Below are 144,179 nucleotides of genomic sequence, written 5' to 3' on the forward strand. Positions count from 1 at the left end.
TTTGAAAAAGCATCCACCATCACCAGGAACATTTTACTGAGAAACGGGCCCGCATAATCGACATGGATCCTCGACCATGGTCTGGAGGGCCAGGACCACAAACTTAGTGGTGCCTCTCTGGGCACGTTGCTCAACTGAGCACACACATTGCATTGCCGTACACAGGACTCTAAGTCAGAGTCGATACCGGGCCACCACACGTGGGATCTGGCTATCGCTTTCATCATTACTATACCCAGGTGTGTGCTGTGGAGATCCGAGATGAACATCTCCCTGCCATTTTTGGGTAACACTGCGCGGTTACCCCACAACAGGCAGTCTGCCTGAATGGACAGATTGTCCTTTCGCCGCTGGAATGGCTTGATTGGCTCTTGCATTTCAACGGGGATGCTGGCCCAGCTCCCATGCAGTACACAGCTTTTTACTAGGGACAGCAGAGGATCTTGGATGGTCCAAGTCATAATCTGGCGGGCCGTGACAGGTGATTTATCATTTTCAAACGCTTCCATGACCATCAACAAGTCTGTGGGCTGTGCCAACATCAACAAGTTTGCAGGCTGCGCCATTTCCACCCCCGTGGTGGGCAATGGTAGCCGACTGAGAGCATCCGCACAGTTCTCGGTGCCTGGCCTGTGGTGGATGGTATAGTTATACGCTGATAGTGTGAGTGCCCACCTTTGTATGCGGGCTGAGGCATTTATATTTATCCCCTTGTTTTCAGCGAACAGGGATATGAGGGGCTTGTGATCGGTTTCCAGCTCAAATTTGAGGACAAACAGTTACTGATGCATTTTCTTTACCCCGAACACACACGCTAATGCCTCTTTCTCAATCATGCTGTAGGCCCTCTCGGCCTTAGACAAACTCCTGGAAGCATAGGCGACAGGTTGCAACTTCCCCACAACATTAGCTTGTTGTAATACAGACCCGACTCCGTACGACGATGCATCACATGCTAGCACAAGTCTTTTACATGTGTTATACAATACAAGCAGCTTGTTGGAGCATAAACTGTTTCTGGCTTTCTCAAAAGCAACTACTTGGTTTTTTCCCCATACCCACTTCTCACCTTTACGCAATAACACATGTAGGGGCTCTAAGAGGGTGCTTAATCCCGGTAGGAAGTTACCAAAATAGTTGAGGAGTCCCAGGAACGACCGTAGCCATGACGTTCTGTGGCCTGGGCACGTTCCTGATAGCCTCTATCTTGGCGTCTGTGGGCCGAATGCCATCCGCCACGATCTTTCTCCCCAAAAACTCCACTTCTGTTGCCATGAAGACACATTTTGACCGCTTCAGCCGCAGCCCTGCGCGAGGACCTCCTCCAGGTTCTGTAGGTGCTCGACGGTGTCCCGACCCGTGACCAATATATCGCCCTGAAAAACCACCGTGCGTGGTACCGACTTGAATCGGCTCTCCATGTCTTTCTGGAAGATCGCTGCAGCCGACCGAATTCCAAACGGGCATCTGTTGTAAATGAACAGTCCTTTGTGTGTGTTGATGCAGGTGAGGCCCTTATCCAGCTCCTGCGTCATGTAGGCCGAAGTCAGGTCGAGCTTGGTGAACGTCTTGCCTCCTGCCAGTGTCGCATATAGGTCGTCTGCCTTAGGTAGCGGGTATTGGTCCTATAGCGAGAAACAATTAAGAGTAACTTTATCATCGCAAATCCTGACCGTGCCATCACTTTTGAGCACTGGAACAATCGGGCTAGCCCACTCACTGAATTCCACTGGGGAGCTGATGCCCTCGCATTGCAGCCTGTCCAGCTCGATTTCCACTCTCTCCCTCGCGCCTTGTGGTGAATGGGTCGTGCCTCTGGGACCAAGTGGATCCGCACATTCGCCCTGGAAGAGTTTCCAATGCCTGGCTCAAAAAGGGAAGGAAATTTGTTAAGAATCAATGAGGAAAGGCATCATCACCTTCAACTACAAGCAGAAGGGGGAGAGGGAGGGAATCAAAGACTGGCGGCCCATCTTGCTGCTCAATATGGACTACATGATCCTGTTGAAGGTCATCGCCAACAGGGTCAAGTCTGCTCTGGAGCTGGTGATCCCCAGCAGGAAGATCTCTGATAGCCTCGCGCAACTCAGGGATACGATCGCCTACGTGCGGGACAGGGGGGTGGACACCTGTTTAATCAGCTTGGACCAGGAGAAGGCCTTTGACAGGATATCGCACACGTACCTGATGGACGTGCTCTCCAAGATGGGCTTTGGGGAGGGTATCCACAATTGGATCCAACTGCTCTACACAGACATCAGTAGCACAGTTCTAATCAACGGGTGGGAAACTGAAAGCTTTCCGATCAGGTCTGGAGTCAGGCAAGGCTGTCCCCTCTCCTCTGTCTTGTTTATGTGCTGTATCGAGCCCTTTACCGAGTCCATCAGGAAGGATGCGGGCATTAGAGGGGTGACGATCCCAGGCAGCGGAGGTGCTCAGGTCAAGATCTCCCTGCACATGGACGATGTCACCATCTTTTGCTCGGATCCGCAGTCGGTCCGCAGATTGCTCACAATCTGCGACCAGTTTGAACTGGCCTCGGGAGTGAAGGTCAATCACAGCAAAAGCGAGGCCATGTTCTTTGGCAACTGGGCCGACCGATCCTTTATTCCCTTCACCGTTAAGCCAGATTACCTGAAGGTGTTGGGAATATGGGTCGGAGCGGACGGGGTGTGCGCCAAAAACTGGGAAGAGCGTATCACCAAAGTGAAACAATAACTGGGATGGTGGAAGCTGCACTCCCTCTCCATCGCAGGAAAGAACCTGGTCATCAGGAGTGAGGTGCTCTCGGTGTTGTACGTGGTGCAGGTCTGGCCTATCTCACGCTCCTGTGCTGTGGCAGTCACCCGGGCCGTCTTCCACTTTGTCTGGAGATCCAAAATAGACCGTGTCCGCAGACACACGATGTACAAATCTCTGGACAGTGGAGGAAAGGATGTTCCGAACGTGGCCCTTATCCTGATGGCCACCTTTGTGTGCGGCTGCATTAAGCTGTGCACAGACTCCCGGTACACAAACACCAAGTGTCACTACGTGCTGAGGGTCTACCTGTCCCCGGTGTTGCGAAGGATGGGTCTGGCCACGCTGCCGCGAAACGCCCCCACCAGTTGCACCATGCCTGTCCACCTGTCCTTCGTGGGAAAGTTTTTCAGAAAAAACCCCTTTGACCACAAGGCCATAAAGCAGTGGTGGGCACGCAAGGTCCTGGACACCCTACAGAAGAAGGAGAGGGTGGACCCTGTCGGGTGGTTCCCCGAGCAGACTGTCGAACTCGTCTGGCAGAACATCTCATCGCCAGAGCTTTCACACAAGCACCAAGGTGTAGCTTGGTTGGTGGTGAGGAGGGCCCTACCCGTCAGATCCTTCATACACAGCCGGGGTTTCAGAGACACGGCCCTCTGCCCCAGAGTTGGCTGTGGTGCGGACGAGACAGTCATCCATCTCCTTTGGGATTGCCCCTTTGCAAGGCAGGTCTGGATGGAGATGCAGTGGTTGCTGTCGAGGTTCATCCCAAGCAGCTCCATAACACAGGACTCTGTGCTCTACGGGCTGTTCCCAGGGACACACACCGAGACAGACATCATCTGCTGCTGGAGGGCCATCAACTCAGTGAAAGACGCACTTTGGTCTTCCCGAAACTTGCTGGTCTTCCAGAGCAAGGAGATGTCCACGTCTGCGTGTTGCAGACTGGCACAATCCAAGATCCAGGAGTACGTGCTGAGGGTCACACTAACAATTGGTGCAGTCGCCGCAAAGGCACGGTGGGGAAGGGCCACAGTTTAAAGTCCTTCCACCACGGTAAACCCAGGGGCTGGAATCAGTATAAAACTCCCCTCGGGCTGTACTTGTAAACTTGTTGTATACATAGAGCACCATGATCTGAAAACACCTGTGTAGTGCCATGTATAATGCAATGTTTAGTAATGTATGCTGCAAGGAAATGTAACTGTACCCTCACCCATTCCGTGTACCGTATAGTGTCACTCGTAAAGTAATTTGATGACTGTATTACAATGTATCCTGGATTGTACTGAAATATACCTCGAAATGTAAAGCAAGCAAATGTATTGAACGGAACTGCCGTCAGCACCCAAATGTATTGTATGGAATTACTGACCACATCCAAATGTACTGAACTGCCTCCAATGTATTGTGCCACTTTTTATATCAATAAAGTATATTTTGAAATTTAAAAAAATTTGTTAAGAAGTTGGGTACATGACGCCTCATCGACATGCGATAGCGCTCGGATGTTTTCCGAGTTCCAGCGGATTTTGCCCAGCCAGCTCCTTCCAAGCAGTGCGGGGCCATCGCTCGGGACAATCCAGAATGGCAGTTCGTGCACCGTGCCCTCGTGGGTGACCTTGACCATGGCACTGCCCAGGGCAGTGATAAGCTCTTTGGTGTATGTTCTCAGTTTCGTGTGGATGGGGCCCATGGCTGGTCTGAGTCCCTTGTTACACCACAGTCTCTCAAACATCTCTTTACTCATGATGGATTGGCTAGCGCCAGTGTCCAGTTCCATGGCTACAGGTAAGCATTCAATTTTACATTTAGCATTATCGGTGGACATTTTGTCGAAAATGTGTGCACCCCGTGTACTTCAGCATCTGCCTCCTCTCTCTGAGGCTCGAAATTGCTTTGATCCACCATGGACTGATCTTCCTCTGCCACGTGGTGGTTCTCAGGTTTTGCAGAGCTTGTAGCTCGTCTGTTCCACAGCTCTTGCAAACATACACTTTGAAGCGGCATGAATAGGCTGAATGGAAGCCTCCACAATGCCAACAAGGTGTGAATCGCCGTGCATTCATCCTTTGTTGTGGACTCTGAGTCATCCGGATCACCTGAGGCCTGCTGGCAGTTGCAGACTCGTGGGTTCTACCCTGTACATTTCTGCTCGCAAACACAGTTCTAGTTAATTTATGAACATTGCTCGCACTTGTGTGCTGAGAGATTTGTTTGGTGTTATCACTGGTGGACATAAACGCCTGTGCTATCGCAATGGCCTTACTCAGGGTCAGTGTCTCTACAGTCAAACGTTTTCGTAGGATGGTCCCGTGGCCAATGCCCAGTACAAAAAAAGTCTCTGAGCATCTGCTCCATGTAGCCATCAAACTCACATTGTCCTGCAAGTCACCTTAGCTCGGCGACATAGCTCGCCACTTCCTGACCTTCAGATCGCTGGCACGTGTAGAACCGATACTTCGCCATCAGCACGCTCTCCCTCGGGTTAAGATGCTCCCGAACCAGTGTACACAGCTCCTCATACGACTTATCTGTGGGTTTCACTGGAGCCAGAAGATTCTTTATGAGGCTGTAGGTTGGTGCCCCGCAGACTGTGAGGAGGACCACTCTCCTTTTTGCAGCGCATCCTTCTCAGTCCAGCTCGTTGGCTACAACGTACTGGTCTAACCATTCGATGTAGGCTTCTCAGTCCTCACCCTCCGAGAACTTCTCCAGGATGCCCACAGTTTGCTGCATCTTTGCATTGAATTCGTATACTCGTCGCCAGTTGTTGTGTTCCTAACACAGGTGAGACTGCACACAAGAAGGTTAAAGTAACAGTGACCTCAGTCTTTATTAAGACACTCCAGAGTGAGGAACAGGCCTTAGGGGCCGGCTTATATACAGTGCTCCCAAGGGATGCTGGGATCCCTTGGGACTTCAGGGGATGCGCTCCCTGGTGGCAGGACATGGGAGTGCATGTTTTACAGATACACAACATTACCCTTTAGTTTATATTGTCTCTCCTCGTTCTTCCGACCAAAATATATCACTTCAGTGAAAAGACCTCCATGTGTCACTCACAGGACTTTGAGATAACCAGAAGGGAACATTCACTGAGTTACGGATCCTGCCTCTTTCTATATTGGTCTTACCATTTTTTACCACTGTTTCATTTTTACATGGACTATTTTAAAATAAAACCTACAAAAATCTGACTACATTGAAAATCATTCATTAGAATTCTATGCGTGTAATTCCCATCTTTAGGAAGGATTGGGACACAGGAAGAGGCGAAGTGAAGCCTTATCGATTAAAGATACTATTAAAACATTAGCAAAAGCAGAAATAGATAAAGGAAATCAATCAACGGTTATTCTGTGGTTAGAATTGATCAACCTGCAATGGGAGTTGTCTACAGGCCTCCTGATCATAGAATCATAGAAATTTATAGCACGGAAGGAGAGCATTTCGGCCCATCGTGTCCACGCCGGCCAAACAAGAGCTATCCAGCCTAATCCCACTTTCCAGTTCTCGGTCTATAGCCCTGTAGGTTACGGCACTTTAGAAACATAGAAACATAAAAAATAGGTGCAGGAATAGGCCATTCGGCCCTTCGAGCCTGCACTGCCATTCAATGAGTTCATGGCTGAACATGCAACTTCAATGCATTTCCAAGAATTTTCTAAATGTGGTGAGGGTTTCTGCCTCTACCATCCTTTTAGGCAGTGAGTTCCAGACCACCACCACCCTCAGGGTGAACAAATTTCCCCTCATATCCCCTCTAAACCTCCCTCCAATTACTTTAAACCTATGCCTCCTGGTTGTTGACCCCTCTTCAAAGGGAAACAGGTCCTTCCTATCCACTCTATCCAGGCTCCTCATAATTTTATACACCTCAATCAGTTCTCCCTTCAGCCTCCTCTGTTCCAAAGAAAACAGACCCAGCATCTCCAATCTTTCCTCATAGCCAAAATTCTCCAGTCCAGGCAACATTCTTGTAAATCTCCTCTGCAATTACATCTTTCCTGTCATGTGGTGACCAGAACTCCACACAGTACTCCAGCTGCGGCCTAACTAGTGTTTTATTCAAGCATAACCCCCCCTGCTCTTATATTCTATACCTCGACTAATAAAGGCAAGTAGTCCGTATGCCTTCTTAACCACCTTATCTACCTGGCCTGCTACCTTCAGGGATCTGTGGACCTGCACTCCCTTTGTTCCTCTACACTTTTCAGTGCCATTCCATTTAATGTGTATTACCTTGTCTTGTTAGACATCCCCAAATGTATTACCTCAAACTTAGCCAGATTAAATTCCATTTGCCACTGTTCTGCCCACCTGACCAGTACATTGATATCTTCCTGCAATCCGCAGCTTTCTTCTTCATTATCAACCACACAGTCTATATTAGTGTCATCTGTAAACTTCTTAATCATACCCCCAACATTCAAGTCCGACTCATTGATATATACTGATAGCAGCAATGAAGTGGCAGAAGGTATTAATTCAGAGATTGGAGAGGCTTGTAGCAAAAGCAGAGTTGCTTTAAGATGCCACATAAAAGGTTAATGCACAAGATAAAAGTTCCCGGGGTTGGGGATAATATATTAGCATGGTGAGAGGATTGGCTAACTAACAGAAAACAGATAGTCGGGATAAATGGTTCATTCTCAGGTTGGCAATCAGTAACTAGTGGGGTGCCGCAGGGATCAGTGCTGGGACCCCAACTATTTACAATCTATATTAACGACTTGGATGAAGGGACCGAGTGTAACGTAGCCAAGTTTGCTGATGATACAAAGATGGGAGGAAAAGCAATGTGTGAGGAGGAAACAAAAAATCTGCAAAAGGACATCGACAGGCTAAGTGAGTGGGCAAAAATTTGGCAGATGGAGTATAATGTTGGAAAGTGTGAGGTCATGCACTTTGGCAGAAAAAAAATCAAAGAACAAGTTATTATTTAAATGGAGAAAGATTGCAAAGTGCTGCAGTACAGCAGGACCTGGGGGCACTTGTGCATGAAACACAAAAGATTAATATGCAGGTACAGCAAGTGATCAGGAAGGTCAATGGAATTTTGGCCTTTATTGCAAAGGGGTTGGAGTATAAAAGCAGGGAAGTCTTGCTACAGTTATACAAGGTATTAGTGAGGCCGCACCCGGAATACTGCGTGCTGTTTTGGTTTCCATATTTACGAAAGGATATACTTGCTTTAGAGGCAGCTCAGAGAAGGTTCACTAGGTTGATTCCGGAGATGAGGGGTTTGACTTATGTGGAAAGGTTGAGGAGGTTGGGCCTCTACTCATTGGAATTCAGAAGAATGAGAGGTGATCTTATCGAAACGTATAAGATTATGAGGGGGCTTGACAAGGTGGATGCAGAGAGGATGTTTCCACTGATGGGGGAGACGAGAACTAGGGGGCATGGTCTTAGAATAAGGGGCCGCCCATTTAAAACTGAGATGAGGAGGAATTTCTTCTCGCAGAGGGTTGTAAATCTGTGGAATTCGCTGCCTCAGAGAGCTGTGGAAGCTGGGACATTGAATAAATTTAAAACAGTGATCGACAGTTTCTTAACTGATAAGGAAATATGGGGTTATGGGGAGTGGGAAGGGAAGTGGAGATGAGTCCATGATCGGATCAGCCATGATCGTATTGAATGGCGGAGCAGGCTCAAGGGGCTGTCTGGCCTACTCCTGATCCAATCCTTATGTTCTTATGTTCTTTACCGGGATAAGGCAGTGACTAAAAACAGCAAACTGGTCAAAATTGTCATTGGGTATGTTATGTTCAGAATAAAGTAATGTGATTGAGTACTGTGGACGTGAGTAAGTGTGAACTTTGTCTCTTTATTCTAACTCCAGAGTGTTGGCACAGCATGGGAGGCCTGCTTATATACAGTGCTCCCAAGGGATGCTGGGATCCCTTGGCACTCCAACAGATACACGCTCTGAGAGCGGTAGAATGTTGATTACATCGGGTTACATACATAATATTACTCCCTCCCAAAGTCAATAGTACACTTATTTACAGGGTGAGACGATCTGGGGCTTTCCGCTTCCTAGTTGATCGTCTCGGTACAAACACAGGTGAGTTGGTTGGGCCTTCGCTGGGCTGCTGCACAGCTGGCCTTGCTGGATGCTGGGGATGATGAGTTCAGCTTTGTGGTCAACTGTGATGTGGGTTGCCACTGTGTGTGTGTGTGTGTGTGTGTCGGAGGGTCGAAGTTGGTGGTGTCCTCTTCAGGTTGCTTGTGGCTGTCTGTGAATCGCAGTTTGGTTTGGTTCAAATGCTTTCTGCAACTTAGTCCATTCGCAAGTTTGATCTGAAACACCCTACTCCCTTCTTTGGCTATGACAGTGCCAGCAAGCCATTTGTGACCATGTCCATAGTTGAGTACAAATACAGGGTCATTGACTTCAATATCACGTGACAAATTTGCGCGATCATGGTACATGCTTTGTTGATGCCGCCTGCCCTCGACGTGATCCTGGAGATCAGGGTGGAAGAGAGAGAGCCTTGTTTTGAGCGCCCTTTTCATGAGCAGCTCGGCTGGGGGATCCCCAGCGAGTGGGGTCTGGTGCGGTAGCTGAGTAGGACTTGGGACAGGCGAGTCTGTAGGGAGCATTCCCACACGCGTTTCAAGCTTTGCTTGATAGTTTGGACTGCCCGTTCTGCCTGGCTGTTGGATGCAGGCTTGAATGGGGCAGATGTGACGTGCTTGATCCCATTGCGGGTCATGAATTCCTTGAATTCAGCGCTGGTGAAGCATGGACCGTTGTCGCTGACAAGGACATCAGGCAGGCCAAGCGTGGCAAACATGGCTCGTAGGTTTTCGATGGTGGCAGTGGACGTGCTTACAGACATTATTACACACTCAATCCACTTTGAATAAGCATCCACAACAACCAAGATCATTTTGCCTAGAAACGGGCCAGCGAAGTCAATGTGGATCCTCGACCACGGTTTGGAGGGCCATGACCACAAACTTAGCGCTGCCTCCCTGGGTGCATTGCTCAGTTCAGAGCAAGTGTTGCATTGGCGCACGCAAGACTCCAAATTTGAGTCGATACCAGGCCACCACACATGGGACCTGGCTATAGCTTTCATCATTACTATGCCTGGGTGGGTACTGTGTAGGTCACATATGAACGTTTCCCTGCCTTTCTTGAGCAAAACCACACGATTACCCCACAAAAGACAGTCCCCCTATATGGACATTTCATCTTTACGTTGCTGGAACGGCTTGATCTCTTCATGCAGCTTCGCTGGGACGCTGGACCAGCTCTCATGGAGGACACAGTTTTTTACAAGGGACAGTAAAGGATCCTGACTGGTCCAGGTCCTCATCTGGCGGGCCACAACGAGTGACTTTTCGTTTTCAAATGCATCCATCACCAAGAGCAAGTCTGCAGGCTGTGCCATTTCCACCCCGGTGGTGGGCAATGATAGCCGACTGAGAGCATCAGTGCAGTTCTCTGTGCCTGGCCTGTGGCGAATTACATAGTTATATACAGACAGCATGAGCGCCCATCTTTGGATTCGAGCAGAGGCATTGATATTGATACCTTTGCTCTCTGAGAATAGCGATATGAGCGGCTTATGGTGAGTTTCTAACTCGAACTTAAGCCTAAACAGATACTGATACATTTTTTTTACCCCATAAACGCATGCCAGAGCTTTTTCAATCATGCTGTAGGCAATTTCGGCCTTGGACAAGCTCCTGGACGCAAAATCGTCTGGTTGCAATGTTCCCGATTCATTTGCTTGTTGTAACACACACCCGACCCCGTACGATGACGCATCACAAGCTGACACTAAACATTTACAAGGATCATACAGGATAAACAGTTTGTTGGAACAGAACTGATTTTGGGCTCTCAAAAGCTGTCTCTTGTGATTTCCCCCATACCCAGTCATCTGCCTTGCGTAGCAACACATGTCGAGGATCTAGTCAGGTGCTTAACCCGGGTAGCAAATTACCCAAATAATTGAGTCCCAGAAACGACCGCAGCTCTGTCATGTTCCGTGGTCTCGGAGCGTTCTTGGTGGCCTATGTCTTGGTGTCGGTGGGTCTGATGCCGTCTGCCGCGATTCTTCTCCCTAAGAACTCGACCTCTGGCACCAGGAAAACACACTTCGAGTGTTTCAACCTGAGTCCCACACGATCTAGCCGACTTAGAACCTCTTCCAGGTTCTGCAACTGTTCGATGGTGTCCCGACCTGTGACCAGTTTGTCGTCCTGGAAAACCATGGTGCGCGGAAGCGACTTTAGCAGACTCTCCATGGTCCTTTGAAAAATAGCTGCATCCGATCGAATCCCAAACGGGCATCTATTGTAGATGAACAGACCTTTGTGCGTGTTGATGCAGGTGAGGTCTTTCGAAGATTCCGCCAGCTCCTGCGTCATGTCGGCTGAGGTCAGGCCCAACTTGGTGAATGTCTTCCCTCCTGCCAGTGTCGAAAATAGGTCATCTGCCTTGGGTAGTGGGTACTGGTCCTGCAGTGAAAAACGGTTAATCGTTACTTTACAGTCCCCGCAAATTCTGACCGTGCCATCGCCCTTGAGAACCGGAACAATCGGACTGGCCCACTCGTTGAACACCACCAGAGCGATGATGCCTTCTCGTTGCAGCCTGTCTACACTTTCACTCACATCATATATGGCACCGCCCGTGCCTTGTGGTGGATGGGTCGTGTACCGGGAATCAAGTGGATCTGCACCTTAGCCCCCGAGAAGCTTCCGATGCCTGGCTCAAACAACGACAGAAACATGCTCAGAACCTGGGCACATGAGGCATCGTCGATGGACGAGAGCGCTCGGATGTCGTCCCAGTTCCAGCAGATTTTTCCCAGCCAGCTTCTGCCGAACAGTGTGGGGTCATCACCTGGTACTATCCATAGTGGGAGTTCATGCACCCCTCCATCATAGGAGACTTTTACTGCTGCACTGCCAATAACAGGGATCAGCTCTTTAGTGTAAGTTCTCAGCTTGGAGTGAATGGAGCTCAGCTTGGGCCTGTGTGCCTTGTTGCACCACAGCCTGTCGAAGGCCATTTTGCTCATGATGGACTGACTCTCACACGTGTCCAATTCCATGGATACTGCAATTCCGTCCAGTTCAACTTTTAACATGATCGGTGGACCTATCGTGGTGAAGGTGTGTACCCCGTACACTTCTGCCTCCTCAGTTTGAGTCTCTAGTTCAGTTTGATCCACCATGGATCAGTCCTCCTCTGCAACGTGGTGGTCTGCAGGGTTTGCATCTCGTCTGCACATTCGCTGGAGATGTCCCATTGTTCCACAGGCTTTGCACACATAGTGTTTGAAGCGGCATTAATGGGCTCAATGATCACCTCCGCAGCGCCAACAAGGCGTTAACTGCCTCGCATTAACAATTGATGGCGGACTCAGTCATCTGAGGTCATGCAGCTGCAGGCGTGTACGTTCTGCCATATGCATTCCTGCCTGAAAACGATGTTACTTTGTGTACAGTACTTGCCGAAACATCTTTATGCTGTGAAATTTGTTTGGTGTTATCGCTGGTGGACATAAATGCCTGGACCATCGTTATGGCTTTACTCAGGTTCGGTGTTTCAGCAGTCAATACTTTGCGAACGATAACCTCATGGCCAAAGCCAAGCACAAAAAGGTTTCTTAGCATTTGCTCCAGGAATCCATCAAATTCACAATGTCCTGCAAGGTGATGTAGCTCGCCACTTCCTGGCCTTCAAACCGTTGACATGTGTAAAATAGATACCTTGCCATCAGAACGCTCTCCTTCGGATTTCGGTGCTCCCGGACCAGCGTACACAGTTCTTCATACGATTTGGTTGTTGCTTTCACCAGAGCTAGAAGATTCTTCATGAGGCCATAGGCTGTTGCCCCACAGACGGTGAGGAGAATCGCCCTTCGTTTGGCAGCATTCACATTCCCTTCCAGCTCGTTGGCCACGAGGTATTGGTCGAGTCACTCCATGAAGGCCTCCCAATCATGTCCTTCTGAGAATTTCTCCAGAATACCAACAGTTCTCTGCATTTTCGCGTGATGGTTCGTTATCTCGTCGCCAGTTGTTATGTCCAGAATAAAGTAACGTGATTGAGTACAGTGGACGTGAGTAAGTGTGACCTTAGTCTCTTTATTCTAACTCCAGAGTGTTGATACAGCATGGGAGACCTGCTTATATACAGTGCTCCAACAGATACACCCTCTGGTGGCGATAGAATGCTGTTACATCGGGTTGCATACATAACAGGGTAATAATACGGAGGATCAGTGGGAGATGTTCAAAAATCATTTAGCTAAATGCAGAAACGATATATAACCCTTAGGGGTAAGAGCACTACTTACCAAAACAGATAGTAAAAGCTTTTACAGATATATAAAACGGAAAAGAGTGACTAAAGTAAATGTTGCTCCCTGAGGAGATGAGAAGGGGGATTTAATAATGGGAAATGTGGAAATGGCTGAGACCTTAAACAATTATTTTGCTTCGGTCTTCACAGTAGAAGACACAAAAACCATGCCAAAAATTGCTGGTCACAGGAATGTGGGAAGGGAGGACCTTGAGACAATCACTATCACTAGTGGGGTAGTGCTGGACAGGCTAATGGGACTCAAGGTAGACAAGTCCCCTGGTCCTGATGAAATGCATCCCAGGGTATTAAAAGAGATGGCGGAAGTTATAGCAGATGCATTCGTTATAATCTACCAAAATTCTCTGGACTCTGGGGAGGTACCAGCGGATTGGAAAGCAGCTAATGTAACGCCTCTGTTTAAAACAGGATGCAGACAAAAGGCAGGTAACTATAGGCCGGTTAGTTTAACATCTGTAGTGGGGAAAATGTTTGAAACTATTATTCAGGAAGAAATAGCGGGACAGTTAGATAGAAATCGTGCAATCAAGCAGACGCAGCATGGATTCATGAAGGGGAAATCATGTTTAACTAATTTACTGGAATTCTTTGAGGATACAACGAGCATGGTGGATAGAGGTGTCCCGATGGATGTGGTGTATTTAGATTTCCAAAAGGCGTTCGATAAGGTGCCACACAAAAGTTTACTGCAGAAGATAAAGGTACGCAGAGTCAGAGGAAATGTATTAGCATGGATAGAGAATTGCCTGGCGAACAGAAAACAGAGAGTCGGGATAAATGGGTCCTTTTCGGGTTGGAAATCAGTGGTTAGTGGTGTGCCACAGGGATCGGTGCTGGGACCACAACTGTTTACAAAATACATAAATGACCTGGAAGAGGGGACAGAGTGTAGTGAAACAAAATTTGCAGATGACACAAAGATTAGTGGGAAAGCGGGTTGTGTAGAGGACACAGAGAGGCTGCAAAGAGATTTGGATAGGTTAAGCGAATGGGCTAAGGTTTGGCAGATGGAATACAATGTCGGAAAGTGTGAGGTCATCCACCTTGGGAAACAAAACAGTAAAAGGGAATATTATTTGAATGGGGAGAAATTACAACATGCTGCGGTGCAGAGGGACCTGGGGATCCTTGTGCATGAATCCCAAAAAGTTAGTTTGCAGGTGCAGCAGGTAATCAGGAAGGCGAATGGAATGTTGGCCTTCATTGCGAGAGGGATGGAGTACAAAAGCAGGGAGGTCCTGCTGCAACTGTATAGGGTATTGGTAAGGCCGCACCTGGAGTACTGCGTGCAGTTTTGGTCACCTTACTTAAGGAAGGATATACTGGCTTTGGAGGGGGTACAGAGACAATTCACTAGGCTGATTCCAGAGATGAGGGGGTTACCTTATGATGATAGATTGAGTAGACTAGGTCTTTACTCGTTGGAGTTCAGAAGGATGAGGGGTGATCTTATAGAAACATTTAAAATAATGAAAGGGATAGACAAGATAGAGGCAGAGAGGTTGTTTCCATTGGTCGAGGAGACTAGAACTAGGGGGCACAGCCTCAAAATACGGGGGAGCCAATTTAAAAACGAGTTGAGAAGGAATTTCTTCTCCCAGATGGTTGTGAATCTGTGGAATTCTCTGCCCAAGGAAGCAGTTGAGGCTAGCTCATTGAATGTATTCAAATCACAGATAGATAGATTTTTAACCAATAAGGGAATTAAGGGTTACGGGGAGCGGGCGGGTAAGTGGAGCTGAGTCCACGGCCAGATCAGCCATGATCTTATTGAATGGCGGAGCAGGCTCGAGGGGCTAGATGGCCTACTCCTGTTCCTAATTCTTATGTTCTTATGTTCTCACCAAATAAAACAGCCCTAACCGATAAAAGAGCTGAGACATAACATCAAAGCAAAGAAAAGAGCAGACAGAAGTATAGATCTAGGGGACTGGGAGAGATATAAACATAGAAATATAGAAACATCGAGCCTGCACCACCATTCAATAAGATCATGGCTGATCATTCCCTCAGTACCCCTTTCCTGCTTTCTCTCCATACCCCTTGATCCCTTTAGCCGTAAGGGCCACATCTAACTCCCTCTTGAATATATCCAATGAACTGGCATCAACAACTCTCTGCGGCAGGGAATTCAACAGGTTAACAACTCTCTGAATGAAGAGGTTTCTCCTCATCCCAATCCAAAATGGTCTGCCCCTTATCCTCAGACTGTGTCCCCTGGTTCTGGACTTCCCCAACATCGGGAACATTCTTCCTGCATCTAACCTGTCCAGTCCCGTCAGAATTGTATATGTTTCTATGAGATCCCCTCGCATCCTTCTAAACTCCAGTGAATACAGGCCCAGTCGATCCAGTCTCTCCTCATATGTCAGTCCTGCCATCCCGGGAATCAGTCTGGTGAACCTTCGCTGCACTCCCTCAATAGTAAGAACGTCCTTCCTCAGATTAGGAGACCAAAACTGAACACAATATTCCAGGTGAGGCCTCACCAAGGCCCTATACAACTGCAGTAAGACCTCCCTGCTCCTATACTCAAATCCTCTCGCTATGACGGCCAACATACCATTTGCCTTCTTCACTGCCTGCTGTACCTGCATGCCAACTTTCAATGACTGATGTACCATGACACCCAGGTCTCGTTGCACCTCCCCTTTTCCTAATCTGCCGCCATTCAGATAATATTCAGCCTTCGTGTTTTTGCCACCAAAGTGGATAACCTCACATTTATCCACATTATACTGCATCTGTCATGCATTTGCCCACTCACCTAACCTGTCCAAGTCACCCTGCAGCCTTTAAGCATCCTCCTCACAGCTCACACTGACACCCAGTTTAGTGTCATCTGCAAACTTAGAGATATTACACTCAATTCCCTCATCCAAATCATTATTGTATATTGTAAATAGCTGGAGTCCCAGCACTGAGCCCTGTGGCACCCCACTAGTCACTGCCTCCCATTCTGAAAAGGACCCGTTTATCCCGACTCTCTGCTTCCTGTCTGCCAACCAGTTCTCTATCCACGTCAGTACATTACCCCCAATACCATGTGCTTTAATTTTGCACACCAGTTTCTTGTGTGGGACCTTGTCAAAAGCCTTTTGAAAGTCCAAATACACCACATCCACTGGTTCTCCCTTGTCCACTCTACCAGTTACATCCTCAAAAAATTCTCGAAGATTTGTCAAACATGATTTCCCTTTCATATATCCATGATTCCAACATTTCCCCCACTACTGATGTCAGGCTAACCGGTCTATAATTACCCGTTTTCTCTCTCCCTCCTTTCTTGAAAAATGGTGTTACATTAGCTAGCTTCCAGTCCATATGAACCGATCCAGAGTCGATCGACTGTTGGAAAATGATCACCAATGCATACATGATTTCTCGGGCCACTTCCTTAAGTCCTCTGGGATGCAAACCATCAGGCCCCAGGGATTTATCGGCCTTCAATCCCATTAATTTCCCTAACACAATTTCCCACCTAATAAGGATTTCCTTCAGTTCCTCCTTCTCACTAGATCCTCGGTCCCCTAGTATTTCCAGAGGGTTATTTATGTCTTCCTTCGTGATGACAGAACCAAAGTATTTGTTTAACTGGTCCGCCATTTCTTTGTTCCCCATTATAAATTCACCTGAATCTGACTGCAAGGGACCGACATTTGTCTTCACTAATCTTATTCTCTTCACATATCTATAGAAGCTTTTGCAGTCAATTTTTAGGTTCCCAGCAAGCTTCCCCTCATACTCTATTTTCCCCCTCCTAATTAAACCCTTTGTCCTCCTCTGCTGAATTATAAAATTCTCGCAGTCCTCAGGTTTGCTGCTTTTTCTGGCCAATTTATATGCCTCTTCCTTGGATTTAACACTTCTTTAATTTCCCTTGTTAACCACGGTTGAGCCACCTTCCCCGTTTTATTTTTACTCCAGACAGGGATGTACAATTGTTGAAGTTCATCCATGTGATCTTTAAATGTTTGCCACTGCCTATCCACTGTCAACCTTTTAAGTATCACTCGCCAGTATATTCTCGCCAATTCACGCCTCATACCATCAAAGTTACCTTTCCTTAAGTTCAGGACCCTAGTCTCTGAATTAACTGTGTCACTCTCCATCTTAATAAAGAATTCTACCATATTATGGTCACTCTTCCCCAAGGGGCCTCGCACAACAAGATTGCTAATTAGTCCTTTCTCATTACACATCACCCAGTCTAGGATGGCCAGCTCTCTGGTTGGTTCCTCGACATATTGGTCTCGAAAACCATCCCTAATACACTCCAGGAAATCCTCCTCCACTGTATTGCTACCAGTTTGGTTAGCCCAATCAATATATAGATTAAAGTTCCCCATTATAACTGCTGTACCTTTATTGCACACATCCCTTATTTCTTGTTTGATGCTGTCCCCAACCTTACTACTACTGTTTGGTGGTCTGTACACAACTCCCACTAGCGTTTTCTGCCCTTTGGTATTCCGCAGCTCCACCCATACCGATTCCACATCATCCAGGCTAATGTCCTTCCTTACTATTGCATTAATTTCCTCTTTAACCAACAATGCCACCCCACCTCCTTTTCCTTTCTGTCTAACCTTCCTAAATGTTGAATAGCTTTGGATGTTGAGTTCCCAGCCTTGGTCACCCTGGAGCCATGTCTCCGTGATGCCAATTACATCATATCCGTTAACTGCTATCTGCACAGTTAATTCGTCCACCTTATTCCGAATACTCCTCGCATTGAGGCACAGAGCCTTCAGGCTTGTCTTTTTAACACACTTTGCCCCTTTAGAATTTTGCTGTAATGTGGCCCTTTTTGCTTTTTGCCTTCGGTTTCTCTGCCCTCCACTTTTACTTTTCTTCTTTCTATCTCTTGCTTCTGCCCCCATTCTACTTCCCTCTGTCTCCCTGCATAGGTTCCCATCCCCCTGCCATATTAGTTTAACCCCTCCCCAACAGCACGAGCAAACATTCCCCCTCGGACATTTCTTCTGGTCCTGCCCAGGTGCAGACCGTCTGGTTTGTACTGGTCCCACCTCCCCCAGAACCGGTTCCAATGTCCCAGGAATTTGAATCCCTCCCTGCTGCACCACTCCTCAAGCCACGTATTCATCTGAGCTATCCTGCGATTCCTACTCTGACTAGCATGTGGCACTGGTAGCAATCCTGAGATTACTACTTTTGAGGTCCTACTTTTTAATTTAGCTCATAGCTCCTTAAATTCGTCTTGTAGGACCTCATCCCGTTTTTTTACCTATATCTTTGCTACCGATATGCACCACGACAACTGGCTGTTCACCCTCCCTCTTCAAAATGTCCTGCACCCACTCCGAGACATCCTTGACCCTTGCACCAGGGAGGCAACATACCATCCTGGAATCTCGGTTGCGGCCACAGAAACGTCTATCTATCCCACTTACAATAGAATCCCCTACCACTATAGCTCCCCCACCCTTTTTCCTGCCCTCCTGTGCAGCAGAGCCACCCACAGTGCCATGAACTTGGCTGCTGTTGCCCTCCCCGTATCTGTTTTGCAGGAGGATGACCGCAGGAGACCCCTGCACTACCTTCCTTGCACTGCTCTTCCTGCTGGGCACCCATTTACTATCTGGCTGTGTACCCTTTACCTGTGGTGTGACCAACTCACTAAACATGCTATTCACGACATCCTCAGCATCGCGGATGCTCCAGAGTAAATCCACCCACAGCTCCGGTGCCGCAATGCGGTCTGTCAGGTGCTGCAGGTGGATGTAGTCGTCAGGGACACGGGAAGTGTCCCTGACTTCCCACATAGTGCAGGAGGAGCATTACACGTGCCCGAGCTCTCCTGCCGTGACTTAACCCTTAGATTAACTTAGTTTGGCAACAACAATGCTAAACGATTACTTACTGATAAAGAAAAGAAAAATAAAAACTACTCACCAATCACCAGCCAATCACGTACCCCCTTGGCTCTGAGGTCACCCTTCTATTTCATTCGACTTCTTTTTTGCCTTCTCTCCCTGCTGCAGCTGCACCAGTCGGCCTCTTGTAGGTCTCCCTGACACCCGCTCCCCCTCCTCTCCGACGGTGAGCTCCCACCGACTGATGGGCCTCTTGTAGGTCTCCCTGACACCCGCTCCCCCTCCTCTCCGACGGTGAGCTCCCACCGACTGATGGGCCTCTTGTAGGTCTCCCGGACACCCGCTCCCCCTCCTCTCCGACGGTGATCTCCCACCGACTGATGGGCCTCTTGTAGGTCTCCCCGACACCCGCTCACCCTCCTCTCCGACGGTGAACTCCCACCGACTGATGGGCCTTTTGTAGGTCTCCCTGACACCCGCTCCCCCTCCTCTCCGACGGTGATCTCCCACCGACTGATGGGCCTCTTGTAGGCCTCCCTGGACACCCGCTCCCCCTCCTCTCCGATGACGATCTCCCACCGACTGATGGGCCTCTTGTAGGCCTCCCTGGACACCCGCTCCCCCTCCTCTCCGACGGTGAACTCCCACCGACTGATGGGCCTCTTGTAGGTCTCCCTGACACCCGCTCCCCCTCCTCTCCGACGGTGAACTCCCACCGACTGATGGGCCTCTTGTAGGTCTCCCCAACACCCGCTCACCCTCCTCTCCGACGGTGAACTCCCACCGACTGATGGGCCTCTTGTAGGTCTCCCTGACACCCGCTCCCCCTCCTCTCCGACGGTGAGCTCCCACCGACTGATGGGCCTCTTGTAGGCCTCCCTGACACCCGCTCCCCCTCCTCTCCGACGACGATCTCCCACCGACTGATGGGCCTCTTGTAGGCCTCCCTGGACACCCGCTGTGGACAGCAGCACCGACTCACTCGATCTCCCAGCTGTCCTGGTCCACAGTTCCATTTCATCCTTCGCCTCATCCGGCACTTTAACAAATAACTTTTCTCCTTCCTTTCAGGTGTCAAGGATGGTAAACTTCAACAACTCTTGGACACCTACGCCCTTCCGGAACCTTCTTCCCTCTGATCCCACCCCTTCTTCCAATCTCAGCCCTTGCCGTGTTTTCACCATCCCCTCTCACTTTCCCCTCTCTGAGCCCGAACGATCAGGTGTAACCTGGTCAGTCTTTAATAGCTTCCAGAAGTGAAGATACAAAGGAGAAGTTCAGCTTATATACCGGGTCCAGCACGGGTGTACCTATGACACTCGGACCTCCGATGGTAGCGCCCTCTGGTGGTGGGCAGACCGTATGTACATACAGTACATCATTCACACCCCCAGTTCTTGGCACAAGTCCATATTACAAGTGGAGATGGTCCCGAGCCCTTCGCTCCCTGGTTGACCGTCTCAGTACAATCCCAGTGCTTTCCGAGTCTCTCAAGACTTGGGGCTGGGCGTTGACCACAGTGGGTTCTTCTGATGGCTGGACGTGAGTTGGTTGTCTAAGCTCGCAGTGTCTTCTTCCAACTGTTCCGGTTCGTCATTATGTCTTAGCTTGATTTGATCAATGTGTTTCCTGCACATCTGCCCATTCTTGAGCTTAACCATATACACCCGGTTACCCTCCTTATCCGTGACGTTGACCAGGAGCCACTTGGGCCCTTGACCATGGTTAAGTACATACTCTGGGTCATTTACAGATATGTCGCGTGACACTGCAGCGTGGTCGTGATACCACTGCTGGCGTTGACGTCGGGTTTCAACATGATCGTTAAGATTAGGATGGACGAGAGAGAGCCTGGTTTTGAGACCTCTCTTCATCAATAGTTCTGCAGGCGGGAACCTGATGAGTGTGTGTGGCCTTGTCCTGTAACTGAGCAGTATGCGTGACAGGCGTGTCTGCAAGGAACCGTGAGTTACGTGTTTCAGGCTCTGCTTGATGGTTTGAACTACCCGCTCCGCTTGACCATTGGACGCGGGTTTGAACGGGGCTGACCTCACGAGTTTTATGCCATTGCATTTCATGAACTCTTGAAACTCCAGGCTCGTGAAACACGGGCCGTTGTCGCTGACAATGATGTCTGGCAGACCATGTGTGGCAAACATGGCTCTCAGCTTCTCAATGGTGGCAGTGGAAGTGCTGGATGATATGATCACACATTCCATCCATTTGGAGTATGCATCCACCACCACAAAAAACATTTTACCGAGGAAGGGGCCCACAAAGTCGATGTGGATTCTAGACCACGGTTTGGATGGCCATGACCACAGACTGAGCAGAGCTTCCTTTGGGGCATTGCTTAACTGCATGCAGGTGCTGCACTGATGCACACGTGACTCTAAGTCCGAGTCAATGCCAAACATGGGACCTGGCGATGGTCTTCATCATGACAATACCGGGATGCGTACTATGTAACTCCCGTACAAATCTCGCCCTGTCTTTCTTGGGCATTACAACACGATTACCCCACAGTAAACAGTCGGGCTGGATGGAAAGCTCATCTTTGCGACGGCTGTACGGTTTGGTTTCATCACCCATTTCCTTGGGGATGGTCGACCAGTCCCCATTAAGAACACAACGTTTTACAACCGATAGGGTCAGATCCTGCTTGGTCCAGGTCTTAACTTGTTGAGCAGTGACAGGCGACCCTTCTCTCTCAAAGGCATCCATGACCATGAGTCGCTCTGCGGGCATTGGCATTTCCACCTCTGGTGTGGGGAATGGTAACCGGCTCAATGCATCAGTGCAGTTGTTGGTGCCTGGTCTATGGCGAATGGCATAATCATAGGCAGATAATGTCAGCACCCACCTCTGGATGGAGGACAATGCGTTGGTATTGATACCTTTGTGTTCAGAGAACAACGATATAAGCGGCTTGCGATCGGTTTCCAGCTCGAAGCGAAACCCAAACAGGTACTGGTGCATTATTTTTACCCCATAAACACATGCTAAACAAAACATAGAAAATAGGTGCAGGAGTAGGCCATTCAGCCCTTCGAGCCTGCACCACCATTCAATAAAATCATGGCTGATCATTCCCTCAGTGCCCCTTCCTGCTTTCTCTCCATACCCCTTGATCCCTTTAGCCATAAGGGCCATATCTAACTCCCTCTTGAATATATCCAATGAACTGGCATCAACAACTCTCTGCGGCAGGGAATTCCACAGGTTAACTACTCTCTGAGTGAAGAAGTTTCTCCTCATCTCGTTCCTAAATGGCTTACCCCTTATCCTTAGACTGTGACCCCTGGTTCTGGACTTCCCCAACATCGGGAACATTCTTCCTGCATCTAACCTATCCAGTCCCGTCAGAATTTTATATGTTTCTATGAGGTCCCCTCTCATTCTTCTAAACTCCAGTGAATACAGGCCCAGTCGATCCAGTCTCTCCTCATATGTCAGTCCCGCCATCCCGGGAATCAGTCTGGTGAACCTTCGCTGCACTCCCTCAAGAATGTCCTTCCTCAGATTAGGAGACCAAAACTGAACACAGTATTCCAGGTGAGGCCTCACCAAGGCCCTGTACAACTGCAGTAAGACCTCCCTGCTCCAATACTCAAATCCCCTATCTGTGAAGGCCAACATGCCATTTACTTTCTTCACTGCCTGCTGTACCTGCAAGCCAATTTTCAATGACTGATGTCCCATGACACCCAGGTCTCATTGCACCTCGTCTTTTACTAATTTGCCGCCATTCAGATAATATTTTGCCTTCGTGTTTTTGCAACCAAAGTGGATAACCTCACAATTATTCACATTATACTGCATCTGCCATGCATCCTGCAGCCTCTTAGCATCCTCCTCACAGCTCACACCACCACCCAGCTTAGTGTCATCTGCAAACTTGGAGATATTACATTCAATTCCTTCGTCTAAATCAGCAATATACATTGTAAATAGCTGGGGTCCCAGCACTGAACCTTGCGGTACCCCACGAGTCACTGCCTGCCATTCTGAAGGGGGAGAGGGAGGAAATCAAAAACTGGCGGCCCATTTCACTGCTCAATGTTAACGACAAGATCCTGTCAAAGGTCATCGCCAACAGGGTCAAGTCTGCTCTGGAGCTGGTGATCCACCCGGACCAGACCTGAGCTGTCCCCGGCAGGAAGATCTCTGATAGCCTCTCGCTACTCAGGGATACGATCACCTACGTGTGGGACAGGAGGGTGGACACCTGTTTAATCAGCTTGGACCAGGAGAAGGCCTTTGACAGGATATCGCACACGTACCTGATGGACGTGCTCTCCAAGATGGGCTTTGGGAGGGTATCTGCAATTGGATCCAACTGCTCTACACAGACATCAGAAGCACAGTTCTAATCAACGGGTGGGAAACTGAAAGCTTTCCGATCAGGTCTGGAGTCAGGCAAGGCTGTCCCCTCTCCTCTGTCTTGTTTGTGTGCTGTATCGAGCCCTTTGCCGAGTCCATCAGGAAGGATGCGGGCATTAGAGGGGTGACGATCCCAGGCAGCGGAGGTGCTCAGGTCAAGACCTCCCTGTACATGGACGACATCGCCATCTTTTGCTCTGATCCGCAGTCAGTCTGCGGATTGCTCACAATCTGCGACCAGTTTGAACTGGCCTCGGGGGCAAAGGTTAATCAGAACAAAAGCGAGGCCATGTTCTTTGGGAGCTGGGCCAACCGATCCTTTATTCCATTCACCGTTAAGCCAGATTTCCTGAAGGTGTTGGGAATATGGGTCGGAGCGGACGGGGCGTGCGCCAAAAACTGGGAAGAGCGTATCACCAAAGTGAAACAATAACTGGGATGGTGGAAGCTGTGCTCCCTCTCCATCGCAGGAAAGAACCTGGTCATCAGGAGTGAGGTGCTCTCGGTGTTGTACATGGTGCAGGTCTGGCCTATCTCACGCTCCTGTGCTGCGGCAGTCACCCGGGCCGTCTTCCACTTTGTCTGGAGATTGAAAATAGACCGTGTCCACAGAGACACGATGTACAAATCTCTGGACAGTGGAGGAAAGGATGTTCCGAACGTGGCCCTCATCCTGATGGCCACCTTTGTGTGCGGCTGCATCAAGCTGTGCACAGACTCCCGGTACACAAACACCAAGTGTCACTACGTGCTGAGGGTCTACCTGTCCCCGGTGTTGCGAAGGATGGGTCTGGCCACGCTGCCGCGAAACGCCCCCACAAGTTGCACCATGTCTGTCCACCTGTCCTTCGTGGGAAAGTTTTTCAGAAAAAACACCTTTGACCACAAGGCCATAAAGCAGTGGTCAGCACGCAAGGTCCTGGACACCCTACAGAAGAAGGAGATGGTGGACCCTGTCGGGTGGTTCCCCGAGCAGACTGTCGAACTCGTCTGGCAGAACATCTCATCGCCAGAGCTTTCACACAAGCACCAAGGTGTAGCTTGGTTGGCGGTGAGAAGGGCCCTACCCGTCAGATCCTTCATGCACAGCCGGGGTTTCAGAGACACGGCCCTCTGCCCCAGAGTTGGCTGTGGTGCGGACGAGACTGTCATCCATCTCCTTCGGGATTGCCCCTTTGCAAGGCAGGTCTGGATGGAGATGCAGTGGTTGCTGTCGAGGTTCATCCCAAGCAGCTCCGTAACACAGGACTCTGTGCTCTACGGGCTGTTCCCAGGGACACACACCGAGACAGACATCATCAGCTGCTGGAGGGCCATCAACTCGGTGAAAGACGCACTTTGGTCTTCCCACAACTTGCTGGTCTTCCAGAGCAAGGAGATGTCCACGTCTGCGTGTTGCAGACTGGCACAATCCAAGATCCAGGAGTTCGTGCTGAGGGACACACTAACAATTGGTGCAGTCACCGCAAAGGCACGGTGGGGAAGGGCCACAGTTTAAAGTCCTTCCACCACGGTAAACCCAGGGGCTGGAATCAGTATAAAACTCCCCTCGGGCTGTACTTGTAAACTTGTTGTATACATAGAGCACCATGATCTGAAAACACCTACCTAGTGTCATGTATAATGAAAGTTCTGCACTGTTTAGTAACTTGTAAAGAAATATAAATATATTCTCATCCGTTCTGTGTAGTGCTTTCATCTGCACAGTGCTACCTGTAACATGATTGGTCATCGGTATTGAAATGTATCCCGAAATGTAATGTAAACCTGTCCTTACCTGCTCCATGTAATACCCTTATTTGCTCAGTACTACATGTAACGTGATTTACGGATTGTACTAAACTGTACCTTGAACTGAAATGTACGCTAGTGCATTGTATGGAATTGCTGTCAGCGTCCATCGAATTGTATGGAATTGCTGACCACAAGGTATTTTACAATGTATTGTGAATATTTTTATATGAATAAAGTATATTTGTGAAACAAAAAACAAGCTCCCAGGATGAGGCTAGCCCATTGCACTTGGGGTGTGCTGGAGCCTGCGATGTCCCCAAATGTGGGATACTCGACTGTAACATTTGTGGTAGTGTGGGACTGTGTCTGCACTCTCCCCTGGCTTTACAATTCAAAGTTAGATTTCAGCAAAGTGCCTCTCTTCTACACTTTCTTTATCCTCTGCTCTCACTCCCTATTTTGTCTTTATCTGTGACAATAGAAACTGCTTTCTTCACACGCACGTCACCAACAGTTACTTTATCTGCACCAAGAGCTGCCATGCATTTGCAAGACATTTTTCCCGCCCTTAATGGCTCCAGAGTAATTACTCATCGACACACTTCCTTACTTTCAAGGTCAATATGCAACCCAAGGCTGCAACTTCTGCCTCACTGCAATATTTGCTCAAACACTCTCTCAATAAATCCTGCAAAGTTTTGCTACAAATCTACTCACACAGTGAGACTTCCCAAGGGATTTCCCAGGACTGTGACATTCACCCCCTGTGCTGGAACCATTTCACCAGTTTCCCGTAGCTCATCTCACTCCACCTTCTTTGCTTTAAGTGGAGTTTCACGTTTTTGCACAGCCCCTATTGGTGGGCCTGCTTTCAGCTGCCTCGGCCCGAAACACTGGAATTCCCTCCCCAAACTTCGCCTCCTTTAACACGCTCCTCGAAACCTCGCTCTTTGACCAAACTTTAGGTCACATGTCCTAATATCTCCTTATGTGGCTCGTGTCAAATTTTGTTTGATAACATTCCTGTGAAGTGCCTTGGAATGTTTTACTACGTTAAAGGCGCTATATAAATTATAAATTGATAAGTAAATAAGGATTAACTTTTTCCAGTGTCACAAGGGTCATTAACCAGGGGACAGAGATTGGAGAAAATTTGCCAAAGAACCAGAGGCAACAGAAGGATGTTCCCCCGCCGGCCTGAAGCGACTTCAGGTAAAACAACATTAGGCAGCAAATTGTTGTGAGCTGTCTGAAAACATGGTGGAAGCACATTGAACAGTAATGTTGAAAAGTTAATTTGGATAATACTTGAAGGATAAATAATGTCAGGGCTTTGGGGAAAGAAGAGAGGAGTGGGATGAATTGGATAGCCCTTTGAAAGGGCCGTCAGAGATAGGATGGGCCGAATGGCCTCTTCTTGTGCTGTGTCGTATAAGATTGAAAATGTTGTGGAAAAAGAAAGAGGTGCATTTATATAGTGCCTTTGACAACCGCAAAGCAGTTTACAGCCATCAAAGTACTTACACACCAGCGAGTTCACACTGGGGAGAGACCGTTCACCTGCTCTGAGTGTGGGAAGGGATTCACTCAGTCATCCAACCTGCTGAGACACCAGCGAGTTCACAAGTGACTGCAGGGTTTGGATTCTGCTGTTATTCACATCCTACTGAATTGTCTTCATTCTGTTAGTTACTGTTTGTTTCTGCTGATGTTAATAACCCTTCAACTAGGCTGGAGTTTAATATTTTGATATTTCAAATAACAGTGTGTTCATATTTGATGTCTCCACTATAAGAGGAGACTAATTGATGTCCTGTTTCTGACTGTTCCATTTGTGATTGGGGTGGAGGAGCAGTGAGAGATCGGGGCCCAGGAGAGGGAGGGTTCGGGGCCCAGGAGAGGCAAGGGGTCGGGGCCCAGGAGAGGCGAGGGTTCAGGGCCCAGGAGAGGCGAGGGTTCAGGTCCCAGGAGAGGCGAGGGTTCGGGGCCCAGGAGAGGCGAGGGTTCAGGGCCCGGGAGAGGCGAGGGTTTAGGACCCAGGAGAGGGAGGGTTCGGGGCCCAGGAGAGGCGAGGGTTCAGGGCCCAGGCGAGGCGAGGGTTCGAGGCCCAGGAGAGGCGAGGGTTCGGGGCCCAGGAGAGGCGAGGGTTCGAGGTCCAGGAGAGGCGAGGGTTCAGGGCCCAGGAGAGGCGAGGGTTCAGGGCCCAGGAGAGGCGAGGGTTCGGGGCCCAGGAGAGGCGAGGGTTCGAGGCCCAGGAGAGGTGAGGGTTCGGGGCCCAGGAGAGGGAGGGTTCAGGGGCAGCACAGGCCAGCCCACACTGCGATCTATGGATACTAGGAGCATGCGTGCGCTCTAGGTCTGTGCAGCAGAGCAGGTCTCCAGTCGCCTTGGTTAACCCTTGCCACTGGATGAAGACCTCGCTCTGTCAAGCCCGTGTGGTGGCTGGTGTGCAACGGTCACCTCACGTTAAAAGAATCCACGCACAGGCATCTTCCACCCTTCAGGTTGTAGTTCGAGACCTAGATTGTCAGGTCCCTCATTGAAACACCTGTGAACTCATCTATTTTTGGTGTGGAACCAGGTCATCCTCCATATGAGGGACTGCCTGATACTAATACTTATGAGGTAAAGTGCAGAGTTGGCATGTTGCTCTGAAAATGTTGTTGGATGTGGTGTGAGTTGTCTGAGGAAAAGAGTGTTTGAAGACCAGGCCCTCCAATAGAGGGAACTACAAAACCGGCCTTCCTCAGAAACACACAACACCATCCTGCACCAAGCTCATGGTCTACAGGGCTGCAGTGATACCCGCCCTCCTGTATGGCTCAGAGTCATGGACCATGTACAGTAGACATCTCAAGTCGCTGGAGAAACACCACCAACGATGTCTCCGCAAGATCCTACAAATCCCCTGGGAGGACAGACGCACCAACATCAGCGTCCTCAACCAGGCCAACATCCCCAGCATTGAAGCACTGACCACACTCGACCAGCTCCGCTGGGCAGGCCACATTGTTCACATGCCAGACACGAGACTCCCAAAGCAAGCGCTCTACTCGGAACTCCTTCACGGCAAACGAGCCCCAGGTGGGCAGAGGAAACATTACAAGGGACACCCTCAAAGCCTCCCTGATAAAGTGCAACATCCCCACTGACACCTGGGAGTCCCTGGCCAAAGACCGCCCTCAGTGGAGAAAGTACATCCGAGTCTCATCGCCGAGAGCATGCAGAAATCAAGCACAGACAGTGCAAGGAGCGTGCGGCAAACCAGTCCCACCCACCCCTTCCCTCAACGACTATCTGTCCCACCTGTGACAGAGTCTGTGGCTCTCGTATTGGACTGTTCAGTCACCAAAGAACTCACTTCAGGAGTGGAAGCAAGTCCTCCTCGATTCCGAGGGACTGCCTATGACTGACTGAGTTGCAAGTGTGAATAATTGTTGATTTTTTGTGTAAAATGTGGCATTTGATAGTTGTAGAGATGAATCTAAATGTGAGCGTGGAGATGAACTGAATGTGAATGTTGGTATGACTTATGGGGCCATTTGAATAGACTGACTGGTGAGTTGTTTTAAAGGTGGTGCAGGTGATCGACATTGGTGTGCTGAGTGAGGTTGGAAGTGATGCTAGTGAGGAAAGAAGTGATGGTGGACCAGGGGGACTGTGGAAGGAAAAGGTGCAGGATGGTGTTGTGTGTTTCTGAGGAAGGCCGGTTTTGTAGTTCCCTCTATTGGAAATAAAATAGAGCTGGAATTGAAACAGACCGTGAGATTGATCAACAAAATGTTGAATTTGCCAATAGATGCATTTGAAATTCTGATTTTGATTGTAAAGCCAGGGGAGAGCGAACGCAGTCCCCCACTACCACAAATTCTGCAGTCGAGTATCCCACATTTGGGGACATCGCAGGAGTCACCACACCCCAAGTGCAATGGGAGAGATAGCCTCAGCCTGGGAGCACCTTTTTGTTACATTTCAAAATATACTTGATTGATATAAAAATGTGCACTATACATTGGAGGCAGTTCAGTACATTTGGATGTGGTCAGTAATTCCATACAATACATTTGGGTGCTGACGGCAGTTCCGTTCAATACATTTGCTTGCTTTACATTTCGAGGTACATTTCAGTACAATCCAGGATACATTGTAATACAGTCATCAAATTACTTTACTAGTGACACTATACGGTACACGGAATGGGTGAGGGTACAGTTACATTTCTTTGCAACATACATTACTAAACAGAACTTGCATTATACATGGCACTACACAGGTGTTTTCAGATCATGGTGCTCTATGTATACAACAAGTTTACAAGTACAGCCCGAGGGGAGTTTTATACTGATTCCAGCCCCTGGGTTTACCGTGGTGGAAGGGCTTTAAACTGTGGCCCTTCCCCACCGTGCCTTTGTGGCAACTGCACCAATTGTTAGTGTGTCCCTCAGCACGTACTCCTGGATCTTGGATTGTGCCAGTCTGCAACACACAGACGTGGACATCTCCTTGCTCTGGAAGACCAGCAAGTTTCGGGAAGACCAAAGTGCGTCTTTCACTGAGTTGATGACCCTCCAGCAGCTGATGATGTCTGTCTCGGTGTGTGACCCTGGGAACAGCCCGTAGAGCACAGAGTCCTGTGTTACGGAGCTGCTTGGGGTGAACCTCGACAGCAACCACTGCATCTCCATCCAGACTTGACTACACAAACGCACTCCTGGCTGGCTTCCCACATTCTACACCACGTAAACTTGAGGTCATCCAAAACTCGGCAGCCCATGTCATAACTCGTACCAAGTCTCGATCACCCATCACCCCCTGTGCTCACTGCCCCGTGTCCTAACTCGCACCTAGTCCCGATCACCCATCACTCCCTGTGCTCGCTGCCCCATGTCCTAACTCGCACCAAGTCTCGATCACCCATCACCCACTGTGCTCGCTGCCCCGTGTCCTAACTCGTACCAAGTCCCACTCACCCATCACCCACTGTGCTCGCTGCCCCGTGTCCTAACTCGCACCAAGTCTCGATCACCCATCACCCACTGTGCTCACTGCCCCGTGTCCTAACTCGCACCAAGTCTCGATCACCCATCACCCACTGTGCTCGCTGACCCGTGTCCTAAATCGCACCAAGTTCCGATCACCCATCACCCACTGTGCTCACTGCCCCGTGTCCTAACTCACACCCAGTCCCGATCACTCATCACTCCCTGTGCTCACTGCCCCGTGTCCTAACTCACACCAAGTCCCGATCACCCATCACCCACTGTGCTCACTGCCCCGTGTCCTAACTCACACCAAGTCCCGATCACCCATCACCCACTGTGTTCGCTGCCCCGTGTCCTAACTCACACCCAGTCCCGATCACCCATCACCCCCTGTGCTCACTGCCCCGTGTCCTAACTCACACCAAGTCTTGATCACCCATCACTCCCTGTGCTCACTGCCCCGTGTCCTAACTCGCACCTAGTCCCGATCACCCATCACTCCCTGTGCTCGCTGCCCCATGTCCTACCTCGCACCAAGTCTCGATCACCCATCACCCACTGTGCTCGCTGCCCCGTGTCCTAACTCGTACCAAGTCCCACTCACCCATCACCCACTGTGCTCGCTGCCCCGTGTCCTAACTCGCACCAAGTCTCGATCACCCATCACCCACTGTGCTCACTGCCCCGTGTCCTAACTCGCACCAAGTCTCGATCACCCATCACCCACTGTGCTCGCTGACCCGTGTCCTAAATCGCACCAAGTCCCGATCACCCATCACCCACTGTGCTCACTGCCCCGTGTCCTAACTCACACCCAGTCCCGATCACCCATCACCCCCTGTGCTCACTGCCCCGTGTCCTAACTCACACCCAGTCCCGATCACCCATCACCCACTGTGCTCACTGCCCCGTGTCCTAACTCGCACCAAGTCCCGATCACCCATCACCCACTGTGCTCACTGCCCCGTGTCCTAACTCACACCAAGTCTCGATTACCCATCACCCACTGTGCTCACTGCCCCGTGTCCTAACTCACACCCAGTCCCGATCACTCATCACTCCCTGTGCTCACTGCCCCGTGTCCTAACTCACACCAAGTCCCGATCACCCATCACCCACTGTGCTCACTGCCCCGTGTCCTAACTCACACCAAGTCCCGATCACCCATCACCCACTGTGTTCGCTGCCCCGTGTCCTAACTCACACCCAGTCCCGATCACCCATCACCCCCTGTGCTCACTGCCCCGTGTCCTAACTCACACCAAGTCTCGATCACCCATCACCCCCTGTGCTCACTGCCCCGTGTCCTAACTCACACCCAGTCCCACTCACCCATCACCCACTGTGCTCGCTGCCCCGTGTCCTAACTCATACCAAGTCTCGATCACCCATCACCCCCTGTGCTCACTGCCCCGTGTCCTAACTCATACCAAGTCTCGATCACCCATCACCCCCTGTGCTCGCTGCCCCGTGTCCTAACTCGTACCAAGTCCCGATCACCCATCACCCCCTGTGCTCACTGCCCCGTGTCGTAACTCGTACCAAGTCCCACTCACCCATCACCCACTGTGCTCACTGCCCCGTGTCCTAACTCGCACCAAGTCTCGATCACCCATCACCCACTGTGCTCGCTGCCCCGTGTCCTAACTCGTACCAAGTCCCACTCACCCATCACCCACTGTGCTCGCTGCCCCGTGTCCTAACTCACACCCAGTCTCGATCACCCATCACCCACTGTGCTCACTGCCCCGTGTCCTAACTCGCACCAAGTCTCGATCACCCATCACCCACTGTGCTCACTGCCCCGTGTCCTAACTCGCACCAAGTCTCGATCACCCATCACCCACTGTGCTCACTGCCCCGTGTCCTAACTCGCACCAAGTCCCGATCACCCATCACCCACTGTTCCCCGTGTCCTAACTCACACCCAGTCCCACTCACCCATCACCCCCTGTGCTCGCTGCCCCGTGTCCTAACTTGCACCAAGTCCCGATCACCCATCACCCACTGTGCTCACTGCCCCGTGTCCTAACTCACACCAAGTCCCGATCACCCATCACTCCCTGTGCTCGCTGCCCCGTGTCCTAACTCGCACCAAGTCCCACTCACCCATCACCCCCTGTGCTCACTGCCCCGTGTCCTAACTCGCACCAAGTCCCACTCACCCATCACTCCCTGTGCTCGCTGACCTACATTGGCTCCCAGTGAAGCAACACCTTGATATCAAAATTCTCATCCTTGTTTACAAAATCCCTCCATGGCCCTCGCCCCTCCCTATCTCTGTAATCTCCTTCAGCCCCACAACACCCCCGAGGTGTCTGTGCTCCTCAAATTCTGCCCTCTTGAGCATCCCTGACTATAATTGCTCACCCATCGGTGGCCGTGCCTTCTGTTGCCTGGGCCCCAAGCTCTGGAACTCCCTCCCTAAACCACTCCACCTCTCTTTCCTCCTTCAAGACGCTCCTTTAAACCGCTCTCTTTAACCAAGCTTTTGACCATCTGCCGTTATTTCTCCTTTTGTGGCTCGGTGTCCAATCTATCTGTTTTGTCTATAACACTGCTGTGAAGCACCTTGGGATGTTTAACTACGTTAAAGGCACTATATAAATTAAAGTTGTTGTTAGACAGCCCCTCGCAGTCGAGGATGACTACCTTCCACACTAACATGAGTTCGAAGCTGGCTGTTGAGTCCAATGTGGATCTACAGACTCTGTCCCAGGTGGAGCAGGTGGTGGTTCCGACAAAGAGACTCAAAGTGTTCGGCACATTCCCCAGTGCTGCTTCTCCACTCTGAGTGGGCCGAGGGCCAGGGATTCCCAACAGTCGGTGCGGATGGTACATTTTTTCAAGGAGGCTTTGGGGATGTCCTTGAAGCATTTTCTCTGCCCTCCTGGGACTTGCTTGCTGTGTTGGAGCTCAGAGTATAGGGCCTTTTTTGGGAGTCTTGTATGGGACATTTTACTACGTTAAAGGTGCAATATAAATACAGTTGTTGTTGAGTAAATGTGGAAAAACTGATTTCAGTGGCAGAAGGGTTGGTAACCCAAGGACACAGATTGAAGAACATTGGGAAAAGACCCAGAGGTGACAGAATGAAAACATGTTTTGCAGCAAATTGTTCTCACCTGGAATGCACATCCCGAAAGGTCGGAGAAAGCAAATACAATAGTGACATTGAAGAGGGAATTTGGATAATACTTGAAGGAAATGAAATGGCAAGTCGTTGGGGAAAAACAGAGGAACATAAGAACATAAGAACATAAGAATTAGGAACAGGTGTAGGCCATCTAGCCCCTCGAGCCTGCTCCGCCATTCAACAAGATCATGGCTGATCTGGCCGTGGACTCAGATCCACTTACCCGCCCGCTCTCCATCACCCTTAATTCCCTTATTGGTTAAAAATCTATCTATCTGTGACTTGAATACATTCAATGAGCTAGCCTCAACTGCTTCCTTGGGCAGAGAATTCCACAGATTCACAACCCTCTGGGAGAAGAAATTCCTTCTCAACTCGGTTTTAAATTGGCTCCCCCGTATTTTGAGGCTGTGCCCCCTAGTTCTAGTCTCCCCGACCAGTGGAAACAACCTCTCTGCCTCTACCTTGTCTATCTCTTTCATTATTTTAAATGTTTCTATAAGATCACCCCTCATCCTTCTGATCTCCAACGAGTAAAGACCCAATCTACTCAATCTATCATCATAAGGTAACCCCCTCATCTCTGGAATCAGCCTAGTGAATCGTCTCTGTACCCCCTCCAAAGCTAGTATAACCTTCCTTAAGTAAGGTGACCAAAACTGTATGCAGTGCTCCAGGTGCGGCCTCACCAATACCCTGTACAGTTGCAGCAGGACCTCCCTGCTTTTGTACTCCATCCCTCTCGCAATGAAGGCCAACATTCCATTCGCCTTCCTGATTACCTGCTGCACCTGCAAACTAACTTTTTGGGATTCATGCACAAGGACCCCCAGGCCCCTCTGCACCGCAGCATGTTGTAATTTCTCCCCATTCAAATAATATTCCCTTTTACTGTTTTTTTTTCCAAGGTGGATGACCTCACATTTTCCAACATTGTATTCCATCTGCCAAACCTTAGCCCATTCGCTTAACCTATCTAAATCTCTTTGCAGCCTCTCTGTGTCCTCTACACAACCCGCTTTCCCACTAATCTTTGTGTCATCTGCAAATTTTGTTACACTACACTCTTCCCCTCTTCCAGGTCATCTATGTATATTGTAAACAGTTGTGGTCCCAGCACCGATCCCTGTGGCACACCACTAACCACCGATTTCCAACCTGAAAAGGACCCATTTATCCCGACTTTCTGCTTTCTGTTGGCCAGCCAATTCTCTATCCATGCTAATACATTTCCTCTGACTCTGCGTACCTTTATCTTCAACAGTAACCTTATCGAATGCCTTTTGAAATACACCACATCCATCGGTACACCTCTATCCACCATGCTCGTTATATCCTCAAAGAATTCCAATAAATTAGTTAAACATGATTTCCGCTTCATGAATCCATGTTGCGTCTGCTTGATTGCACTTTTCCTATCTAGATGTCCCACTATTTATTCCTTAATGATAGCTTCAAGCATTTTCCCCACTACAGATGTTAAACTAACCGGCTTATAGTTACCTGCCTTTTCTCTGCCTCCTTTTTTAAACAGAGGTGTTACATTAGCTGCTTTCCAATCCGCTGGTACCTCCCCAGAGTCCAGAGAATTTTGGTAGATTATAACGAATGCATCTGCTATAACTTCTGCCATCTCTTTTAATACCCTGGGATGCATTTCATCAGGACCAGGGGACTTGTCTACGTTGAGTCCCATTAGCCTGTCCAGCACTACCCACCTAGTGATAGTGATTGTCTCAAGGTCCTCCCTTCCCACATTCCCGTGACCAGCAATTTTTGGCATGGTTTTTGTGTCTTCCACTGTGAAGACCGAAGCAAAATAATTGTTTAAGGTCTCAGCCATTTCCACATTTCCCATTATTAAATCCCCATTCTCATCTTCTAAGGGACCAACATTTACTTTAGTCACTCTTTTCCGTTTTACATATTGGTAAAAGCTTTTACTCTCTGTTTTTATGCTTTGCGCAAGTTTACTTTCATAATCTATCTTTTCTTTCTTTATTGCTTTCTTAGTCATTCTTTGCTGTTGTTTAAAATTTTCCCAATCTTCTAGTTTCCCACTAACCTTGGCCACCTTATACGCATTGGTTTTTAATTTGATACTCTCCTTTATTTCCTTCGTTATCCACGGCTGGTTATCCCTTCTCTTACCACCCTTCTTTTTCACTGGAATATATTTTTGTTGAGACCTATGAAAGAGCTCCTTAAAAGTCCTCCACTGTTCCTCAATTGTGCCACCATTTAGTCTGTGTTTCCAGTCTACTTTACCCAACTCTGCCCTCATCCCACTGTAGTCCCCTTTGTTTAAGCATAGTACGCTCGTTTGAGACACTACTTCCTCACCCTCACTCTGTATTACAAATTCAACCATACTGTGATCACTCATTCCGAGAGGATCTTTTACAAGGAGATCGTTTATTATTCCTGTCTCATTACACAGGACCAGATCTAAGATCGCTTGCTCCCTTGTAGGTTCTGTAACATACTGTTCTAAGAAACAATCCCGTATGCATTCTATGAATTCCTCCTCCAGGCTACCCCGTGCAATTTGATTTGACCAATCGATATGTAGGTTAAAATCCCCCATGATTACTGCCGTTCCTTTTTCACATGCCTCCATTATTCCCTTGATTATTGCCCGCCCCACCGTGAAGTTATTATTTGGGGGCCTATAAACTACGCCCACCAGTGACTTTTTCCCCTTACTATCTCAAATCTCCACCCACAATGATTCAACATTTTGTTCATTGGAGCCAATATCGTCTCTCACAACTGCCCTGATATCATCCTTTATTAACAGAGCTACCCCACCTCCTTTCCCTTCTTGTCTATCCTTCCGAATTGTCAGATACCCCTGTATGTTTAATTCCCAGTCTTGGCCACCCTGCAACCACGTTTCTGTAATGGCCACCAAATCATACCCATTTGTAATGATTTGTGCCGTCAACTCATTTACTTTATTTCGAATGCTGCGTGCATTTCAGTAGAGTGTTTTAATACTAGTTTTTAAACCATGATTTTTAGTTTTGACCCCTCCTGCAGCCCCTTTATATTCATTCATATTGTCCCTTCCTATCACCTTGTGGTTTACACTTACCCCAGTGCTACTCTGCTCTGTTGCCTCCTGCCTTTGCATTCTTTCTTGGGGTCCTGTTCATCTGAGTTCTCACCCACTCTAACCAGCTCAGAGCCCTATCCTGGGTTCCGAATACTCGTTGCATTGACGCACCGAGCTTTCATGCTTGCCTTTTTAATACACTTTTCCCCTTTAGAATTTTGCTGTACAGTGGCCCTTTTTGTTTTTTGCCTTGGGTTTCTCTGCCCTCCACTTTTACTCATCTCCTTTCTGTCTTATGCTTTTGTCTCCATTTTGTTTCCCTCTGTCTCCCTCCATCGGTTCCCATCCCCCTGCCATATTAGTTTAACTCTCCCCCAACAGCACTAGCAAACACTCCCCCTCGGACATTGGTTCCGGTCCTGCCCAGGTGCAGACCGTCTGGTTTGTACTGGTCCCACCTCCCCCAGAACCGGTTCCAATGGCCCAGGAATTTGAATCCCTCCCTGCTGCACCACTGCTCAAGCCACGTATTCATCTGAGCTATCCTGCAATTCCTACTCTGACTAGTATATGGCACTGGTAGCAATCCCGAGATTACTACTTTTGAGGTCCTATGTTTTAATTTAGCTCCTAGCTCCTTAAATTCGTCTCATAGGACCTCATCCCTTTTTTTACCTATATCGTTGGTACCAATGTGCACCATGACAACTGGCTGTTCACCCTCCCTTTTCAGAATGTCCTGCACCCAGTCCCAGGTGAAGGACCACCTCTGACCAGGGGAGAAGTGGTAGTGAGGATATGCTGGGCTAAGGGGGGAGGGGGGGAAGGACAGGGACCAGGACAGATTAGAGCAGTCCCAGGTGAAGGACCACCTCTGACCAGGGGAGAAGTGGTAGTGCTCCTTAGAGAAGCTCAGCGGCCTCCGCGGCCAACCCCCCCACAAGAGACGCTTTCTAACGAGTACATCACAAGTGTGCTACGGTTGGCAGCCACCCAATAGGGGTTACCGGCCCCCAGTGAAGATGTGGGATCACAAAGAGAGGACGCAAGAATGTTTGTTAGCGCAGTGTTAGAGGATCGGCAGTGCGAGATGCTGATAGACACAGGAGCATCAATATCCATAACTAATCGAGACTTACCCCTTACCAAGGAAACGATCAGCATACAAGGAGTGGGAGGAGGTAACAAAAAGGCAACTTTAAGAGAAATTGTACTATTGGAAGTGTTATATATGCAGACTCTCTGTGTAGTCACTGTATAGTTGCATAAGATGGGGACTTGTTATCTGATGTACTTTCAATAAGGTTTACACTGTGTATATACTATGCTGGCACCACTAGAGGGTGCAACTGGTGGGGACCGGGGTTTCCTGCCCCTGTGGCAGAGACTGTCCACCAGAGGGCATTGTGGTGGGAAACCTGAGGGTCACCTGTACAGGTGTGCAGGGCACAGTATAAAAGGCTGCCCACCAAGCTTGTGCATCACTCTGGAGTTACAAATAAAGGACCAAGGTCACTACAGTTTGAGTACAACACATTGCCTCGTGGAGTCATTCACAGACATAACAACTGGCGATGAGAATACAGAATTTCACGCAATTATGGCTACCTTTGACACACTAAAAGACTTTGTAGAGGGTGATGATTGGGATGCCTTCACGGAAAGGCTCAAGCAATATTTCATGGCAAACGACCTGGCAGGGGAGACGGACACATTGGCGGAGAAGCGCAAGGCTATACTGCTGCCCAGTTGTGGGCCCGAGGTCTACCGCCTCATCAGGGACTTGCTGGCACACACGAAGGCCAAGGATAAGACATACAATGAGCTGATTGAACTAATTCGTGACCAGCTAAAACCAAAACAGAGCATCCTCACGGCCAGGCACAGGTTCTACACTCACCGCAGACCTGAGGGCCAGGAGATTGCAAAATAAGCTGCCGACCTCAGGAGACTTGCGGCACCATGTGATTTTGGCACGCACCTCAAGCATTGCGAGACATCTTCGTTATAGGAATTGGCCACGAGGGCCTCCTTCACAAGCTATTATCTGTCGACACCACAGTCAACCTGCAGAAGGCCATCAGCATCAGTCAGGCATTCATGACCCCGACCTGCAGCACCAAGCAAATTATTCATCCTGTGGGTCTCAAACCCGGCAAGTACTGTACACAGAATGGTGCCTTTCACAGGCAAGTCTGTAGAACGCAGCTCTGCCCAGGGCAGAGAGCACAGACCTCAGGGTTCCAGAACTCAGAGTCTGCCGAGGGGTGCTAATCGAGTAGCACCATGCTGGCGTTGTGGAGGAAAGCATAGGGCTCACCAGTGTCGGTTTGCTGAGTATATCGGCAAAGCCTGTAACATGAAGGGCCACCTCCAGCGTATGTATAAAAGAAATACGACTCATCGTCTAGCTGAGGAGTCGGTAGATGACTTTGAATCCAGTGGGGAGTCTGATGATTTGGCCAGAGAGGCAGCTCAGCCCCAAGAAGAAGTGTATGGAATGTATACCCGCACCACCGATTGTCCTCCAGTGAAGATGGAAGTCGAGATAAACGGCATTCTATTCTTCATGGAAGTGGACACGGGAGCGAGCCAGTCAGTGATGAGCCAGGATGCCTTTGAGAGGCTATGGATTGAAAAATGACCCGAGCTGGTTCCAGTACAGGAAAAGTTGCGCACCTACACCAAGGAGCTGATCCCAGTCCTTGGTAGTGCGGATGTAAGTGTAATCCATAATGGCGTGATGCACAAGTGACCTCTGTGGATTGTTGCAGGTGATGGTCCAACGTTACTCGGAAGAAGGTGGATGGGGAAGATCCAGTGGAAATGGGAAGACCTCTTCACTCCAGCAATCGATGTCCCCCGTGCTGAGAGGCAGAGCAAAACCTCACCTTCACTTGGGCCAGGCACCAGAGAACAGACCAGTGCAGCACCTGAGGCACAGACCGTCCATCACGGCTGCGTGGAACGACCTAAAAGTACCTTCCCAGCTCCAGTGGCAGGACTCCTGGGGGGGAAGATCGAATTCACAGGCACGCTTCCAGCTTTTGTGGCAGAATCGCGGGAGAGAAGGATCAAGGCAGTCGACCTCGAGGACAGAGGCAAGATGGCGTCCCTGCTGCAGTGAGGGGCAGCGTGGCTGAAAAAAAAGATGTCCGCGGCCAGATCACGAGGTGCAACGCTGAGGGACCAACACGTGGTGTCCAACAAAGGATCTGATTGGGGTAAAGCCAGTAGGGTTCTCTTAAAGGAAACCTGCAACCAACTGAACTTATAGAGACATTGTATGCATGGCAATCAATGCATCGGTACCATTACTAATATAAAGAACTAAATGTTATTGTGAGATGTCGGGAACAGAGTGTCCCCAAAAGTAGCAAGCGAGCGAATGCAGGAGGGTGAAGGCACTGACCCTGATACCCTGCCCCAGGTCTATCCCACAAGTTATAGGTCAGTGACCTCAGGAGGGTGAAGGCACTGATCCTGATGCCCTGCCCCAGGTGTCCCCACAAGTTATAGATCAGTGACCTCAGGAGGGTAGAGGCACTGATCCTGATACCCTGCCCCAGGTGTCCCCACAAGTTATAGGTCAGTGACCTCAGGAGGGTGAAGGCACTGACCCTGATGCCCTGCCCCAGGTCTATCCCACAAGTTATAGGTCAGTGACCTCAGGAGGGTGAAGGCACTGACCCTGATGCCCTGCCCCAGGTGTCCACACAAGTTATAGGTCAGCGACCTCAGGAGGGTGAAGGCATTGACCCTGATGCCCTGCCCCAGGTGTCCCCACAAGTTATAGGTCAGCGACCTCAGGAGGGTGAAGACACTGATCCTGATACCCTGCCCCAGGTGTCCCCACAAGTTATAGGTCAGTGACCTCAGGAGGGTGAAGGCACTGACCCTGATGCCCTGCCCCAGGTGTCCCCACAAGTTATAGGTCAGCGACCTCAGGAGGGTTAAGGCAATGACCCTGATGCCCTGCCCCAGGTGTCCCCACAAGTTATAGGTCAGCGACCTCAGGAGGGTGAAGGCACTGACCCTGATGCCCTGCCCCAGGTGTCCCCACAAGTTATAGGTCAGCGACCTCAGGAGGGTGAAGGCACTGACCCTGATGCCCTGCCCCAGGTGTCCCCACAAGTTATAGGTCAGTGACCTCAGGAGGGTGAAGGCACTGACCCTGATGCCCTGCCCCAGGTGTCCCCACAAGTTATAGGTCAGTGACCTCAGGAGGGTGAAGGCACTGACCCTGATGCCCTGCCCCAGGTGTCCCCACAAGTTATAGGTCAGCGACCTCAGGAGGGTGAAAACACTGATCCTGATACCCTGCCCCAGGTGTCCTCACAAGTTATAGGTCAGTGACCTCAGGAGGGTGAAGGCACTGATCCTGATACCCTGCCCCAGGTCTATCCCACAAGTTAAAGGTCAGCGACCTCAGGAGGGTGAAGGCACTGACCCTGATGCCCTGCCCCAGGTGTCCCCACAAGTTATAGGTCAGTGACCTCAGGAGGGTGAAGGCACTGACCCTGATGCCCTGCCCCAGGTGTCCCCACAAGTTATAGGTCAGCGACCTCAGGAGGGTAAAGGCAATGACTCTGATGCCCTGCCCCAGGTGTCCCCACAAGTTATAGGTCAGTGACCTCAGGAGGGTGAAGGCACTGACCCTGATACCCTGCCCCAGGTGTCCCCACAAGTTATAGGTCAGTGACCTCAGGAGGGTCAAGGCACTGACCCTGATGCCCTGCCCCAGGTGTCCCCACAAGTTATAGGTCAGCGACCTCAGGAGGGTGAAGGCACTGACCCTGATGCCCTGCCCCAGGTGTCCCCACAAGTTATAGGTCAGCGACCTCAGGAGGGTGAAGGCACTGACCCTGATGCCCTGCCCCAGGTGTCCCCACAAGTTATAGGTCAGCGACCTCAGGAGGGTGAAGGCACTGACCCTGATGCCCTGCCCCAGGTGTCCCCACAAGTTATAGGTCAGCGACCTCAGGAGGGTGAAGGCACTGACCCTGATGCCCTGCCCCAGGTGTCCCCACAAGTTATAGGTCAGCGACCTCAGGAGGGTGAAGGCACTGACCCTGATGCCCTGCCCCAGGTGTCCCCACAAGTTATAGGTCAGCGACCTCAGGAGGGTGAAGGCACTGACCTTGATGCCCTGCCCCAGGTGTCCCCACAAGTTATAGGTCAGTGACCTCAGGAGGGTGAAGGCACTGACCCTGATGCCCTGCCCCAGGTCTATCCCACAAGTTATAGGTCAGTGACCTCAGGAGGGTGAAGGCACTGATCCTGATACCCTGCCCCAGGTGTCCCCACAAGTTATAGGTCAGCGACCTCAGGAGGGTGAAGGCACTGACCCTGATGCCCTGCCCCAGGTGTCCCCACAAGTTATAGGTCAGTGACCTCAGGAGGGTGAAGGCACTGACCCTGATGCCCTGCCCCAGGTGTCCCCACAAGTTATAGGTCAGTGACCTCAGGAGGGTGAAGGCACTGACCCTGATACCCTGCCCCAGGTCTATCCCACAAGTTATAGGTCAGTGACCTCAGGAGGGTGAAGGCACTGACCCTGATACCCTGCCCCAGGTCTATCCCACAAGTTATAGGTCAGTGACCTCAGGAGGGTGAAGGCACTGATCCTGATACCCTGCCCCAGGTGTCCCCACAAGTTATAGGTCAGTGACCTCAGGAGGGTGAAGGCACTGACCCTGATGCCCTGCCCCAGGTGTCCCCACAAGTTATAGGTCAGTGACCTCAGGAGGGTGAAGGCACTGATCCTGATGCCCTGCCCCAGGTGTCCCCACAAGTTATAGGTCAGTGACCTCAGGAGGGTGAAGGCACTGACCCTGATACCCTGCCCCAGGTCTATCCCACAAGTTATCGGTCAGTGACCTCAGGAGGGTGAAGGCACTGACCCTGATACCCTGCCCCAGGTCTATCCCACAAGTTATCGGTCAGTGACCTCAGGAGGGTGAAGACACTGACCCTGATACCCTGCCCCAGGTGTCCCCACAAGTTATAGGTCAGTGACCTCAGGAGGGTGAAGGCACTGACCCTGATACCCTGCCCCAGGTCTATCCCACAAGTTATAGGTCAGTGACCTCAGGAGGGTGAAGACACTGACCCTGATACCCTGCCCCAAGCCGATCCCATGCTGCAGGCATCCAATGGCATCATTCGCCAGGGACCCAGAAACGGAAATGGCGCCAATACGCGCAGTTGGCTGCCATTGCCCACCCCCCCGGGTGGAGACGGTGCAGCCCCCAGACACAGTCCCTACCTCGGCCATGTCCGGGAGTGAAAGGTCAGATCCAGCGAGTTCCCCAAACGGGACCTGGAACAGCCAGGTTCCCAACACCGTGAGAGAGCAGGCAGAAGATTCTGCAGCACCTCAAAGGAGGACAGGGAGGCCACACACATCTGTGGCTCTGCCCACCACTAGGCAACGGTAAAGACCCTGAGTCCTGGCTAGGTGAGAGAACCAAGCCCCCCCGCTAGCAGGGGGCACAGTGTCACTATCAGACGACTAGGACCCTGTCCGGTTGCTCTAGAACCTGCGTCCTCGTATACCTGTACATACCTCAGTACTGACCATGACTGAACCATGAACGCAATCTACCCAATCCTGGCGCACGACCACAAAACATAACAAATGTAAGTCACTGAACCAAGGTGTCACAATACAAACTGTTTCTTTTTCTTCCTTTCTTTGTACTTGCACTGTGTCTGATCCTGTATGTTAATGTAACAGGCCAGCTGCATGATCTCGCTGTGGGGGGGGAATGGATATATATAGCCAGGGACACACACACATGTGGATCACACCCAGAACCCACTGGAACTTCCACAGTATCATCGAACCATCCAAACTGGTCATCACTAACCCATCATCACAGGCAGTCCCTCGAAACGAGGATGACTTGCTTCCACGCCAAAAAAGGGATGAGTTCACAGGTGTTTCAATGAAGGACCTAATATTCCCGATCCCGAACTACATCCTGAAGGGTGGAAGATGCCTGTACGTGGATTTTTTTAACGTGGGGTGTCCGTTGCACACCAGCCACCACACGGGCTTGACAGAGTGAGGTCTTGGTCCAGTGGCAAGGATTAGCCAGGGAGACTGGAGACCTGCTCTGCTGCACGGGCCTAGTGCACACATATCGCAGTGTGGGCTGGTCCGTGCTGCCCCTGGGCCCTCGCCTCTTCTGGCCCTGAACTCGCGCCTCTCCTGGGCCCCGATCACGTTGCTCCACGCTCTCTCGCCGCTCCTTCGCCCCGACCTTGCTGCTCCTGATGTACCTGCCCACGCTGCAATCACCGACCTGGACCTTGATGATGTCCCTCTTCACTGCCGTCACCCTCCTGCACCAGCTCGTGCTGTACCTTGACAGCAGTAATCTGTGTCGACACTCCTGCGTCCCCGCGGCGGCTTCCAACACATCCAAGATGGCAGCGGCCGGGCTCCCGCGGCAGCTGTTGGGCACCGAGCGCCCCCCCCACCCCCTGCCCGCCGATTGCCTCAGACATCCACACCTCGCGACACCGGCAGCAACAACGGCAGGCCTGAGTCCCCGTTCTACGTTACAGTCCGGACCACGGATCCTGCTCCGGCTCAAACCAGCCCACTCCAGGCCCGCTGGGACAGCGCTGGGAACTGGCCGGACACCCACTACCCAACGTTGTGGCAAAAGGACTTGGGGTTAACAGGGAGAGAGTCAAGCCAAAGCACAGCCAAGGTGCAAGGGCTATTGGCACTTATGTCTGGGGAGAGCTCAACCAGAGCATATAGTGCAAAGGTAATTGGCACAAAGGACTTGGGGGAGAGTGATGTTATATATGCAGACTATAGATATACTCTCTGTGTAGTCACTGTATAGTTGCATAAGTTGGAGACTTGTTTACCTGATATACTGACAATAAGGTTTACACTGTGTCTATACATGCTGGCACCACTAGAGGGTGCAACTGGTGGAGACCAGGGTTTCCTGCCCTGGTGGCAGGGGCTGTATAAAAGGCTGCCCACAATGCATGTGCCTCACTCTGGAGTTACGGATAAAGGACCAAGGTCACTACAGTTTGAGTACAACACATTGCCTCGTGGAGTCATTCATAAGCACATCACAGACATAACAGAACAGTAGGATGTGTGTTGAGTGTCACACCGCTGACACTGGACTCCGAAACGACTGCTGCCTCACAAGGAAAGGGAGGATGGTATGTGAGCACCACGGCGATCAACATGATGGTGGGGGAATTACCCGCTGCCTATCACGATCATCGACTTCTGTTTTGTGCCAAAAGAAGTCATCGATATTCAGGGATATATCATATCCCTGATTGAAAGGAAAGTCCGTCAATGGGACGGCGGTGGACACTATCAAAACAGGGTATAAAGGTTTCGAGGAACCACAAGGACAACATGTACCCAGACAACATGTGCCATTGGGCCCACCAATTCCCTCTCCCATTCAATGAGATCATGGCTGGTCTTCTGCCTCAACTCCACTTGCCTGCTCTATCCCCATATCCCTTGATTCCCTTAATAGCCACAACTCTATTGATCTCGGTCTTGAATATACTCAACGACTGAGCCTCCACAGCCCTCTGGGGTAGAGAATTCCAAAGATTCACCATCCTCTGAGTGAACATTTCTCCTCAATGCTTCATGTTTTCATTACTGATGCTTTGCTTTTGGATGGATAGTCCACTTAAAGTCTCTCTTAACTTTGCATAATTCTACAAAAAAAAGTGTTGTTTTAATTGAGCTGGTGCAGAATTTGGGATACTCAAAGCCATGACCGATTGGCCTGTGCTTTCCACTCTGTGCTCACAGCCTCTGACTTTCTTACTATTAAAGTGAAAACACACAACAGAAATCACAGATTGGCGAATGCAAAAGCAGAAAAAGTCGTCCAATATCGCCACTGATTCGATATAGAGGGCAGTGACCTATATTAGCAGCAGAGTTATTGTGGTCCACATTTGTTGCTCAGCAAACATCACTAAAACAGGTTGGGGGTGCAATTGGACGAGGGCAGGAATGTAAATTAGTCGATATCACATCGTTCATCTGGGATACTCTCCGCCCGATAGTCAGTTCTGCAGAGAGATCATCGACCTGAAACATTATCTGTTTCTCTCTTCACAGACGCTGCCTGACCCGCTGAGTATTTCCAGCATTGTTTGTATTCCCAATTTCCAGCCTCCGCGGTACTTTTTCAGTTCCATTGACTTCAATACAACAATCGGGCGTGTTGTATAACAGTCGGCAAACACCATTCTGCCCCTTGTGTGTCCTCAGCCATGTCCACTTTCTCCCCCATTGTTTGCTGGCTGTGGGCCCATTAACGGCCTCTTTCCCTCAGTTCACAAAGTGCTTCATTGACGATCGAAATAACCTGAAGATATGACAGTTCTTTAAAAGGACCAGCTCTTTCTATCGGTGTGTGATGTAAAAGATTCAGTTCACACAAGCGGCCTGTACCCAGGGTCAGATTTACTGCACCTGTAAAGTTTATTGAAGTCACTATTACTCTCATATATTTACAATATCTGAAACTTTGGAGAAATTATGTTTGGCTTAAAAGGTAGAATTACAGTTGGCTTCAAACTATCAGGCAATGCACCAAATAAAGACTTGATCAAATCGTAACTTTCTGGGAATGTTCCTCTCGAAAATAAGGGGGTGACATTAACCCCCTGTCCAGCAGCTACTGGGCAATGTCATTAAAATTGCCCCTCAGACCGTCGTGTTGTGTTGTCGCTCCAATCCCACATGCTCCCACCTTAACTGGGCTGTTTCTTAGGTAACGCCCAGGTACCTGGAGTGGGAGTTGTCTCACTATTTGCAAATCAAGAGCCTGCCGTTAGGACATGACGGCATTTTAACTGGTAACTGATTGCAGCAACTCCACTCAGTAAACCTTCTTGGGGAAGAAGCGAAAGCCTCAAATTAATCAATTTTAACTTATCTTTAGGAGTCAGGTCTAGGCCGCTGATGTCCTGGGCTCTGCCGTTTGAACCCGTTATACCCCACGGAACCCCTGCCATCCCTCCCTTGCAACTTTGTTCAGTGCCAGTGGGTTGCCTCTAGGCCACACAATCTTCACCTGCTGGGGGGCAGCCCCTCCTCCATTGCTAGGGGGCAGCCCCTCCCCCATTGCCGGGGGGCAGCCCCTCCCCCATTGCCGGAGGGCAGCCCCTCCCCCATTGCCGGAGGGCAGCCCCTCCCCCATTGCTGGGGGGCAGCTGGCTGGTGAGATGTAAATGAGGCCCAGAGGTTAAAATTGCCCGAGTGTGGGCAGTGGTGGGGGAAGTGTTTGAGGCATGGGGAGGGGTAGGAGCTAAGGAGGGGGTTGAGGTGTGCGGGAGGGGTGAGCGTGGGTGAGGGGTTTGAGGTGGGGAGTGGGGGAGGGGTTTTTGGTATGGGGGAGGGGTGTGTGTGGGGGGGAGGTTGAAGTGTGAGGGACGGGTTTGAGCTGTGGGGGTGGGATTTGAGCTGTGGGGGTGGGATTTGAGCTGTGGGAGTGGGGTTTGAGGTATGGGGGAGGGGTTTGAGATGTGGGGGAGGGGTTTGAGGTATGGGGGAGCGGTTTAAGATGTGGGGGAGGGGGTTGAGGTATGGGAGAGGGGTTTGAGGTGTGGGGGAGGGTTTTGAGATGTGGGGGAGGGGGTTGAGATATGGGAGAGGGGTTTGAGGTGTGGGGGAGGGGTTTGAGGTGTGGGGGAGGGTTTTGAGGTATGGGAGAGGGGTTTGAGGTGTGGGAGAGGGTTTTGAGGTGTGGGGGAGGGGGTTGAGATATGGGAGAGGGGTTTGAGATGTGGGGGAGGGGGTTGAGGTATGGGAGAGGGGTTTGAGGTGTGGGAGAGGGGTTTGAGGTGTGGGGGAGGGGGTTGAGGTATGGGAGAGGGGTTTGAGGTGTGGGAGAGGGGTTTGAGGTGTGGGGGAGGGGGTTGAGGTATGGGAGAGGGGTTTGAGGTGTGGGGGAGGGGGTTGAGGTATGGGAGAGGGGTTTGAGGTGTGGGAGAGGGGTTTGAGGTATGGGAGAGGGGTTTGAGGTGTGGGGGAGGGGGTTGAGGTATGGGAGAGGGGTTTGAGTTGTGGGAGAGGGGGTTGAGGTGTGGGGGAGGGGTTTGAGGCTCGCCCCGCCTGTTAGAAACATGCTTCAAGTTAAAATTAACCAGAGTCACATGTCTACAACACTTGTGTTTCCCTTGGGTAAATTGTTAAATCATTCACTGATTTTTTCGCATTAAAGGAGATGTTGTTAAAGTTATGACTGGCCTGTGTCTCACTTCACTTTCACGCCAACTCCTTATCCTCACAGCTCATAGGCCATTATTTACAGCGGCCATCTATTTTGGGGCAGAGTCAGTTTACACCAGCCTGCGAGAATAACATGTACATGGTACAGACCTGGATTGTGGGAACACAGTCTTATCAGAAGTAGGAATCATTCTTCAGGCATTGATGGGAAATCTTGATTTCACTTCAACCAAAGTCTTGCATGGACCAGATGGATCTCCCTTTGCAACATTTCTTGTCGTGCTATATTAACCATACTGTTGTAGTCAATGCTTCTCTGAGCTTTTCTCCTTGTTCCTCCTAAGGTACAGATTTGCCATCTGACTCATTCTGCCTCTTACCCACATCCTCAACGTGTTGAAGTCAAGATATAAATACACTGCCATTGACTAAAAGCTAAGCAACAGCTTCAAAAGAAAGTTGCCACACAATCAGAAAGACCAACAACTCCCAAGCCAGCCTGAATGTGAGTGTACAATGTGTGTGGTCATTTATGCTGCAAAGTGCACCCAAAATTATTACTCATCGTGAACGAGAAAAGTCAGAAGTTTATGAAAGTTTTAGGAGAGCACCAGTTTCGAAGGCACAAGATTTAATTTTTTGACCATTTTTCAGAATTTTAAATTCTAGAGTGAAAATGGGCATTGATTTTATTTACATTAAAAATGGAGCAATCTGAGGATCATCTTGAATAAAACCTACCCTTGTCTGTAGGGGCCGGCACCCCGAGAGTGGGAAGCTGCCCCTCTGTACTGCCAGCCACCCTGTGGGGCCACAGGCCCTCGGGACAGGGTCAATGCTGGGCCATGCTGACAATGGGAAATCCCATCCCCTGCACTTCCATCAGGGGCAGGAGCCTCCAGCAATTTCAGGCCCCGTATAAAAGTAATTCGACATAAAAAGTTGATTTTTAATTTTGAGTTTTTAGTCGGGTGTGGTGAAAAATGGCCGCATTAGATGGAACTGACACTAGTAAATAAGGATAACAGCAGTCGATGCATTGTTGAGTGAACTAATTCAATGCTGGTGGCTGTTAATGGGATGAATTTATCCAAATTAACCCAGTCGGGAACAGAAAAATTTGAGCTTAATCAATACATTGCGCAGTTGAATCATCATTGTTGGTTATTACACTTCTGAGATATTAATTGAGTGGGCAACAAAATTACGTGCAACATCCAATTAATTTCCATAATGTAGCCGATGTTTGTGTTTACATAGCGTCTGCAGAAGCGTTGTTGAAGCAATGTTAAAAGAACCATTTCTATTGCAAGTTATCATTCATAAGTTATGTTCATGTTTGAAAAGCGTGCTGCAATGATTGTGATAAATCAGAGCAGATACCAGGAAGAAAGCTCCATATCTGTTCTCAGGTAAAAATATAAATTCCCAAAATGTTATGTTCCACATATCGAACTCCAAGCTCTTCCTCTCTGTCCTGTGCAACTCATGTATAGTCTGCTTGTGCTATTTGTGCATAGATGACAGATGAACCATCTTCCTTTGAAGGAGCCAGGTTCTGCAAGAGAGAAATTAACCATTTATAATAATGTGATCTATTATTGCATCTCCTAACATCAGATAACAACTTTACAAATTTGTTGCCGTTATTAATATTGTCGGTTGTGTGATTTCACCAATAGGGATTGATATACTTACAGGATCTGAAGATTGTTTATTGCACTGCGTACCGTGTCTGGACCCTGTGATAATTGCAAATATCACAATTAAAGGATGACATTGATCGATTGCTCTAACAATAAAACCTGACTAACGGTGAACCAATGGCCCGGAAATCCCGGACTCCCTGAGTCCGTACGGAGCGTCTACGCAATACGCAATGCGCTGAGACCGGCTTTTCCGATCTGTCAAGTTTCTTGCTTGACAGATCTCGCACATCTCGGGAGCGAGGATATTTGTACGGGCAGGATTGTGGGATTTACCCATATCTTGCCCGGCAAATATCCTCAAAACTCTCGCGCCTGATAAAACCAGGTGCATAGCCCACTGTTACAGGCGTAAGAGTTTTAAAACACACAAACACATTGTAAAATAACATTTTAAAAATACGTATTATTGTTAAAACCCTCCCCACTACAGTAAGTTTATTTTAAACTATAATTTTAAAAACTTTTTTAAAAATTGGAAAAATATTTTTAAAATACATAAATAATTTAAAATTAAATTAATAAAAATATGTTTTTAATATTTTATAATAATAACTTATTATTGCATATTAGTGTTTTGGGGAGGGTTCTCATTCATAATAATGGGAATATACTTTACCTGATTGGCTGCCCAGAGCCATGTGACTCCAGCTCCCGGCCTGCGCACGTCCCGATGTGAGCACACTCCGTTGCGCAAGAAGAGGAGACCTCAAGTCCGGGATCTCTGGCAGGCATTCGACCAAAAGGTAAGTGCGCATCTTCTGTCCTATTGGTAGTCGAACGCCCACGGGAAGAAGAAACCGGGAATTCTGGGCCAACTTACTGCATTTCACTGGGACAGCCAATGATCACCAAGACAGTGATTGACAGTGAACCCAGTTGTCCTCTGTCTGACTCAGATCCACACTGAGCCCTGCATTTACACAGTGAGCCACAGGGGTGGTCATTAATGAACAAAGCTCCTTCTGTGATTGTTGGGAGATTACATGACCCACTGCTATCTCGGTCCGGTGCTGTCCCAGGTGAGGGCAGACCAGGCACTGTGGACATTCTGCATTTCTGGGTCACTGGAAGTCGTCAGGGCCCCCCCCCCCCCCCCCCCCACACACACACGGCTCACCTCCCCCCGGGCCCCCCCCCCTCACACACACACACGGCTCACCTCCCCCCGGGCCCCCCCCCCCCCACACACACACACGGCTCACCTCCCCCAGGCCGTACTGCCCCCCCCCCCACTCCCACACACACACGGCTCACCTCCCCCGGGCCCCCCCCCCCACACACACACGGCTCACCTCCCCCGGGCCGTACTGCCCCCCCCCCACACACACACACGGCTCACCTCCCCCGGGCCGTACTGCCCCCCCCCCCCCACACACACACGGCTCACCTCCCCCCGGGCCCCCCCCCCCACACACACACACGGCTCACCTCCCCCCGGGCCCCCCCCCCCCCACACACACACACGGCTCACCTCCCCCAGGCCGTACTGCCCCCCCCCCACTCCCACACACACACGGCTCACCTCCCCCGGGCCCCCCCCCCCCACACACACACGGCTCACCTCCCCCGGGCCGTACTGCCCCCCACCCCCACACACACACGGCTCACCTCCCCCGGGCCGTACTGCCCCCCCCCCCACTCCCACACACACACGGCTCACCTCCCCCGGGCCGTACTGCCCCCCACCCCCACACACACACGGCTCACCTCCCCCGGGCCGTACTGCCCCCCCCCCCCACACACACACACGGCTCACCTCCCCCCGGGCCCCCCCCCCCACACACACACACGGCTCACCTCCCCCGGGCCCCCCCCCCACACACACACACGGCTCACCTCCCCCGGGCCGTACTGCCCCCCCCCCCCACTCCCACACACACACGGCTCACCTCCCCCGGGCCCCCCCGCACACACACACGGCTCACCTCCCCCGGGCCGTACTGCCCCCCCCCCCCCACACACACACACGGCTCACCTCCCCCGGGCCCCCCCCCCACACACACACACGGCTCACCTCCCCCGGGCCGTACTGCCCCCCCCCCCCACTCCCACACACACACGGCTCACCTCCCCCGGGCCCCCCCGCACACACACACGGCTCACCTCCCCCGGGCCGTACTGCCCCTCCCCCCCACTCCCACACACACACGGCTCACCTCCCCCGGGCCGTACTGCCCCTCCCCCCCACTCCCACACACACACGGCTCACCTCCCCCGGGCCCCCCCGCACACACACACGGCTCACCTCCCCCGGGCCCCCCCCCCACACACACACGGCTCACCTCCCCCGGGCCGTACTGCCCCCCCCCCCGCACACACACACGGCTCACCTCCCCCGGGCCCCCCCGCACACACACACGGCTCACCTCCCCCGGGCCGTACTGCCCCCCCCCCCCACTCCCACACACACACGGCTCACCTCCCCCGGGCCCCCCCCCCCACACACACACACGGCTCACCTCCCCCGGGCCCCCCCCCCACACACACACGGCTCACCTCCCCCGGGCCCCCCCCCCCCACACACACACACGGCTCACCTCCCCCGGGCCCCCCCCCCCCACACACACACACGGCTCACCTCCCCCGGGCCCCCCCCCCCACACACACACACGGCTCACCTCCCCCAGGCCGTACTGCCCCTCCCCCGCCCGCCGGGTACCTGACACCGAATGTCCCGGCAGGGCGCTGGATGCTGGCCCCCGGCTCGGAAATGCTTTCTGCCGCCATTACCGCCCCTCCGGGGAAAAAACAGAGGCAGCAACGAGTTTTATTACCCAGCATTAACATTCCTCACCTTGAAGAACACAAAACTGAGAGAAAAAAATAGCAATATTGGGTTTCATTACCTGGTGAACTTGTCTGAAAAGCGATGGATCCGTAATGAATATCTTCTCTTCCTGTGTCTGCAGAGAATAAGATGGAGATAAAGAATTTGCATCGATATATATATCGCGGCTGGCCATATCCCAAAGCAAGTAATGATCACTGTTAAAGTGGAAGTCCTGTTGTCAGGTAAACAAACACCATTCAAGGTCCCACAAGCAGGAAATGAGATAACAACCAGTTCATCTCTTGTGGTGGTGTTGGTTGAGGGAAGAATTATGTCAGGACAACACCCTGCTCGCCATCAATAGATACAATGATGTCTTTAACATTCACCAAAAAAGGTCTTAACTGAAAGGCAGCACTTTTGAAAATGCAGCAATCCCCTGAAGTGTCAGTGAAGAGTACGGGCTCGATGGGCCGAATGGCCCCCTGTGCTGTAACCATTCTATGATTCTGTGAAAGTCTGAAGTGGGGCTTGAACCCACAAATTCCTGCCCCCAAAATGACAAGTTGACTCATAAATTGGAGAATGAACAAAGTGGTTCTGTGGCTGCAGATTTACTAAACAAGTTAAATGAAAAGCATTGCTCACGGATCAGGACTTTTCCCATTTGATTCTCTTTTCTCCCACCTCTCCTGACTCTCACTGGGCTCTGGGTCCACAAGGCCTGACAGCCCTCCAGTCTATAACTCAAATGTTGGTGCTTCATGTGTGAGCCTGGATATGAAGTGTTGGGAAGCTCTCGGATCATGTGGAGTCTCAAACTGAGCGGGATCCTGACATCTGCACTTGTTGCTGCTTGTTTACTTTCTTTTAGTGATTCATATTGTTTCTAAACAGCCATTCCTATTGCAAACTTGTGATATACACAATCAGTAAAGTGACTGAATAAATAGGTTTCTGTATTGTGCGTGAAACCTTTTATTGTGGACCAGCATCACAAAGATCTATTTTACTGAAGATTGTTCAAGTATTTCAGAGTCTAACATTACATATCTGGAGAGCTCCTGAGCCAAAGTATGAAACTAGAAACAACATTTTATGAACTCTGACAGTTGCTATGTTAACAATCCCTACACAGAGAGAACCACATAATATGATTCATCTGCTCACCGTCTACTTTTGCCTTTCTATTGACAGTTGTATTTTCAGCCACACGACTTGTCTCAGGCACCGGCATCTCGGTAACACCTGGAAAATATATTTTTATGATGAAGACATTAGCATGGCCTGATTTTCAGAAAGCTGTATCAGGTATTTCTACAAAAGCTTCTCCATTGCGAATGAGATATATTGGAATGATCAGCAAAGTGGGATCAGTCCTTCAGAGAAAGCAATATTGCCTAGAAAAGATATTCACGTTATACTGAATCTTTGGCATTAGATGTTACGAGTGGATTTAGAAACACTGGAGTATTTGTGACGTGTGCTCGAGGTATTTAAGGGTTGTAGCGTGATAGTTTAGTAAATGTGTGACCACGCTTTTGGAGGGGAAGAGGACTCAAAATACAGCTATTAATCAGAATATAAAGTAGTGAGAATACCACCACAGGTCGGGACAAAAAATAGAGCTGGAGCACTGGGCCTTGGAACATCATGGGCTGTCCCGACCTGTGTGAGAACATCACCGCAGGTCGGGGCTATAGAGCTGGAGCACTGGGCCCTGGAACATCATGGGCTGTCCCGACCTGTGTGAGAACATCACCACAGGTCGGGGTTATAGAGCTGGAGCACTGGGCCCTGGAACATCATGGGCTGTCCCGACCGGTGTGAGAACATCACCACAGGTCGGGGTTATAAATAGAGCTGGAGCACTGGGGCCTGGAACATCATGGGCTGTCCCGACCTGTGTGAGAACATCACCACAGGTCGGGGCTATAAATAGAGCTGGAGCACTGGGCCCTGGAACATCATGGGCTGTCCCGACCTGTGTGAGAACATCACCACAGGTCGGGGCTATAGAGCTGGAGCACTGGGGCCTGGAACATCATGGGCTGTCCCGACCTGTGTGAGAACATCACCACAGGTCGGGGCTATAGAGCTGGAGCGCTGGGGCCTGGACCATCATGGGCTGTCCCGACCTGTGTGAGAACAGCACCACAGGTCGGGGTTATAGACCAGGAGCACCGGGGCCTGGACCATCATGGCTGAGGTACGGCAAATGAGGATACGGGCCCAGAAGAGCCGAGGGCCCAGGGGCAACACGGGCCAAGCCCACATTGCGATATGTGTGCGCACTAGGTCTGTGCAGCAGAGCAGGTCTCCAGTCGTCCTGGTTAACCCTTGCCACTGGATAAAGACCTAGCTCTGTCAAGCCCGTGTGGTGCCTGATGTACAACGTCACCACACGTTAAAAAAATTCACACACAGGCATCTTCCACCTCCTCAATTGGAGATCAGGACTGGAACATCGGGTCCTTCATTGAAACATCAGTGAACTCATGTGGAAGCAAGTCATCCTGGTTCCAGGGATGAGATGATGATGAATTGAGATACATGGCTAACTGTAAGTGAGATTTAAACTAATGCAGGTTGCATTGTTGTGTGATGTGATTTCTGAATGTTTATAGTTTGTGCAATGAGAAAGGGTTAATTAATAACCTTGTAGTAAAGGGGCCTTTAGGGAAGAGTGAACATAATATGATAGAATTTTATATTAAGTTTCATTGTGATTTAGTTAAATCCGAAACTAGGGTCTTCAATCTAAACAAAGCAAACCACGTAGGTATGAGGGGCGGGTACTGAGGGAATGATCAGCCATGATCTTATCGAATGGTGCTGCAGGCTCGAAGGGCCGAATGGCCGACTCCTGCACCTATTTTCTATGTTTCTATGTTTCTATGAGTTGGCTAAGATAGATTGGGAAATGACATTAAAAGGTATGACAGTAAACAAGCAATGGCTGACATTTAAAGAACTAATACATCATTTACAACAAACACACATTCCTTTAAGGCACAAAAACCCCACAGGAAAAGTGGTCCAACTGTGGCTAACAAGAGAAGTTAAAGATAGTATTCGATCAAAGGATGAGGCTTATAATGTTGCCAAAAAGAGCAGTAAGCCTGAGGATTATGAGGGTTTTAAAATTCAGCAAAGGAGGACCAAGAAATTGGCGAAGAAAGGGAAAATAGAATGTGAGTAAACTGGCAAGAGACATAAAAGCAGACTGTAAAAGCTTCTATAGATATGTAAAAAGGAAAAGGTTAGCGAAAGTAAATGTGGGTCCCTTATAGGCTGAGACAGGAGAAATTATAATGGGGAATATGGAAATGACAGAGAAAATAAGCAAATACTTTGTGTCCATATTCTCACAGAAGAAGATGTAAAAAACCTCCCTGGAGTGGAGAACCAAAGATCCAATGAGAATCTATGGAAGTAACCCTACTTTTTAAGAAAGGAAGGAGAGAGAAAGCGGGGAACTACAGACCAGTTAACCTGACATCAGTCGGAGGGAAAATGATAGAATCTATTATTAAGGATGTGGAAACAGGGCACTTAGAAAATATTAATAGGATTGGGGAAAGGCAACTTCGATTTAAGAAATGGAATTCATGTTTGACAAATCTGTTGAGCTTTTTGAGGTTGTATCTCGCAGAATAGATGAGGGGGAACCAGTGGATGTGGTGTATTTGGATTTCAGAAGACATTCGATAAGTTGCCACACAAGAGGTTACTAAACAAGATTAGTGCTCATGGTATTGTGGATTATATACTGGAATGGATTGAAGATTGATTAACCGTCAGAAAACAGGGAGTAGGAATAAACGTGCCATTTTCGGGTTGGCAGACTGTAACTAGTGGAGTACCGCAAGGATCGGTGCTGGGCCCCAGCTCTTCACAATCTATATCAATGATTTAGATGAGAAGACTAAATGTTATATACCCAAGTTTGCTGAAGATACAAAGCTCGGTGGGAATGTAAGTTGTAAGGAGGATTCAAAGAGGTTTCAAGCGGATATACAGACAGGCTGAGTGAGTGGGCAAAAACATGGCAAATGGGATATATTGTGGAGAAAAGTGAAGTTATCCACTTTGGTAGGAAACATAGAAAAATATTTTTTAAACAGTGAGAGATTGGGAAATGTTGGTGTTCAGAGGGACCTGGGTGTCCTGGTACACAAATCACTGAAAGTTAACATGCAGGTACAGCAAGAAATTAAAAAAGCAAACGGTATGTTGCCCTTTATTGTAAGAGGATTTGAGTATAAGATTAAGACGTCTTACTGCAATGATATAGGGCCCTGGTGAGACCGCAACTGGAGTATTGTGTACAGTTTTGATCTATTACCTAAGGAAGGATATACTTGCCATAGAGGGAGTGCGACGAAGGTTCACCAGACTGATTCCTGGGATGGGGAGATTGAGTAGACTAGGCCTGTATTCTCTAGAGTTTAGAAGAATGAGAGGTGATGTCATTGAAACGTACAACATTCTTACAGGGCTTGATAAGGTAGATGCAGGGAGGATGTTTCCCCCGGGCTGGGGAGTCGAGAACCAGGGGTAACAGTCTCTGAATAAGGGGTCGGCCATTTAGAACTGAGATGAGGAGGAATTTCTTCACTCAGAGGGTGGTGAATCTTTGGAATTCACTAGCTTAGAGGGCTGTGGAGGCTCAGTCCTTGATTATGTTCAAGACAATGATAGAAGTATGACGTTCGGTCTGTCACTGTTGGGGTTGTCCATGAGGGTCCTGATGTTCCAGGTCCCGAACTTCATTGTAAAGGGTGGAAGATGCCTGTGCGATGATTTTTTTAACGTGTGGTGGCCACTGCACACCAGCCGCCACACGGGCTTGACAGAGCGATGTCTTGGTCCAGTGGCAATGGGATCAAACACGACTGGAGACCAGGCTCCGCTACATGGGCCTAGTACATAGACACAAACATACTCCTACTGTGGGTCTGGCCTACATTCCTACTGAGCCCCTCCCTCCCTTCCTCCCTCCCTCAGGTCCTCTCGCTCTGCTTTTCAGAGATCGCAGTGTAGGTGAAGGCATCTTGGAGCAGCTTGTGAATTTGTCCATAAAATACTGACATTGTGCCCTGGGCCCCGCGGCTGCATCTCCAGCGCACTGGTCTCCTGCACTTCTCCGCTCTCTCCAGCCGCTCACGCTTTGGCCGTTAGTTCTTTACTAGTGACCACGCATATTCTGGCCTCGTGTCCCGACCTCGCTGCTGGTCCATGCTGAGCCTTCCCTGGGTCCCCACCTCCCTGTTGGCAATCCTTGCCGCCCGCAGATCCAGCCGATCCTCCGCTCCTTGCCGATCGCCGATTCTCCGCTCCTTGCCGATCGCCGATCCTCCAATTCCCGCCGCACGCCGATTATCACCACCCATGGCCCCCGGCGCTACATTTTTTACTGGATTCTCGTACCTTGCCACCGGATGTCGTCGTTGGGACACCTGTTTGTTGGGACACCTGTTTGTTGGGACATCTGTTCGTTGGGACACCTGTTTGTTGGGACACCTGTTTGTTCGGACACCTGTTCGTTGGGACACCTGTTCGTTGGGCCACCTGTTCGTTGGGACACCTGTTTGTTGGGACACCTGTTTGTTCGGACACCTGTTCGTTGGGACACCTGTTCGTTGGGCCACCTGTTCGTTGGGACACCTGTTCGTTGGGACACCTGTTCGTTGGGCCGCCACCATCCGTACTCCACGACTTACGTCGTATTACTATCATTACCCGGGAACTCAGACACTACGCCATCGACATCACCGCCCTGAGCAAGATGTGCAAAAACCCCTTTGACCACAAGGCCATAGAGCAGTGGTCGGTACGTAAGGTCCTGGACGCCCTATGAAAGAAGGAGAGGGTGGACCCTGTCGGGTGGTTCCCCGAGCGGACTGTCGAACTCGTTGGAAGAATGTCTCATCGCCAGAGCTTTCACACAAGCACCAAGGTGTAGCTTGGTTGGTGGTGAGGAGGGCCCTACCCGTCAGATCCTTCATGCACAGCCGGGGTTTCAGAGACACGGCCCTCTGCCCCAGAGTTGGCTGTGGGGCGGACGAGACAGTCATCTATCTCCTTCGGGATTGACCCTTTGCAAGGCAGGTCTGGATGGAGATGCAGTGGTTGCTGTCGAGGTTCATCCCAAGCAGCTCCGTAACACAGGACTCTGTGCTCTACGGGCTGTTCCCAGGGACACACACCGAGACAGACATCATCTGCTGCTGGAGGGCCATCAACTCGGTGAAAGATGCACTTTGGTCTTCCCGAAACTTGCTGGTCTTCCAGAGCAAGGAGATGTCCACGTCTGCGTGTTGCAGACTGGCACAATCCAAGATCCAGGAGTACGTGCTGAGGGACACACTAACAATTGGTGCAGTCGCCACAAAGGCACGGTGGGGAAGGGCCACAGTTTAAAGTCCTTCCACCACGGTAAACCCAGGGGCTGGAATCAGTATAAAACTCCCCTCGGGCTGTACTTGTAATTTACTTTTTGTGTACATGGAGCACCATGATCTGTAAACACCTGTGTAGTGCCATGCATAATGCAAGGTCTGTTTCGTGATGCACGTTGGAAAGGAAAAATGTAAATGTACTGTCACCCATTCCGTGTCCTGTATAGTGACACACGTAATGTAATTTGTTGAATGTACTACAATGTATCCCGTATTGGACCGAATTGTACTTGGACTGAAAAGCAAGGAAATATATTGAACGGAACTGCCGTCAGCACCCAAATGTAGTGTATGGGATTGCTGACCACAGCTAAACGTACTGAACTGCTTTTGAATGTACTGTACAAATTTTATATGAATAAAGTATATTTTGAAATTTAAAAAAAACCCTGAGCAAGACGCGTCGGGCAGGAGAAGGTCAGCTCAAGGAACAAGGTGCTGGATACACTTTCTTCTTGAAAGGCAAACCAGAAGAAGAATGCTGTTTCATAGAAACATAGAAAATAGGTGCAGGAGTAGGCCATTCGGCCCTTCTAGCCTGCTCCGTCATTCAATGAGTTCATGGCTGAACATTCTACTTCAGTACCCCCTTCCTGCTTTCTCGCCATACTCCTTGATCCCCCTAGTAGTAAGGGTTGGCTTCACCATCAAAAATGAGCTAGTGGGCCGTCTCAGAGATTCCCCCTACAGGATAAACAAACACCCCATGGCCCTTCGGCTCACCCTAACCGAGAACCAGTGTGCTACGGTCATCAGTGCATATGTCCCAAACCTGGAAGCTACTGATGAGGAATTCTACTCCAGCCTTGAACAATCCCTGTCCCGACTCCCAACGGGCGACAAGCTGATCCTCCTTAGCGACTTCAATGCCAGAGTTGGAAAGGACACAGAGCTCTGGGGAGGGGTGAGTGGCAGGGAATGGGTAGAGAAAACCAATTCCAATGGTATCTGCCTCCTGACAAAATGCTCAGAACATGGGCTTGTTATAACAAACACCTTGTTTCGTAACTACAAGGCCTCCTGGCAACACCTTCGCTCCAAGCACTGGTATCTGCTCGACTACATCATCGTTCGAGCGAGGGATCGCAAGGGTGTGCACATCACTCGCGCCATGACAGGAGCTGCTGGACGGACCACTGCCTAAACCCCTCGGTGATGTCCATCAATGTAGCCTCAAAATGCTGTGGCAACAGAATGACTGCCGCAAGAGGATCAACGCTGAAACACTCAAAGACCCGACAAAGAAAGCCCGAGTCAGCCAACACCTCATAGACAACCTGACGACTTCCAATGAACCGGAGCCGCAGAGTGTCCACAGTGCCTGGTCTGTCCTCAAGTCCACCATAATTAGCACCTGAGAAGTGACACTCGGTCACTCTACCAGAAAACATCTAGACTGGTTCGATGAGAACATAGAAAGCATAGAAAATAGATGCAGGAGTAGGCCATTCGGCCCTTCGAGCCTGCACCACCATTCAATAAGATCATGGCTGATCATTCCCTCAGTACCACTTTCCTGCTTTCTCTCCATACCCCTTGATCCCTTTAGCCGTAAGGGCCATATCTAACTCCCTCTTGAATATATCCAATGAACTGGCATCAACAACTCTCTGCGGCAGGGAATTCCACAGGTTAACAACTCTCTGAGTGAAGAAGTTTCTCCTCATCTCAGTCCTAAATGGCCTGCCCCTTATCCTAAGACTGTGTCCCCGGTTCTGGACTTCCCCAACATCAAGAACATTCTTCCCGCATCTAACCTGTCCAGTCCAGTCAGAATCTTATACGTTTCTATGAGATCCCCTCGCATCCTTCTAAACTCCAGTGTATAAAGGCCCAGTTGATCCAGTCTCTCCTCATAAGACAGTCCAGCCATCCCTGGAATCAGTCTGGTGAACCTTCACTGCACTCGCTCAATAGCAAGAACGTGCTTCCTCAGATTAGGAGATCAAAACTGAACACAATATTCCAGGTGAGGCCTCACCAAGGCCCTGTACAACTGCAGTAAGACCTCCCTGCTCCTATACTCAAATCCCCTAGCTATGAAGGCCAACATGCCATTTGCGTTCTTCACCGCCTGCTGTACCTGCATGCCAACTTTCAATGACTGATGAACCATGACACCTAGGTCTCGTTGCACCTCCCCTTTTCCTAATCTGCCGTCATTCAGATAATATTCTGCCTTCGTGTTTTTGCCCCCAAAGTGAATAACCTCACATTTATCGACATTATACTGCATCTGCCATGCATTTGCCCACTCACCTAACCTGACCAAATCACCCTGCAGCCTCTTAGCGTCCCCCTCACAGCTCATACCGCCACCCAGTTTAGTGTAATCTGCAAACTTGGAGATGTTACACTCAATTCCTTCATCCAAATCATTAATGTATATTGTAAAGAGCTGGGGTCCCAGCACTGAGCCCTGCGGCACTCCACTAGTCACTGCCTGCCATTCCGAAAAGAACCCGCTTATCCCGACTCTCTGCTTCTTGTCTGCAAACCAATTCTCTATCCATGCCAGAACATTAACACCCAATACCATGTGTTTTGATTTTGCACACCAATCTCTTATGTGGGACCTTATCAAAGGCCTTTTGAAAGTCCAAATACACCACATCCACTGGTTCTCCCTTGTCCACTCTGCTAGTTACATTCTCAAAAAATTCCAGAAGATTTGTCAAGAACGATCAGGAGATCCAGGAGCTAATAAACCGCAAATACAAGGCATTTTTGAATTGAAACAACTCCACAATTGGAGTGAAAGAAAGCAGACTTACAGACAACTGAAGGCCGAGGTCCAATGAAAATCTCACGACCTAAAGAATAAACAGTGGCTGGAAAAAGCGCAGGAGATCCAGCATCTAACCGATAATCACGAGGTGCATGGAATTTTTAGCGCCATCAAGTCCACCTACGGCCCAAGCACTCAAGGTCCAATACCACTGAGAGTCAAGGAGAGGTTAGAAAGGTCAATGCCCGCTGGAAGGAGCACTTCGAGGATCTTCTCAACCAAAACTCTGTCTTTGACCTGAGTGTCCTTGACTCCATCCTGCAGCATGTCACCCGTCACCATCTCAATAAAACCCCAGCCCGGCACGAGGTTGAAAAGGCCTTGCGACAACTGAGGAACAACAAGGCCTCGGGAGCAGCTGGAATCCACGCTGAAGCACTAAAACATGGCAGAGAAGTACTCTTGGCACAAATCCATGAACTCCTCTCTCTGACCTGGAAGGAGGAGAGCATGCCAGGGGATCACAGAGACACCATAATCGTGACCATATTAAAGAAAGGAGACAAGTCCGACTGCGGTAATTAAACAAGAGCTTCCCTGCTGTCTTCCACAGGGAAAACCATCACAAGAATCCTCCTCAATCATCTCCTCCCAGTGGCTGAAGAACTCCTCCCAGAGTCGCAATGTGGATTCCACCCACTAAGGGACACAACGGACATGATCTTCACCACGCAAAAAATCCACGTAAAATGTAGAGAGCAGCATCAACCTCTGTACATGGCTTTCTTTGACCTCACAAAGGCCTTCGAATTTGTCGCAGGAGAAAAGATTTGCGATGGACTGAGTGATGATCAACGTGACATGTGTGTCGTCATCTGTGAACAAGTCAGCACCAGAGTCTGAAACAGGTGTTGAGCGGCTGAACATGTCAGCTACGTGGTTGTGACTGCCAGCAATGTACTGGACATCAAAGTTATACTGATGAAGGCGATCTGACCATCAGCTGATCCGTAGTGGTCTGTGCCCAGATCCAGTTGTAGCGAGTAACGTAGTTAGTGCTTGGTGATCTGTACGGAGGGTAAATTTCCTGCCATAGTGGTAGATGTGCCAGCGTTCACATGCGTAGATGCAAGTGAGTGCTTCGCGTTCTCCTGTAGAGTATTTACATTCTGCAGACGAGAGCGTGTGAGAGGCGAATGCGACTGGATGTTCCAGGCCCTCAATCCATTGCCAGAGCACAGCACCCATGGTGGTGCCTGATGCATCTATGGTGACATATGTAGTGGCATTCGGATCAAAGTGTGCAAGGATAGGAGGGGATGTGATTTTCCCCTTAAGAGTGGTGAATGCCTGAGCCTGGGGATCTGTCCATTCCCAAGGGATGTCCTTGCACAGCAACTTGAGAAGTGGTTCGGCAATGTGCGCGTAGTGCGGGACCAACTTCAGATAGAAGTTGCAAGTGCCGAGGATGATGAAAGTTCTTCGACATTGGTAGCCTCCTGCATTCGCTGGATCGCCTCAATGTTGTGCTGTGACTCTGTAGCCCAGAAAGTTTATTTCTCCAGCAGCGAATGTACATTATTTATTGGCATTAAGTGTAATGTTATGTGTAGCAAGTCGAACCATAAATGTGTGAAGTTGCTGGTCATGTTCTTCCATTGTCCGTCCATGGACTGCGATATCGTCAAGCAGATTGAGGACTCCCTCTATGCCTGCTAGCATAGTAGTGACAATCTTCTGAAATGCACTTGGTGCAGAAGATAGTCCGTAGGGCATGCGTCGATACTGATACAGACCATCATGTGTCGTGAATACCGTGAGCAGTTTGCTGTCCTCCGCTAGGGGTATTTGCAGGTAACTGCGGCGCATGTCGAGTTTCGTAAAAACTATTGAGCCGTGGAATTCTGAAGACAGTTCGACGATGGTAGGAAGAGGATACTTGTCGGGGATGATGGCCTTGTTGACCTTTTTCAGGTTGATGTATCGGCGGATCTCCCCATGTTTACACCAAGCAATGACTAAGTTCGAGATCCAGGGTGAGGAGTCGATGCTCTGAATGATTCCCTGAGATTCGAGTCACGTTAATTCTGCGGATACTTGGTCACAAACCGCGAATGGGAGACGGCGAAGTCACTGCGTAACTGGTTTGACGGAAGGGTCAATGCAGGGACAACGGCAGAATTTTGTTGTCACTCCAAACCCTGTGAAAATTGAGGGATACTGCTTGTCAAAGTCCACCGTGTATACAGGTGTGTCGGTTGGGTCGTAAACTTTGAACCCAAGCTTGTCAAAAAGGTCAACACCCATGATGCTTCGTCCCTTCACGACATGAAAGGAAAAGTTCTCCAATGTTATGCCCTTGTAGTATATCGGGACATATATGACCCCAAGTACCTCAATTTTGGAGTCGGAGTGCCCATGTAGAGTGGAAGTTGCGGGCTGCAGTTGACAGTGCGTGAAGTGGGTTTTGTACACAGCCTCGCTCAATATGGGGACTTTGGCTCCAAGGTCAATGAGGAGGCAGATGGGCGTGCCGTCAATGTTTACATCACAGTCCTTGAGTTTGCCCAAACCGATTTGCGAAATGTCACTAACGGTGTAAACCATACTGGGTTCATCATTATTGGAGTTATCCACCTGTAGAATATGCTGCGATGAGCGACAGACACGAGCAAAATGGATCATTTTACCACATGCAGAGCATCTCTTCCCACGTGCAGGGCAGTTAGGACTCTTTGCTGCATGTGATTTGTCTCCACAGTTAAAGCAGTGGAAGTTAAGCCCGTGATCCATAGTGGGTGGCTTATTACCAGCCCTGGGTCTCTGCTGTGATTCCCACTTTGGACGAATGCCTTGCACATGGGCTGTAACTGGTCGGCTGCACAGGGGGAGCAGGGGATCTGATCACTTTTGAATCGGAAAACGCTGATTCGATTTGGATGGCCAAATTAGTTGCTTTGTCAAATGGCAATTTGTCATTTTCCATTAGCAAGCGTTCCCGAATGCGGGAGATCGTTGTTTTCTCAATCATTTGATCCCTGATCATTTCCTCGGTGATGCTCCAAAGTTACACGTAGCGACCAGTTCAGTTAATGAAATGATGTGCTGTTTGATTGGTTCACCGTTCTCTTGCCCCCTTTGATGAAAATGGAATCTTTCCATCATGATACTTTTCCTCGGCCAAAAATATTTCTCTCGGGTGCTTACCGCTTTGTCGTAGGACTCCGTGTCTTCGATTTGGCCAAAGATGCGTTGGCCTTCGGTGCAGAGGCAGTGGATAAGTATTGCACGGTGGTGAGCTGGTGTTGCGTTGTCACCGTCTAACCCACTCACCGTGATGTAGGTCGAAAAACGTTTTATCCATCTCGGCCACGGGATTGGAGGGTCCCCGGGTGTGGAGAGGCAAGGCGGGGTCAGTGGGTTGGGGCGTAGGGAGGTTAATTTGATTCATCCTGTAGTGTATGGAGAAAGAGTCAGACTGAACACTGTGAGCTCAAAGTAAAGTGTGACCTTAGTCTTTTATTGCAGGTCTCCAGAGTGCCTCTCCAACCTGTGAAGCCACCTTAAATACCTGTGCTCCCAAGGGATTATGGGATCCCTTGGAACTCCGGAGAATGAGCCCCCTGGTGGCTGTACAGAGTATATCCAAGTCCAGATACATAACAACATTCCCCCCTAAAGTTAATCGTGTAATTATTTACAATGTGAGTCGATCTGGGGCCCTTCTTGCCCGGTTGATCGTCTCGGTGTGAAGGCTGGTGTTGTTGAGTCCCTCGCTGGGCTGCTGTGGATGATGGGTTCTGCTTCGTGGTCAGCCGTGGTGCTGGTTGCCACTGGTGTGTATGTTGGGGGATCAAAAAAGGCAGGGTCCAAGGTGGGTTGCTCAGGGTAGTCCGTGAATCTGAGTTTGATTTGGTCCAAGTGTTTCCGGTGAATGAGTCCATTTGAAAGTTTGACCCGAAACACCCTGATCCCCTCTTTGGCCACGACAGTGCCAGGAAGCCACTTGGGACCTTGTCCATAATTTAATACAAATACAGCATCATTGACTTCAATCTCGCGTGACACATTTGCGCTATCATGGTATGTACTTTGTTGAAGCCGCCTGCTCTCTACCTGTTCATGTAGATCAGGGTGAACTAACGAGAGCCTTGTCTTAAATGCTCTTTTCATGAGCAGTTCAGCAAGTGGTATCCCAGTGAGTGAGTGGGGTCTCGTGCGGCAGCTAAGCAGGACTCGGGATAGATGAGTCTGCAGTGAGCCTTCAGTTACCCTCTTCAAGCCTTGCAATGCTCTCTCAGGCTGACTATTGGACACTGGTTTAAGCGGGGCAGATATGACATGTTTGATCCCGTTACGGGTCATAAATTCTTTGAACTTAGCACTGGTAAAACATGGCCCATTGTCGCTCACCAGGACATCAGGTAAGCCATGGGTGGCAAACATGGCCCGCAGGCTTTCAGTGGTGGTAGTGGACGTGCTGGCCGGCATTATCTCACATTCAATCCACTTGGACTCAAATGGACTCATGGTCTACAACCACAAGGAACATTTTACCCAAAAACGGGCCTGCATAGTCGACGTGTACCCTTGATCACGGTTTGGAGGGCCAAGACCATAAACTTAGCTGGGTACATTGCTTAACTGCGAGCGTGTATTACATCTGTGAACGCAGGATTCTAAGTCCGCATCGATGCCGGGCCACCACATGTGGGATCTGGCTATCGCTTTCATCATTGCGATGCCTGAGTGGGTACTGTGGAGGTCATTGATGAAGGTGTCTCTGCCCTTCTTGGGGACCACTACTCGATTGCCCCACAGAAGGCAGTCTACCTGTATAGACATTTCATCTTTGCGCCGTTGGAACGGCTTTATCTCTTCCTGCAATTCCACTGGGACACTGGACCAGCTCCCATGAGGCACACAGCTTTTGACTAGGGATAATAAGGGGTCCTGGCTTGTCCAGGTTTTGATCTGCTGGGCAGTGACGGGTGATTGCTCACACTCAAATGCTTCCAAAACCATGGCTAGATCTGCGGGCTGCGCCATTTCTACCTCCGTGGTGGGCAATGGCAGCCTACTGAGAGCATCGGCGCAGTTTTCTGTGCCTGGCCTGTGGCAGATGGTGTAGTTTTATGTGGACAACATGAGAGCCCATCTCTGGCCAATGCGTTGGTATTTATCCCTTTGCTCTCGGAAAACAGGGATATAAGTGGCTTATGGTCAGTTTCCAATTCAAATTTTAGCCCAAACAGGTATTGATGCATTTTCTTTACCCCATAGACACACGCTAATGCTCCTTTTTTAATCATGCTATCGGCTCTCTTGGCCTTAGACAGACTCCTGGATGCATAAGCAACCGGTTGCAGTTTCCCGAAATCATTAGCTTGTTGCAATACACACCCGACACCATATGACGACGCATCACATGCTAGTACCAAACGCTTACATGGATCATACAACACAAGCAATTTGTTTGAGCATAACAATTTTCTTGCTTTTACAAAGGCATTTTTTTGGCTTTTGCCCCAATCCCATTCGCCCCCTTTTCGTAGTCAGACAGGTTGTGGTTCTAGCAGTGTGCTGAGACACGCTAAGAAGTTACCAAAGTAGTTCAGGAGTCCCAGAAACGACTGCAGCTCCATCACGTTCTGTGGTCTCGGTGTGTTCTCGATTGTCTCCGTCTTCGCATTGGTGAGCCTGATGCCATCCACTGCAATCCTCCTTCCCAAGAACTCCACTTCAGGTGCCGGGAAAACGCACTTCACCTGAGTCCCACGTGGTTGAGCCGATAAGAACCTCCTCCAGGTTCTGCAGATGCTCGACTGTGTTCCGACCTGTGACCAAGATGTCATCCTGGAAGACCACGGTGTGCGGGACTGACTTCAGTAAACTTTCCATGTTTCTCTGAAATATCGCCGCCGCTGATCGGATTCCAAACGGGCATCTGTTATAAACAAAAAGACCTTTGTGCGTATTGATGCAGGTGAGGGCCTTCGATGATTCCTCCAGTTCCTGCGTCATGTAGACTGAAGTCAGATCCAGCTTCGTGAACGTCTTTTCTCCCGCCAGCGTTGCAAAGAGGTCGTCGGTTTTTGGTCGTGGGTATTGGTCCTGGAGGGAGAAATGATTGATAGTAACTTTGTAATCGCCACAGATTCTGACGGTGCCGTCTCTCTTGAGGACTGGGACAATAGGACTGGCCCACTCGCTGAACTCGATCGGTGAGATGATGCCCTCTTTTTGCAGGCAGTCTAGCTCGATCTCTACCCTTTCTCTCATCATGTACGGTACTGCTCTCACCTTGTGATGGATGGGTCGCGCCCCCGGAATTAGGTGGATCTGCACTTTTGCTCCTTGGAATTTCCCGATGCCTGGTTCGAACAGCGAAGGAAATTTGTTTAAGACCTGTGCACAGGAAGTGTCGTCAGCGGGCGATAGCGCTCAGACATCGTCCCTGTTCCAGCGTATCTTTCCCAGCCAGCTCCTGCTGAGCAGCGTGGGACCATCGCCCGGTACCACCCAGAGTGGGAGCTTGTGCACCGCTCCATCGTAGGAGACCTTTACGGTAGCACTGCCCATTACAGGTATCAGTTCTTTCATGCAAGTTCTTAGTTTCGTGCGAATTGGAATTAAGACTTGCCTTGAGGCCTTGTTGCACCACAACCTTCCAAAAGTCTTTTTGCCCATGATGGACTGGCTCGCGCCTCTGTCCAGCTCCATTGACACCGGGAGTCCATTTAGTTCAACATTCAGCATTATCGGGGGACAATTCGTGGTGAATGTGTGCACCCCATGTACCTCTGCCTCCTCTATCAGAGGTTCTGTTTCGTCGTGATCCTCCGTGGATCTGTCCTCCTCTGCAACGTGGTGGTTTGCAGGTTTAGCAGGCCGAGCAGCTCGCCTGCACACTCGTTAGAGGTGTCCCATTGTTCCACAGCCCTTGCAAATGTATCCTTTGAATCAGCATGAATGAAAACAATGATCACCCCCGCAGCGCCAACAAGGAGTTAATGGCCTTGCATTCATCACCCTTGATGGTGGACTCTGAGACATCTGTGGACGTGTAGCTGCAGGTATGTGTGACCTGCCCTGTCCGTTACAATTCGAAAACAACATCACTTTGTTCACAGTACTTGGAGCAGCACTTGCGTGCTGAGAGATTTGCTTCGTATTGTCACTGGTGGCAATGAACGCCTGGGCTATCGCTATGGCCTTACTCAAGGTTGGGGTCTCTACAGTCAGAAGTTTGTGAAGTATGATTTCGTGGCCAATGCCAAGTAAGAAAAAGTCTCTGGGCATGTGCTCCAAATGTCCTTCAAATTTGCAGTGTCCTGCAAGACATCTTAGCTCAGCGACATAACTTTCTGGCCTCCTCTGCCTCCTGGCCTTCAGACCTTTTGTAGGTGTGGAACCGGTACCTCGCCATCAGAACACTTTCCTTCGAGTTCAAATGCTCTCGGACCAGTGTGCACAAATCATCGTATGATTTTTCCACAGGTTTTGCTGGAGTGAGCAGATTCTTCATGAGGCCATACGTTGGTGCCCCACAGACGGTGAGGAGAATCGCCCTTCGTTTGGCAGCGCTCTCTTCCCCATCTAGCTCGTTGGCCACGAAGTATTGGTCGAGTCGCTCCACAAAAGTTTCCCAATCATCTCCCTCTGAGAATTTCTCTAGGATGCCCACTGTTCTCTGCATCTTTGGGTTCACTATCTGTATCTTGTCGCCAGTTGTGGTGTATGGAGAAAGAGTCAGACTGAACAGACTCAAAGTAAAGTGTGACCTTAGTCTTTTATTGCAGGTCTCGAGAGTGCCTCTCCAACCTGTGAAGCACTCTTAAATACCTGTGCTCCTAAGGGATTATCAGATCCCTTGGGACTCTGGGGAATGAGCCCTCTGGTGGCTGTACAGAATATATACAAGTCCAGATACATAACACACCCTCGTCACCAAACTATGTTGTGTACATAAATAACAGACTAACTGAAACAGGAGTAATGTAACTTAACTGTGCCCTTTAAAGCAACTCCCAAAATGGTTGTCCCCAAACCAGCATGAACCAGCATGTTTACAGCAGTATGTGAATATCTCCTGCAGGGTCCTAATGCCTGCCTAGTGAGGGTTCGTGTAACAAACAAACGGAGTATGAACACAACAGGGTGAAACTTGCTTGATAACGCTGCCTGTTAACACCCGGTGTTAGGTGACTAACGGGTGGCAAAGGACTTCCTTCGACAGTAAGCGGCATTGACGCTGCATCCTAAATTCAGTCGGCTCTTTGACAGAGGTGCCAGAGGCAACGCTGCACCAGCCAACATCACCCCCGAGGTGACATCATCCAGCGTACAATCCCTCTGTCGCCTCTGTCGCGAGATTTGCTTTGTACGGCTGGTGTAACAGGAGGCGGCTGTACAGCCAGGAAAAGGTGGTCATAAACGAGTGGATCTCGGGCAGAATCTTTATTCGTTTCTGCGTGTTTTCATTAGTTTTAAGAGTGACAAAGTGTGTGTGTGTGGATCGTAGAAGTGTGAGTGATTTTTTCTTCCCTTTTTTCTCTAGCATGTCGGCAGCCTCCCGATGAGAGATTCAGTCGGCCTGCTGAGCTCCTGTTCGAGGATCAGTGTACAACGCCACTTGTTGGTGCTGCTCTCTCATCCTTGGGTGTAAAAACTGAACTGAGGACTCTGAGGCTGCGCCTAACGTCCGGCACTAAAATCAGCACTCAGGCGGTGACACCGCTCCAAAAACGGCCATAACCAATCTCGACCCCTGTGTGCTTCCACTTTCTCACCAGGGGACCTGTTCAACTGAGCAACCGGCCGTCATGTGTGAACCTGGAGCCTCACTGTTGGGCCCAATCTTCTTCTCTACAAATGTGCCCATCCACACATTTCATGAAAAACTCGAGGACATAATCAACATTATTCAAGGCAACATTCTACATCTCCTGGATAAACTTCAGAAAATGAACAGAGCTAGAGAGAATATTATAATATATTGGTTTATTCCAGTGCCATACAAATCTTTTCATTACCAGATATAACCAAAATAAGTGCCAAAGATAATATGAGGACCATTCAGCCCATTAAACCCATTCCTCCGGCAGACCGTGTGCAGATGGTCCTATTGTGAAATCCAACCAACTTACTAAATATCCCAAATTATGTTTCCCCTGGTTTCAAAGATAACAGAAAATATCCAGAATACCCGTCAAATCTTGTAACCGATACAATGTCCAGTCTGGCAATGCCTTGATTTTAAAGTTCTCATCCTTGTTTGCAAATCCCTCCATGGCCTCGCCCCCTCTACATCGGTAAACTCCCCCAGCCCTACAACCTCCGAGATCTCTGCACTCCTCCAATTCTGGCCGCTTGCGTATCCCCAATGATCATCTCTGCATCATGGCGCCGTGCCCAGACCTTAAGCATTGGCACTTCCTCCTCAAACCTCTCCGCCGTGCCAACTGCCTATCTTTAGTTAAGATGCTCCTTAAAACCGACCTCTTTGACTGAGCTTCTTGTCATCTATCCCAATATCTCCTTGTGTGGATCTGAAGGAATTAAAAATCATTTAGTATTTCTAAAAAGTTTGTGGCTAAGCTTAAATTGAGCGTGGGACCAGAACGTATAACTCTCGAGAAGGGAGTATTTGGCAGATGTCCTAGCATAGACAGAATTACACGAGATATCGATAAACACCCCAGCTTTGTCTGTTTATTAAGGCCAAGGACAAATAGGTCTTGGAAAAAGTACTTTCACAGGAATTGCTTAACCGTAGAAAAGTAATGATGTAGCACGTAACTGATCAGATAAAAGGCGCACAGGGGAGGTAATGAAGCTTGCTGTCAATATAATTGTATTACCCAATTAATATTTGTAATCATAGTAGTTAGTCGAAACTTTGTGATGCGGCAGGGAAACAACAAATGGAAAGTATTTTGACTGTATAAAAACAGTAACCCGATGATTGTTCGAAGAGAACGGCTGATTTGGGTCACCGAGTTACTAAACTCGTGTAGAAGCTGTCTCTTCCTTGATCGAGTACTTTATAATAAACAATTCTTTTCTCCAAAACAGACTTGTGTTGAGTATCTTTGTAACACTCCACAACAGGCTTAGTATCAAATTTTATTTTATACTGCTTCTGTGAAGTGCCTTTTGAGATTTTAATACATTAAAGGCACTATATTAATGCAAGTTGTTGTTGTTATTTATCTGTGACCAGTTGGATAACCCAGTCTTGAACTCCTATCATTCTGGCCAGTTCAGGAACTATTGCCTCCCGAGAATATTTGACACATAGAAATGCAAACACATTGGTTAATCTAATCCTAATGGATTAAATTATCAATTTCAAACAAGGATATAATTGTCATTCCTAATTTTTGGAATCATGTGCCACATTCACATTTTATCACATGTATGAAACCTGAAATAGTTTGCAGCAATTTCCAGATCTTACCTGCAACCTTGCGTTTTCTCAGACACAGCACCACTGTCAGGACAATGACGAGGAGAAGAGCCAGACTCCCGAAAATAACCACATTGGTGTGTTTAAAAGTGTAATCATCTGGCAGAAGAATAAGCATAGATTTCACGTTTAGTTTATAGATTAACTTCTTAAACAAAAATAGGCTGCCCCAATGACCCAGTGGATAAACCTACTGCCTGATTCACCATTGAACCATACAGAGCAGAGGGCCCTCGGTTTCATTCCTGGAAACGAAGAGAAAATAGACAACAATGGAGTTTGGCCGTGCTACATGGTATATACTTCAATGCAAGGAGTCTGGGGAATAAGGCAGGTGAGCTGACAGCACAGATAGACACTTGGGAGTCCGACATTATCGCTATTACTGAGACATGGCTGAAAGAAGGGCAGGTATGGCAGCTCAACATTCCCAGTTACAGGGTTTCCAGACGGGATAGAGAGGGGAAAAGGAGGGAGGGTCACAGTATTGATTAAAGAAACAATTACAGCTGTGAGGGGGATGATATGTCAGAGGGATCATTAAATGAGGCCATATGGGTTGAAATGAAGAACAAAAAAGAAGCGATCACACTGCTGGGTGTATACTATCGATCCCCAAGTAGTCAGAGGGAGATAGAAAAGCAAATATGTCGGCAAATTTCTGAGAAGTGCAAAAACTATAGGGCTGTAATCGAAGGGGATTTCAACTACCCTAATATTAGCTGGGATAGATGTAATGTGATAGGTATGGAGGGTTCGGGATTCCTAAAATGCATTCAGGAGAACATACTTCGCCAGTATGTCGCAAGCCCAACAAGGGAGGGGGCAGTTCTGGATTTGTTCTAGGGAATAATAGGAACATAAGGAATAGGAGCAGGAGTAGGCCATACGGCCCCTCGAGCCTGCTCCGCCATTTAATACAATCATGGCTGATCCGATCATGGACTCAGGTCCACTTCCCAGCCCGCTCCCCAAAACCCCTTATTCAATGTCCCAGCTTCCACAGCTCTCTGAGGCAGTGAATTCCAGAGATTTACAACCCTCTGAGAGAAGAAATTCCTCCTCATCTCAGTTTTAAATGGGCGGCCTCTTATTCTAAGATTATGCCCCCAAGTTCTAGTCTCCCCTATCAGTGGAAACATCCTCTCTGCATCCACCTTATCAAGCCACCTCATCATCTTATACGTTTCAATAAGATCACCTCTCATTCTTCTGAATTCCAATGAGTAGAGGCCCAACCTACTCAACTTTTCCTCATAAGTCAACCCCCTCATCCCTGGAATCAACCTAGTGAACCTTCTCTGAACTGCCTCCAAAGCAAGTATATCCTTTCCTAAATATGGAAACCAAAACTGCACGCAGTATTCCAGGTGTGGCCTCACCAATACCCTGTATAGCTTTAGCAAGACTTCCCTGCTCTTACACTCTTACACTCCATCCCCTTTGCAATAAAGGCCAAGATACCATTGGCCTTCCTGATCACTTGCTGTACCTGCATACTATCCTTTTGTGTTTCATACACAAGTACCCCCAGGTCCTGCTGTACTGCAGCACTTTGTAATCTTTCTCCATTTAAATAATAACTTGCTCTTTGATTTTTTTCTGCCAAAGTGCATGACCTCACACTTGCCAACATTATACTCCATCTGCCAAATTTTTGTCCACTCACTTAGCCTGTCTATGTCCTTTTGCAGATTTTTTGTGTCCTCCTCACACATTGCTTTTCCTCCCATCTTTGTATCGTCAGCAAACTTGGCAACAGTACACTCGGTCCATTCTTCCAAGTCGTTAATATCAATTGTAAATAGTTGGGGTCCCAGCACTGATCCCTGCGGCACCCCACTAGTTACTGATTGCCAATCAGAGAATGAACCATTTATCCCAACTCTCTGTTTTCTGTTGTTAGCCAATCCTCTATCCATGTTAATATATTACCCCCAAACCCGTGAATTTTTATCTTGTGTAGTAACCTTTTATGTGGCACCTTGTCAAATGCCTTCTGCTTTTGCAGCTGGAAGGGGTATCAGTGGGAGAGCATGTTGGTGCTAGTGATCATAATTAAGTTAAATTTAGGGTAGTTATGGAAAAGGACAAAGATAGACCAGGAATAAAAGTTCTTAATTGGAGGAAAGCCAATTTTACTGAGCTGAGAGGTGATTTAGCCACAGTGGACTGGAAACAGCTCCTGGGAGGTAAATCAGTGACAGAGCAGTGGGAGGCATTCAAGGAGGAGATCCTGAGGGTTCAGAGCAAGTATGTTCCCTTAAAGAAAAAGGGTGGGGCTAACAAAACTAGAGCCCCCTGAATGTCATGGGCCATACAGGGTAGGATAAAGAATAAAAGGGAGGCTTATGACAGATACCGAGGGCTCTATACTGCAGAAACCATCGAGGAGCATAAGAAGTGCAGGGGTGACATTAAAAAGGAAATTAGGAAAGCCAAGAGAGACCTTGAAAACATTTTGACAAGTAAAATCAAGGAAAATCCAAAGATGTTTTATAAATACATTAAGAGTAAGGGGATAACTAAAGAAAGGGGAGGGCCTATTAGGAACCATGAGGGTAATCTGTGTGTGGAGGCGGAAGACCTGGGTTTGGTTCTTAATTAATATTTTGCATCTGTTTTCACTAAAGAGAGGGGCGATGCAGACATTGCAATCGGAGAGGAGGAGTGTGAAATATTAGATGGAATAAACATCGTGAGAGAGGAAGTATTAAGGGGTTTAGCAGCTTTGAAAGTGGATAACTCCCCAGGCCCAGATGAAATGTATCCCAGGCTGTTAAGAGAAACAGCAGAGGCTCTGACTATCATTTTCCAATCCTCTCTGGCCACAGGTGAGGTGCCAGAGGACTGGAGGACTGCTAATGTGGCACCCTTATTTAAAAGGGAGAAAGGGATAGACCGAGTAATTACAGGCCAGTCAGCCTAACCTCGGTGGTGGGAACATTGTTGGAGAAAATACTGAGGGACAGAATAAATCTTCATTGAGAAAGACATAGATTAATCAGGGACAGTCATACAGAATACTTGCCTTTATTAGCCAAGGCATAGAATATAAGAGCAGAGGGGTTATGCTTGAACTGTATAAAACACTAGTTTGGACACAGCTGGAGTGCTATGTGCATTTCTGGTTACCACATTACAGGAAAGATGTGATTGCCACAGAGAGGGTACAGAGGAGATTTACGAGGCTGATTCCTAGACTGGAGAATGTTAGCTATGAGGAAAGATTGTATAGGCCGGGTCTGTTTTCTTTAGAACAGAGGAGGCTGAGGGGAGACCTGATTGAGATGTATAAACTTATGAGGGTCTTAGATAGAGTGCATAGGAAAAATCTATTCCCCTTAGCAGAGGGGTCAACAACCAGGGGGCATAGATTTAAAGTAATTGGTTTCGAGGGGATTTGAGGGGAAATGTTATCACCCAGAGGGTGGTGGGGTCTGGAACTCACTGTCTGAAAGGGTGGTAGAGGCAGAAACCCTCACCACATTTAAAAAGTACTTGGGCATGCACTTGAAGTGCCGTAACCTTCAGGGCTACGGACCAAGAGCTGGAAAGTGGGATTAGGCTGGGTAGCTCTTGGTCAGCCGGCGCGGACACGATGGGCCGAATGGCCTCCTTCCGTGCTGTAAATTTCTATGATTCTATGAAGATCTACCCCAACATGGGAGGTGAAGAGGAAAGAGGAGAAACAGACAGATAATTTTGACAGAAAATTTGTACAATATCTTCCTGGCTATAATTTTGAGCAGTAATTAATCCATGACAGTGCTCCCTCAGGTATGGCCTGACAATGTATATTAGAGCAGCAAGACACGACCATGGAATGAGATTGTGACCACGATGTGTCACAACCCAAACATACAATCTCAGTCCAAGTTTCAGAAGGTGGGAAAAGTGTGGATGAGCATTCCCCAGGGAGGATGAAAAAATGCAGCGGCAACAACTCACCTCATGCACCTCCCTGTGGCAGGTTGGAGGGCACCTTTGGTAGAGACCTGTCCACACTGTCTCAGGTAGATCCTAGAACATAAGGTTTAGGAGCAGGAGTAGGCCATTCAGTCCCTCGAGAGTCGATCATGCCTCAACTCCACTTTGCTGCACTGTCCCCATATCCCTTCATTTCCTTAATATCCAACAATCGATCGATCACTGCCTTGAATATACTCAGCGACTGAGCCTCCACAGCCCTCTGGGGTAGAGAATTCCAAAGATTCACCACCCTCTGAGTGAAGATATTTCTCCTCAGCTCAGTCCTAAATGACCGACCCCTTATTCTGAGACTGTGACCCCTGGTTCTAGACTCTCCAGCCTGGGAAACATCCTACCTGCATCTACCCTGTCAAGCCCTGTTAGAATTGTATATGTTTCAATGAGATCCCCTCTCATTCTTCTAAACTCTAGAGAATATAGGCCTAGTTTATTCAAGGTCTCCTCATAGGACAATCCCCCCATCCCAGGGATCAGTCTGGTGAACCTTCGTTGCACTCCCTCTACAGCAAGTATATCCTTCCTTCGGTAAAAAGATCAAAACTGTGCACAATACTCCAGGTGTGGTCTCACCAGGACCCGATATAATTGCAGTAAGATGTCTTTAGTCTTATACCCAAATCCTTATATAATAAAGGCCAACATACCATTTGCTTTCTTAATTGCTTGCTGTACTTGCATATTAACTTTCAGTGATTCGTGAACAAGAGCACCAACATTTCCCAATCTCACACCATTTAAAAAATACTCTGCTTTTTTATTTTTCCTACCAAAGTGGATAACTTCACATTTCTCCACATTATATTCCATTTGCCATGTTCTTGCCCAGCCTTCTATATCCCCTTGAAGCCTCTTTGTATCCTCCTCACAACTTAGATTCCCACCGAGCTTTGTATCATCAGCAAACTTAGATAAATTACATTTTGTCCCCTCATCCAAATCATTGACATGGATTGTGAATAACTGGGGCCCAAGCACTGATCCTTGCAGCACCCCACTAGTTACTGCCTGCCAACCCGAAAATGACCCGTTTATTCCTACACCTCCAAGTTTCCCTCCGAGTCACGCACCATCCTGACTTGGAAATATATCGGCCGTTCCTTCATCATCGCTGTGTCACAATCCTGGAACTCCCTCCCTAACAGCACTGTGGGAGTACCTTCACCACACAGACTGCAGCGGTTCAAGAAGGCGGCTCACCACCACCTTCTCAAGGGCAATTGGGGATGGGCAATAAATGCCGGCCTTGCCAGCGACGTCCACATCCCAGGAATTTAAAAAATGACCCCCAGTCCTATGAACCCTAATTTTGTTTAATAACCGCTTGTGTGGCACCTTATCAAATGCCTTCTGAAAATCCAAATATACCACATCCACTGGTCCGCCCTTATCTATTCTACTGGTTACAACCTCAAAGAATTCCAACAGATTTGTCAAATATGATTTCCTTTTCATAAATCCTTGTTGAATCTGCCCACTCCTATTATTATTTTCTAAATGGCGTTACCACGTCCTTAATAATAGATTCTAGCATTTTCCACACGATATGGTGCAAGAGATGGGATACCAAAAGAAAAATGTTCCCAAACATTTAAGGGGAGAATCGACTGAACTGAGCATCTAAATAGCCACATAGCAACACTGCATGCAAGGAAAACCATTAAGTCATCAGCTTCTAGCACCCCCCTCTCCCACCCAACCTCCTGATAGAAATTCTGGCCTTAGAGAGTGTTGTGTATGCAATAACTGTTAGACTGAGTACTGTGTAACTCCAAGAGGTATGACCTTGGCTCTGCTTTATTAAGGCCAAAGTGACTCATATACAAAATGGCTGGCCTTTTATACTTGGGCTGCACACACGCGCATGCAGCCCAATGGCCTCCAACAGTGACGCCATCTAGTGGCTAGTGAGCCCAAAAGTACATACATGACAGAGAGGGAATTCCAGAGCTCAGGGCATAGGCAGCTGAAGTCACACCCGCCGATTGTGAAGCAATGAAAATCAGGCTTGCACAAAATGCCAACATTGTAGGAGAGCAGAGATCTCGGAGGGTTTCATCCAACCTCGATATGAAAATTAGGAGATGAGACTCAATATTAAAAAAAATAGGAGAATGTTTTTAAAGCAGCGCGGAGAAATGAAGAGGAGGAAAGTTTTGTGGTATTTCCAGACTCTGGCTGAAGGCTGAAGATCAAAGGTAGTCACGGCAGTCAGGGGAAATAGTGGAGTGGGAGAGCTGGGTGTCCTCAACACACGGGCAGTGACCCCGTGCATGATGTCACCGAGACGCAACATGTAGATTAGGAAAAGGAAGGAACATTATATTCGGAAACAACCAGCTGCTTTTTTCAACCTCATCTATGTTTTTGCTTTTCCACAGGTATCTAGTCTATCTATGTACCAGGGCAGAGAAAAACTCCAGAACTTTAGGTGGGCTTTCTTACCCTCCAGAGGGTTGGCAGCACATTCTGGACCTTTTCATGGCATCGCCCTGTGACCAAATATCCCCAACACTCCAGGTTCATGCTGGACCCCTGCAAACTCTCCTCCTCTACCACATACTGTACTACCTCTTCAGACCTCCCTTCCCACAGCCTCCACTGTTGGCCATGATAACCACTGCTGAAACCCTCATCCTTGCCTTTGTTGCCTCTAGACTTCACTATTCCAAAGCACTCTTGGCTGGCCTCTCACATTCTACCCTACGTAAACTAGAGATGATCCTAAACTCGACTGTCCGTGTCCTAACTCGCACCAAGTCCCACTCACCCATCACCCTCTGTGCTCGCTGACCTACATTGGCTCCCAGTTAAGCAACATCTCGGTTTCAAAATTGTCATCCTTGTTTTCAAATCCCTCCATGGTCTCGCCCCTCCCGATCTCTGTAATCTCCTCCAGCCCCTCACCACCCGCCCCCCATCCCCCGAGATGTCTGCGCTCCTCTATTTCTGCCCTCTTGAACAGCCCTGATTAGAATCGCTCCACCATTGGTGGCCATGCCTTCTGTTGTCTAGACCCCAAGCTCTGGAACTCCCTGCCTAAACCTCCCCGCCTCTCTAGCTCTCTTTCCTCCTTCAAAACACTTCTTAAAACATACCTCTGACCAAGCTTTTGGTCCCCTGCCGTGATTTCTACTTATGCAGCTCGGTGTCAAATATTTGTCTCATAATATTCCTATGAAGCACCTTGGGATGTTTCACTACGTTAAAGGCGCTCTATAAATACAAGTTGTTGTGTTATTGTTGTTGTGCAATGAGTTAATGGAACGTTTTGACCAAAATCTAGGCAGCCTGTGGCTCCTCTGCTCCCTCCTCTCCCCCATCTTACACACTGCTTCGTGATCCGAGGAGGAAGACATTCACTAATCGCCCAAGGGTTGCTATGGTAACTGTGCTTACACTTTGCCTCCTTTTACAATCTGACCTTCCAACACAGGCTGTCAGCACTTCACTGCAAGTTTAATGGGGCATCAAGGTGGGAAAATGTACAGCTCTCTGACAACTGTTCACCCACTTTGCAAATACACAGAAACACTGTACACCCGAGCACACTGCCAACACAAGATATCTGCACACTGCGTGTTCACAGACTCACAAACGGTGGATGTTAGGCTCGGTCTAGGGTGGCACTGTCTCTGCTCACAATACCAGAAAATGTCTCTTCTCTACCTGCTTACAGAAGGCTGCACAAGTGAAGAGATTTGTACCTGAGGGGGACCTCCCAACCAGTGCTCACTGACTGAGAGTAAACTCAGCAATTCCACACTCCCAGTGTAAATGTTTCTGACAGTGAAATGCAGAAGAAGTTGTTTAATTTTCAGACCAACGTTAATCCCCGGGAATGTCCCTTCCCACAATCTGCCTGTGGTGTTCCCAAATTAGCTCATTTACATACATTATAAGGAGGGCCAGTGGATTTGCAGCCTTGAATTTCCTGCTTTTGATCTCACAGTGCACAAGCCCGAGCAGACTGTCGAACTCGTCTGGCAGAACGTCTCATCGCCAGAGCTTTCACACAAGCACCAAGGTGTGGCTTGGTTGGCGGTGAGGAGGGCCCTACCCGTCAGATCCTTCATGCACAGCCGGGGTTTCAGAGACACGGCCCTCTGCCCCAGAGTTGGCTGTGGTGCGGACGAGACAGTCATCCATCTCCTTCGGGATTGCGCCTTTGCAAGGCAGGTCTGGATGGAGATGCAGTGGTTGCTGTCGAGGTTCATCGAGGTAACACAGGACCCTGTGCTCTACGGGCTGTTCCCAGGGACACACACCGAGACAGACATCATCTGCTGCTGGAGGGCCATCAACTCAGTGAAAGACGCACTTTGGTCTTCCCGAAACTTGCTGGTCTTCCAGAGCAAGGAGATGTCCACGTCTGCGTGTTGCAGACTGGCACAATCCAAGATCCAGGAGTACGTGCTGAGGGTCACACTAACAATTGGTGCAGTCGCCGCAAAGGCACGGTGGGGAAGGGCCACAGTTTAAAGCCCTTCCACCACGGTAAACCAAGGGGCAGGAATCAGTATAAAACTCCCCTCGGGCTGTACTTGTAAACTTGTTGTATACATAGAGCACCATGATCTGAAAACACCTGTGTAGTGCCATGTATAATGCAAGTTCTGTTTAGTAATGTATGTTGCAAAGAAATGTAACTGTACCCTCACCCATTCCGTGTACCGTATAGTGTCACTAGTAAAGTAATATGATGACTGTATTACAATGTATCCTGGATTGTACTGAAATATACCTCGAAATGTAAAGCAAGCAAATGTATTGAACTGAACTGCCGTCAGCACCCAAATGTATTGTATGGAATTACTGACCACATCCAAATGTACTGAACTGCCTCCAATGTATTGTGCACATTTTTATATCAATAAAGTACATTTTGAAATTTAAAAAAAAGGAGGGATCATCATCATAGGCAGTCCCTTTTGGGAGCTGAGTGCTTTGAAGTGTTGCTGCTCAGTGGCACTCTCTGTGGATTGGCCATTCATGTGCTAATTGACTAATTGCAGAAACTCATCTTTCCAGTTTGGCTGGGTCTGGTCTTTTTGCTCGGGACAAGCACCAATTGTAGAAATCTGCACGTCGAACGACCAACGGTCAGCCAAGGTGCCGGACTGGCACCACGAAAGATTGAAGGCTTCGGCCAAAACACAAGCTGAAAGGAGGAATCTGCAAATGGATGGTGGCCAACCGAGCGGTGAACCAGGGCGTCCGAAACACCATCCGAGTGAGGGTGAAGAAAGTGGAAGGACAGACAACGATGCACCGGGACCTCTTCGTGAAGAAAGTCCTGCTTGGAACCTGTGGCATGAAAGTCGCGGATATCTTCACCTTGCAGGACATCCCGAAGAGAGGTTACTTTGATGTGTCCTTCAGAAACATCACCCTATGCCTGAAGTTCCTGAGGGGATTGAAGGAGGTGAGTGAACCACTGCGGTCAATGCTGACTTGGGAACCACTGTTCATCCTCCCGTCGCAGAGAAGACACACTATCACAGTGCAGATGTACAATCCCCACATCCCGGTCATTGATGTGCTGACATTCCTCGCCAGGTATGTCGATGGGGCAGGAAGCAGCATCGACCTGAAAGACCTCCACGGGATATAGACCAGCAAGTGCCAGATCCAGGTCACCATGAAAGTGGACGCCAGCGGAACCATCCTGCACCCTCCCTCCAGCTTCACCATCGGAGGAAGTCGGGGCTACATGGTGTACGCCGGACAACCCAACGTGTGCCGGACCTGCGGGAAGGCAGGCCACGTGGTGGCAAGCTGCACAACTGTCATCTGCTGCAACTGCAAGAAGGAAGGCCACCAGACAAAGGACTGTAAGGAGACCAAGTGCTGCAACCTTTGTGGTCAGGCTGGAGATCTGTACAAGGCCTGCCCCAAGCACAATGTCAGCTCTGCGCAGGCGGCAAAGAACATGGTGACACGTGAGGAGAAAGCTGAGGAACACAATGCTCCAGAGGAGACCGACACCGCCCTCCCTCCCAACACACCGTGCGAACAAACCACTGCCCTAGTCGACACTGACCGAGAGGAGGAAGGGCAGTCTGCCACAGCAAGCCGCCAGACACTAACACCCAGCAGTGAAATTCCCCCCGAGACACCGAGTCCATGGAAGAGGAGGGAGCAGGAGCAGAAGGAAAACAGGAATGGCAGCTCATCAAGATGAAGAAGAAGGCGGCCCACAAGTCAAGGGAAAAGAGGCCTCCTGCAGAAACGAGAGGCAAAAGACAGCTACTGTCCACGACGGACAGCAGTGGCTGCAGCTCACCCGATGACGAAGGGCGAGGCAAAAGCCCCCACTACCACCAGCAGAAGGGGCAAAACACCAATGTGACCAGCGCAGTCCAGCTCCGGGACCCTGGGAGCAGTGATGTCACCAATGCCCCCCGCTCCGGATCTCTGGGAGTGACGAAGTGACAGATGCCCCCCCGCTCCGGATCTCTGGGAGCGACGAAGTGACAGATGCACCCCCGCTCCGGATCTCTGGGAGCGACAAAGTGACAGATGCATCCCGCTCCGGATCTCTGGGAGCGATGAAGTGACACATGCACCCCCGCTCCGGATCTCTGGGAGCGATGAAGTGACAGATACACCCCCGCTCCGGATCTCTGGGAGCGATGAAGTGACAGATACACCCCCGCTCCGGATCTCTGGGAGTGATGAAGTGACAGATGCCCCCCGCTCCGGATCTCTGGGAGCGATGAAGTGACAGATACACCCCCGCTCCGGATCTCTGGGAGTGACGAAGTGACAGATGCCCCCCGCTCCGGATCTCTGGGAGCGACGAAGTGACAGATACCCCCCCGCTCCGGATCTCTGGGAGTGATGAAGTGACAGATGCACCCCCGCTCCGGATCTCTGGGAGCGATGAAGTGACAGATGCCCCCCGCTCCGGATCTCTGGGAGCGATGAAGTGACAGATGCCCCCCGCTCCGGATCTCTGGGAGCGATGAAGTGACAGATACACCCCCGCTCCGGATCTCTGGGAGCGATGAAGTGACAGATGCACCCCCGCTCCGGATCTCTGGGAGCGACAAAGTGACAGATACACCCCCGCTCCGGATCTCTGGGAGCGACAAAGTGACAGATACACCCCCGCTCCGGATCTCTGGGAGCGACAAAGTGACAGATACACCCCCGCTCCGGATCTCTGGGAGCGATGAAGTGACAGATACACCCCCGCTCCGGATCTCTGGGAGCGATGAAGTGACAGATACACCCCCGCTCCGGATCTCTGGGAGCGACGACATCACAGGGGATGCACACAAGGAACAACCAACACCAGGCAAGGGCAGCCCAGTTAACATGGAGGTCCCCCGTCCACACTGCTGGTGTCCCCTGGTCAAACCATCCCCAAGGCAGAGGACAACCCATATCTCAGCCAAGGTGCAGTAGAAAAGTTTAAAGTTAACCTATGTATACGGGAACAGGCCACAGGGCCAAAGGACTGTGTGTTTGAAATGTAATGTTTGGATTGTAATCACCAATTTAAAAATGGGTTTAAAGATAGCATCCATTAACGTGCGTAGCATTAAGTCATCTACGCGATGTGTTTCCACCTTGGGGTACCTCGCCAAGGTCAAGGCAGACCTGCTGTTCTTGCCGGAGTGTGGCCTGCCGCACTTCAGCAGTTACCGGCAGTGGTCGCAATGGACCATCCGTCTGGTCAGGAGGCAACGATTGCCGTTCCTCCGGCCTGGGCATTCTGCTGCGGGGAGGCCACTTCACCATCACCGAAGTTAAGGAGGTGGTGGGCGGCCGCCTCCTCGTAGCAGATGTATTGTCTAAAAATGTTCCTCTAAGGCTAATTAACGTGTATGCCTCGCATCTCAGAAGCCAGCGACTGTTCCTCCTCCAGCAGCTCCCACTGCTGCTGGCGACATCCAGGCCGGTCGTTCTGGGCAGTGACTCCAACTGTACCATCGATGTGGCTGGACGATCCAGCAGAGCTGACAGCAAACTGGACACCACGTCCAGACTCCTGATGGACGCGGTAAAAGATGCCAAGCTGTGCGATGTCTTCAGCAACCCTGCAGACGGAGCACCGCGCAGATACACCTGGTCGAGACCAGACGGGTCCGTCCATTCCAGAATAGACTTCCTGTTTGTGTCCCACACGCTCAAGGTCGATCCACATACGTCACGCCGGTGTTCTTCTCTGACCACTGCCTCCTACTGGCCGACTGCCTCCCACAGGAAAACCAGAAAGTTGGCAGGGGGATATGGAAGCTCAACATGAAACTGTTGACTCCGGAAAACATTGAGGAATCAAGAGGGATTACAAAGGTTGGAGAACTGTAAAACCCCTCTGTGATTCCCCGATGCACTGGTAGGAAACAATCAAGACAAACATCAAGAGGCTCTTCATCCTCAAAGGTGTTCAGGAGGCGAGAGGGAGACAGAGGGAATTGTCCCAACTCCAGAAGAGTATGCAAAACCTGTTCCTGCTGCAGTCGATGGGGGTTGATGTTGCGGAGGGACTCCAAGAGGTGAAGGGCCAGCAAGCCTCGCTCTTTACCTCAGAGTCCTCCAAAATCATCTTCCGCTCCAGAGTCCGCTCCGTCGAGCAGGATGAGACGTGTTCGCGTTTCTTCTTCCAAAAGGTACACAGGGGGAGCTCTGTGATCACCAGCCTAAAGGAAGAAGATGGTTCTGTGACGTCTTCACAGCCCGACATGCTGAGGATCAGCAAATCCTTCTATGCCGGGCTGTACGACGTCAAGCCCACAGACCGTGTGGCCTCCCGTCCTTCCTATCGTCTATCTCAGAGGTCTTAGACGACAGCGAGCGGGAGAGTCTGGACCACCCGCTAACTCTGGACGATCTGACAAAGGCCGTCCGGTCCCTCGCGACGAGTAAAACTCCCGGAAGCGACGGCTTACCGGTCGAGTTGTATTGGGCTCTGTGGGACTGGATGGGCCCAGACCTGCTGGAAGTGTACGGGGGTATGCTTCTGGCCGGCAGCATGTCAGAATCAATGAGGAAACGCATCATCACCCTCATCTACAAGCAGAAGCGGGAGAGGGAGGAATTCAAAAACTGGCAGCCCATCTCGCTGCTCAATGTGGACTACAAGATCCTGTCAAAGGTCATCGCCAACAGGGTCAAGTCTGCTCTGGAGCTGGTGATCCACCCGGACCAGACCTGCACTGTCCCCGGCAGGAAGATCTCTGATAGCCTGGCGCTACTCAGGGATACGATCGCCTACGTGCGGGACAGGAGGGTGGACACCTGTTTAATCAGCTTGGACCAGGAGAAGGCCTTTGACAGGATATCGCACACGTACCTGATGGGCGTGCTCTCCAAGATGGGCTTTGGGAAGACTTCCAATTGCAATATTTGCAGCTGGGAATTATTTGCTCTGATTTTTCGGAGCATTCTGATTGATTCTGTGTCAGAAAACCAACAGAAATGACTTCTGTACCACTGGATTGTCAAACTTAAATGCTTGTCCTGTCTCAGTGAGTTTACCAAGAGCGTAGTTGAGGCACACAGACCAGGAAAGTTCCTCGCTCGATCCCAGGCTGTGCTGAGTTATCTCAGGGTAGATTTCCTGAGGCTCTGAACCACTGTACAGCTTCACACACAGGATATAAAGGAGGGGTTACTCCTGGCAACAAGAACAATAAGTGACAAGAATTTCCTGTGGAGATTATAAGATTAAAGAGCAAACCCTGAGTCACTTACCACTGGGCTCCAGATAGTACGGGACTAAAACCTGGGGCTGGTTTTGATAAAACACAGCACATATCCAGTTCCCTCTGCCTCTGTCAGCTTTCTGAATAATCAGTCGCAATGATTTCTCTTCCCCATTCCGTCCATTCAATGTTTTCTCTCCAACAGTTCTGCCGTCACTATTGATCCAAACCAGTCTCATTGGTTCAGTGACATCAGACACAGAGCAGGTCGGGGTAACGGTGTCTCCCTCAGTCTCTGCATCAGATGGTTCAGCTGTGACTGTGGAAACAGGAAAATCATTCAGCTTTTACACAATGACTTTATCATTGAAAACACCAGCAACATTCTGTGTCCTACCTTTAACTGTGATTAGTTTAATGGTCACAAATTTACTTGATCCCAGAGAACATGTGTAAACTCCTGCATCGTCAAACAGTACAGGGACAATCCTCACACTGAAGGTCCTGCCATTAAAATGTCCCACTGTGGGCACCAGTCGACTCCCAAAGTCGGTCCTGTTCACATCGATAGGCTGAGATTTCGAAGCAGTTGCTATTTTTTTCTCCTGATTTGGAAGATGATGTGAGCTCCAGGTCCATGCAGCAGCATTGTAAGTAGAGGCAACAGAATAGCAAATCAGGTCGAGTTCACTGCGATCTGTGCCTGACCGATAAAGTGTGTAACTCTCTTGATATAAATCTGTGATAGAGAGACAGAGAACAACGTGTTAGAATTTAACAGTTTCTAAGGTAGAGAGAAAAGCCAGAATAATTATTGGCAAAAATTATATAAAACTATTTTGTGTTTTGATTATCATAACTAGCCACGCCTCTCGCCAAGCTGTCCCAGTACAGCTACAACACTGGGATCTACCCGACAATGTGGAAAACTGCCCAGGTATGTCCGACAATCAAAAAGCAGGACAAATCCAATCCAGCCAATTACCGCCCCTTCAGTCTACTCTCAATCTTCAGCAAAGTGATGGAAGGTGTCGTCAACAGAGCTATCAAGCAGCCCTTACTCACCAATAACCTGCTCACGATACTCAGTTTGTATTCAGTGGAGTGGTTCATTCACAGTGAGCATCTGTCTCCTTCTGTATTGAACATTCTGCACAGACTTTAGACCTGTGCCTTTTCTATTCTTTCTTTGTTGCTTTCTTTCTTTCTCCTGATATTTCTTTCACTATTTCCACTAAAGCCTTCACATTTTCTCAGCAAGACTAACCCAGAGTCATTTTAATTGCTTTTGCAATACAACTTGGCAGTTGACAAGATGGGAAAATTGGCAAACCTTTCCTTATTGTCCAAGGGGCAATCACGATACTTTCTTTCAAAAACATGGGGGTAATTTGGCCTTGTGCGATAGTGTAAAAGAGGTGATAGTGAATGTGATATCTGCCTTACCACATCACAGACACACACATGCACAAGATGGCTCGACAGGAACTTGTTATGTCTTGTCACATGATGCTTGTATTGAATTTGCATGAGAAGTTGCATTACCACAGTAGTCCACTAAGTGGAGCTCTATTACACTTCTCCCTTCTTAATGAAGAAGTAATCATAACAATGCAGCTCCAACAACACTCAAGAAGCTCGACACCATCCAGGACAAAGCACCCATTTGATTGGCACCCCATACACCACGTTAAACATTCACTCCCTCCACCACCGGCGCACTGTGGCTGCAGTGTGTACCATCTACAAGATGCACTGCAACAACTCGCCAAGGCTTCTCCAAAATCACCTCCCAAACCCGCGACCTCTACTTCCCAGAAGGATAAGGGCAGCAGGCACATGGGAACACCACCACCTCAACGTTCCCCTCCCAGTCACACACCATCCCGACATGGGAATATATCGGCCGTTCCTTCATCATCGCTGGGTCAAAATCCTGGAACTCCCTCCCCAACAGCACTGTGGGAACACCTTCACCACACGGACTGCAGCGGTTCAAGAAGGCGGCTCATCGCCAACTTTGAGGGCAATTAGGAATGGGCAATAAATGCCGGCCTTGCCAGCGACGCCCACATCATTGGGAACAAATAAAAATACACTGCCTTTAACCCCTACTTTTTTTTTCACCTTCCTTTTAATCCAGTTTGCTATCCTCCTCCAAATTCCACACCCCTTAATCTTCTGGAGTAATCTCTTGTGCAGTAATCTTATCGGATCGACTAGGCTTATATTCATTGGAATTTAAAAGAATGAGGGGGATCTCATAGAAACATATAAAATTCTGACAGGACTGGACAGGTTAGATGCAGGAAGAATGTTCCCGATGTTGGGGAAGTCCAGAACCAGGGGTCACAGTCTAAGGATAAGGGGCAACCATTTAGGACCGAGATGAGGAGGAATTTCTTCACCCAGAGAGTGGTGAACCTGTGGAATTCTCTACCGCAGAGAGTTGTTGAGGCCAGTTCGTTAGATATATTCAAAAGGGAGTTAGGTGTGGCCCTTACGGCTAAAGGGATCAAGGGGTATGGAGAGAAAGCAGGATGGGGTACTGAAGTTGTATGATCAGCCATGATCATATTGAATGGTGGTGCAGGCTCGAAGGGCCGAATGGCCTACTCCTGCACCTATTTCCTATGTTTCTAAACAATCACCATACATAATTTGCATGGTTAAACACAACAAATATAGACTTATTTTTCCATTTTTACAAATCAAACTTTACCACTTGTTTTCTGTTTCGAAGAGGATACTTTCACTCTCGAACAGATCTTTCCAAACTTGATGTCGAACTTAAACTCATTCTAGGCTGAGCCTGAGGAGAGTTTTTCTTCAAGGGCAACCCTTGATCTACATTTTGACTCTCTACAACTTCAGACTATCTGTCTGCCTGACTCAGACTCAGACTTAAATTCTGACTTTCTTTTGGACTTGTTTCTAGAACATCTGATGTAGGATTTGCTACTGGTACTCTACTTGTAATAAGACTATCTGTCTCATCAGAAATAATCGAATCATTCCAACTTTCAACTCCTTCCACATCTGTAGGTAAAATATGGTCAATGTGAACAAACCTAACCTTTCCATGATCAAACATCTTGTCCAAATATGTTCGAGAGTCGCATATCCTCACTACGCTTCCTGGTAACCATTTTAACCAATTATGGTGATGGTTCTTCACTCTCACCTTCTGATTTAATTTCACACTTCTCTCTCTTATTTTACCTCTATCATGATTCTTTTTCTGTCTTAGTTGTTTCTCTTCTACTAACTGTGCCAAGTTTGGCTTCAACAACGAGAACCTGATTCGTGGTTGTCGTTTGAGAAACAATTCTGCTGGTGTTCCACTAGTAGTTGTATCAGGAGTATTACGATACATAATCAGAACATTTGCTAGTTTGTGATCCAATGACAACTGCCATTTCTTTGGATTTGGATCCAATATTTGCTTGTTGAGGACAGGGTTTTACAATTTGTACTGTGCACTCGGTGCACCATTTGAAGCAGGATGGTATGGTGGAACCTTGGTATGTTTCACACTGTTCCTGCTCATGAACTGTGAAAATTCTTCTAAACAAAATTGCGGCCCATTATCAGAAACAATTTCTTCTGGGACACCATATGAAGAAAACAATCTTTGCAAATTGTCTATTATTTTATTTGTTGTTATTTTCTGCATCGGAAATACTTCTACCCATTTCGAATGATTATCAATCACAATGAACAATTGTTGTCCTTCTAGCTCAGCAAAATCTACTTGTAACTTTTGCCACACCCTGGGAGGCCATTTCTATGGCTGTAATGGTACTGATGGTGGTATCTTGCTTACCGATTGACATATTGTACACTGACTGATGATGCACTCTGTATCTTTATCTAGACCTGGCCACCATAAGTAACTGTGTGCAAAACTCTTGGTCAGGCACATTCCCAGGTGCTGGTCATGAAGATCTCCTAACAACTTGGACCTGAACTTATTTGGGATAACTACTCTTGCACCCACATGATAAATCTTTATCGACTGATAATTCATTCCTATGGACGAAGTATGGATGAATATCTTCCTCTGATATCTGGTTTGGCCAGCCATTTGCTATACAATCATACACCTTTGACATAACTGAGTCATGCTTAGTTGCTCTACCAAGCTCTTCAGCTGTGACAGGCAACTGATCAATGTATGAAAAATAGAACACTTCTTCCTCATTGGGTGTAACTTGTGATGGGGATGGCAACCTGGACATAGCATCAGCATTACCATCTGACTTAGGTACAACAACAATGGGTATAGCCCAATACTTAGGTCTACTTTAGAGATAATGTTCTCAGTTTCTAGTCTTTTGAGTACTTGACCAACTTTCTCTTTGAGTTCGTATGGCATGGGATATGGCTTGCAGTAAACTGGTCAAGCATTCTTCTGTACCCTGACATTCACCTTGAAACCTAGGATTGCACTGCCTGTTTCACGGACACCTTTGGATACTGTTTGATGACATCATCCTTCGATGCAAATCTCGTTTCAACTCAAAAAATCTCACTCCAATCCAGTTTCAATGATCCCCACCTATTTCTACCTATTAAGGCTTGTCTCCTGCTATGACTAAGAGAGGTAAGCTCTGAAACTGATCCTTGTATTTTACCGGTACGGTGATACATCCTACCACAGGGATTTGCTCTCCTGAGTAGCCTCGCAGTTCTATGTTTGACTTTTCCAGTGAAAAATCACTCAACTTGTCGAGATATAACAATTCCAGTACTACGCTCACGGATGCACCAGTGTTGATTTCCATGGGTATCCTGGTTCCTGCAACGTCTACTTGGATGACGATACTTCATGAATTATTGTTAGGTACCGTTGTGCTCCTGATGACGTGTGTCTTCAGAACCTCCTCATCCTGAGGCTTCTGTTCAATGCTACATAATCTCTGGTGATTTCTACTTATAGCATAAAACAGCAGTTTACCCTTCAGTCGGCATGCCTTCGCAAGATATCCAGTTTTCTTGCAGAAGAAACACTCTGCCTTCACATACGTACAATTTTGAGCGATGTGTTGTCCCAATCACCGATAGCATGACTTCAATGCGCTGTTACCTTGGTCAGTTGCAGAGGCCTTGAGGTCCAACTGCCTTTTACTTCTAGCCTGAAGCCGAGTCACTTCGGTTGTCTGAAGACTGGAAATGGCGTGAAATTCTCGGGAATATTGGTCTGCCATACCCATCGACATAGCTGTCTTACAAGCTAAATCAAAAGTCAAGTTAGGGGTTGTCAACAACTTTCTTCTGATTGCTTTATTTTTCATTCCACAAACAATGTGGTCACGCAATGCTTGGTCCTGAAAGTTTACGAAATGACAGTGAATGGGAAGCTTTTTTAAAGCTACAATGTACTCACTGATACTCTCGTCAATGAATTGATTTCATATTCCAAAACATTAACTTTCAGCAACTTCCAGGGGCTCAGGACTGTCGTGCTAACAATCTCCGTCAGTGGCGGGCCCTTTGACTTGTCAGGAACAAGCACATTTTTCAGGGTTGCATCCACCTCCAGGCCTGATTAAGTCAGGAAAATAGCCCGTTTTCTTTCTAACACCACCCGGTTACGGTTTTCATCATCGGGGACCTCGATGATACTTTTCGCGGTGAAAAACATTTCTAGCCACTCCATGTATGCTCGAAAGTCTCTCAGTCAGGATGGAACTCACCCAAGCACCCTATTATTCCCATAGGTGTGGCCATCTGGACTCTGGCAATGTTAACAGTGTGCTTGAAATTTACCTTGGATTTTTAGTTGTGTTGCAAATCAAAGAACCTCTCAAAGTCTCTCTGCTGGTTGGCTGGAACAGCCACCAAAAAAATTTCAGCTCGGGAATCCAGAAATCCCATCCTACATCGCCAATGTGATATCTTCCTTACAACATCACAAACACACACATACACAAGATGGCTGTACTGGAACTTGTCAGGTGACCTTGTCACATGATGCTTTTATTGTATATACGTGAGTAGTTACATTACCACAGTAGTCCACTAGGTGGATCAGTAGTCCACCAGGTTGAGCTCTATTATGTGATAGTGTAAAACAGCTGGTAGTGAATTGGAAACACATTTTACATCTCACAAAGATAACTTACTATTGCACGAAGTCAAAATGACCCATCCACATTCTCTCCCACACTAAAACCTCCTACTTTGTCTACACACACACTGAAAACCTATCTCTGACCAAGCTTTCAGTCACCTCTCTTTCTCACTAATACCGATGTCCACTTCATTCTTCCTCAGTGAAGCATCGTTTTATTTCTTTCTTCAAGGTCTGTTACTGAAAGCATTTTCTGTTTTTGTTTTATCTCCGGTACCATTTATTAAAAAAACGCTGCAATTCAGATTTTCTACCTTCCAGTGTTGAACTGCTTCATTTACTTTGTCAATTCTAGACAAGATAAACCAACATTGACTGCAGCCTTGTCACTCTCCTCCACTTGCCTCTCAACAGCTGGTGAAGTGGTTCCCCATTCAGTTACCTGTACAGAACCGGCCACATTATAACCACCCACCCTCCCTCCACTCCCAATCTATTGATATCAGATGCTAACGACCACACAGCACCATAACTGCTTGTACACTTCTGGTACGACCAATGATGTTCAACCAAAGTCACTCAGTATTGTCCCCTATGTGTGTGTATTGGGAGAGCACTGAGTAGTCAGTCAGGGCTGGACTGTAATTCTGTGGCCTTGCAGTGAGTAAAGTGAACCATATTTAGAAAATAATTGTCTCGGTGTTATGGTCACTGATGAGCTGTGTGAGAATGTTTCTGTTCACCTTTAACCCTTTAGCTATTTATTATCCAATCCATCAAGACCTGGTTGTTGATATTTGCCCAGTGTATTGCAATGTTATATTTACACCAATGTTCCAAAGAGAAAATACAGCCCAGTATGTAGTAAAAGCATCTGATGTCTCTGTGCTCCCTGGACATTGTGTGGAACAGTGTTATTTCAGTAACTCTTTAATATCTACTGTAAGGTAGTTCTGGGCTTACCCAGATCCACATCAATAGTTTTGATGCTATTTTAATAAGAGTATTTTTTCTACACTTCACACAAATACACATTCTTATCTTCTGTTCCAAAGCCCCACTCCCAGCTTTTCCTCTCTCCCTCCCCCAAAGCCCCACTCCCAGCCTTTGTCGTTTCCCCCTGCCCACCATCTCTCCTCTACATTCCCAACATTTCCATCCTTCCCTCTCCCGTTCATGGCCACTGATTCCCTGCCCTTCCCTCTTCCCTTAATCCTGCTCCTGGCTCAATGCTTATTTGAAGCTGAGAGTATGCAGCGCCTGGAATCACTTCCAATAGCAGCAGAACTGGGTTAGAAGTGACATTGAGGGGAGAGAGGCCAGTTTGTGTTCAATGCTGATATGTGCACCAGGCCCCCACATGCTGACTGTGGGCATGGTGCTGATGGTTGTAATGTATGGTTCCACTTTATATGTAACAGTTTTATATTAGTAACTCTTTAATATCCACTGTGAGGTAACTGTACTTACTGTTGGCCACAGAGAAATGTGCTTTTCCTGTGAGAATACTGGATCCATTTTCCTGCACTTCACACGTGTACAACTCCTGATCCTCTACTGCAACGTGTCTGACTATCAGATAGACTGTGTTATTTAGTCGGATCTGATCAGTGTTCCTCCTGTCCTGCTGAGATGAGTCTCTGGGTTTCCATTGAAGACTGACTGTATCTGAGAGTTTGGAGATGGTACAGCTGAGTGTAACGTCACTGCCCACCACAGCTCTCTGTGGACTTCTCTCAACTGTGAAAAACAGATCAATAAGATTTAGTGTAAGTCGTGACATGTACAATCCAATGATTAGGTTCTAACTGACAGTAGAATGTGCCCATTATCAATACTTGTAACTTGCTGCATTAAAGAGTCAGGCCAGGTTACACACAGTGCATTTTAATCAGTAAAATATTGGGCCCGAAATCTCTCGGTCCTGCTCCACCAATGTAAGTGAGGCAGAGTGGGGTCGGTGAACTTTACCCCTGACCCTGCTGGAGTATCCGGGGTCAGGTCAAGGTTACACAGTATGGATGGTATTTGGGGATGGTGACACCACAATGGACAGGTGAAGAAACTCACCAGAGGAGGGTGTGCTGGAAATGTAGCACCATATTATCAGACATGGAGAGGCCTCCAGTCCTACTCAGTTCTCTATGGGCCGAGCACACTGCAGTAAGACCAGCCAACACATGCACTGGGAGCCTGTTCACAAAACCCACCTCAAAGGTCATTACAGTCCCAGACATTATTTAAATGAGTGTGCTCCCAGAATGCTCCTGAGCAGAGCTCCAATCATTGAGCCTCCACGAGGAATGGAACTTCAGGAGACACTTGTTCTAAAAATGTTCACCCTCACGTTCAGTCCCACCGACAACATAACAAGTAAAAATCAAATCTTCAACAGGGACTTTATTTCCAATGCCAGGCCAATATAATGGTGGCATCCATTAGGTGCTGGCACCCAACACACTGGTGCCCGACCCATGTGGCATTCCCCATGTACCACGCACGATGTACCATGAGTGCCACTAACACGTGTAAATGGGTGGACTTTCTATCATGGTCAACTCGTGCTGGTGCAGTTTGGGCCAACACCTCAGGAACAATTTTCTTTTCTCTTGTCTATTGAATAGAGTAGGCTGAGGGGTGACCTGATAATGGTCTTTAAAATGATGAAGGGTGTTGATCGAGTAGATACAGAGAGAGAGTTTCCACTTGTGGGGAAGAGCAGAACTAGAGGCCACCAATATAAGATAGTCACCCAAGAAATCCAATAGGGAATTCAGAAGAAACTTCTTTACCCAGAGAGTGGTGAGAATGTGGAACTCACTACCACAGGGAGGGGTTGAAGTGAATAGTTTCGATGTATTTAAGGGGAGGCTGGATAAGCTTATGAGGGAGAAGGGAATGGAGGGTTATGCTGATAGATTTAGATGAGGTAAGACGGGAGGAGGATCCAGTGGAGCATAAACTGGACTGGTTGGGCCGAATGGCCTGTTTATGTTCTGTATATCTGATAGCTGAAGGCGTGGTCACCAATGGTGAGATGAAGGAGGGGATTTACAAGAGGCGAGAGTTAGAGGAATGCAGTTATGGGGCATGGAAGGGATGGGTTGCATGGTTAGGGAAGGTTGCAGTGACCTAAGGGTGAAGCCATGAAAGGATTTAAACACAGGGATGATAATCTTCAATTAGATTAATTGTGGGATCCAGAACCAATGTAGGTCCTCAAGAACAAGGGTGATGGATGAGTGGAACTTGGTGTTGGATAGAATTTGGACATCAGAGTTTTGAACAAGCTGAAGTTTACAGAGGGTAGAGGGTGTGATGCCGGCCAGGAAAACATTGCAATAGTCAAGTCTGGAGGTGACAAATACATGAATGAGAGTTTTAGCGGCAGATAGGCTGGAGTAGGGGAAGAGTCGGGCGGTGTTGCAGAAGTGGAAGGGATACTCTATCTGTAACTGATATATAGCCACCATACAACCACAGGGGGCAGATGGATGTTTGATATTAACAATCAATTTAGTGGTTGGAGATCAATGGCTCATTCTATGTTTCCGAAACCCCTTAGTGACCCCTCGGGGCCATAAAAGGAGCAGTGAGCGATGGCCATGGGCAGTGTGGAGACCCCGACCTGCGAGGGAACATCAGCGGCAGGTCAGGCCATAAAAGGAGCAGCAAGCGATGGCCATGGGCAGTGTGGAGACCCCGACCTGCGAGGGAACATCAGCGGCAGGTCGGGCCATAAAAGGAGCAGTGAGCGATGGCCATGGGCAGTGTGGAGACCCCGACCTGCGAGGGAACATCAGCGGCAGGTCGGGCCATAAAAGGAGCAGTGAGCGATGGCCATGGGCAGTGTGGAGACCCCGACCTGCGAGGGAACATCAGCGGCAGGTCGGGCCATAAAAGGAGCAGCAAGCGATGGCCATGGACAGCGTGGCTGCATACCACGGCAAGGTACTGCGCGAGCTGGTGCAGGAGGGCGACGGCAACCAAGAGTGAAGTCATCAAGGTCCAGGTCAGTGATTGGAGCGTGGGCAGATACAGCAGGAGCAGCGAGGTCGGGGCGAAGGAGCTGTGAGAGACTGTGGAGGGAGGTGATCGGGGCCCAGGGGAGGCATGAGTTCAGGGCCAGGGGCCCAGGGGCAGCACGGTCCAGCCCACACTGCGATATGTGTGCGCACTAGGCCCGTGCAGCAGAGCAGGTCTCCAGTTGTCTTGGGTAATCCTTGCCACTGGACCAAGACCTCACTCTGTCAAGCCCGTGTGGTGGCTGGTGTGCAACGGTCACCCAACGTTAAAAAATCCACGCACTGACATCTTCCACCCTTCAACATGGAGTTCGGGATCGGGAATATTAGGTCCTTCATTGAAACACCTGTGAACTCATCCTTATTTTGGCGTTTCGAGGACCGCCTATGATGATGATATCCGATGTATTCCTATGTAATGGTCCAGGGACAGTACCGTCACGATCATATTTTGTCCATGATGATATTTCAGGATAGGATGATATTTTGTGTCAAGTTCATTTGACGGTGACCTTCGCCTCATTTAGATGTTCCACCCATCAATCAACCAGGATGTGAAGCTGTTCAGCAACATCTTTTGTTGGCACCATTTAAAGATTTTGATTTATTTGCACTAAAGATTTTAAATATTATTGAATTGACACAATATACCTATTTTTCTCTGTCATGTTCCTTCCCGCTTTCCTGAAGGCGTTAACTCTTTGGCAGAGCACAAGTTCCACAGACACCCCACATCCTCTGGGACCTGAACCAAGTGCCACATCTAACGGGTTCAGTGGGCACCAATCAGGAGCAGTGATACTGGCCCATCGTATACCTGTCCCACAGTGCTGAGGCCTATTACTACAGTGACCTATTGGTTGGCAGACAGGAAGCAGAGAGTCAGGATAAACGGGTCTTTTTCAGAATGGCAGGCAATGACTAGTGGAGTGCCGCAGGGCTCAGTGCTGGGACCCCAGCTCTTTACAATATACATCAATGAATTGGATGAAAGAATTGAGTGTAATATCTCCAAGTTTGCAGATGACACTAAGCTGGGTAGCTGGGAGGACGCTACGAGGCTGCAGGGTGACTTGGACAGGTTCGGTGAGTGGAATTCCCTGCCGCAGAGAGTTGTTGATGCCAGTTCATTGGATATATTCAAGAGGGAGTTAGATATGACGCTTACGGCTAAAGGGATCAAGGCATATGGAGAGAAATCAGGAAAGGGGTACTGAGGTGAATGATCAGCCATGATCTTGAATGGTGGTGCAGGCTCGAAGGGTCAAATGGCCTACTCCTGCACCTATTTTCTATGTTTCTATGTTTCTATCTTACAGAGAGTGCGTCAGTGTACAGACCATAATACTCTCTGTGGGCTAGATTCCTCCGTTTGCTATTTCTGGTGAAATTATCAACACATTTTTACTCATGTTGACTATTTCAAGAGAAACAACGAACAAAATCTTTCCCCTGTTTAATGAGAGCTGCTCTCTGCACTGGGTGATATCAATCTCACGTGGTCCTGGCAATCTCTCATCATTACATGTGAAATTATTTACCGAGAATCGTTTTGTTGACCTTTTTCTGCTCTTTGTCCCACTCACCTTTGATCCCAAATAGTTCGTACAGTTTCAGGGTTTTATTACTCGGCTGTGTTTGAGTTAAGATGAATGATCCCGCAATTTTAAATGTGGGATTGTAAATTATCAGATTGATGGTACCAGAATCCTGCCGTACTTTCCTGTACAAGTCCTGATCTCCAGTCTGATCATTCCATTGTGCGTCCCACTGGCCCGAACTCCTCTTGTGAAAAGTAACCAGCCGCTGCATTACTTGCCCTGAGTGTGCTTTCCATTCCCAGACAACAGGGCCATCCCCAGGATTGTCTGGTCCTTTTAATCGAATGTCAGCTCTCTCATCTAAAAAATAAATATGATTGGTGTTTCCTGTTGGAAAGAGAAACAATGTCAGCACTTTGATATCAAATCACAATTCCTTAATCCAATGTTCGTAATTATTTATATAGTTCATTTATTTACAGTCATATTTGTATATTTAACTGATCATGTTACCTTCACTGCAGTCACTATTACAGAGAAAAACAGAACAATTCCATTATACATTCAGTGTATCCATTACTAGAGTGATAAAACATACAGCATTACGACAATTATCAACATAAAAAGAGAGGAAATAGTTCATTCCAGGTTACAGGATATAAAGGCTCCAAATATCTTTAAAAAAATGTATTCATGGGATGTGATCGTCACTGCCAAGCCCGACATTTATTGTCCATCACTAATTGCCCCTTGAGAAGGTGGTGGTGAGCCGCCTTCTTGAACCGCTGCAGTCCGTGTGGTGAAGGTGCTCCCACAGTGCTGTTCGGGAGGGAGTTCCAGGATTGTGATCCAGCGACGATGAATGAACGCCGATATATTTCAAGTCAGGATGGTGTGTGACTCGGAGGGGAACGTGGAGGTGGTGGTGTTCCCATGTGCCTCCTGCACTTGTCTATCGAGGTGGTAGAGGTCGCGGGTTTGCGAGTTGCTGCCGAAGAAGCCTTGAGAGTCGTCTGATCGGGCTGTAATTGGCCAGATTGGATTTGTCCTCCATTTGTGGACAGGACTTACCTGGGCAGTTTCCCACATTGTCAGGTCGATGCCAGTGTGGTAGCTGTACTGGAACAGCTTGGCGAGAGACGTGGCTAGTTCTGGAGCACAAGTCTTCAGCACAACAGTCAGGATGTTGTTGGGACCTTTAGCCTTTGCTGTATCCAGTGCGCTCAGCCCTTTCTTGGTATCACGTGGAGTGAATCGACTTGGCTGAAGTCTGGCTTCTGTGATGGTGGGGACCTCAGGTGGAGGCCAAGATGGATCACCCTCTCGGCACTTCTGGCTGAAGATGGTTGTAAACGCTTCAGCCTTGTCTTTTGCACTCACGTGCTGGGTTCCGCCATCGTTGAGGATGGGGATATTCATGGAGACTCCTCCTCCAGTTGTTACATTCATGACTGGATGTGGCAGAACTGCAGAGCTTTGATCTGATCCGTTGATTGTGGGATCACTTAGCTCTGTCTATAGCATGCTGCTTCTGCTGTGTAGCATGTATGTAGTCTTGTGTTGCAGATTCTCCAGGTTGGCACCTCATTTTCAAGTATGCCTGGTGCTGCTCCTGGCATGCTGTTTCTACACTCCTCATTGAACCAGGGTTGGTCTCCTGGCTCGATGGTAATGGTAGAGTGAGGGATATGTCGGGCCATGAGGTTACAGATTGTGGTAGAATACAATTCTGCTGCTGCTGATGGCCCACAGGACCTCAGGGATGACCAGATTTGATCTTCTAGATCTGTTCTGAATCTATCCCATTGAGTACGGTGGTAGTTCCACACAACACGATGGAGGGTGTCCTCAGTGTGAAGATGGGACTTTGTCTCCACAATGACTGTGTGGTGGTTACTGCTACCAATGCTGTCATGGACAGATGTATCTGTGACAGGTAGATTGGTGAGGATGAGGTCAAGTAGGTTGCTCTCTCGTGTTGGTTCTCTCATCACCTGCCGCAGGCCCAGTCTGGGAGCTATGTCCTTCAGGACTCGGCCAGTTCGGTCAGTAGTGATGCTACCGAGCCGCTCCTGGTGATGGACATTGAAGTCCCCCACCCAGAGTACATTCTGTGCCCTTGCTACCCTCAGTGCTTCTACCAAGTGGTGTTGAACATGGAGGAGAACTGATTCATCAGCTGAGGGAGGGCGGTAGGTGGGAATCAGCAGGAGGTTTCCGTGTCCATGTTTGACCTGAAGCCATGAGACCTCATGGGGTCCGGAGTCAATGTTGAGGACTCCCAGGGCCACTCCCTCCGCACTGTATACCACTGAGCCACCACCTCGGGTGGGTCTGTCCTGCCGGTGGGATGGTGATGGAGGAGTCTGGGACATTGGTTGAAAGGTATGATTGTGTGAGTATGACTATGTGAGGCTGTTGCTTGACTGGTCAGTGGGACAGCTCTCGCAATTTTACCACAAGTCCCCAGACATTGGTGAGGAGGACTTTGCCGGGTGGGCTGGGCTGGGTGGGCCGTTATCGTGCCCGAAGCCAATGCCAAGGTCGATGTCAGGTGGTCCGTCCGGTTTTATTCTTATTATTGTTTTTCGTAGCGGTTTGTTACAACTGAGTGGCTTGCTATGTGATTGCAGAGGGCAGTTAAGGGTCAACCACATCTGAGGCCTTGCAGAGAGCAAGGGGAGAGGCGTTGAAGTGTGTCAGCACTGTGTGGAGCATCCACATAGAGCTTCCTTCAGTTCCCCAATAGTGCTCCGGGTCCCACCCCCAAAGGAAGTGCAGTGCGTGAGATTGTGTTCCACTTCCTGTGTGGGGCAATTCCGGGCGCTCAAAGTCCCGGCCCCAGAAACTTACTGCCCCAATCAGGGCACAGGGCAAGCTTTCCCCCAAAGTATTGTTAGATCATTGTGGCCAGTGATTATTCCTTTTCTCTGTACTTCAGCAATTGTAAAAATGTTTTTTTGAATTAATTCTTGTGATATGAGCATCACTGCCAAGGTCACCCTTTAGTGGCCCTCCCTAATTGCCCGTGAGAAGCTGATGGTAAGTCGCCTTCCTGAACCGCAGAGGGCAGTTCAAAGTCAATCACATTGCTGTGGGTCTGGAGTCACATGTAGGCCAGACCGGGTAGGGCATTAGTGAACCAGATGGGGATTATAACAATCAGATAGTTTCATGGTCACCATTACTGATAATAGCTTTTCATTCCAGATTTTAACTCACTGAATATTTTATTCCCCAGTTGCCGTGGTGGGATTTGAACTCTGGCCTCTGGATCATTAGTCCAGGCCTCTAGATTACTGGCCCAGTAACATAACCACTATGAACATAAGAACATAAGAAATAGGAGCAGGAGTAGGCCATACGGCCCCTCGAGCCTGCTCCGCCATTCAATAAAATCATGGCTGATCCGATCATGGACTCAGCTCCACTTCCCCGCCCACTCCCCATAACCCCTTATTCCCTTATCGGTTAAGAAACTGTCGATCTCTGTCTTAAATTTATTCAATGTCCCAGCTTCCACAGCTCTCTGAGGCAGCGAATTCCACAGATTTACAACCCTCTGAGAGAAGAAATTTCTCCTCATCTCAGTTTTAAATGGATGGCCCCTTATTCTAAGATCATGCCCCCTAGTTCTAGTCTCCCCCATCAGTGGAAACATCCTCTCTGCATCCACCTTGTCAAGCCACCTCATCATCTTATATGTTTTGATAAGATCACCTCTCATTCTTCTGAATTCCAATGAGTAGAGGCCCAACCTACTCAACCTTTCCTCATAAGTCAACCCCCTCATCACCGGAATCAACCTAGTGAACCTTCTCTGAACTGCCTCCAAAGCAAGCATATTCTTTCGTAAAAATATGGAAACCAAAACTGCACGCAGTATTCCAGGTGTGGCCTCCTCACCAATACCCTGTATAACTGTACCAAGACTTCCCTGCTTTTATATTCCACCCCCTTTGCAATAAAGGCCAAGATACCATTGGCCTTCCTGATCACTTGCTGTACCTACCTACTATCCTTTTGTGTTTCATGCACCAGTACCCCCATGTTACTGTTACAACTCCTGGTCAACTGTGGCTGTGACAGTGACAAATGTACTTTAGGTTAATGTATTCCGATACTTCCAGGTGGCCTCTGTGACAATGGTCACATCATTCAGTCAATAGTCCATCACTACCAATCACAGAACTGCACTTTCTCCTTTGATTCATGAGGTGCCTTCGCTCTAAGCACAGCAGTAAACAAATATTATTGGATACTCAAGGGTAACAGTACAATCCCCATTGTAACCATTTTTAAATTTACTTGTTCATAAATGAACTTAGCTGAAGTGATAAATTCCAAGTATCTGTGACTCTAGATTAAATAGCAATTCACATCACAGTTACCAAAAATAAAAGTGTTCGATGCTCAATGTATACACAGTGAAGTTTAAACACAGAGGTCGAGGAATTGGCCTCCTCAGCACCTCCGTTGTTACCTCTGGGGGGCGATACTGGTCCCTAAACATTTACTGACCATCTGCAGCGAGAAGATCAACTCAACAGTTGTTTATCGCACTGGAGGGAGGTACACAGTGGTGTTCCCCAGGGTCGGTACACAGTGGTGTTCCCCAGGAATGGTACACAGTGGTGTTCCCCAGGAATGGTACACAGTGGTGTTCCCCAGGAATGGTACACAGTGGTGTTCCCCAGGGTCGGTACACAGTGGTGTTCCCCAGGGTCGGTACACAGTGGTGTTCCCCAGTGTCGGTACACAGTGGTGTTCCACAGGGTCGGTACATAGTGGTGTTCCCCAGGGTCGGTATACAGTGGTGTTCCCCAGGATTGGTACACAGTGTAGTTCCCCAGGAATGGTACACAGTGGTGTTCCCCAGGGTCGGTACACAGTGGTGTTCCCCAGAGTCGGTACACAGTGGTGTACCCCAGGGTCAGTACACAGTGGTGTTCCCCAGGGTCGGTACACAGTGGTGTTCCCCAGGGTCGGTACACAGTGGTGTTCCCCAGGAACGGTACACAGTGTTGTTCCCCAGGGTCGGTACACAGTGGTGTTCCCCAGGGTCGGTACACAGTGGTGTTCCCCAGGGTCGGTACACAGTGGTGTTCCCCAGGGTCGGTACACAGTGGTGTACCCCAGGGTCGGTACACAGTGGTGTTCCCCAGGGTCGGTATACAGTGGTGTTCCCCAGGGTCGGTACACAGTGGTGTTCCCCAGAGTTGGTACACAGTGGTGTTCCCCAGGGTCGGTACACAGTGGTGTTCCCCAGGGTCGGTACACAGTGGTGTTCCCCAGGGTCGGTACAGAGTGGTGTTCCCCAGGGTCGATACACAGTGGTGTTCCCCAGGGTCGGTACAGAGTGGTGTTCCCCAATTTCAGCCCCGATGATTCTCTGATTCTAAAGGAGCAGGGACATGAAAATTATGGGTCTCAATTTTCCCCAGTGATTTGTGCCGTTTTTTTGACCTAAATTTTAAAGTCCAAGTTTCCCCAAAGATTGTGTGCCAGCGTAACTCAGTTAGTTACGGTTTGTTTGAGACATAGTAACCTGATATCTGTGTCATTTTTACACAATTATGCAAGTTTGGCCAACTTCCATTTCTCCGAGGACAGCGAATGTGACCACTCCTAAAAAACCTTCTGGGTTTTAACAAAAAACCAGCGCACGTCAAAAAATCAACGCAGAAAAACACCGTTGTGTTTCGGTGAAGTTTTGGAGGGAGTCACGAACACATAAATACACATCATCGGGCTTCATTTTTCCAACTGAAGATACAGAGAATGGAGCTTTCGTGCAATTCTTTAAGTTTGGATAATTTTTAAAGTGCCACGCCCCCACCGGACATCTCCAAACCGGGCTCGAGGGTCGGAGCGTCAACCGGCAGAATCAGTCCCTCGCCCGCACACAGGGGCTCGGGGCTCGGCTCGAAAAGCCCAGCGGGGTGGGCTGGGGGGTGGCGGGGTGTGGAATCTGAACTGAAGGGATGAGAACCCTTACACTATGTCACTCTGCATCAAATAAATCCAGCGGGGGGAGGTTCCCGATCTATGCAAACCCATTGCACATGCTCAGACCTGGGTGTGGTCCATACTGGGACATTGACCTTGGGGAGCGAGACAACAAAGAAACTTGTCCTGCCTGTCGTTTTGAGCTTCTTGCAAAGATACAATTTAATCATGGGGGCAATAGTGACAATGTCATACTACGTGCAAGCCTGCTGCATGATGGTGCTGCGGAGGAGACAATTGATTAGACACCATCGTGTGAGGAACCTCAGAACATGTAGGATGATGGGCAGGAGGCCTTACCCACCTCGGGTATATTGAGACAGGTGTTAGTACCTGCACCTGAGTGATGCAGACTGTGTCAGAAGGCTGCATTTCCACAAAAAAGTTGTAACTGAGATCTGTGAGTTAGTGAAAGCAGACCTGCAACCTAGAAGCGTCAGGAGGATTGCTTTGTCAGTTGAAGTGAAGCTTCCAGCTGCACTTTCATTCTATGCATCTGGATTGTTTCCAGCTACAACTGGGGATGTGTGCACCATTTCTCAACATGCAACACATGTCTGCATTCGGCAGGTGACTGCTGCAGTATATGCCCGGAGGAATGACTACATGTCCACCCAGGCAATGCGTGAAAGGGCTGTGGGCTTCTCCAGGATTGCTGGCTTCCCAAGGGTACAAGGCGGCATTGATTGTACCCACATCGCCTTGCGTGCATCTTGGGAGTAATGTGAGTTGTACAGGAACAGAAAAGGCTTCCACTCCATTAATGTGCAACTCATGTGTGACGACATGAATCGCATCATGTCAGTTGATGCAAGATACCCTGGGAGCACCCATGATGCATTCATCCTATGCAAGAGCGCTATATCTACCATGTTTCAGCAGCAGCCAGAAGGGCAGAGCTGACTACTGGGAGACAAAGGGTACGGCCTGCCACCTGGCTCATGATGCCCTTGTGTATAACCCGGACGGAAGCTGACCGGGAATACAACATGCCGCACATTGCGACGCACAGCATAATAGAGAGGACCATTGGCATCTTGAAACAGTGTTTCCGATGCCTGGACCATTCTGGCGGCTACTTGCTATACTCCCCTGAGATTATCGGTCAGTTCACTGTTGTGTGCTGCATGCTGCATAACTTAGTCATGAGGCAGCAGCAGCTGGTAGTGAAGACCCACCTGAGGTGAGAGTGGCTGATGATGATGAGGAAGCTGCAGATGAGGAGGAGGAGGAGGAGGAGGAGGAGGAGGAGGAGGAGGAGGAGGAGGAGGAGGAGGAGGAGGAGGAGGAGGAGGAAGCCATGCAACTACCTGAACCCAGAGTACGATGGCGGAGGAGAGCGGGCCTTCGTGCCCCTTTAACGATTGCTCGAGCCTTGCACCAGCAGCTCATCCATGAACACTTTGCTGCCGAGGGCTCAGCAGCAACTATTCCGTAATGTGAATTGTGTTAATGGAACAAATCATGGCAATGATTCTTGTTTACTTCAAAATCTTGTGTTAGTAATGGAACAAATAATGGCAATGATTCAGTTATAATTTAAAATATATTTTATTCAAAAGTTTAACAAACATTTGTTTGTACTTACCTTTAATAAAAATATTCTTGGATCAAACTTTAAAGTTTTCAGTTCAGATCACTTTCAAACTTTCACAATGCTGACAAATCTAAGATCACTTCAAACTCTAAGATCATTAAAAACTTAAAGATCATTTGGAAACTTTTAAACTTGTAAATTTATATAACTTACAAAAATGTTTAATTTGAGAACAGTGACAACAGTAACAGCAATAATAAAAAGAACAGCAGCAGCAAAGAAAGGCAGCACCCATCTCTCCTCCACCTTATTCTCAGACCGCCCGCTGCACTTGGTGTTGGTGACACGCATCGTTTCTTGGGTTGGTACCAAGCTTATTCTTTCGAACATCTCGGATATTGCACACTTCTTGATGGGGGGGTCGGGGGGGTGGGGAGGGGCGGTAATGTAGAAGGCCCGACTTGGGTCCCTTCAGTGGCTGGTCTGGGGATTGGAGTGGGAGTGGCAACTGATTCTGTCAATGGGCGCAGGGTCTGAGCGCGTTCCCCTATTGCAGCAGCTAACTCCGACATTCCCTCCCTCATGTGCCCCGACTGCGTCTCACCTACCTGCAACATTCCCTCCCTCATGTGCCCCGACTGCGTCTCACCTACCTGCAACATTCCCTCCCTCATGTTCACTAACAGTGTTTCAACTACCTGCAACATTCCCTCCCTCATGTTCACTAACAGTGTGTCACCTACCTGTGACATTCCCTCCCTCATGTTCACTAACAGTGTGTCACCTACCTGTGACATTCCCTCCCTCATGTTCACTAACAGTGTGTCACCTACCTGTGACATTCCCTCCCTCATGTTCACTAACAGTGTGTCACCTACCTGTGACATTCCCTCCCTCATGTTCACTAACAGTGTGTCAACTACCTGTGACATTCCTCCCTCATGTTCACTAACAGTGTGTCACCTACCTGTGACATTCCCTCCCTCATGTTCACTATCAGTGTGTCACCTACCTGTGACATTGCCTCCCTCATGTTCACTAACAGTGTGTCAACTACCTGTGACATTCCCTCCCTCATGTTCACTATCAGTGTGTCACCTACCTGTGACATTGCCTCCCTCATGTTCACTAACAGTGTGTCACCTACCTGTGACATTCCTCCCTCATGTTCACGAACAGTGTGTCACCTACCTGTGACATTCCTCCCTCATGTTCACGAACAGTGTGTCACCTACCTGTGACATTCCCTCCCTCATGTTCACTAACAGTGTGTCACCTACCTGTGACATTCCCTCCCTCATGTTCACTAACAGTGTGTCACCTACCTGTGACATTCCTCCCTCATGTTCACTAACAGTGTGTCAACTACCTGTGACATTCCTCCCTCATGTTCACTAACAGTGTGTCACCTACCTGTGACATTCCTCCCTCATGTTCACTAACAGTGTGTCAACTACCTGTGACATTCCCTCCCTCATGTTCACTAACAGTGTGTCAACTACCTGCAACATTCCCTCCCTCATGTTCACTAACAGTGTGTCACCTACCTGTGACATTCCCTCCCTCATGTTCACTAACAGTGTGTCACCTACCTGCAACATTCCCTCCCTCATGTTCACTAACAGTGTGTCACCTACCTGCAACATTCCCTCCCTCATGTTCACTAACAGTGTGTCACCTACCTGTGACATTCCCTCCCTCATGTTCACCGACAATGTATCAGCCACCTGCAAAACTCCCTCCCTCATGTTCCCGCAGTGTTTCCATTTCTACTGAGAGTGTTGTTACTTCTCCCGACAGTCCTGATACCTCATCACCCACCCCACTATTGGTGTCCAGGAGTGATCGTGTAAGGTCAATGCTCTCCGCACTCATTGTCATCATCTGAACCACATCTGTTAGATCCTGCACCTGAGGAGAGCGCTGTCGAGCTCTCCTTCCCCTCCTCACCCTGGGTGTGGCTCACTACATCCCACTGGGACCCGCAGCCTCGGACAGTGGGGCCCTGGGTGTGGCTCACTACATCCCACTGGGACCCACAGCCTCGGACAGTGGGACCCTGGGTGTGGCTCACTACATCCCACTGGGACCCACAGCCTCGGACAGTGGGGCCCTGGGTGTGGCTCACTACATCCCACTGGGACCCACAGCCTCGGACAGTGGGACCCTGGGTGTGGCTCACTACATCCCACTGGGACCCACAGCCTCGGACAGTGGGGCCCTGGGTGTGGCTCACTACATCCCACTGGGACCCACAGCCTCGGACAGTGGGACCCTGGGTGTGGCTCACTACATCCCACTGGGACCCACAGCCTCGGACAGTGGGGCCCTGGGTGTGGCTCACTACATCCCACTGGGACCCACAGCCTCAGACAGTGGGGCCCTGGGTGTGGCTCACTACATCCCACTGGGACCCACAGCCTCGGACTGTGGGAACCCATGGAATGTCCCAGCAACACTCGTACCACTCAGGAAAAGGGTTGGCACCTCAATGGGGGACACCTGCACCTCCTCCAGAGTGAGTACAACCCCTCCCCCTCACCCTCATGCTCTTGGTCGGGAAGGTGGGATTGTCTCGTCCGCGTCTCAATCTTCTGCATCGTCAAGGTTGGCCTCAAGTTTTGCAAAATATAACAGAACACACAAATGGTTAGCAGCAGAGGAGGGGCCAGGGTGGGTGGTAGGAGGAGGCTCACACAGTGCAGGCAGCAGGCTGATTTGAAGGACCACGATGAATGATAGCACATTGCATCAACTGAAGTGTAGCTGATGGAGACATCCCCATGAACCGAAGCGTGGCTAGCCCGCGCGGTACTTAACATTTAGCAAAGGCAGACTGTGGAATTTGCAGGACTTACCCTCTCCCTCGAGTGTGGGCCCAGCTTGTGTCGTGGTGATTGCTTTTCTCCAGGCAGGACCATCAAAGCAGTGAGCCTCTCTTCCAAGGGTGTCAGTGGGTGCAGGTTTACCAGGCTCCTCCTGTTCGAGTTCTTTCCCTTTTGTTGTGTGCCAGCTTCCTCTGCAAAGATGAAAACATAACTTTTGAGGGAGGGTGTCTTTCTGCTGGGTGGGACATGCAGCTGGTCACATTTACAATTGCAATTCCATTGAATAAATGAAAATATTCCTTACACTGACTACTTGACCAAGGTCCTGCCACTTCTCTCTGCACCGACCTCCAGACCTCGGGGTGGTCAGCATTGCACCGTAATCTTCTGCAAGTTGGTTCCAGCGTTTCTTCATTTCTTTTGGTGAAACTTTTATGTGACCTCTGCTGGTGTCCAGCTCGTGCCATCTGGCCTCAATCACAGTAACTAGTGCGTCCACTTCACCCTGTAAGGAATTCTAGGTCCTTGTGCCGCGTTAAATCTTGTATTGCAGCTCGGATTTTTCCAATGAGAATTAAAGTTCTCACACCCAACTGGTCCTTTACAAATGGCCGAAAGCAGACCGAGAGCTGTCCTGTACATGCGCGCCCATAGCAATCACGTCAAAAACATCCATTTTTTTCACGCATGCGCAGAAGGGGGGCATTGTTTTTTCGGTGCAGACATTAGGCTCCACCCCCTGAAGATACAGGGCAGGCTGCGTGGCCCCAATTTCAAACAATAGAACGGGGAAACTTGCTACTTATTTTTTTGGAGTTGAGGCGTAACTCTGGCAATACGCAAAAAAACAGCATTGTGGAAATTTGAGGCCATAGACCTTACGTACTTCCTGAATACCCGCTGAATGAATTCATTAAACAGTGATACAGTAAAACTGTGATTGGTGGAAATAAGACACTTACTGTGTGTGAGAACAGACGGAAGGAGAAACACACAGAAACTGAACATCAAACCAGCTGGCATTTTGCTGCAGACAAATCGTTGACTCATTTCACAGGTTCACTCTCTTTCCCTGTAAGAAATACACACATAGATACAGATATATATTGTACCAGAAAACCACCAGACGTAAAACTGAGGCACATTTCTTCAATATGTTTAACACTTCGGACTGTGAAGAAAAATAAAACAGATAAAACAGCTTACCAAATGATTTCCTCACGCATGGGAACACCATCGCCTCCAAGTTCCCCTCCAAGTCACATGTCACCCTGTCTATATTCTTGAACTCCCTCCCTAAGGGCATTGTAGGAATATCTTTGCCACACGGACTGCAGTGGTTCAAGAAGGCGGCCCATCACCAGCTTCTCAAGGGCAACTAGAGATGGGCAAAAATGCCAGCCGTACCAGCGATGCCCATATCCCGAGAAAAATTATAAATAAAATATATTTGAAAGACCTTTACCAGGCCGTTATGCACCCCGGCAAAAAGGTATTACAGGATACCATCTCACAAACTGATGTAAAAACATAAACTACTGGTCGGGATTGGGGTTAAAAGAACTAGTTAGCAAAAGGAAAGTCCTGGTGTGACTATCACTAACACTGAGCCAAATCAGAGTTAACTTAGTTCCATCACACCTGACCACCGCTACATTTTGCACCTCAGTTGTGTGATCTATTTGGCAGCCTTCCCTCAGGTTGGTGCTCTCTGTAGTGACCAATGAAACTCTTTGTAAATGAGGTTGTATCAAATCAGCAGCCTGGATTTGGAAGCTATCTTGAGGCTGAGACTCATAGGCCTGGAAACTCGATGGGGCAGCGCCCATTTTTTGGGCACAAGCTGGATCCCTAATCTTCCAATATGGTGGGCAGCGATGTCATAGGGTTGAGATGATTGGCTTGAAATTGTCACAACCATCGTCGTCGCTCATTCCCACTGATACCAGTTTTACAGGGGCTCCTTACTGCCTCACTTGGTTAAATGCTGTCTTGATTTCAAGCACAGTATATAAGTACCAGTTCTTTCTCTCTAATGCGTGTGTGCATGCACATACACGTGTGTGCGTGTGTGGAACTGGGTTGGAGTGAAGCTGAAGAGACACCATTCCTTGTACAAGATCTCCCACTTTGTGCTTATTCTCTCAGCAGCATTTCTTGTTCTCTACATCTCAGGCAGAATCTATACAAGTAACTGATTCGCTCCAGGATTCGGTTCTCTCTGATGGATACAAAGATAATTGCTCACTATATTCTTCAATGGCGTCACTCCTTTCTATAGAGACATTGAAGATTACATCAGAGGAAGTTGTCCCGTTGTGTCTGTGCCAACACTTTGCTCGAACAATCCAAAAACTAATCCCACTGCCCCACTCACTCTCACAGCCCTAAATCTTACCCCGCTTCAAATATTTATCCAATTTTCCCTTAAAGATGCACAAACGTATCTGTGAGAGTGTTCCACTGAGCCACGGCTGACACCTTATATACAGAGTCTTGTGTCTGAAAGTTAGGTGAAACTAATCATTTTTATATTTCGTGTTACAAATAAAACGTAGAATACCAACTCCGAAACACGAGCTAAAATGTTTTCTTATGAATCTTTGAAATGTCGGACAATAGTGAAATAGTGGTGGGCTTGTTTAATTGGTCCTGACTTTGGTCATGTGAGAGACCCAAAGCAGTAGATAGTTATCTTAGTGTCACTGTTTCGCATTAACCACATTTACATCCTTCACTGAACTGTCAAGGCCCAGATAACTGTAAATGGGAAGTAACCCTTCCGTTTAAATATTTCCAAACAGAATTCTTGAAAGGCAGTAGGGGTTAAATTGAATAACCCCTGAGAACGTGATAGAGCGTTCTCATCTCTATCAATCAGGACTCAACCCAAACATTCATGTGTTTCACCTCACCCTCACACACTTAGCACTTTTGCAATCCTCCAACCAACATCTCACAGCTTGCACACACAGGCAGCTATTCAACCATGTCAGTCACATCACCCGGACAGATTGCACAATACTCACTGACACACTTCCATCTTTCTCGGTGGAGAAGGTAATGCAGAACCGGATGAAGCAGGGACTAACCGGAGAGGGTGAGGCGTGCCTGCATGTTGGAACCTCTATGGAGATACGATGCTGGCCATTTTGGGAAGGGCCATTGTTGAGGCCGTGGCCACCAGCGGGGCTGAGACCATTGAAGATAAGGGTATCCACATTCCTAATCCTCCTTCTCTCATCCCACCTCTGTCCCATCCCACAATCTCTTCTGACTGAGGAGCTGCAGATGGTGTAAACAAGCACTTCTTACTTTCTCCTCGCCCCTCACCACAACCCTTCACGTGTCACTTTTCATTTGAAATAGCCAGGAACTACGAGCTGCCCAGACAGTGGAGGCAGAGCAGGAAGACACACCGTCACTGGGTTTCACAGTCGCAGCCACCAGCTCACATACTGACATTGTGTGTAATTGCGAGAGGAAAGAGGTGGGATCTGCACACGGTGAGACACTGGGCACAAGTGCGCTGCAGCCAGGGCAGGGGGAAATGACAGCTCAGGTAGCAGCTCGCCGCAGGTTGAGGCCACGCACTAGTTCTGATACAGAGGACTCAGCTAATGACTTCGATGGGCCAGGCTACACCAGAGGCTGCTGGGTGGACATACCGGAAAGCCTGCCAGAAGCCTACCTTCAATGTTAAGGAGCATGGACAACTCAGGCACTAACTTGGCACAGGGCTTTGTGCAGAGCTTGGAGCCCATCATTTCCAACATGGAACGGGTGGCTACCTCCAGCAGCACACCTGTGGAACCAACCAGGACGCAGCGTCTGATGGCCAATGTCCCAGCTTCCATTGCAACACAAGCAGCACCCACCCAAAGTCTGAGTGTTGCAGAGGAAGCTCAGACTGTTGTCAGGCAATCTCAGCTTGTGGTCATTGGATCCTCAGACTGTTGTCAGGCAATCTCAGCTTGTGGTCATTGGATCCTCAGACTGTTGTCAGGTAATCTCAGCTTGTGGTCATTGGATCCTCAGACTGTTGTCAGGTAATCTCAGCTTGTGGTCATTGGATCCTCAGACTGTTGTCAGGCAATCTCAGCTTGTGGTCATTGGATCCTCAGACTGTTGTCAGGCAATCTCAGCTTGTGGTCATTGGATCCTCAGACTGTTGTCAGGTAATCTCAGCTTGTGGTCATTGGATCCTCAGACTGTTGTCAGGTAATCTCAGCTTGTGGTCATTGGAGGCTCAGACTGTTGTCAGGCAATCTCAGCTTGTGGTCATTGGAGGCTCAGACTGTTGTCAGGCAATCTCAGCTTGTGGTCATTGGATCCTCAGACTGTTGTCAGGCAATCTCAGCTTGTGGTCATTGGCAGCTCAGACTGTTGTCAGGCAATCTCAGCTTGTGATCATTGGATCCTCAGACTGTTGTCAGGTAATCTCAGCTTGTGGTCATTGGATCCTCAGACTGTTGTCAGGCAATCTCAGCTTGTGGTCATTGGATCCTCAGACTGTTGTCAGGTAATCTCAGCTTGTGGTCATTGGATCCTTACGCTGTTGTCAGGCAATCTCAGCTTGTGGTCATTGGATCCTCAGACTGTTGTCAGGTAATCTCAGCTTGTGGTCATTGGATCCTCAGACTGTTGTCAGGTAATCTCAGCTTGTGGTCATTGGATCCTCAGACTGTTGTCAGGCAATCTCAGCTTGTGGTCATTGGATCCTCAGACTGTTGTCAGGCAATCTCAGCTTGTGGTCATTGGATCCTCAGACTGTTGTCAGGTAATCTCAGCTTGTGGTCATTGGATCCTCAGACTGTTGTCAGGTAATCTCAGCTTGTGGTCATTGGAGGCTCAGACTGTTGTCAGGCAATCTCAGCTTGTGGTCATTGGAGGCTCAGACTGTTGTCAGGCAATCTCAGCTTGTGGTCATTGGATCCTCAGACTGTTGTCAGGCAATCTCAGCTTGTGGTCATTGGCAGCTCAGACTGTTGTCAGGCAATCTCAGCTTGTGATCATTGGATCCTCAGACTGTTGTCAGGTAATCTCAGCTTGTGGTCATTGGATCCTCAGACTGTTGTCAGGCAATCTCAGCTTGTGGTCATTGGATCCTCAGACTGTTGTCAGGTAATCTCAGCTTGTGGTCATTGGATCCTTACGCTGTTGTCAGGCAATCTCAGCTTGTGGTCATTGGAGGCTCAGACTGTTGTCAGGTAATCTCAGCTTGTGGTCATTGGATCCTCAGACTGTTGTCAGGTAATCTCAGCGTGTGGTCATTGGAAGCTCAGACGGTTGTCAGGCAATCTCAGCTTGTGGTCATTGGATCCTCAGACTGTTGTCAGGCAATCTCAGCTTGTGGTCATTGGATCCTCAGACTGTTGTCAGGCAATCTCAGCTTGTGGTCATTGGATCCTCAGACTGTTGTCAGGCAATCTCAGCTTGTGGTCATTGGAGGCTCAGACTGTTGTCAGGCAATCTCAGCTTGTGGTCATTGGATCCTCAGACTGTTGTCAGGCAATCTCAGCTTGTGGTCATTGGATCCTCAGACTGTTGTCAGGCAATCTCAGCTTGTGGTCATTGGCAGCTCAGACTGTTGTCAGGCAATCTCAGCTTGTGGTCATTGGATCCTCAGACTGTTGTCAGGTAATCTCAGCTTGTGGTCATTGGATCCTCAGACTGTTGTCAGGTAATCTCAGCTTGTGGTCATTGGATCCTCAGTCTGTTGTCAGGCAATCTCAGCTTGTGGTCATTGGCAGCTCAGACTGTTGTCAGGCAATCTCAGCTTGTGGTCATTGGATCCTCAGACTGTTGTCAGGCAATCTCAGCTTGTGGTCATTGGATCCTCAGACTGTTGTCAGACAATCTCAGCTTGCGATCATTGGATCCTCAGACTGTTGTCAGGTTATCTCAGCTTGTGGTCATTTGATCCTCAGACTGTTGTCAGGCAATCTCAGCTTGTGATCATTGGATCCTCAGACTGTTGTCAGGTAATCTCAGCTTGTGGTCATTGGCAGCTCAGACTGTTGTCAGGCAATCTCAGCTTGTGGTCATTGGATCCTCAGACTGTTGTCAGGCAATCTCAGCTTATGGTCATTGGATCCTCAGACTGTTGTCAGGTAATCTCAGCGTGTGGTCATTGGATCCTCAGACTGTTGTCAGGTAATCTCAGCGTGTGGTCATTGGATCCTCAGACTGTTGTCAGGCAATCTCAGCTTGTGGTCATTGGATCCTCAGACTGTTGTCAGGCAATCTCAGCTTGTGGTCATTGGATCCTCAGACTGTTGTCAGGCAATCTCAGCTTGTGGTCATTGGATCCTCAGACTGTTGTCAGGTAATCTCAGCGTGTGGTCATTGGATCCTCAGACTGTTGTCAGGCAATCTCAGCTTGTGGTCATTGGATCCTCACGCTGTTGTCAGGCAATCTCAGCTTGTGTTCATTGGATCCTCAGACTGTTGTCAGGCAATCTCAGCTTGTGGTCATTGGATCCTCAGACTGCTGCCATTGTGGCCATAGATACCAATGTTCAAAGGACTTTCCAGGGCATCACAACACTCCAGGAGTTTGTTCATCAACAGACCTCCTCCCTGAAGGCTCTCTGTGGATATGGCCTCCTGCTGAGCACACTTACCCCCCTCCTCCTCCCTCCTCCTCCCTCTTCCAGCAGATGTACTGCTCTGCGTGGCCTCTGCTCACTCTCCCAGTCACGCTCAAAGCCAAGAGGAAACCCTACTAGGCCACTTATGCCTGGAAGCAACTGGTTTGTGCACAAGCCTTTACGTTACCAAAATGTAATTCAGCACCAGACAGACTGCTCCATGTGGAATATTGAAACTTTTAACCAGTATGGAAAACATCCAAACCATAGAATTTCAGCAACTTACAGAAGAAATAATCCACCAACTAACCCGCAAGTATTTTATGATACATTTAAATAGCGCTGGTGGTGGTGTCCCTCATACAGTTGAACGTGCTATCACTGAGTCCATCTATTTCCACCTCCGTAACATCGCCCAACTCCACCCCTACCTCAGCTCATCTACTGCTGAAGCCCTCATCCATGCCTTTGTTACCTCTAGACTTGACTATTTCAACACACTCCTGGCTGGCCTCCCACGTCCTGTGCTCCATAAATTCATCCAAAAGTCTGCTGCCGTGTCCTAACTCGCACCAAGTCTCGCTCACCTATCAGCCACTGTGCTGACCCGTGTCCTAACTCGCATCGAATCCGCTCACCTTTCACCCCCTGTGCTCGCTGACCCCTGTCCTAACTCGCACCAAGTCCCAATCACCCATCACCCCCTGTGCTCGCTGACCCATGTCCTACCTCGCACCAAGTCCCGCTCACCCATCACCCCCTGTGCTCGCTGCCTGTGACCTAACTCACACTAAGTCCCGCTCACCCATCACCCGCTGTGCTCACTGACCTGTGTCCTAACTCGCACCAAGTCCCACTCACCCATCACCCGGTGCTGACCCGTGTCCTAACTCAAACCAAGACCCATTCACCCATCACCCCATGTGCTCACTGACCTGTGTCCTAACTCGCACCAAGTCCCGTTCACCCATCACCCCCTGTGCTCACTGACCTGTGTCCTAACTCGCACCAAGTCCCGCTCACCCATCACACACTGTGCTGACCTGTGTCCTAACTCACACCGAATCCGCTCACCTTTCACCCCCTGTGCTCGCTGACCGGTGTCCTAACTCACACCAAGTCCCGTTCACCCATCACCCGCTGTGCTCACTGACCTGTGTCAGCATTGTAACCAATGTAACCCCACTTTTTCAAAAAAGGAGGGAGAGAGAAAACAGGGAATTATAGACCGGTCAGCCTGACCTCAGTAGTGGGTAAAATGATGGAATCAATTATTAAGGATGTCACAGCAGCGCATTTGGAAAGAGGTGACATGATAGGTCCAAGTCAGCATGGATTTGTGAAAGGGAAATCATGCTTGACAAATCTTCTGGAATTTTTTGAGGATGTTTCCAGTAGAGTGGACAAGGGAGAACCAGTTGATGTGGTGTATTTGGACTTTCAGAAGGCTTTCGACAAGGTCCCACACAAGAAATTAATGTGCAAAGTTAAAGCACATGGGATTGGGGGTAGTGTGCTGACATGGATTGCGAACTAGTTGTCAGACAGGAAGCAAAGAGTAGGAGTAAATGGGTACTTTTCAGAATGGCTGGCAGTGACTAGTGGGGTACCGCAAGGTTCTGTGCTGGGGCCCCAGCTGTTTACATTGTACATTAATGATTTAGATGAGGGGATTAAATGTAGTATCTCCAAATTAGGATGACACTAAGTTGGGTGGCAGTGTGAGCTGCGAGGAGGATGCTATGAGTCTGCAGAGTGACTTGGATAGGTTAGGTGAGTGGGCAAATGCATGGCAGATGAAGTATAATGTGGATAAATGTGAGGTTATCCACTTTGGTGGTAAAAACAGAGAGACAGACTATTATCTGAATAGTGACAGATTAGGAAAAGGGGAGGTGCAACGAGACCTGGGTGTCATGGTACATCAGTCATTGAAGGTTAGCATGCAGGTACAGCAGGCGGTTAAGAAAGCAAATGGCTTGTTGGCCTTCATGGCGAAGGGATTTGAGTACAGGGGCAGGGAGGTGTTGCTACAGTTGTACAGGGCCTTGGTGAAGCCACACCTGGAGTATTGTGTACAGTTTTGGTCTCCTAACTTGAGGAAGGACATTCTTGCTATTGAGGGAGTGCAGCGAAGGTTCACCAGATTGATTCCCGGGATGGCGGGACTGACATATCAAGACAGACTGGATCAACTGGGCTTGTATTCACTGGCGTTCAGAAGAATGAGAGGGAAACTCATCGAAACGTTTAAAATTCTGACAGGTTTAGACAGGTTAGATGCAGGAAGAATGTTCCCAATGTTGGGGAAGTCCAGAACCAGAGGTCACAGTCTAAGGATAAGGACCGAGATGAGGAGAAACTTCTTCACCCAGAGAGTGGTGAACCTGTGGAATTCTCTACCACAGAAAGTTGTTGAGGCCAATTCACTAAATATATTCAAAAAGGAGTTAGATGTAGTCCTTACTACTAGGGGGATCAAGGGGTATGGTGAGAAAGCAGGAATGGGGTACTGAAGTTGCATGTTTATCCATTAACTCATTGAATGGCGGTGCAGGCTAGAAGGGCCGAATGGCCTGCTCCTGCACCTATTTTCTATGTTTCTATGTTTCTATGAATGGGGTACTGAAGTTGCATGTTCAGCCATGAACTCATTGAATGGTGATGCATGTTCGAAAGGCCGAATGGCCGACTCCTGCACCTATTTTCTATGTTTCTATGTTTAAGTCCCGTTCCCCCATCACCCCCTGTTCTCACTGACCGGGTCCTAACTAGCACCAAGTCCTATTCCCCCATCACCCCCTGTGCTCACTGACCGGGTCCTAACTCGCACCAAGTCCTGTTCACCCATCACCCCCTGTGCTCACTGACCGGGTCCTAACTCGCACCAAGTCCTGTTCACCCATCACCCCCTGTGCTCACTGACCGGGTCCTAACTCGCACCAAGTCCTGTTCACCCATCACCCCCTGTGCTCACTGACCATGTCCTAACTCGCACCAAGTCCTGTTCCCCCATCACCACCCGTGCTCACTGACCATGTCCTAACTCGCACCAAGTCCAGTTCCCCCATCACCCACTGTGCTCACTGACCGGGTCCTAACTCGCACCAAGTCCTGTTCCCCCATCACCCACTGTGCTCACTGACCGGGTCCTAACTCGCACCAAGTCCTGTTCACCCATCACCCCCTGTGCTCACTGGCCGGGTCCTAACTCGCACCAAGTCCTGTTCACCCATCACCCCCTGTGCTCACTGGCCGGGTCCTAACTCGCACCAAGTCCTGTTCACCCATCACCCCCTGTGCTCGCTGACCTACATTGGCTCTCGGTTGAGCAATGCCTAAAATTGTTATTTTTTTTCCTTGGTCCACTTTTACTGAATTCTAAAATCCTCCCAACCCTCAGGCTTACTTCTCCTTTTAGCAACATTATAAGCCTCTTCCTTTAATCTAATACTATCTTTAACTTCCCTTGTTAGCCACGGTTGGACTACGTTTCCCGTAGGGATTTTATTCCTTAAGCAAATTTATATTTGTTGTGAATTATTTCTTTAAATGTTTGCCATTGCCTAACTACCGTCAAATCTTTTAAAGTCGTTTCCCAATCTACCTCAGCCCACTCGCCCCTCATACCTACGTAATTTGCTTTGTTCAGATTTAAGACCCTAATTTTAGACAAAAGTTGGCCATCAGTTAGTTGTAAGAAACCTCCTTCTTGGAGCTTTATGAAAAATGAGACAAACCAAATAAATAAGCACTTGATGCCCGTGTTTAGTCTAAAGAGGAACAGGGTGCAACAGAGGAAGTGACCTGAAAGAGTGAAAGATCAACAAGGGACAAGGTCTTTGAGCAATGCCCAAATGGGATCAGTTATTGAAAGCACATTTACATCAATCCTTTGAAAAGAAGTATGATTGCAGTAAGATTGCCTACCTTGTGGGAAGAGACCAGTGAAGGAGTCTAGAGACGGAGCAGCAAAGCTCCCAGCGATACACAACACTCTGAGGTCTCAGTCATTACTCTGCACAAAGTAACTGACGTAGTCTCTTGTGAAAGCACAGGACAGGCAAGCTTCCTCTTCCCTTTCAGCTCAGGGGTCAGACATCATTGGTGCTGTGTCTGTTCGAGCTGAGATAGAATATTGGCTCAATAAATAAAACACAGGGCAGCTCAAAATGGGAACTTATCAAGCTCAAAAACATTTAGGGGTGGGAGGCAAAGGGGTTAGTCTTGGTCATTTAAATGTTACTGGAGGATCTCAAATGGCAGAGCTCATGGTAAATGGGAGAAGCTGCTGTTTGATAATGAAAGGAGTGTTTACCATGAAGTGCCAGGGTTGAAATTCAGGGGTTCCAGCCCCACGACAGAACAGGGACAGAGCAGATCTCCCGGCCATCTCTAGCCATAAACACTGACGCCGCCCCAAATCCCCAGGGATGGGTTCATTCGCACGTTTGGGTGATTCCATCAGACCTGTCAGGTTAATCTGTGATTCCCCCTCGGTCCACTCCTGGTGATAAGGATCGGGAGATAGCTCCAGATAGCAGAAAATGAGAGAGGGCAAATCAGGAACATTATAACCAGATTCAGAAGGACTGAAATCTTACAGCCACAAATCTATCAGACAATGAGTGGAACCCTTTCTGCACTGCTGTGTACATCTTTGGTCACCCAATAACAGGAAGGATATTATTACCAATAGAGGATTACAGAGATGAGCAAGAAAGATGATTTGGAGATCAGGAGTGTAATTTATCAGGAAAGGTTAAGGAAGTCACACCTGGAGATTGTCAGACGGAAATGTTCAAGATCCTTAGAGAGCAGACAGAATTGATCTGTACAAGTTGCTCCGTATGATGAGGGGCGACATACCGGGTGACACAAATTAAGTTCTGCATAGGAAGCGAGGGCAGGGAGAATGTTTTCACTGAAAGGATATTAGTGATGGGATCAGATAATAGGGAAGACCATTGAATCAGATGGTAGACAGAGGATGAAGAGAGAATCGGATACATTCCCAGAGAGAGGAGGGATTGAGAAAGTAAAACAAAGGGGAAGAATGAGCAGGGGACAGTGGAATGGGTCTGAGGGAATCCTGAGCCCAGCGCTCACCTTCATGGGAGCCAGGCTGCTGTCCAGAATGGCTGGTGTGGGGCAGGCACAGAAATACTGGTTTACCCTCATTCTCTGCACATAGCTCTTATTGTCAGTCTTTACACTTTTGGGTCCTGTTGCTATTTATTGTTAAAGTGAAAATTAAAAGTAAAAAATTAGTCTCATCTACACGAAATAATGTTTTTTTATTTGTTCACAGGATGTGGGCGTTGCTGCCAAGGCCGGCATTTATTGCCCATCACTAACTGCCCCTTGAGAAGGTGGTGGTGAGCTGCCTTCCTGAACCGCTGCAGTCCGTGTGGTGAAGGTGCTCCCACAGTGCTGTTAGGGAGGGAGTTCCAGGATTGTGACCCAGTGACAATGAAGGAAAAGCAATATATTTCCAAATCAGGATGGTGTGTGACTGGGAGGGGAACGTGGAGGTGGTGGTGTTCCCATGCGCCTGCTGCCCTTGTCCTTCTAGGTGGTAGAGGTCGTGGGTTTGGGAGGTGCTGCCGAAGAAGCCTTGGTGAGTTGCTGCAGTGCATCTTGTAGATGGTACACACTGCAGCCAGGGGGCGCCGGTGGTGGAGGGAGTGAGTGTTGAAGGTGGTGGATGGGGAGCCAATCAAGTGGCTGCTTTGTCCTGGATGGTGTCGAGCTTCTCGAGTGTTGTTGGAGCTGCACCATCCAGGCAAGTGGAGAGTATTCTATCACACTCCTGACTTGTGCCTTGTAGATGGTGGAAAGGCTTTGGGGAGTCAGGAGGTGAGACACTCACCACAGAATACTCAGCCACTGACCCGCTCTTGTTGCCACAGTATTTATGTGGCTGGTCCGGTTAAGTTTCTGGTCAATGGTGATACCTAGGATGTTGAAGGTGGGGGATTCGGTGATGGTAATGCTATTGAATGTTAAGTGGCAGTGGTTAGACTCTCGGTAGTCATTGCCTGGCACTTGTGTGGCATGAATGTTACTTGCCACTTATCAGCCCAAGCCTGAATGCTATCCAGATCTTGTTGTATGCAGGCATGGACTGCTTCATTATCTGAGGAGTTGTGAATGGAACTGAACACTGTGCAGTCAGCAGCGAACATCCCCCACTTCTGACCTTATGATGGAGGGAAGGTCATTGATGAAACAGCTGAAGATGGTTGGGCCTAAGACACTGCCCTGAGGAACTGCTGCAGCGATGTCCTGGGTCAGGGATGATTGAACTCCAACCACCACAACCATCTTCCTTTGTGCTGGGTATGTCTCCAGCCAGTGGAGAGTTTTCCCCCTGATTCCCATTGACTTCATTACTAGGGCTCCTTGCTGCCACACTTGTTTGAGAGTAGACTGATGGGGCAGTAATTGGTCGGATTGGATTTGTCCTGCTTTTTGTGGACAGGACATACCTGGGCAGTTTTCCACATTGTCAGGTACACGCCAGTGTTGTAGCTGTACTGGAACAGCTTGGCTAGAGGCGAGACTAGTTCTGGAGCACGTGTTCAACGCAACAGCCGGGCTGTTGTCAAGGCCCATAGCCTTTGCTGTATCCCGTGCACTAAGCCATTTCTTGGTGTCACATGGAGTGAATCGAGTTGGCTGAAGACCGGCTTCTGTGATGGTGGGGACCTCAGCAGAAAGCCACTCAGTACTTCTGGCTGAAGACGGTTGCAAAGGCTTCAGCCTTGTCTTTTACGCTCACAGCTGGTTTCCGCCATCATTGAGGATGGGGATATTCGTGGAGCCTTCTCCTCCCATTAGTTGTTTAATGGTCCACCACTAAACAACTAATGGGAGGAGGAGGCTCCATAAATTCACGTCTGGATGTGACAAGACTGCAGAGCTTTGATCTGATCCGTTGATTGTGGGATCGCTTAGCTCTGTCTATAGCATGCTGCTTCTGCTGTGTAGCATGTATGTAGTCCTGTGTTGCAGATTCTCCAGGTTGGCACCTCATTTTCAAGTACGCCTGGTGCTGCTCCTGGCATGCTGTTTCTCCACTCCTCATTGAACCAGGGTTAGTCTCCTGGCTCGATGGTAATGGTAGAGTGAGGGATATGTCGGGCCATGAGGTTACAGATTGTGGTGGAATACAATTCTGCTGCTGCTGATGGCCCACAGCGCCTCAGGGATGACCAGATTTGATCTTCTAGGTCTGTTCTGAATCTATCCCATTGAGTACGGTGGTAGTGCCACACAACACGATGGAGGGTATCCTCAGTGTGAAGATGGGACTTTGTCTCCACAATGACTGTGTGGTGGTCACTGTTACCAATGCTGTCATGGACAGATGCATCTGTGACAGGTAGATTGGTGAGGACAAGGTCAAGTAGGTTGCTCTCTCGTGTTGGTTCTCTCACCACCTGCCGCAGGCCCAGTCTGCCAGCTGTGTCCTTCAGGACTCGGCCAGTTCGGTCAGTAGTGGTGCTACCGAGCCACTCCTGGTGATGGACATTGAAGTCCCCCACCCAGAGTACATTCTGTGCCCTTGCTACCCTCAGTGCTTCTACCAAGTGGTGTTGAACATGGAGGAGAACTGATTCATCAGCTGAGGGAGGGCGGTAGGTGGGAATCAGCAGGAGGTTTCTGTGTCCATGTTTGACCTGAAGCCATGAGACCTCATGGGGTCCGGAGTCAATGTTGAGGACTCCCAGGGCCACTCCCTCTGCACTGTATACCACTGAGCCACCACCTCAGGTGGGTCTGTCCTGCCGGTGGGATGGTGATGGAGGAGTCTGGGACATTGTCTGAAAGGTATGATTGTGTAAGTATGAGTACGTCAGGCTGTTGCTGAACTAGTCTGTAGGACAGCTCTCCCAATTTTACCACGTCCCCAGATGTGGGTGAGGAGGACTTTGCCGGGTGGGCTGGGCTGGGTGGGCCGTTGTCGTGTGTGAAGCAGGTACCGAGGTCGATGTCGGGTGGTCCGTCCAGTTTTATTCTTCTTGTTTTTCGTAGCGGTTTGTTACAACTGAGTGGCTTGCTATGTGATTGCAGAGGGCAGTTAAGGTCAACCACATTGCTGTGGGTCTGATTTCCTTTCAATTGGATTAATGTAGAAGCAAATACCAAAAAAACACCAGGAACATCAGTCCACCTGGTCTCAGGCACCATTTGCCAGTTACATTCGAGTGTGTGGAGAAGGAGCGGCCCATCAGATGTACGGGCAGGCAGGTGGGGGGGAGGGGGAGTGTGTGGGGGGAGGGGGAGGGCGTGGGGGGGGGAGGGGGAGTGTGTGTGGGGGAGGGGGAGGGCGTAGGGGGGGTGGGGGAGGGGGAGGGCGTAGGGGGGGTGGGGGAGGGGGAGTGGGAAGAAGGGAGGGGATGGTACAGGGGGGAGGGGAACGGTGTGGGGGGCGTGGGAGGCGGAGGGGTTGGTGTGGGATGGGGAGAGGGCAAGTGTGAGGAGGGGGTGGAGTATGGAGATTATGGGGCAGGGGGAGCGGTGGAGGAGAGGGAGTGGAGAGGGGGATTGTGGGGGAGGGGGAGTGTGGGGGTAGTGTGGGGGAGGGGGAGTGTGGGGTGAGTGTGGGGGAGGGGGAGTGTGGGGGGAGTGTGGAGGAGGGGGAGTGTGGGGGGAGTGTGGGGGAGCGGAAGTGTGTGTGGTGGGGGAGGGGGAGTGTGGGGGGTGTGTAGGGGAGGGTGTGTGGGGGAGGGGGAGTGTGGGGGGAGGGGGAGTGTGGGGAAGGGGGAGTATGGGGGAGGAGGAGTATGGGGGGAGTGTGGGGGAGTGGGAGGGGAGCAGGACGTCAGTCACCATGACGACAGGTTCACAAGTTGAGAAATTGGGGAAATTATTTGTGTTTAAAACGTTCCACTTTCCTCGTACATCCTCCATTGTACTCCGATGCTGATGTTACAGAATACACCCAGACTTTCACAATCTGTGAACAGAACTAATGTGGTCTGTTTATGGCCAGGCTGAGTTGCTGGCTTTTCTCTGAAACCTGTCTGCAGCACTTCCTGTGCTGAAGGGGCATCATTTGTAAAACGTATGTTACAGCAAGCAAACCCTCTTTACACACAGGCTGGTGAAAATGTGGAACTCACTGCCCCAATAGTTTGTGGATGCTGTGACAATTGAAATGTTCAAGGCTGAGGATGGAAGATCTTTGTTGCGTAAATGTATCAAGGGATATGGAGCAACGGTGGGTGAATGGAGTAGATCGAGAGATCAGATATAATCTAATTGAACGGCAGTTAATAGGCTCAAGGAGCCTGTTCACAATTTGAGCTAGTGACTATTCATTTGTGTATTCTGAGTTATAATTAAAACTTACCAAATAAACCTCTGATCTGGGTTAAAATATTTCATATAAGGACCATCAAGTGACCTGCGCTCCGTGGTCACACTCTCGCCTCTGAGTTGGATGGTTGGAGGTTCAAGGGTGTTAAGTACAAGACATTGTTCACATTGATCAGTTAAAAACTGCCAAAGAGTAAATACTACACTGATGGTGTTTCCCACAGACCATGATACGGAGCCTTATGGTTGCCGGGACAACACTGGCCACGACCAAAGCTGAGGGAAGATGGAGAACATCAATGTGCTTTGAGATGCGATGGTGCACTGAAGATACGGGAAGGGGAGAGTCTCCGCTGGAGATGTTATTGTTAGAAACATAGAAACATAGAAAATAGGTGCAGGAGCAGGCCATTCAGCCCTTCTAGCCTGCACCGCCATTCAATGAGTTCATGGCTGAACATGAAACTTCAGTACCCCCTTCCTGCTTTCTCGCCATAACCCTTGATCCCCCGAGTAGTAAGGACTTCATCTAACTCCCTTTTGAATATATTTAGTGAATTGGCCTCAACTACTTTCTGTGGTAGAGAATTCCACAGGTTCACCACTCTCTGGGTGAAGAAGTTTCTCCTCATCTCGGTCCTAAATGGCTTACCCCTTATCCTCAGACTGTGACCCCTGGTTCTGGACCTCCCCAACATTGGGAACATTCTTTCTGCATCTAACCTGTCTAAACCCGTCAGAATTTTAAACGTTTCTATGAGGTCCCCTCTCATTCTTCTGAACTCCAGTGAATACAAGCCCAATTGATCCAATCTTTCTTGATAGGTCAGTCCCGCCATCCCGGGAATCAGTCTGGTGAACCTTCGCTGCACTCCCTCAATAGCAAGAATGTCCTTCCTCAAGTTAGGAGACCAAAACTGTACACAATACTCCAGGTGTGGCCTCACCAAGGCCCTGTACAACTGTAGCAACACCTCCCTGCCCCTGTATTCAAATCCCCTCGCTATGAAGGCCAACATGCCATTTGCTTTCTTAACCGCCTGCTGTACCTGCATGCCAACCTTCAATGACTGATGTACCATGACACCCAGGTCTCGTTGCACCTTCCCTTTTCCTAATCTGTCACCATTCAGATAATAGTCTGTCTCTCTGTTTTTACCACCAAAGTGGATAACCTCACATTTATCCACATTATACTTCATCTGCCATGCATTTGCCCACTCACCTAACCTATCCAAGTCACTCTGCAGCCTAATAGCATCCTCCTCGCAGCTCACACTGCCACCCAACTTAGTATCATCCGCAAATTTGGAGATACTGCATTTAATCCCCTCGTCTAAATCATTAATGTACAATGTAAACAGCTGGGGCCCCAGCACAGAACCTTGCGGCACTCCACTAGTCACTGCCTGCCATTCTGAAAAGTACCCGTTTACTCCTACTCTTTGCTTCCTGTCTGACAACCAGTTCTCAATCCACGTCAGCACACTACCCCCAATCCCATGTGCTTTAACTTTGCACATTAATCTCTTGTGTGGGACCTTGTCGAAAGCCTTCTGAAAGTCCAAATATACCACATCAACTGGTTCTCCTTTGTCCACTTTACTGGAAACATCCTCAAAAAATTCCAGAAGATTTGTCAAGCATGATTTCCCTTTCACAAATCCATGCTGACTTGGACCTATCATGTCACCATTTTCCAGATGCACTGCTATGACATCCTTAATAATTGATTCCATCATTTTACCCACTACTGAGGTCAGGCTGACCGGTCTATAATTCCCTGTTTTCTCTCTCCCTCCTTTTTTAAAAAGTGGGGTTACATTGGCTACCCTCCACTCCATAGGAACTGATCCAGAGTCAATGGAATGTTGGAAAATGACTGTCAATGCATCCGCTATTTCCAAGGCCACCTCCTTAAGTACTCTAGGATGCAGGCCATCAGGCCCTGGGGATTTATCTGCCTTCAATCCCATCAATTTCCCCAACACAATTTCCCGACTAATAAAGATTTCCCTCAGTTCCTCTTCCTTACTAGACCCTCTGACCCCTTTTATATCCGGAAGGTTGTTTGTATCCTCCTTAGTGAATACCGAACCAAAGTACTTGTTCAATTGATCCGCCATTTCTTTGTTCCCCGTTATGACTTCCCCTGATTCTGACTGCAGGGGACCTACGTTTGTCTTCACCAACCTTTTTCTCTTTACATACCTATAGAAACTTTTGCAATCCGCCTTAATGTTCCCTGCAAGCTTCTTCTCGTACTCCATTTTCCCTGTCCTAATCAAACCCTTTGTCCTCCTCTGCTGAGTTCTAAATTTCTCCCAGTCCCCAGGTTCGCTGCTATTTCTGGCCAATTTGTATGCCACTTCCTTGGCTTTAATACTATCCCTGATTTCCCTAGATAGCCACGGTTGAGCCACCTTCCCCTTTTTATTTTTACGCCAGACAGGAATGTACAATTGTTGTACTTCATCCATGCGGTCTCTAAATGTCTGCCATTGCCCATCCACAGTCAACCCCCTAAGTATCATTCGCCAATCTATCCTAGCCAATTCTCGCCTCATACCTTCAAAGTTACCCTTCTTTAAGTTCTGGACCATGGTCTCTGAATTTACTGTTTCATTCTCCATCCTAATGCAGAATTCCACCATATTATGGTCACTCTTCCCCAAGGGGCCTCGCACAATGAGATTGCTAATTAATCCTCTCTCATTACACAACACCCAGTCTAAGATGGCCTCCCCCCTAGTTGGTTCCTCAACATATTGGTCTAGAAAACCATCCCTTATGCACTCCAGGAAATCCTCCTCCACCGTATTGCTTCCAGTTTGGCTAGCCCAATCTATGTGCATATTAAAGTCACCCATTATAACTGCTACACCTTTATTGCATGCACCCCTAATTTCCTGTTTGATGCCCTCCCCAACATCCCTATTACTGTTTGGAGGTCTGTACACAACTCCTACTAACGTTTTTTGCCCTTTGGTGTTCTGCAGCTCTACCCATATAGATTCCACATCATCCAAGCTAATGTCTTTCCTAACTATTGCATTAATCTCCTCTTTAACCAGCAATGCTACCCCACCTCCTTTTCCTTTTATTCTATCCTTCCTGAATGTTGAATACCCCTGAATGTTGAGTTCCCAGCCCTGATCATCCTGGAGCCACGTCTCCGTAATAAATCCCCTACGTGTGGCTACACATTACGGGGTGGGGACCGAGTCAGGCCATCCACCTTTCTCTCTCTCTAAATGTAAAACCCATTATACAGCGGCCATCCACCTCACAGAAACAGAAACAGCAGAGCGATCAGAACCCTCTCAATGTTTGTGATATATGAGCCCTGAGGAGCCCTGTTCTTTCTAAAACAACATGCTTATCTCATCATCATCATCATCATAGGCAGTCCCTCGGAATCGAGGAAGACTTGCTTCCACTCCTCAAGTGAGTTCTTCCGTGGCTGAACAGTCCAATACGAGAACCACAGTCCCTGTCACAGGTGGGACAGATAGTTGTTGAGGGAAGGGGTGGGTGGGACTGGTTTACCGCACGCTCTTTCTGCTGGCTGCGCTTGATTTCTGCACGCTCTCTGCGTTGAGACTCGAAGTGCTCAGTGCCCTATACCTGGCCTTTTTCAGCTTACAAAGGCCTTGGCTAGGATAGACTGGCAAATGATACTTAAAGGGTTGACAGTGGCAAATGATACTTAAAGTCTATCCACTGTCAACCCTTTAAGATTACTTGGATGAACTTCAACAATTGTACATTCCTGTCTGGAGTAAAAATAAAAAGGGGAAGGTAGCTCAATCATGGCTAACAAGGAAAATTAGGGATAGTGTTAAAGCCAAGGAAGAGGCATATAAATTGGCCAGAAAAAGCAGCAAACCTGAAGACTGGGAGAAATTTAGAATTCAGCAGAGGAGGGCAAAGGGTCTAATTAAGAGGGGGAAAATAAAGTATGAGAGGAAGCTTGCACGGAACATAAAAACTGACTGCAAAAGTTTCGATAGATGTGTGAAGAGAAAAAGATTAGTGAAGACCAACATCGGTCCTTTGCAGACACAATCAGGTGAATTTATAATGGGGAACAAAGAAATGGCAGACAAATTGAACAAATACTTTGGATCTGTCTTCACTAAGCAAGACACAAATAACCTTCTGGAAATCCTCGGGGTTCGAGGATGTAGCGAAAAGGAGAAACTGAAGGAAATCCTTCTTAGTCAGGAAATTGTGTTAGGGAAATTGATGGGATTGAAGGCCAATAAATCCCCAGGGCCTGATAGGCTGCATCCCAGAGTACTTAAGGAAGTGGCCCCAAAAATAATAATGAATGCTTTGGTGATCATTTTCCAACATTCTATTGATTCTGGATCAGTTCCTATGGACTGGAGGATAGCTAATGTAACACCATTTTTTTAAAAAGTAGGGAGAGATAAAGCCGGTAATTATAGACCGGTTAGCCTGACATCGGTGGTGAGGAAAATGTTGGAATCAATCATTAAAGATGAAATAGCAGCGCATTTGGAAAGCAGTGACAGGATCGGTCCAAGTCAACATGGGTTTATGAAAGGGAAATCATGCTTGATAAATCTTCTCGAATTTTTTGATGATGGTAGAGTGGACAAGGGAGAACCAGTGGATGTGGTGTATTTGGACTTTCAAAAAGCTATTGACAAGGTCCCACACAAGAGATTAGTGTGCAAAATCAAATCACATGGTATTGGGGGTAATGTATTGACGTGGATAGAGAACTGGTTGGCAGACAGGAAGCAGAGAGTCGGGATAAACGGGTCCTTTTCAGAATGGCAGGCAGTGACTAGTGGGGTGCCGCAGGGCTCAGTGCTGGGACTCCAGCTATTTACAATATACATCAATGATTTAGATGAAGGAATTGAGTGTAATATTTCCAAGTTTGCAGCTGACACCAAGCTGGGTGGCAGTGTGAGCTGTGAGGAGGATGCTATGAGGCTGCAGGGTGATTTGGACAGGTTAGGTGAGTGGGCAAACGCGTGGCAGATGCAGTATAATGTGGATAAATGTGAGGAAAAACAGGAAGACAGAATATTATCTGAATGGTGACAGATTAGGAAAAGAGGAGGTGCAACGAGACCTGGGTGTCATGGTACATCAGTCACTGAAATTTGGCATGCAGGTACAGCAGGCAGTGAAGAGGGCAAATGGCATGTTGGCCTTCATAGCGAGGGGATTTGAGTATAGGAGCAGAGAGGTCTTACTGCAGTTGTACAGGGCCTTGGTGAGGCCACACCTGGAATATTGTGTTCAGTTTTGGTCTCCTAATCTGAGGAAGGACGTTCTTGCTATTGAGGGAGTACAGCGGTGGTTCACCAGATTTATTCCCGGGATGGCAGGACTGACATATGAGGAGTGACTGGATCAACTGGGTTTGTCTCCACTGGAGTTTAGAAGAAATATATTCTCATAGAAATATATACAATTCTGACGGGATTAGACAGGTTAGAGGCGGGAAGAATGTTCCCGTTGCTGGGGAGTTCCAGAACCAGGGGTCACCGTCTAAGGATAAGGGGTAAGCCATTTAGGACCGAGATGAGGAGAAACGTCTTCACCCAGAGAGTGGTTAACGTGTGGAATTCTCGACCGCAGAAAACTGTTGAGGCCAGTTCGATAGATATATTGAAAAGGGAGTTAGATCTGGCCCTTACGGCTAAAGGGATCAAGGGGTATGGAGAGAAAGCAGGAAAGGGGTACTGAGGTTGAATGATCAGCCATGATCTTATTGAATGGCAGTGCAGGCTCGAAGGGCCGAATGGCCTAATCCTGCACCTCATTTCTATGTTTCTATGTCAACCGCGAGAATCTATGGAACGTCCTCCTCCATTTCGGATGCCCCCAAAAGTTTTCCATCATCCTTCACCTGCTCCACGGCGACATGCAGGCCATGATCCTTAGCAACGGATCCATTACAGATGTGCTTATCTCTGCTAATGTTACTGATAAAACTAGTATTATTAATGTCTAATATTTGAGCATGATCTTCCAAGGTGCATACTGATACAAATTACTCATTCAATATTTCCGCCATACTCAGTGAGTCATTAGTAACCTGTCTTTGAATGTGCTGCCCGATCCGGCATTCTGCACAGCGGCCCCGACCTGCAAGGACCATCAACAGGTCGGGGCCTTCAAAGGAGCAGCGCGGAGCGTACCGCCTCAAGGTACAGCGCGGGCTGGAGAGCGACGGCTGTGGAGAGGATGACTGGATTGGACATCACCAAGGTCCAGGTTGCTGATTGGAGCGTGGGCAGGTACAGCAGGAGCGGCGAGGTTGGGGCGAAGGAGCAGCGAGAGATTGTGGAGCGATGTGATCGGGGCCCAGGAGAGGCGAGAGTTCGGGGCCCAGAAGAGGCGAGGGCCCAGGGGCAGCACGGCCCAGCCCACACTGTGATATGTGTGCACACTGGGTCCGTGCAGCAGAGCTGGTCTCCAGTCATCTTGGTTCATCCTTGCCACTGGACCAAGACCTCGCTCTGTCAAGCCCGTGTGATGGCTGGTGTGCAACGGTCACCCCACGTTAAAAAAATCCACACACAGGCATCTTCCACCCTTCAACATAGAGTCTGGGACCTGGAATATTCGGTCCTTCATTGAAACACCTGTGCACTCATCCCTTTTTGGCGTGGAAGCAAGTCATCCTCGATACGAGGGAGCGCCTGTGACGATGATGATGTCCTTGAACACCCTTCAGTGGCCCAATACAGTCTTTGATAGTTCTCTGACTCTTCACATAACTAAACAAGCTCTTCCCATTACTGCCACAGTTGTCGACAATCCTTTTTTCCATCAGCCTTTTTGCTGATCTAATAGCAGCCTTAGTTTTCTTTAGTTGTTCTTTGTAGTCAACCCTATTTATCTGAGTGTTAAATTTCTTTAGTTCATAAAAACATTTCTGTTTACATCTTATTTGTCTTTGTACAGAGTCAGTCGGCCACCTGGGCCTTTTCTTATCACATTTCCACCTTTAGATCTTGGGTACATGTTTGTTTTCCACATTTTTAATCTTATTCTTAAAAACTTTCCATTTATATTCAACATCGGACGCTTCACCACGAGGAGGGTTGGCCCATTTATCTGTTGCACGACCTCTGCCATTTTGGAGAAGGTTGCCCTTCTGAAATGTGGTCTGAGTTGCAGGTTCTCAGTCCCTTTGGTTCTCCCGGCCAATTGGGATGTATAATGTGATCACTGTTGCCCAGATGTTCCCCCATATGGAGACCTGATACAAGGTCAGGCTCACGACTGAACACCAGATTCAGTCTATGGTTTTCCCCAGTTACTTCATTCACATGTTGATTCAGGAAACAGTCCTGTAAATGTTCAATACATTTTCCAGCTGCACTTTCCGCCTCAGCAGCAGGTAAACCATGGTGCCACTGAATGGCAGAAAATTAAAATCACCCACCAGACAAAGGTGGCATTTTATATTAAAAACATCAGTGATCCGTTTCCATAATAACTCGTCACGTTCAAGTGTCTGACCCGGGGGACTATAACAATTACCGATAATTAATCCCTGCCCGTGAGCTTGGTCCACTGGAACCCAGATAGCTCCAGCTGAGCCTGATCAGACAATATCAAGTCTCTGTCTAGCTGTTAGATTCTCACTGATAAAAATAGCAACCCCACCTTCCCTCTGACCCACCCTATCCTTTCTCAAACCCTCGTAGCCCTTTAGGTGAATGTCTGACCTATCATTGTCATCCAGCCATGTCTCAGAAATACACGATACGTTTAAATTCCTCACCACAGCATTTGCTGCTAACACTCCGTGCATTTACAGCAAAGCAATTTAAAGGTCTCCATCAAATTTCTTAAAGTTATTCATTATCTGTTCCCTACCTGGTTCATCTTTCTGCTTAGCATGTATGTAGTTATTACTAACTTTGAACTTATCGCCACTCTCCCCGTTCTGACTTCGTTTAAATGCTTTCTGAACACATGCTCAATATCCTCTGCCAGCCTTTGTGCTCCCACGAAGTTAAGATGGACACCGTCCCTTCGAAACAACTTGCCTTGCCCAGCGAACAGCTCCCAATTATCGAAGTGAAGCTTCTTTTTGCAGAGATCCCGAAGCCAGATGTTGAATCCCACGATCCGGATATTCCTCTCCATCGATCGGGACATGGCCGGTAATAGCCCAGAGACTATTGCCCTCGCACCCCTTTGCTGAAGGACATTAATGAGGCTTTTGTAGGTATCCTGCAAAACCAATGGTCTTCTATCCATAATATCATCAGTTCTAATATGTAAGCCTATTACAGTATCTTTACACTCACCTTTCATCAGTTTATGTACACGATCCTGGAGATCAGCTACCTTATCCCCTGGAAAACAGAAAACTGCTCTAGACAGAGCCTTACCTCTACATAACAACATAAGAAATAGAAGCAGGAGTAGGCCACCTGCCCCTCGAGCCTGCTCCACCGTTTAATACAATCATGGCTGATCTGATCATGGACTTAGCTCCACTCCCCTGCCCGCTCCCCATAACCCTTTATTCTCTTGTCGCTCAAAAATCTGTCTATCTCCCCCTTAAATATATTCAACGACCCAGCCTCCACAGCTCTCTGGGGCAGAGAATTCCACAGATTTACAACCCTCTGAGAGAAGAAATTCCTCCTCATCTCAGTTTTAAATGGCGGCCCTTTATTCTGAAACTATGCCGCCTAGTTCTAGTCTCCCCCATCAGTGGAAACATCCTCTCTGCATCCACCTTGTCAGAGAAACATCGAAACTAGGTGCAGGAGTAGGCCCTTCGAGCTTGCACCACCATTCAATAAGATCATGGCTGATCATTCCTTCAGTACCTCTTTCCTGCTTTCTCTCTATACCCCTTGATCCCTTGAGCTGTAAGGGCCATATCTAACTCCCTCTTGAATATATCCAATGAACTGGCATCAACAACTCTCTGCGGCAGGGAATTCCACAGGTTAACAATTCTCTGAGTGAAGAAGTTTCTCCTTATCTCAGTCCTAAATGGCCTACCCCTTATCCTGAGACTATGTCCCCTGGTTCTGGACTTCCCCAACATCGGGAACATTCTTCCCGCATCTAACCTGTCCAGTCCCATCAGAATCTAATTGGTTTCTATGACATCCCCTCTCATCCTTCTAAACTCCAATGAATAAAGGCCCAGTTGATCCAGTCTCTCCTCATATGACAGCCCAGCCATTCCTGGAATCAGTCTTGTGAACCTTCGCTGCACTCCTTCAATAGCAAGAACATCCTTCCTCAGACTAGGAGACCAAAACTGAACACAATATTCCAGGTGAGGCCTCACTATGGCCCTGTACAACTGCATTAAGTCCTCCCTGCTCCTATATTCAAATCCCCTAGCTACGAAGGCCAACATACCATTTGCCTTCTTCACCGCCTGCTGTACCTGCATGCCCACTTTTAGTGACTGATGTACCATGACACCCAGGTCTCGTTGCACCTCCCCTTTTCCTAATCTGCCGCCATTCAGATAATATTCTGTCTTCGTGTTTTTGCCTCCAAAATAGTTAGCCTCACATTTATCCACATTATACTGCATCTGCCATGCATTTGCCCACTCACCTAACCTGTCCAAGTCACCCTGCAGCCTCTTACCGTCCTCCTCACAGCTCACACTGCCAGCCAGTTTAGTGTCATCCACGAACTTGGAGTTATTACACTCAATTCCTTCATCTAAATCATTAATGTTTATTGTAAAGAGCTGGGGTCCCACCACTGGGCCTTGCGGCACTCCACTAGTCACTGTCTGCCATTCTGAAAAGGACCCGTTTATCCCAACTCTCTGCCAACCAGTTCTCCATCCACGCCTGTACATTACCCCCAATACCATGCACTTTGATATTGCACACCAATATCTTGTGCGGGACCTTGTCAAAAGCTTTTTGAAAGTCCAAATACACCACATCCACTGGTTCTCCCTTGTCCACTCTGCTAGTGACCTCCTCAAAAAATTCCAGAAGATTCGTCAAGCATGATTTCCCTTTCATAAATCCATGCTGACTTGGTCCGATCCTGTCACCGCTTTCCAAATGCACTGCTATTTCATCCTTAATGATTGATTCCAACATTTTCCCACTACTGATGTCAGACGAACCGGTCTATAATTATCCGTTTTCTCTCTGCCTCCTGTTTTGAAAAGTGGTGTTACAATAGCTACCCTCCAGTCCATAGGAACTGATCCAGAGTCGATAGACTGTTGGAAAATGATCACCAATGCATCCACTATTTCTAGGGCCACTTCCTTGAGTACTCTGGGATGCAGACTATCAGACCCCGGGGATTTATCGGCCTTCAATCCCATCAATTTCCCTAACACAATTTCCCGCCTAATCAGGATATCCTTCAGTTCATCCTTCTCATTAGACCCACTGTCGCCTAGTACCTTCGGAAGGTTATTTGTATCTTCCTTCGTGAAGACAGAACCGAAGTATAGGTTCAGTTGGTCTGCTACCTCTTTGTTCCCCATTATAAATTCACCTGAATCCGACTGCAAGGGACCTACGTTTGTCTTCACTAATCTTTTTTTCTTCACATATTTATCGAAGCTTTTGCAGTCAGTTTTTATATTCCCTGCAAGCTTCCTCTCATATTCTATTTTCCCCCTCTTAATTAAACCCCTAGTCCTCCTCTGTTGAATTCTAAATTTCTCAGTCCTCAGGTTTGTTGTTTTCTCGAGCCAATTTATATGCCTGTTCCTTGGCTTTAACACTATCCTTAATTTCCTTTGTTAGGCACGGTTGAGCCACCTTCCCAGTTTTATTTTAACTCCAGACAGTGATGTACAATTGCTGAAGTTCATCCATGTGATCTTTAAATGTTTGCCATTGCCGATCCACTGTCAACCCTTTAAGTATCCTTTCCCAGTCTATTCTAGCCAATTCACGCCTCATACCCTCGAAGTTACCTTTTCTTAAGTTCAGGAATCTAGTTTCCGAATTAACTTTGTCACTCTCCATCTTAATAAGGAATTCTACCATATTATGGTCACTTTTCCCCAAGGGGCCTCGCACAACAAGATTGCTAATTAGTTCCTTCTCATTACACATTACCCAGTCTCGGATGGCCAGCTCCCTGGTTGGTTCCTTGACATATTGGTCTAGAAAACTATCCTTAATACATTCCAGGAAATCCTCCTCCACCGCATTGCTACCAGTTTGGTTAGCCCAATCAAAATATAGATTAAAGTTGCCCATGATAACTGCTGTACCTTTATTGCATACATCCCTTATTTCTTGTTTGATGCTGTTCCCAACCTCACTACTACTGTTTGGTGGTCTGTACACAACTCCCACGAGCGTTTTCTGCCTCTTGGAATTCCGCAGCTCCACCCATACCGATTCCACATCATCCAAACCAATGTCCTTCCTTACTATTGCATTAATTTCCTCTTTAACCAGCAATGCCACCCCGCCTCCTTTGCCTTTCTGTCTATCCTTCCTAAATGCTGAATATCCTTGGATGTTGAGTTCCCAGCCTTGGTCACCCTGGAGCCATGTCTCCGTGATGCCAATCACATCGTATCCGTTAACTGCTATCTGCGCAGTTAATTCATCCATCTTATTCCGAGGCCCCTCTTTACCTTACATGTTTCAATAAGATCACCACTCATCTTCTGAACTCGAATTTGTAGAGGCCCAACCTAATCAACCTATCTTCATAAGTCAACCCCCTCATCTCCAGAATCAACCTAGTGAACCTTCTCTGAACTGCCTCCAATGCAAGTATATCCTTTCTTAAATAAGGAGACCAAAACTGTACGCAGTACGAGGTGTGGCCTCACCAGCACCCTGTATAAATGTAGCAAGACTTCTCTGCTTTTATACTCTATCCCCCTTGCAATAAAGGCCAACATTCCATTGGCCTTCCTGATCACTTGCTGTACCTGCATACTAACCTTTTGTGTTTCATGCACAAGGTCCCCCAGGTCCCTCTGTACTGCAGCACTTTGTAATTTTTCTTCATTTAAATAATAATTTGCTTCTTTATTTTTTTCTGCCTAAGTGGATAACCTCACATTTTCCCACATTATACTCCATCTCCATACAACTATGTTTTGCCCACTCACTTAGCCTGCCTATATCCCATTGCAGATTTCTTGTGTCCTCCTCACAACTTGCTCTCCCACCCATCTTTGTATCATCAGCAAACTTGGCTACGTTACACTCGGTCCCTTCATCCAAGTCATTAATATAGATTGTAAATAGTTGAGGCCCCAGCACTGATCCCTGTGGCGCCTCAATAGTCAGTTGGTCAACTACAAAGGGTGCTGTCTGTGTGCCTGAAGGTGGAGGCCCCAATGAGGATTGCACGTTGCCTCTTGCTGTTCCTTGATTGTTCACCCGATGTCTTCTTGGGCTTTGCAGCCTTCCCCTTCCCTTATCTAATGTCTTCTGGATGTTCAACTACATCCACAGACATTCCTCTACCACTTTAGTTACTTTCTCAAAAAAAGCAATGAATTTGTTAGAGATGACAAAGGCTTTACAAATCCACGTTGGCTCTCTCCAATCAGCTGAAATGTCTCCCTGTGCTCAGTCACACTGGCCGGAATGTTGCCGGCTCGGAGGGTCTGATGCGGGCGGAGTTCATGGCTTTCCGTGAAACTGCTGCTCGCTCCAGGTCCTGGAGATTGGTGCTCTGTTGTGCCATCATTGTTTCTAATACTATTTTCTTGCTTACATTAACTTTAGTGAGTTCCGCTCCTTGATACTTTATTAGTTTGCCTGGAATGTCAGGTATATTATCCTACTCCTCCGCTGTGAAAACTGACACAAAGTAATTATTCAGCAAGTCTGCCATTACTGAACACAAAGGCAAAATACTGCGGATGCCGGAATCTGAAATAAAAACAGAAAATGCTGGAAATCTCAGCGGGTCAGGCAGCATCTGTGGAGAGAAACAGAGTTAACGTTTCAGGTCGATGACCCTTCGTCAGAACCGGTGAATGTACAAAAGGAACAGATTCTTTAAAAGCACTGAAAGGGGGAGGGGAGGAAAGAACAACAGGGAAGGTCTGTGATCGGGTGGAAGACAGGAGAGATTAGAGAGAGAAAACGGAAAATGGGCCGCCTTGAGATGATGATGGTGGAAGTTAGAAAAGATGAGTCTAGATTGGGTGTGAACAGTGGAATAATTACCAGCTGCCATCGGAAACAGAGACAGAGAAAAAATACATAAGATCAGCGGGGGTGGGGGGGGGAGGGGGAGGGGGGGTGGATGGGGGGAGGGGGAGGGGGTTGTGGGGGGGGGAGGGGGGGTGTGGTGGGGGGAGGGGGGGAGGGGGGGAGGGAGGGGGGAGGGGGAGGGGGGGGGTTAAAAAAGGAGGAAAGAGAGCAAAAGATGGGCAGGGGTTACGGCTGAAATTGTTGAACTGGGTGTTGAGTCCAGAGGCTGTAAAGTGCCTAAACGAAAGATGAGGCGCTGTTCCTCGAGCTTGAGTTGAGCTTCGTTGGAACAGTGTAGGAGACCGAGGACGGAGAGGTCAGAGTGGGAGTGGAGCGGGGAATTAAAGTGATAGGTGACCGAAAGCTCAGGGTAACCCTTCCAGACTGAACGGAGGTGTTTCACAAAGCAGTCATCCAATCTACGCTTGGTCTCCCCAATGTAGAGGAGACCACATCGTGAGCAGTGAATACAGTATACTAAACTGAAAGAAGTACAAGTAAATTGCTGTTTCACCTGGAAGGAGTATTTGGGGCCCTGGATAGTGGGAAGGGAGGAGGTAAAAGGGCAGGTGTTGCATCTTCTGCACTTGCACGGGAAGGTGCTGTGGGAAGGGGAGGGGGTGCTGGGGGTGACTGCGGAGTGGACCAGGGTGTCGCGGAGGGTGCGGTCCCTTCGGAACACTGAGAGGGGAGGGGAGGATGTGATTGGTGGTGGGATCACGCTGGAGGTGGCGGAAATGGCGGAGGATGATCTGTTGAGCGTGGAGGCTGGTGGAGAAAGGTGAGGACAAGGGGAACCCTGTCGTGGTTCTGAGAGTGGAGGGGGGAAGGGGTGAGAGCAGAGATGTGGGAAATAGAACGGACAAGGTCGAGGGCCATGTCAATCACGGTGGAGGGGAATCCTCGGTTGAAGAAAAAGGAAGACATGTCAGAGGCACTAGTGTGAAAGGTGGCGTCGTCAGAGCAGGTGCGACGGAGACGGAGAAACTGGGAGAATGGAATGGAGTCCTTACAGGATGCGGGGTGGGAGGAAGTGTAGTCCAGGTAGCTGTGGGAGTCAGTGGGCTTATAGTGGATACTGGTCGAAAGCCTATCCTCAGAGATGGAGACAGAGAAGTCGAGGAAGGGAAGGGTGGAAATTGAATGCAAAACGAATAAAATTTTCGAATTCAGGGCGAGAGCAGGAAACAGCACCAATAAAGTCATCAATGTGACGGAGAAAGAGGTGAGGGAGGGGACCAGAGTAGGATTGGAACAAAGAATGTTCCACATATCCCACAAAAAGGCAGGCATAGCTAGGACCCATGTGGGTTCCAATAACAACACCTTTAATTTGGAGGAAGTGAGTGGAGTTGAAGGAGAAGTTGTTCAATGTGAGAACAAGTTCAGCCGGGCGGAGGAGGGTGGGGGATGGGGACTGGTTGGGCCTCTGCTCGAGGAAGAAGCGGAGCGCCCTCAGGCCATCCTGGTGGGGGATGGAAGTGTAGAGGGATTGGACGATGGTGAAAAGGAGATGGTTGGGGCTGGGAAACTGGAAACTGTTAAAGTAACAGAGGGCGTCGGAGGAGTCGTGGATGTAGATGGGAAGATACTGGAAAAGGGGAGAAAAAAATAGAGTTGAGATCGGAAGAAATAAGATCCATGGGCCAAGAAGAGGCTGAAATGATGGGTCTACCGGGGCAGTCCTGTTTGTGGATCTTGGGAAGGAGGTAGAAGTGGGCTGTGTGGGGTTGGGGAACTATGAGGTTGGTGGCTGTGGGTGGAAGATCTCCGGAGGAGATGAGGTCAGGTACAGTCTGGGAAATGATGACTTGGTGTTCAGTCGTGGGGTCATGGTCCAGGGGGAGGTAGAAGGAGGTGTCAGAGAGTTGGCGATTAGCCTCTGCAAGGCAGAGGTCGGTTCTCCAAACAACAAGAGTGCCACCTTTGTCAGCAGGTTTGATGACAAGGTTGGGGTTGGATCTGAGCGAGCGGAGTGCTGCAAGTTCAGAGGGAGGGAGGTTGGAGTGAGTGAGGGGAGCAGAGAGATTGAGATGGTCGATGTTCCATCGGCAGTTTGCAATGAAGAGATGTAGAGAGGGTCAGAGGCCAGAGAGAGGGGTCCAGGCAGAGTGAGAATTTTGAAAACGGGAGAAAGGGTCAGCTGTGCCGGGGGAAGACTCCTGGCCGAAGAGGTGGGCACAGAGATGAAGGCGGCAGAAAAAGAGCTCAGCATCGTGCCGAGCTCGAAATTCATTGAGGTGGGGCTGTGGATATCTGAACGGAATATATGGAATTAAGGACAGTAAAGTAAACGGGATATATGACAATGTATAAGCCATGGAAGAATAGCTGGGAGAATGTCAGATTGCAAATAGTGCAACATCAGCATAGCTAACAGTCTGTCTCAAGGTTTCAAGTCACTACTCCTGCCAATGACATCGAATTGTAACATGAAATAAATCTGCAGAAGGGATAGTGAAAACATGGCAGGGAGTGAGATTGGAAGAATGGATAAGATCAGAGGGAAGTGAAGAGGGAAGAAGGTTCTGGAAGGCCGTAGGTGCCCAAGAGTTGTTGAAGTTTACCATCCTTGACACCTGAAAGGAAGGACAAAAGTTATTTGTTAAAGTGCCGGATGAGGCGAAGGATGAAATGGAACTGCGGACCAGGACAGCTGAGAGATCGAGTGAGTCTGTGCTGCTGAAGAGAGCGGTCGACAGTGTACATGTAGCGGTGTATAGTGTTGAGTGTGCGGCGAGAGCAGTAACAGCCATTACTTCATCTCATTTGTAATATCACCTGCATCTGTTATTAAAGGGCCCGCATTAACCGTGACTACCCTGATCTTCAAATATCATTACAACTTTTTTTGTGGTAATCATGATATCCCTCCCAACTTTCTTTTCATATTCTCTTTTTGCAGCTCTTACTATCATTGTCGTATTGTTGGTCTTTATATATCTCCCAGTCCCCTGGACCGACACTATTCGTTACACTTCTGTCTGCTCTTTCCTTTGGTTTGATGTTATCTCTCAGCTCTTTTATCAGTCAGGGCTGTTTTATTTATTAAGTAGAGTTCTTGCCACTTACGGTTATATACCGGTTCTGCATTAAACTAAATGATTTTTCAACATCTCCCACTGATCCTCTGTATTATTACCCAATGACAGTTTTGACCAGTTTGCTGTTTTTAGTCACTGCCTTATCCTGTTAAAGGAAATAAAAGAAATAAGAGCAGGAGTAACATAGACATAGAAAACATAGAAAATAGGTGCAGGAGTAGGCCATTCAGCCCTTCTAGCCTGCACCGCCATTCAATGAGTTCATGGCTGAACATGCAACTTCAGTACCCCATTCCTGCTTTCTCACCATACCCCTTGATTCCCCGAGTAGTAAGGACTTCATCTAACTGCTTTTTGAATATATTTAGTGAATTGGCCTCAACAACTTTCTGTGGTAGAGAATTCCACAGGTTCACCACTCTCTGGGTGAAGAAATTCCTCCTCATCTCGGTCCTAAATGGCTTCCCCCTTATCCTTAGACTGTGTCCCCTGGTTCTGGACTTCCCCAACATTGGGAACATTCTTCCTGCATCTAACCTGTCTAACCCCGTCAGAATTTTAAACGTTTCTATGAGGTCCCCTCTCATTCTTCTGAACTCCAGTGAATATAAGCCCAGTTGATCCAGTCTTTCTTGATAGGTCAGTCCCGCCATCCCGGGAATCAGTCTGGTGAACCTTCGCTGCACTCCCTCAATAGCAAGAATGTCCTTCCTCAAGTTAGGAGACCAAAACTGTACACAATACTCCAGGTGTGGCCTCACCAAGGCCCTGTACAACTGTAGCAACACCTCCCTGCCCCTGTACTCAAAGTCCCTCGCTATGAAGGCCAACATGCCATTTGCTTTCTTAACCGCCTGCTGTACCTGCATGCCAACCTTCAATGACTGATGTACCATGACACCCAGGTCTCGTTGCACCTCCCCTTTTCCTAATCTGTCACCATTCAGATAATAGTCTGTCTCTCTGTTTTTACCACCAAAGTGGATAACCTCACATTTATCCACATTATACTTCATCTGCCATGCATTTGCCCACTCACCTAACCTATCCAAGTCGCTCTGCAGACTCATAGCATCCTCCTCGCAGCTCACACTGCCACCCAACTTTGTGTCATATGCAAATTTGGAGATACTACATTTAATCCCCTTGTATAAATCATTAATGTACAGTGTAAACAGCTGGGGCCCCAGCACAGAACCTTGCGATACCCCACTAGTCACTGCCAGCCATTCTGAAAAGTATCCATTTACTCCTACTCTTTGCTTCCTGTCTGACAACCAGTTCTCAATCCATGTCAGCACACTATCCCCAATCCCATGTGCTTTAACTTTGCACATTAATCTCTTGTGTGGGACCTTGTCGAAAGCCTTCTGAAAGTTCAAATATACCACATCAACTGGTTCTCCCTTGTCCACTCTACTGGAAACATCCTCAAAAAATTCCAGAAGATTTGTCAAGCATGATTTCCCTTTCACAAATCCATGCTGACTTGGACCTATCATGTCACCTCTTTCCAAATGTGCTGCTATGACATCCTTAATAATTGATTCCGTCATTTTACCCACGACTGAGGTCAGGCTGACCGGTCTATAATTCCCTGCTTTCTCTCTCCCTCCTTTTTTAAAAAGTGGGGTTACATTGGCTACCCTCCACTCTACAGGAACTGATCCAGAGTCAATGGAATGTTGGAAAATGACTGTCAGTGCATCTGCTATTTCCAAGGCCACCTCCTTAAATACTCTGGGATGCAGTCCATCAGGCCCTGCGGATTTATCGGCCTTCAATCCCATCAATTTCCCCAACACAATTTCCCGACTAATAAGGATTTCCCTCAGTTCCTCCTCCTTGCTATACCCTCCGACCCCTTTTATATCCGGAAGGTTGTTTGTGTCCTCCTCAGTGAATACCGAACCAAAGTACTTGTTCAATTGGTCCGCCATTTCTTTGTTCCCCGTTATGACTTCCCCTGATTCTGACTGCAGGGGACCTACGTTTGTAGTTACTAACCTTTTTCTCTTTACATATCTATAGAAACTTTTGCAATCCGTCTTAATGTTCCCTGCAAGCTTCTTCTCGTACTCCATTTTCCCTGCCCTAATCAAACCCTTTGTCCTCCTCTGCTGAGTTCTAAATTTCTCCCAGTCCCCGGGTTCACTGCTATTTCTGGCCAATTTGTATGCCACTTCCTTGGCTTTAATACTATCCCTGATTTCCCTTGATAGCCACGGTTGAGCCACCTTCCCTTTTTTATTTTTACGCCAGACAGGAATGTACAATTGTTGTAGTTCATCCATGCGGTCTCTAAATGTCTGCCATTGCCCATCCACAGTCAACCCCTTCAGTATCATTCGCCAATCTATCCTAGCCAATTCACGCCTCATACCTTCAAAGTTACCCTTCTTTAAGTTCTGGACCATGGTCTCTGAATTAACTGTTTCATTCTCCATCCTAATGCAGAATTCCACCATATTATGGTCACTCTTCCCCAAGGGTCCTCGCACAACGAGATTGCTAATTAATCCTCTCTCATTACACAACACCCAGTCTAAGATGACCTCCCCCGAGTTGGAACCTCGACATATTGGTCTAAAAAACCATCCCTTATGCACTCCAGGAAATCCTCCTCCACCGTATTGCTTCCAGTTTGGTTAACCCAATCTATGTGCATATTAAAGTTACCCATTATAACTGCTGCACCTTTATTGCATGCACCCCTAATTTCATGTTTGATGCCCTCCCCAACATCACTACTACTGTTTGGAGGTCTGTACACAACTCCCACTAACGTTTTTTGCCCTTTGGTATTCTGCAGCTCTACCCATATAGATTCCACATCATCCAAGCAAGTAGGCAATACGGCCCCTCGAGCCTGCTCCGCCATTTAATACAATCATGGCTGATCCGATCATGGACTCAGCTCCACTTCCCTGCCTGCTCCCCATAACCCCTTAACCCTTTATCGGTTGAGAAACTGTCTATCTCTGTCTTAAATTTATTCTGTTGTGTATCTGTAAAGCATGCACTCCCATGTTCCGCCACCAGGGAGCGCATCCCCTAAAGTCCCAAGGGATCCCAGCATCCAGTCCCGAAGGCCTGTTCCTCACTCTGGAGTGTCTCATTAAAGACTGAGGTCAATGTTACTTTAACCTCCCTGTGTGCAGTCTCATCTGTGTTAGGAGCACAATAACTGGCGACGAGAATATGAATCCAACGCAAAGATACAACAAACTGTAGGCATCCTGGAGAAGTTCTCGGAGGGTGAGGACTGGGAAGCCTATGTCGAACGGCAAGACCAGTACTTTGTAGCCAATAAGCTGGACAGAGGAGGAAGTGCTGCAAAAAGGAGAGCGGTCCTCCTCACAGTCTGCGGGGCACCGACCTACAGCCTCATGAAGAATCTTCTGGCTCCGGTGAAACCCACAGATAAGTTGTATGAGGAGCTGTGTACACTGGTTCGGGAGCATCTTAACCCAAGGGAGAGCGTGCTGATGGTGAGGGATCGGTTTTACACATGCCAGCGATCTGAAGGTCAGGAAGTGGCGAGCTACGTCGCCGAGCTAAGATGACTTGCAGGACAATGTGAGTTTGATGGCTACATGGAGCAAATGCTCAGAGACTTTTTTGTTCTGGGCATTGGCCACGAGACTATCCTATGAAAACGTTTGACTGTAGAGACACCGGCCCTCAGTAAGGCCATTGCGATAGCACAGGCTTTTAAGTCCACCAGTGATAACACCAACCAAATCTCTCAGCACACAAGTGCTAGCAATGTTCATAAATTAACTGGAACTATGTTTGCGAGCAGAAATGTACAGGGCAGAACCCACAAATCTGCAACTGCCAGCAGGCCTCAGGTGACCCAGATGACTCAGAATCCCCAACAAAGGATGAATGCAAGGCAATTCACACCTTGTTGGCGTTGTGGAGGCTTCCATTCAGCCGCTTCAAAGGATATGTTTGCAAGAGCTGTGGAACAATGGGGCACCTCCAACGAGCTTGCAGACGAGCTGCAAGCTCTGCAAAATCTGCTATCCACCACGTGGCAGAAGAAGATCGGTCCATGGTGGATCAAAGCAATTTCGAGCATCAGAGAGAGGAGGCGGATGCTGAAGTACACGGGGTGCACACATTTTCGATGAAATGTCTACCTATAATGCTAAACGTAAAATTGAATGGCTTACCCGTAGCCATGGAACTGGACACTGGTGCTAGCCAATCCATTGGAGTAAAAATATGTTTGAGAGACAATGGTGTAACAAGGCATTCAGACCAGCCTTGAGCCCCATCCACACGAAACTGAGAACGTACATCAAAGAGCTTATCACTGTCCTGGTGAAGGTCACCTACGAGGGCACGGTGCATGAACTGCCACTCTGGATTGTCCCGGGCGATGGCCCCACACTGCTTGGAAGGAGCTGGCTGGGCAAAATCCGCTGGAACTGGGATGACATCCGAGCGCTATCACACGTCGATGAGGCCTCATGTACCAGGTTCTTAACAAATTTCTTTCCCTTTTTGAGCCAGGCGAGCAGTAGCTCACATGATGAGGGAGAGAGTGGAAATCGAGCTGGACTGGCTGCAACACGAGGGCATCATCTCCCCAGTGGAATTCAGCGAGTGGGCCAGCCCGACTGTTCCAGTACTCAAAACAGATGACACGGTCAGGATTTGCAGCGATTATAAAGTACCTATTAATCGTTTCTCGCTACAGGACCAGTACGCGCTA

At 48.6% G+C, this 144,179-nt stretch overlaps 1 protein-coding gene and 2 non-coding genes across 3 annotated transcripts; 1 reads left to right on the forward strand and 2 right to left on the reverse strand.

Moving 5' to 3' along the window:
• The first annotated feature begins 25,274 nt into the window (after positions 1-25,274).
• On the forward strand, positions 25,275-25,437 carry LOC139278558 (U1 spliceosomal RNA). Its single transcript, XR_011596299.1, has one exon. It is a non-coding gene; the product is annotated as a U1 spliceosomal RNA (small nuclear RNA).
• Positions 25,438-28,888: 3,451 nt separating this feature from the next.
• Positions 28,889-29,050, reverse strand: LOC139278586 (U1 spliceosomal RNA). Its single transcript, XR_011596310.1, has one exon. It is a non-coding gene; the product is annotated as a U1 spliceosomal RNA (small nuclear RNA).
• Positions 29,051-45,709: 16,659 nt separating this feature from the next.
• LOC139261923 (uncharacterized) lies at positions 45,710-117,888 on the reverse strand. Its single transcript, XM_070877102.1, has 10 exons — positions 117,814-117,888; positions 96,962-97,303; positions 92,821-93,090; positions 85,672-86,013; positions 85,324-85,593; positions 71,620-71,727; positions 53,136-53,213; positions 52,042-52,098; positions 49,185-49,228; positions 45,710-49,044 (listed from the first exon to the last, which is right to left on the reverse strand). The coding sequence occupies exons 2-10, from the start codon at positions 97,185-97,187 to the stop codon at positions 48,973-48,975; spliced, it is 1,467 nt and encodes a 488-aa protein (XP_070733203.1). The 5' UTR covers positions 97,188-97,303; positions 117,814-117,888; the 3' UTR covers positions 45,710-48,972.
• Between the last annotated feature and the right edge of the window lie 26,291 nt (positions 117,889-144,179).

Source organism: Pristiophorus japonicus, chromosome 1, assembly GCF_044704955.1.
Source record: "Pristiophorus japonicus isolate sPriJap1 chromosome 1, sPriJap1.hap1, whole genome shotgun sequence".
NCBI classification, from domain to species: domain Eukaryota; kingdom Metazoa; phylum Chordata; class Chondrichthyes; family Pristiophoridae; genus Pristiophorus; species Pristiophorus japonicus.

Coding starts and splice junctions, on each gene's coding strand:
- LOC139261923 (XM_070877102.1), bottom strand. CDS start 97,187: ATGCAGCGGCTGGTTACTTTTCACAAGAGGAGTTCGGGCCAGTGGGAC. Junction 85,594..85,671: donor TAAACTAATCACAGTTAAAG/GTAGGACACAGA, acceptor CTGTTTCCACAG/TCACAGCTGAACCATCTGAT. Junction 71,728..85,323: donor GTACTATCTGGAGCCCAGTG/GTAAGTGACTCA, acceptor TTCTTCTGCCAG/ATGATTACACTTTTAAACAC.